At 42.3% G+C, this 121,896-nt stretch overlaps 2 protein-coding genes across 5 annotated transcripts; one reads left to right on the forward strand and one right to left on the reverse strand.

Moving 5' to 3' along the window:
- Positions 1-54,847: 54,847 nt before the first annotated feature.
- Positions 54,848-114,518, reverse strand: Septin10 (septin 10). 4 transcript variants are annotated; one of them, XM_036167295.1, is made up of 10 exons: positions 114,132-114,518; positions 85,928-86,045; positions 85,355-85,550; positions 76,218-76,404; positions 72,467-72,628; positions 70,220-70,316; positions 68,314-68,482; positions 62,764-62,896; positions 57,446-57,633; positions 54,848-55,715 (listed from the first exon to the last, which is right to left on the reverse strand). In XM_036167295.1, the coding sequence occupies exons 1-10, from the start codon at positions 114,159-114,161 to the stop codon at positions 55,700-55,702; spliced, it is 1,296 nt and encodes a 431-aa protein (XP_036023188.1). In that variant the 5' UTR covers positions 114,162-114,518; the 3' UTR covers positions 54,848-55,699. The 4 variants fall into 4 exon arrangements, with proteins under 4 accessions (XP_036023188.1, XP_036023189.1, XP_036023190.1 ...); XM_036167296.1 differs by having other exon boundaries at positions 114,144-114,517; XM_036167297.1 differs by lacking the exon at positions 114,132-114,518 and adding an exon at positions 106,368-106,431.
- Positions 114,345-118,341, forward strand: Sowahc (sosondowah ankyrin repeat domain family member C). The gene has a single exon (XM_036167294.1). It carries the CDS (start codon positions 114,786-114,788, stop codon positions 116,343-116,345), a length of 1,560 nt encoding a protein of 519 aa, XP_036023187.1. The 5' UTR covers positions 114,345-114,785; the 3' UTR covers positions 116,346-118,341.
- Positions 118,342-121,896: the final 3,555 nt, after the last annotated feature.

Below are 121,896 nucleotides of genomic sequence, written 5' to 3' on the forward strand. Positions count from 1 at the left end.
TCTTGTCTCTCATATACTCAAGTCCCAGGCGCCATCTTGTCGCCATGCTCTGTGTGCTGATAGCTGGAGAGCATACTCAACACTTCCACCAATAGCCCAAGTTTGCTCAAGACCTAGAAAGACCTATCTTGTAGCTGTTTCTTACAGCATTCCCGCCCACAGGCTGTGGTGTTTCTTCAGAATTGGGGCTTCTGGGACATCCTCTGTGACTGCCTCACACTATGCTCTTTCAAAGACTTAGAGGATGTTCTTGTCTCTAGAGGTTTCCAAAGGATCATAGAGAGCAGCTGGATTTTGAGTCCTATTTATTTCATTATTTTTCAATGATCATAAGTGATAAATTTATTTCCAAACAAGTCTTTGGTATACATATAATTTTTTTTTTACCATTTATTAGAAGCAAAAGCAAATTCTCACGCTAATAAAATGTGTTTTTATTATTTCATGTGTGTGAGTGTTTGTCTGCCTGCATGTATGTCTGTGTACCACCTATGAACCTGGTACCAATGGAGGCCGGAAGAGTGCATTGGATCTCACTAAGAGGTGGAGTCGTGGATGGTTGTGAGCTGCTACATGGGTGCTGGGAATTGAACTAGGGTCCTCTGGAAGAACAGCAAGTGCTCTTAACTGCTGATTCACCTCTCCAGCCCCTTGCTTGTTTTAGTTGTTGTTGTTGTTATTGATGTTTTGTTTAGACATAAATTAGTAAATCTTGGCTGAATGTCTGATGCACCGTGACATAAAGCAGAAGAAGGGTTGTTTTCGTTATTTGCATCATTTTTGTGGTAATGAAACAAGACACGGCTGCAGCTCAGTTTACGTGGCTCAGAGGCAGAGCGCTTGTCCGGCATGTGGGGGATCCTAGGTTCACTTCCTGGCTAGAATCATTTTTAATACAAACTTGATTGGATTAAGAAATGCTGAGGGAATTAACAAAGCACTCCTCTGCAGAGCTTGTAATCTCATTTCAGACAGTTAAATGACGAGGCCTCTGACCTGATAAAGGGATCAGTCCCTCAATAGATTCCTAAGGTGGTAGGGTAGCATCATCCAGGGATGGTGCAAGACAGGTGAGGCAGAGTTGGAGGAAATAGATTGCTGGAGTGTGCTAACACTATGTGTCACCCTGGCCCCTTCTGTAGTCCTCTGTCCTCTGCTTTTATCCACCAAGACATAAAGGCCAGCTCACCACAGCTCCTACTACCACGATGTTCTGCTCAAGTAATGATGCACTCCAAGTTTTGAACCAGGGAACCAAAATAAGCTTTCTTTACCTGAGTCGTTTCTGTTAGGCATTTCGGTCATAGTTACTTAAAATAAGGCAGGATAAGAAAGAACACTGCAAAAATTAAAATAGGCTAAGTGCACTGTAATTCCTCCCGTCCAGCAGCTTGTGGTAATAGAAGGAAGTGCTAGCAGAGGTACCAGATACCTAATGAAATGCTCTAGCATGCATCACCTCATTCCAAGTCACACAAGCCCCTGTACTGAGAGTGGGCGGGAGCCTAGCCCTTTCCGCTGGCTGGCTGTTAAAAAGGGGAAAAAAAAAAAGCAACTTGGCCTCTCAAGTCTTTCTGGCTCTCTGTCTTTCCATGTGCCTCCTCTCCTCATACATGCCCCATCATGATGATCAATCATGAGGCCCTCTCCAGGGACAGAATTGATGGGCCCACCTGCTTTCAGGCTCTAAAACTGTGTGTGAGCTTAAAAATTCTTTTTTCTTTATATACTACTCTGGTATTTTGTCATAGAAACAAATTAATCCAGCTCTATCCTGAGATGCCATACACTGGCTTATGTAGGTCTCGCAGCAAGTCACTAGAGCCATAGTTAAAATTTTGACTCAACAAATCCCGAGGCAAATCCAGGTTGTACAACTTTCTGGTTCATCGCTCTGTGCCTTGTCTACTGTCTTAAACCCTCCTTTCGTCCTGTAGGGCTTCTTAGGTGAGCTACAGTAGATGACTGAATGGGTGAAGAGGTTGCTAAGCAACCATGAGAACCCCAGTTCTCAGGATCCTTTATTTAAAAAAAAAAAAAAAAAAAGACAGGCATGGTCCTTCTACACAAGTATACACTGGTCCATGTACCCACCACACACACACACACACACACACACACACACACACACACACACACATATACATATACATATATATATATATGCATTATCACACACACATAATAAATAAAATTCAGGGAGCTAATATATAATATATGGCCAATACTTAATAGGACCTGACTCATAGGAAACCCACAAGTATTACCAGTATCATTTTTCTGTTTAGATAATTGTGTATCCATTTCACATATAAGGGGATTGAGAATAAGAATGGGTAAGTAACTAGTTTAATATCAGACAACCAATAAATGACATGGGTCTACAGTTCCACCCTACCCCCAAGCTACCACCTTGGTTCTAAAAGGCCACAGCAGTATCATAGTTTATTTTCCTGAGCCCCTCCAGGAGAGCTCTTCAAGGGCTCCTCCATGCCTTGTTGGACTTGGCTGATCCTCCAGACCTGCTTCTAGAGCCAGGATGAAGAGAAGGAAGCGTTCATTTTACTCTTTGTATTGGTTCTGAATCCAGCTAACCACTCCGGTCACAATATGGTATAGCTCCCTTTTGCTTTAGGATTTATTTTCATCTTATAAGTGTGACTGTTTTGCCTCATGTGTCACCAGCAAGCAGCAAAGAGGAGGCCAAAAGAGGGCAACGTAGTCCCTGGAACTAGAATTGTTAAGTAGTGGCAAGCCTCCATGTGAGTGATCGGACCAAACGTGTGTCCTCCGCAAGAGCAGCAAGCACGCTAACTGCTGAGCCATCTCTCTGACATAGCTCTTTGAAGGACCAATACCTGCCTGTCACCTGCCTTTTCCACTCCCTAAGGTGCCCAACCCCATGCAGCAGAGAGCAAGCCACTGAGCAAAGACTGTGCTGGGCAAAGCAAGAGAAAGAACACAGCTCAGCAGGCAGAGCTTCCATCCACGAGAAAAGCTGAAGAATCTGGTTAGACTGCTCCTGCTCACTGCTGCCTCCCATCCCCTGCCATTTTTATGAACCAGTATTTCTCATCTTCTATCTTTTGCCTCGGGAGGCAATATTTTCGAATGTGTGTTTTAATGTTTGAAATTAAACATTAATTAATCCCGATAGCTCACTGCCCAACCTTCCTGTCTTTTAAGTAGCTTGTTAACTTCTGCCTCTTGATCCATTATTTCTCTGCCCTCTCAGAAAATGCATTGCATATTTATACCATTATAAACCTTCTCTGCTCTTCCAGCAACTGTGTTTTCATGCAGAACCAGAACTGTGCTCTTTCTCCATTCAACTTTTAGCAGGGCATAGCTTTTAATTACCCTTTCTCCCAACCCCGTCTCCAACAGGAAGGTTGCCAGACATATAGTAATCATCACAAAGCTTCTGAGTGCAGCTTTGTGCCTTGGAGCCAGCCTCAGAAAAGATAAGGACACACCAAGTCTCCGTTTGCCCTTGTATCTTGTCCCAAGGCTTCTGAGGGCCTCGGCTTTCTCGTGTCAACTCGGTACGCAATAGCATCTGCCCAGGTTTTCTGAGGTTGTTCCCACCACTAATTGGGAACAAGATATTCTCCCTTCTCTGAGCCAGCCCTTCCGGCCGCCTCTGCCACCTGTCCTCCCTAATGGCCTGTAGACGGCGATGGCATCTGAGAGTTACCTTCCCCGCTTTCTAAGTGCGTTTTGCTTCCTTCACTTTGTCTGCTGAATCAGTCAAACTGATGAGTTAGTCAGCAGACTCAGGATGGTGTTGGCATAATAAAGTCAGTCAGGGTCTCACCCTTGCGACATGAGCAGAAAGCACCTAAGTGATGAGGCTTCTAGTTCTCTGTCCCCAGCCTGCTGTCCCCATATCATCTCCCCTAAGCCACAAACCACCCTGTGACCATCTCTGTCACCATCATCTCCTCAAAAGCATTGCCTTCCTTCCGTCCCCAAAACTTCACCTCTACGGTCGCATCTTGGTCAGCCTCTGAGGTGCCAAGTGTGTCAACCCCTTTCTTCTCATTACAGGATGCCACGCCCCTTGGCAGGTACCATCCAAATGCGAGCATCTGGTTTTTAAATCTGCTCTTTCCACACCTTATGACCATGGACCACATTACCTACTGCTAATCCACCCTTTCATTATCTCCATGGTGGTTTAGCTCTCTGTCCCCATCCTCTGCCAGGTGCCCCTCATAGGAGACTAAATCCTGCTCTATAAGCTAACAGTAAAAGTTCTCTCTGGTTCATACCTATTCCCATCCTGTTCACAGTAGCAGGTTGCAAAGTCCACACTTCCCCTTTAAGTGAAAAAGCAGCATGTGTTTACGGTAGTCAGTCAGATAATACAGAACACCTAATAGAAGTTGAAATACTAGACCAGCCTGCTTCCATCCCTGCCCACCCATCCAACAGCAGCAACCTGGAGGGCTTGTTTCTGGGCTTCCTGGATAATCTGCAGGTTCTCCAAGGTCACCAAGGTCAAAAACACAATCTGAGTATCTTTCACCTGCGACCACTCTCAGGGCTAAACTCACAGAAATGCCTTCGGATGCACCTGGAGGAATGAGTGATTTTGCTCGGTCCTTTGTTGTCAATGCTGAGGAGTTATCAGATCGTGTTATCATTGTTGCCATTATTAGAGTATATGATCATCAGCTTGTACCGGTGGCTTGCGACTCTGCAGACTGAGGATCTCTTGGGTTATCTGGACCTCGCTCTCTACCTAGGTGGAGGAGAGGAGTCCCTGACTGACTGTGCCAACCCCCATCCTGAGTCTTGAATAGCTCATCAGTTTGACTGACTCAGCAGACAGTGAGAAAGAGAGTTTAGAACAGGCATGAGTCAGTTTTCAGACACCGTCTCAATCGGCAGGCCAATGGAAGGATTGTCTGTAGCTGTCTGCCCAGACCCAGTGTTTAGTATGTACCCGGACAATCCAAGCTAAAACACTACTACAAAACTCATATGGTAAATCAATTAGGAGGAGGTGGTGTCTGGGCCACCTCTGTTACATGGCTTAATAACGGAAGTCACTTGGAGGTTTAGCTAGCAGTGATGTTTGCCTAGTGTATGCAAGTAAGGTTCCATCCCCAGCAGAACCAAATGGTATACATGTGTATGTAAATATACAATACATACACACGTAAATGTATTTATGAGACCAACATGTTGCCACTGCACCAAGGTGACAAAAATGTGTGTGTGTGTGTGTGTGTGTGTGTGTGTGTGTGTGTGTGCATGTGCATATGCATGTGTGTATTCCTGCTAGGTGTGGTGAAGTCTTATAATTCTAGCTACTAAAGGGGGTGAGGTAGGAGGATTGCAGGTTCTGGGATAGCCTGGGCTACATAGCAAAATGTCTTCTAAAAAAATTAAAGGAAGAAAGGAGCTAAATGAATGAATTTTGGTGAAATGCAGTGTCCCTGAAAAGTTTAATATTGATTTTTAGACACCAAATCCTATCCCATGTGACAATTTTCTGTCATTTGATTGGCCCTTCAGCAATCAGTCTTTAGTGTCTTTCTCCTCTGGCTGCATTTTTAGACAGGGGCACCACTAAACAAAGGCATTCAGAAGGCTTCGATCTAAATCCTAATCCAGAACAATAGTTGGCCATTTGTATGTCTTACAGTGTAGTACCAACAAACATCAAAAATCTTCTTCTGAAGTGCTTGAGATGGAATCTGGGGGCTTATGCATATTAGCCAAATGCTCCCCGCAACCCCAGACTACATCCCTAGACCTCACCCCAGTCTCTTAATATTGGAGTTCCAAGTGGTAATTCTTCTCTCCAGGCCCCCCCCCAAGCCCTGTTAGTCCAGCAACCCATTTGTAAAATAAATACATAGACATTTATATTATTTAAACTGCTTGGCCATTAGCTCAGGCCTACCATTGTCTAGCTCTTACTCTTATATTTAGCCCATTTCTATAAATCTATACTTTCCCACGTGGCTTGTGGCTTACAGGTGTCTTTACATGTTGCTTGTCATGGCGGCGGCTGGCAGTCTCTCCCCCAGCCTTCCACTTCTCATTATTCTCCTCCTCCTTGTCCCACCTACCCTATCCTTCCTGCCTGGCTACTGGCCAATCAGCACTTTATTTCACCCAATCAGAGCAACACATTTGACATACAGAACATCCCACAGCAATATTTCTAATGTTATTTTATATGTGTGGTGTTTTGTCTACATGTATGTGTGTACCAAGTGCATTCCCATGCCCGTGGAGGCTAGAAAAGGGTCTCAGCTCCACTGGAACTGGAGTTGCAGATAGTGATGAGTCATCATGTAGATGCTGGGGATTGAACTCCGGCCTGCTGAGCCATCTCTCCAGCCCAGGTGCTAACTAGATTAAGAGGATGTGTGTATCAAGGTTTGAGTATGTATGCACAGTGTATATATGCAAGTGTGAGCATGTGTGCACAATGTGTATGTGCAAGTGTATGTATGCACAGTGTTTTCTCAGAAGTTCTCATTTATCTCTCTTCCAAGACTCTAGAGCAGTGGTCCTCAACCTCCCTAAATCTGTGACCCTTCAATACCGTTCCTCGTGTTGTGGCGACCACCCCCCCACAATCATAAAATTATTTTCATTGTTACTGTTATTTTGCTACTGTCATGAATAATGATGTAAATATCTGATATGCAGGATGGTCTTAGGCAACCCACAGGTTGAGAACCACTGCTCTAGAGGGAGAGATGTTTTCATATGCAAATCTTGACAGTGGGGGCTTCTGACCACACCTCTTGCTGAAGCCCCCAGCCTGGCCCAGTCCTTTACCCTCCAGCCCTTTGCCCTAGCCAGACCATTTGATTCCCTCTTGTAAGACGAATCTTTAAAAGTCTTATTAAATAAAAAACCCGGAGCCAGGTATTGGGGTGAATGCTGAGAGATCAGAGAAGCAGAACAAGCCACAGACAATCTCACCTCACCAACTCCTCAGCCTATCCTGTTTCCACAAATCCTCAGACTGAAAGCCTCTGAGTCCTCACCCCTGAGGGCCTCAATTGAACTGCTTAAAAGCCTCTAGTTCCTGGTCCTCACACCTTATATACCTTTCTGCTTCCTGCCATCACTTCCTGGGATTAAAGGCGTGTGTCCTTCCCAAGCAAAGACATGAGATCTCAAGTGCTGGGATTAAAGCTGTGTGCCACCATGACTGGCTCTGTTCCCAGTGTAGCCTTGAACTCACAGAGATCTAGATGGAAACAGATCCCGGCCTCCAAATGCTCGGATTAAAGGCATGTGCTACCACTGCCTAACCTCTATGTTTAATATAGTAGCTGTTCTGTTCTCTGACCCCCAGGTAAGTTGATTGGGGTGCACAATATATCAACCACACCCTCTGATTGGCTCTTGACCACACAGAGATGCTGCTGGGATATGTTATCTAATTCCAGAAGGGATCAAATGGACTCCAAGAATCAAGAATGACTGTGTTGGAGACATGGAATTCTCATCTTGCCAGGCTCATTAATCTATAATTTATTCACTGTTCAGAAGAAACCCTACAGTCCATCCTTTTTGAACATAAACCCTTAGTCCAGACTATTCCTGTGAAATCTGTTAGCTCCCCTATGATACTCCCAAAACTGAGTCATGAATCTGTCCCCACCACATCTAGCAAGTGCCTTTTGGTTAATCCTTTTCTGTGTCATGTGATGACTCCCAAGGAAGTGTTTAGAACATCTGCCACCATATTCCGTGAACTGCGCAGGCATGATGGCTGCTATTCTGAGGAGTCCCATGGCACAGGGATTACTGGATGCTGCAGGCACTGGTAGAATTCCACTCCAGAAAGCAAACATTTTGGAGAAATCTCTGTGTTCAAGAAATCAGTGTTTGTCCAAGTTAAATTCAGAAAATCGTGAGTCACATTTAATCCTGAAGAAGTGAGACAGGAAAATTACCCACATATGTGGCCACCCTGCCCCTTTCTAATAGATACCATTAAAGGTGGATACCAATAGTCTCAGGGGTGCAGAGGTAGCAGGGACATGCCTTCCTCCAGTTCACTGTACATGACATCAAGGCTCTCGCAGCCTGGAGTGCCTTGTGAATGCCCCCACACGTGTTCTCTATTCAGGCATTCTAAGAACTCTGGTGAATGCGGAGCTCAGTTCATTAAATGCACTGCATTGAATTAATAAGTACTGAGGGCCTGCTATGTTCCAGGCACTGCATTAGGTCCTGTGGTGCTGTGGTAAACACAATGAAATATCCCCTACCCTTCCAAAGCTTGTATTCCAGAGGGGAGCTGGAAAGGAGATGGGGTGGGTGAAGGAACACAGATGGCCGAGGGTGGCGGAGGACATACAGCAGGGCCTTTGCTGGCTGTTAGATCTGCCCGCCTCACTAGGAGCAGAGGAGGGCCACACCGTCGGAGTAAAGTGATAGACCTAGGCTAGACACCTGGATGGTCCCTGCTTCCTCCCTCACATCCTCAGCCTGTTTCAGCTTTTGGAATGTTGGGGCTGAGTGCTGGAGGATACTTAGCAGCATATCTGGACCACTCAAACTGCCTCAGACTTTGACCCCTATCTTCTCTGGGCATGATCACTCCACTGGGAAGCTTTGCTCTCCTTCTGGGGCAGCCTGCCCCCTCCTCAGACCCTGCAGTCCTTCCATCCCTGACCAGGGCTAGCCATCTGAATTGATGCATCCCCTCTACCCTTTATCTTCACTGCAGTTTCCAGTGACTGTTCCTGAGAACACTGCCCTCTCTGGCCATACCACCAGGATGGTCTGTGTAGACACCAACTTGGCAACACTACACCTTAAGCCCGCAGACAGCATGGCGAATGCTCCAACTAAGCATGCGTATAACCAATGACTAAGGTTTCATTCTCCATTTCCCATACAGCTCCCAGGGCCTGGAAGAAAGCACACCAACTTTAGACAGAGTTCTTGGAGGAAGCTAGGCTATGTGGCCTCAGGAGAATCAGGCATTAAGTGCCCCAGGCCCCACTCTGGGACTGACACAGGCAGGTAGAAGGGAAGAAAACCCAGCTCAGGGAGTCCTGAGCCATGTAGGGAGGGTGTAACAGAGCAGTAGCTGACTGGAGGTTGCCTTTCTATGATGTTCTCTAAGTAGGGGGATCCTGGGATCTCTATGACTGGATACTGTTGTTGCAAAACAAAGAAACAAAGAACAGCTCTCAACTCAAAGGGAATAAGAGATAGTTTATTCTGGAGCCATTTTGAGCGACCATGCCCTGGAACACCACAGATTTATGTTATTCTCAAGTCCATGTTCCAGTGTGGAAGCAGTTTGATAAGTTTTATAACCTTACCAAGCAAAGAAAGGCATAAATCAAGGTGAGTTTATAATGCATTAGTGAGTATATGAGAGAGGTGGGTACAGAATACGGGAGAGAATCTTCTACGGGCCTAAGATGCTGTCTGATGCCGTGAGGCCATGGGGTAGTGGAAGCCCTCGTCCGCTAAGTTAATGGATTCCAAAGGTTCTCATCGATTAGTCACAGGATGTTACTTCTGACACAGGGGTGGAGGATGAAAATGCTAGCCCAATAAAAGGGACCTGCAATATCCCAACCTCTCACAGTCCTGCAGTTCCAGTCAGTGAGTCTCTGTAGACAGCTTCTTTCTGTCAGCAGCTTCTCATGATCACCTACCATGAGACTCTGCAGAGCTCAGAAGGATGCTCAAGGCCCCCAAGTGTGGGCTCATGGCCCCTCTGGATACTGAAGGGGGGGTCACTGTCCAGGTGACGACAGAGCACCCCAAACACTGCACATCAGCAGAGCCAGAAGCCTTCAGATAACCATGCTTCAGTTACTGGCCAGATAGACAGACCTGTGACACTGCGCACCATGAGACTTAAAATCACACATTATACACACACTATACACACACATTATACACACAATATATATATATATGCATATCATATACATGCTATATATACTATATACATGTTATATGCACTATATATACACCTTATACACACTATATATACACTTACTATATATACACACACTGTACATATACACATTGTATACACTATATATACATATAGACACATTACATATGGACATATAGACACAATATATACACACACTATACACATTATACATACACTATATATACACAATATATCAATACTATACACACATTATACACACTATATGCATATATTATATACACACACTATATATATACACTATACATACTGTATGTATATGCACACATATGTATACAAACATTCATATGCATGCACACACACACTCACATCCATGCACACTTATATATACTCCACCACTGTTTGTGTGGAGGAAAGTTTAACTACCTAAGAGTTCTAAACCAGTTGTCCCAAAGAGACATGCTGTAGCTCACCCTTGGATTAGGGACTATATGTCTGTGTGCCCTGTGCAGAATAATTGTCCTCCCAACTGGGCTAAAAGTCCTTCAATTTTAATTTTTTATAAAATAGTAGTAGTATATGACATGAAGACTTGTCCAGAACTCCTCTTAGATTTATGAGAAGCCCCACTAGGAACATCTGCCCTGCAGAGCAAAGCAGTCACCCTGACTGGGTTCTTCAGACACAGCCCATGAAGTTGCCTATTGGGACCTGTCATGGGGAGTCCTGTTTTGTGGGATCCCTAGCCTGCAAACTTGCCATGGGAGCTGGCTTTGTAAGACACTCTTTCCGGGTTTCAGTAAAGAAAACTAAGGTGTTCGGGCTTGTCTTGGTTGTCTTCCTCTGACTAGATGTACAGGACTATCTTGAAGGTCTCCATAGGACAGCCCTCCCAGAGACGCTAAGATATCCTGTTTAACTGTGTGTGTTTCTGCAGAAGGAGAAGAAGAGCGGGCTATTGAAGCTGCTGGCTGGAGCATCTACCAAGAAGAAGTCCCGCTCCCCACCATCTATATCTCCAACCCACGACCCCCAGTCAGCCATGGATACCTCACTGCAGGGTGCCATGGGCCCTGAAGTATCCCCAGTGACCGTCCATGGCAGGGCAGGTTCCTGCCCCATAGAGAGTGAGATGCAGGGGGCCATTGGGTTGGAGCCACTACACAGAAAAGCCGGCTCCTTGGATCTGAATTTCTCTTTGTCCCCTTCTCGGCAATCAGCTCTGTCCATGGCTTCCATCCGCCCTGAACCTAAGCCACTGCCCAGAGAGAGGTAAGGAGCTGAAGGCTTTTATCTCTGTGTCCTCTCTTTAGGACTAACACCTGAGTTCTGGAACCTTCTTGGGGAAATTTCCCAGAGGTCGAGCTTATTGAATATCCCTCTTTACCCATGCCCTGGGGTATATTCTTTATTCCCAACCTGCCTTGTGTCTTAGTGAGGGTTTCTGTTGCTGTGAAGAGACATCATGACCATGGCAACTCTTATAAGGAAAACATTTAATTGGCGTGGCTCACTTACAGTCTCAGAGATTCAGTCTGTTATCATCATGATGGGGAAGCTTGGCAGCATGCAGGCAGACATAGCCAAGAGTCATACATCTTGCAGGCAACAGGAAATTGACTGAGACACCGAACAGTATCCTGAGCATAGGAAACCTCAAAGCCCACCCCCACAATGACACACTTCCTCTAACAAGGCCATACCCACTCCAACAAAGCCATATCTCCTAATAGTGCCACTCCCTTGAGATTGTAGGGGCCAATTACATTCAAACTACCACACCTTCCTTTCTGGATTTGGGCTTGTAAATGGGCATTTCCTTGAGGAAACGTCCAAACCACTGTGGCCCAGAGCACTGGGTTCTCAACCTTTGAGACCCTCAAATGAACTCTTCCAGAGTCCCCTGTGGGCCTGTGCCTCATTCACTCACTCAGAAAAGCAGTTCTTTGAGCCTCAGAACACTGACATTTTAGTGTTATGAAATGTTGTTCTTGTTATTCTATGTTATCTTCAAGGTCAAACCATTCAGAACTGCCAGTACTCAACCATTTTTAGCCAGACTAGCAAGTTAATGTAATTCAACCTCAAGTTTTACAGATTTGGAAACTGAGCCACAGTGAGGTCACAGGCTGAGGGGCAATAGATTGGACATGTTTTCTAAGTGGTAGGGTATCTATCTTTGTGAATGGATATGTGTGTTTGAGTTTACAACTGAAGACCGGAAGGCCTTGTGGAGATATGGTAGGCGCCACCTTGCCCAGTCTCTGCTAGTTAGAGCACTGCTTGGATAATAAACATATAAAACCATATCCTGAGAGCAGCAATGGCATTTCTGTCCGTCCCTCCACTGCTCAGTCGCCTGTTACCTGAGCTAGAGAACCCGGCTGCTCTTCTACATGCTAACCTCAGACCATACCTCCAGGAGCCAGGCAGTGGGTAGACAAGGGGTCATCCAGGCTTCCTGTCAAAGGCCAGATAGTAAATACCACTGATGCTGTGGACACACCCTGCTGTGCAATAGGAAGGCTGCCACAGACTGGATGCACATGGCTTGGTGTTCCTGGAAGACCCCTGCTGTGACCAAAATTAGGATTTCTTGCAGCTTTCTAATGTAAAATCTCTGGAATCATTTTTAACCATATAGAAAATGCAGTAACATCCATAGCTCTGCTACCACACAACCACAAACTACAGTTCTAGATGATTTTGAGCTACATCTGTGGTGCTGTTAGATCCCGGGCCATGGAGAGAACAATCTAGGCAAGATGCTCACTGGGCAGCCTCAGAGCCTGGGCCAGTGCATCTTGCATGTCCAGAGGCCCTCTGAGTCTTGGACTTGGAAAGATTAGGCTCCACCCCAGCCTTCCTAGACTTTCCCATGCAGGGCTCTTTTCTGAAGGAAACCCTCTGAAGATGTAAAAACTTCCAACAGCCTGGACCTGATCAAATCACATTCCCTGATCTTCTCAGCCTGGACAACCATAGTAATTACACAAAAGGAACTCTCGCCGGGCGTTGGTGGCTCACGCCTTTAACCCCAGCACTCGGGAGACAGAGCCAGGTGGATCTCTGTGAGTTCGAGGCTAGCCTGGGCTACCAAGTGAGTTCCAGGAAAGGCGCAAAGCTATACAGAGAAACCCTGTCCCTATCTCGAAAAAACAAACAAACAAACAAACAAACAAAAAAAGGAACTCTCACCTCTAAGGGAATAAGAGATGGTTTGTTATGGAGCCAAAGTTGAGTGACCATGGCTCAGGAAGACAGATTTAGGTTTCCCAAAATATCGTATTCCAATGTGGAAACAGCTCCATAAAGTTTTTATAATAACAGAAAAGAGAAAGTCATAAGTCAAGGCATTTTTAAAAATACATTGGCGGAAACATCAGAGAGGCGGTTTGCAGCCAGGCAGAGAAATCTCAGCTGTAGGCCTCAGATGCTCCCTGATAGCATTTTTAGCCCTTTGGTTGATGAGGAATAAGGTTTTGTTAAGTCAATACATCCTAAAGATTTTATCTGTTTATTGGAGCAAGTCTGACACAGAGGTGGGCAAGGGAAGGCGCTTTTGTGGGGCTAAAGATAGCCCAAGAGGAACTAATTAGGCTCTGGGCCTACACCATTCCAAAGACATCATCACTGAAGTTTTAATCAGTCAGCCTTTGAGCACACAGCTCATATTTCCCCAGGAATTCTTATTTATAATAGAGAGGTCAATACTGCTGCCCCCTCCTACTGTGGCAATGCTGAGCATGGCCCTGGCCTACTAGCTAGGTTATAGGGTGAGGGTAAAATATTCTTTGAGCTGTCCCCAGCCTATCGCCCACAGCCACACAGACGGCTCCTGAAGGAGACCACCCTCATCCTATCTGCTGGATACAACTGTCACTTGCCCTGGGGCTTGGGGTACCGGGGTCAGACACCTGCCATACAAAGCTACAGATACCAGAGGGGCCAGCAGCAGAAGGTGGAGGGCGGGGCTTCCTGTCAAGGACTGAGAGGGAGACAGCGGATAAGCATCAGTATCTAAGAAGGTGGCCGGTCCTCAGAGGAGAACCGCTACTCCAACTTCCTACAGATCATAACTACCAACACATAACACTTCACAGCCTGGAAGTCAGGTGTGAACAGAGAACCCCAGTTCACACCCAGGTGTCTAGGCATTCCCAAGGGAACAGGGAAGGCTAAGTGCAGGCTCAGGAAAGCCCGAAGTGTGAACGTTCACAGAAAGCAGAAAGGAGTGTTAGCCCCTGAGAAGGTATCTAGGCTGGTGTCTGGAATGAAGTGGGACCTGCCTCATTCAAAGGTCAGAAGGGCTCGATCCGGCTGCTGCTGGAGTAGAGAGTCCTTAGAAGGTTTGGGGAAGGCGTGTTAAGGGGGGCTAGGTCCAGCTGGGGACTCAGCCCTGTGAGGCTAAACATCTGTATGGCACAGTAAGGCTTATGAAGAGGACGGCTCAGAGAAGTTGGCTGGGGCTTTGTGGAGGAGTCCAACTCCGCTCTCATATGTAGGGAAGCCTTTCACAGCCTAGAGCACCTGCAGCGCTTCACCCAGGTAGAGCTGTGGCCAGCAGCATGCTCTTGAAGCAGCTGGCTGGCAGAAGCCTTGAAGACAACTTCTCTGGTTTCATTTTGTCATGGCAATCTGAAAACAGGACCTTGAGACCTTGGGGTGTTGCAGGTTGCCTAGGTCTTGTAGAAAAGGGGTGAGGAGAAGCTGGGCCTTCCTGACACCAATCAAGCGATTTCAGCAGCTCAGCCTGAGGGTGTACCCCTTACAATTTAAAAACAATGACCCCTCCACCAAAGCAAACTTCAAAGCACCCTCCAGAACAAACGGGGCCCCAGCCACCTCCACCTGAGAGGTAGTAGTCCTGGAGAGGTACCTTGAGCTTTAGATGGAGAACCTGGCACATGGACAGGTTATGACGCAAAGGTCCCAAGTGCCCAGCCTATGTCCTGGGCCTGGGGCAGCCCCTGTTCCCCAGAGGCCATGGCTGACCAGGTACAGCCATGAGTTCACTAGGGCAGACCTCCAGATAGGAGACCAGCACAGGTAGGAGGGATGATAAGAAATGGAGGGGCTATATAGAGGTCTGGTAACTAAAAACTAAGGCAGCTGTGCCTTAGATCTGTGTCTAAAAGGACACCAAGGGAACTACTTTTTAAAATGGCCTACATTAATTCTATAGAATAGGCTTCCTTATCACTTTGCATACATATGAATGACACATTTTGATACGGACCCCCCATTGAACTGTTTTGGCTCCTCTCATTTTCTCGCTGACCCCCCTTTCTCATCCCAGCCAGTCCCTCCTCTCCCATATTCTTTGTTTCTTTGTGGTTATCCAATCAGTTTTATTAGGGTTGCTTAGAAGAACATGGCTGAGAGATTATCTGAAGGATCACTGGCACATTACTAGAGACTATACCATTAAGAAGACATCTCTCCATCTCCTAGCAACCATTAACTGCCTAAAAATCCTTAGTGATAGGTGGGTCCTTGTGAGTGCCCCCTGTATGACAGGATGTTCACAGACCCAATCTTTTTTCTTTTTCTTTTTTATTATGTGTTTTAATTTTATACATCAGCCATGGGTTCCCCTGACCTTCCCCCCAGCCCTTCCCCTTTATTCCCATGTCCTCCAGGACCAAGACACCCCTGGGGATTCATTTAGACCTGGTGGATTCAGTACAGGCAGGTCCTGTCCCCTTCTTCCAGGCTGAGCAAAGTGTCCCTGTGTAAGCCCAAGGTTTCAAACAGCCAGCTCATGCACTAAGGACAGATCCTGGTCCCACAGACTGGGTGCGTCCCAAACAGATCAAGCTATTCAATTGTCTCGCTTATCCAGAGGGCCTGATCCAGCTGGGGGCTCCACAGCCTTTGGTTCATAATTCATGTGCTTTCTTTTGATTGGCCATTTGTCCCTGTGCTTTTTGCAATCTTGGATTCAACAATTCACGCTCTTGCAGTCCCTCCTCTTTCTCGACTGTTGGACACCTGGAGCTCCACCTGGGGCCTGGCTGAGGATCTCTGCATCCACTTCCATCAGTTATTGGATGAGAGTTCCAAGACGACTGTTAGGGTGTTTAGTCATCTGATCACCAGACTAGGTCAGATCAGGCTTTCTCTCGAGCACTGCCAGCAGTCTACAGTGGATATATCATTGTGGATTTCTGGGGACCTCTCCAGCACTCTGCCTATCCCTGTTCTCATGTGGTCATCATTTATCATAGTCTGTTATTCCTTGTTTTCCCTTTCTGTTCTTGATCCAGCTGGGATCTCCTGCTCCCCTACGCTTTCTTTCTCTCAAACATTGCCCTTCATTACTTCCACTGTCATCCAGGTTGTTCATGTAGATCTCATCCATTTCTGTCATTGGGTGATCCTTGGGTCTTTCCTAGGGTCCCGTTTTCTAGGTAGCCTCCATGGAGCTGTGTAGCAGCCTAGTCATCTTTGTTTTACATCTAGGATTCTCCTATGAGTGAGTACATACCATGTTTGTCCTTCTGAGCACAGACCCAATCTTACAGGTTGTAGTCTTACCTGCTGCAAGCTTCACAGTTCAATTCTGTTGATTCCCAGTGGGTCGCACACATGAAAGACATGAAGGGGACTTGGGAAGAGAAAGAATATCAGTGAGAGAGGGGGACAGGGGGATTACAGGGAGAGGACAAAAACTCGTGTGTGTGTGTGTGTGTGTGTGTGTGTGTGTGTGTGTGAAGATGTCAAAGAACAGAAACAGTATGGGGGGGGGGGGCAGGTTGAGACAGGGTTTCCTTTTCCTGGAACTCACTCTGTAGCCCAGGCTGGCCTTGAACTCACAGAGATCCGCCTGGCTCTGCCTCCCGAGTGCTGGGATTAAAGGTGTGCGCCACCACTGTCTGGCTTAGAAACAGTATTTTTAAAGAGTGCTATAGCCATCTTGTGTGCAGAAGACAGCATTCCACAGCACTCTGACCCACCCTCCAGCTCTTACCTCCTCCTTGCCACTTTTGTGATATTCCTGAGCCTTGGAGGAGGAGATAGATGGATATCTCACTAATTGCTAAGCATTCAACCATTATGTTTTCTGAGCATTGTGACCAAATACAAGTCTCTGCAATTACCACTGCCCACTGGGGAAAAACGTCTCTGTGACCAAAGCTGACAACAGTATCACTCTTTGGAGATAAGCGTAATGTTATAATTGTTTAGAAGGCAATTTGATGAACATGTCATGTCAGTTTTACAAAGCGGTAACTGTAGCTTCCTCACTAGGGCCCATGACTTCTCCAGCTGATGGCTGTTGACCAGGCTTACAGTATAAGATATGAATTCCTTCCTCAACAGGCCTCAACTCCAAGCAGGAAGTGCACTGTTGTTGACTTGCCACTACTGAACCAGCTGACACATTTTGCTCGGTCAGTTGGTAGTGAGGCATGCCAGGTCCATAACCGAGTAGGACTGTTGATCACAATTCTCCTTGTTGATCACATACCCTGCATAGGACAGTGCCTTGCAATACTGTGAGTGCTAGCCAATAGGGAAGAGGCTTCCACATCAGTTTCAACTTGGGTTTTCTATGTCCTACAGCTAGCACATGGGTTTATCTTTTCTGGTGGCAACCAACTGCAGTGGTAATTGCCTGTGTTGTTTTAGATGCCCAGATGGCTCCCTGACCAACAGCTCTGCGGGAGATTAGATAATGAATTAAAGAGCTTTGGGAAAACTTAAAAAAGATAACAGTTTTACAAAAAGTGAAAAGTAACCCCACACAGTAAGAACTTAGACAGAGGGAAGAGGAGGGAATAGAGAAGCTCGAAGTGGGCAGGTAGGCTCCAGGGCACAAGAGGGACAACTTACCACCACTACCCTCCGCCTCCCTGCCCCCCCACCCCTGGCTCACAGGCTGTTCCTCTGTCCTCCCAGGTACCGTGTGGTGGTCTCCTACCCACCCCAGAGTGAAGCAGAGATTGAACTAAAGGAAGGGGATATTGTCTTCGTGCACAAGAAGCATGAGGATGGCTGGTTCAAGGGGACTCTGCAGCGGAATGGTCGTACGGGCCTCTTCCCAGGCAGCTTTGTGGAGAGCTTCTGAAGGCCGTTGCTCGCTCATGTGCAGCCCTGCCATCCAGGAGAGGGACCCAAGAAAACACTATGTGAGCAGAGGAAGCCTTATCACTTCGGACCCTGGGCCTTTCTAAAGCACCTGCCAGGAACAAGTGGACTGGGTCATGAGTCGGTTGTGAAGGCCATGCTTTCGCGTGAGGCCCTAATTGAAAGCACACATGGATATCGTCTTGGTTGTGAAGGCCATACCCTCATATGAAGTCCTTATTGAAAGCACACATGCGTGTCCTTCAAGACCATGCCATGAATTTCAGTGAGCAGTACAATGGAAAACATTGCCCATGTAGACAAATGCACTACTATGCCAGCCAGCAGCTAAGGCAGTATAGGCTGTCTGTGCAAGGCTGGATGGAGTGTTGGAGGGTACAAGGTGGGGCCTCGTGTTCGAGGGCTGACAGCAATGGCGAGTAACTTCCCTGGCTCCCCTGGGTATCATTCCTCTATATACCTCTGTCACCTGCCATCAAGCCCCACATCCAGGGCATTCATGGATCAGGAGCCTCAAGTAAGGGCTCTGAGTCTCCCAAGGTGCCCATGGGGTCCTGTCGGGCCCCGCAGAATTCTTATGGCTTTGTCTCCTACCAGGATAAGAAGGAACACCGTTTGGTTTCACTACCACTGTCTCTGCATTACCCCCTTCTTATGGCACCTTTTTAATGTACAACTCTTAAACTTTATATATTTCTAATCGGTCAGACGCTGCATATTTTTCATACATCTGGTGCTGATTTTTTGTAAAACTAGAAATCACTTGGGTAAGTTTCAAGGAAAAAATGAGGTAACATCAAAGGAAAGTTTTATATTTCCCACCTAAAGTTTGGAGCATATTGAGGAATTCCTATCTGTAATATCAAAACGTTGGCTGGTGCTCAGTGAGGTGACAGAGAGTCTGCCGAGATGGTCATGTGGAGTTGGAGAGTGTCTTTCCCGGCTGTTGGAAACAGCCTAAACCACATGCTCCATCGAGATAGGAGTGATTTTTTTTTTTAAATTGGAAACATTTTTGAGGAATTTATACTGCCTTTTTGTGTGGCAGGAAACACACACACACACACACACACACACACACACACACACACACACACACACACTGACCCCTAAAACTTCCTTTGACTGCTTTAGAGAGAATGACTAAAAGTAGCATTCTTAAAGCATGTCTTGATGCCAAAAATGCAGCTTTTACAACAGCTCAGATCGCTACCTTGCAAAGGTTTTTTTCCTCCATTTCAAAAATAAGTCACTTCCCCTATCAGGCCAGGCAAAATTCCATCTACTAGAGACCAAAGGTACAATGATAAGAGGAGTCTGACACATGACTAAAGGCTTACAGGGCCTGGAGCCACTGGAAAAAGCAGGGGGATGGTTCCTTTGGCCCTCAGGCCTTCCAGTAAAGTTCACTAGAGCAACAGCTTGCTTCCCAAGAGGTTGGCCTGAATGGCTATCAAGAGGAATGAGTCTCACACTTTAGAAACACATTTTTTTTTTTAATCTCAAAATAGCAATTTGTGAGCCTCTGTACATTTCTACAAAATCACCCAGACCTGTGTCAAGCCTTTGGGAGCAGAGGCTATCACTAGTTTTTGTAAGAAAGACCACTTCTCAACGTTCCTATATGGGGATATGACTTAACTAGTTGTGACTGCCATGTGGAAGCAGTGATGCCTAGGGAAAGTCTCTTCCTCCATAATAGACTTACTAGACAGAAGAAAACTGTTCTGAGCCAAAGAGAAACTCTAGCTTGGGCACAGAGATCCCTGTATGCAGGGTTAGTGACATCCACAAGCAATCTATTCACTGTCACTGCTGAATTGCTTGCCCATCCATGCACAAAAGATCTGTGTATGGTTAAATCCATGATGTCACCAAGGAGGTACACAGATCTACATCCTGGGGGAGATGTGTTTCCAGTGGAACCAGAACTCACTCCAGTTTCCAGACAATAAAAGTCCCTTTCTCTCTCCTCAACAAGAGTTGAAGTCAACAGAGTAAGACAGCTTTGACCTGTCCTCCTTTCTCCTGCTGGCTGCTTCATGAGGTCAGGAGGTAGCAGCTTGATAGGAAGCTAAGGACAGTATCAAGTTGTCTTTGGAAAACATCAGTTGAACCCTCTCGTAACAAAGTCATAGGTTTATACAGGACCTACCTTGGAGAGGGAAACAGGGCCCTAGGGCTCATTCCCAGATGGGGCTTTTTAAAATGCACAATGAGCCCATGGTCTGAGTATTTTGAATACCCTCAAGCCCTTTAGCTTTCAAAAGTCATGTGTTCCACAGTCAAGAACAGAGAAGAGGTATCTTTCCTAAGGTCATCTTCCCTTGAGGACACATGTCATGGCTACCAAAATGAAGCCAACGCCTCATCTAGAACCTTCACATTATATCCTGGCCAGCAGCACATACTACTTCTTCCTCACACAGTAAGTAGTATTTGGTGGCCAGGTAATTTTCCTTGAATAGTTCTCAGCCCTTCAGATTGAGGGTTGCCAAGGAGACAGACAGTCTAGCCCCAAGAGGACTGACGGAAGGAACAAGAGAGATGGACAAGGTGGTCTGTAGTGGGGTGTGAATACAAGGCTGGGCACTGTAAAACCAAAAGACTTGGAAGCCCTTGTACTTTGTACAACGCACACACAAACACACACGTGCAAGCACGTGTCCCCAGCCCCACATGTTTCTATTATACACCAACGTCAGTATGTAATTTTGGATTAATTGACAGTAGTGGCAAACTATGATGCCTGTGTTTCTGAGTCTTTAAATAAAAATGACCATGGAGAGGCTGTGTGTCTCAGTAGTGGGAACAATGCAGATGGGGCAGAAGACGTGAGTCTGAGAGGGGGGCAGAATCCAGTCACTGAATGGGACAGAATCAAGAGAGCTGTCTTAGTGTTCTATTGCTGTAAAGAGACACCATGACCATGGCAGCTTATAAAAGAAAGCATTTAACTGGGGCCTTGCTTACAGTTTTAGAGGATTAATCTCTGATCAACATGGTGGAAAGCATGGCAAGAGGCAGGCACGAAGGCATGGTAATGGAGCAGAAGCTGAGAGCTCACATCTGATCTGCCAGTTGCAAGAAGAGAAAGATGGAGACTGAACCTGGAGTGGCTTTTGAAACCTCAAAGTCCACCCCCAATGATACACCTCCTCCAACAAGGCCACGCCTCCTGATCCTTCCTAAACAGTTCTCCAGCTGGGCACCAGGCACTCACACACACAAGCCAGTGGGGAGCGTTCTCATTCACACCACCACAAAGGCATTGCTACATGCCCAGGTCAGCCCCAAGACTCATACTTGTCGCCTTCTGTTCCTTCAGGGGACACAGGCTCTGCATACCTCAGGACCGGGCACTGAGGAGCCCAAGGAGCTGTGGCCAGCAGTGAAGTTGAACATGATCTGTACCAAGCACACGTTGGATGTCGACTAGTTGGACAAGCAGCAGCAGCTATAGATGCCACTGTGGCAAGGAGTCCAGGAGTACATTAGCCATAGTAAAGTCCTTGTCATCCAGAATTGCCTAGTGTAGACTGGGGCAGCTTCCAGCTCTGCTTGTCTCTCTGGTCCTCAGATGCTCAAGCCATAAAGAGTTGTTTCCTGGAGCAGAGGACGAGAATAGATGGAGAGACACCAGAAAGGAGAGTCTGCTCCACCACAGGCCGATGGGGAGACAGCAGATATTCCTGAGACAAGATGTTATTCCTGAAACAAAGCTTTCATTGGCTTCTCAGCCAGGTTGTGGCCCCACTTTGCTTTCTGATACTGTGGAAAACATCAGGACCAAAATAAACTTGAGAAAAGGGTTTATTTAATTTTACACTTCCAGGTCATAATCCTTCATTGAGGAAAATCGGAGCAAGAACTCAGGGTAGAAACTGAGGCAGGAACTCAAGCAAAGACCACAGAGGAGTGCTGCATGTGGCCTTTTTCTCCCGAGCTGGCTTAGACAGCTTTCTTCATAGCTTTCTACTTTGTTTAATTCTTCCTTTGATTTTTTGAGAGTATAGCATAATTACCTCACTTCATGTTCAGTCCATATAGTGTTACTTGTAGGAATGTTTGCAAGGATGACCATTTGGTACTGGATTACCAGTTGGTGTGCTCGTCTCTGAAGAAGACTATTTCTCCCTCTCTCAGCATCAGACACAGGGCCCAGAGGCCCCTGGGCTAGAACTGTTTTTGAAAGCCTCCTCCTCAAGTACTAGCTTTCATAGTACCAGAAGGTGACATGGGAGCTTCAAAGGAGGGAAGCAACCAATAGTCTCCACAGATCTGATGCCTATGAGCCAGAAAAATGACCAGTGTGGCACCATGCCCCAAGGGCGCAGTAGTGGTACACATATCTTGGTGGTAACCAACAGCTCTCTAATGAACCTAAGACCCGCTCAACAAGAGGGAAGCCATGCCTGGCACTGGAAACCTAGCCAACTACCCAGGACTAGTGAAGTCATGGGTCTTGGAGGGGAACCTACAACTGGCATGTTAGTAAACTAGCATAATCCCTAACTACGTTCTAAATAGTTATCCTTACACCCGCAGGTAAGGGTTCTGTTGTCCTTGCCTCTCAGCAAGGAGACTTCTCTATTAACAAACCACTTCAGCTAACTTTCTTAGACAGCCCAGGGATGGGCACTATCCACAGGGATCTAGGCCCTCTTACCTCAATTACCAACTAAAAAATGCCTCACAGACATGCTCATAAGCCAGTCTGATGAAGGCAATCTCCTAATTGAGACTCCTTTGGTTAACTCTGGGTTATGTTAAGTTGACAACTGACTAGAAGAGATGCAGACATGCACACAACACACAGCGAGGAGCCATTCTATCTTTCCATAAAAATGAAATGAATCCATATAGGAGTAAATAATACAGCACGGGTAGTATCTGGACAGGCGAGTGCCGGGAAGAAATGCTGTGTCTGCATGAAAGATGCCCTTACCTTCGTGGGCTGGATAAGCAACTAATAGAAGAGATTAGTAACTGTCACAGATTGCTATGACTCAAACTACGGTCCCCTTTTCCAACATCAGGGGGACTCTTGCATCTCCAAATTCTGGGTGCTGATCCACAGTCTCTAAGTAAATATTACCATACATTATGTAATGATGTATTAGCCAAGGAAAGAGTACTTAGAAGACAGTGGCCCAGGAGGTTATAATGGAGCCAAGGAATTCTAGTGACAACAAAGCCTTTATAATGCCTTAATACAATGTATTCCTCGTGTGCAGGCGGCAACGCTGATATAAATATACTTACTACACTGACAGTCTATTGCATACTACTATGTGCAGAATACCACACTTGCTGATACATGACTGTTATCAGCTTGTGTATTTACTATATTTCTTATTGGAAAGCATATCCTACCTACAAGTTTACTAAGACATTACATAGCATATGCTGATAGCAGTTCATACATGTTTACCTTTTATGAGTACACCAAGAGGCCAGATTAAGTAACTGACTTCTTCTGTCTAGATCTGTGGTGCTTAACACTAGGAAAATAATCACTTAACATAGTCTGTCATCTGAGAGTGTGTCTCATCATTAAAGAGATGTGATCATAATAAACTAAGTGCTAGTGTGGGAAGTAGAGGCCCAGAAGAAACATAGACTATGTATGCAACAGTATCTGGAAGGAAAAAAAAACCTGCCTGGCAAGTTACCAAAGCTGTTTGTAAGACAGAGGTGAAAGGCAAACCTCTAGGGACCAATGCCATTTCATACTCAAATCATGTGCTCAGACCCTCAAACCCTTTGGGGTTTATACTCACTGAACCAACGAGCATAATAATTTAACACAGGGAGAATGGTGCTGGTCGGGGCCCTTGAACCAGTAGACGAGACATTTTTCATCAGGGAGGCTTCCTCCAGCAATTGGTGGGGGCAGATGCAGAGAGAGATCCACATCCAAACATTAGGCAGAGCTCAGGGACGCCCTCAGAAGAGAGGGAGGAAGGAGTCTAGGAGCCAGAGGGATCGAGGATTCCAGAACACGGCCCACAGATGTCAACTAAGCAGGGCTCATAGTGGCTCAGAGACTGACGTGGCAATCATGGAGCCTGAATGGGTCTGCACTAGGTTCTCTGCATACAAGCTGTAGTTGTTTGGCTTGGAGCTTTTGTGGGACTCCTAACAATGGGAGTGGGGGTATCCCTGACTCTTTCACCTGTTCATGGGACCCTTTCCTCCTACTGGGTTGCCTCACTCACCCTTGAGGGTTTGTGCCTAGTCGTATTGTATCTTGTTATGCCATGTTCAGTTGATATCACTGGGAGAACTGTTCTCTTCTGAGTAGAGACAGAGGAGCAGTGGACCTGAGGCAGGGGGGAATGAAGGGGATGGAGGGGAGGCTGTGGTTGGGATGTATTATATGAGAGAAAAATAAAGAAAATGAAAAAGATTTTTTTCATTATCCATCAGTAAATGAAGCTATCCATTGAAGCTCTAAGTCCCTATACATTTTGTGAGGGGAAGCCAGTATTCTTGCCTCTGACTGACACCGATATGATGTGCCTGCCCTTCATTTCAACTTTAAAACAAAAGGCCACAAGAAGCACTACAGAGTGAAGCAATGAACCATGAGAGCCACTGTCCTCAGCAAAGCTACAAAGACATGGTACAGGTGGTCAGGGTTGTGAATCCCTAAGGTGTCGTCAAGAAGGTTTCTGAGGAAGGGGGCCAACCAGCCAGAAGCATCCACATTATGCACACCATAAGGCCTAGGTGTGCAGACCCTATGAGCTTTCTCGGTGGATGGAGGGAAGACTTACCAGATGGTCCCTGTCATGATGGTGCTGAACCAGTGGTTTTCCAATTGTACTATCATGAAAAAGCAACACATTCTGTAGAAATCATACTTCAAGTTTTTAATCCAGGTCTTTTTTGGAGGGGGTAACACACAGTCTCATCCTCTCCTTTGCAGTTAGGCAGTCGCAGAAAGCTGCAGCTCCATCAACCCTGCAATACAAGGGAGACCCATTCATGTGTGTGTGTGCATGTGGGGGGGGCATGCACAAGCCATGGTACACATGGGGGGGGGTGTCAGAAGACAACCTCAGCTGTCAGTCCTTGCTTTCCACTAGTTTGAGGCAGGATCTCTTGTTATTCACCACGGCATATGCCAGGCTAGCAGGCCTGTGGGCTTCTGAGGCGTCTCAGCACAGAAGTCCTGGGGTTGCAGGTGTGTATTGTATGTGGCAGTTTCATGTGGTTCTGGGGATCTGAACAAAGTCCTTGTACTTGTACAACAAGAGCCGTCTCATCAGCCCTGACCTGTGGTTTTTATATCTCCATTTTACAAGGGGAAAAAAGTTACATAGAAGAGAAAGGGAAACAGTCTTGACCATGAGTAGATGAGAAAGAACAAATTTCATGAGAAGATAAATGAAAAGAGAACCAGAAGGGAAATAACCACATCCGGTTCAGGAAACCAGCTAGCATCTAATACACTTAAGGCAAAGGGAAGGAACAAACAAAAACAACCAGAAATCAATCAACAAAAGTCACAGAAATAAGCAGATCCTCCTCAGCAATAGCACTAAACCTAAACAGTCTTAATTCTAACTAAAAGATGCACACTAGTGGGTAAAGCACTTGCTACATAAGTCAAAAGTCTGGAAACCTGAATTTGACCCCTGGAACCCAGGTAAAGGTGAAAGGAGAGAACTCCAGAGTTTTCCTCTGACCTCATGCAGGTGTGCGCACGCACGCGCGCGCACACACACACACACACACACACACCACACACCACACATACACACACAGTAAAATGAGAAAATGTATATTAACTTATTGGATTAAAAAAAAACAAGCCTCAAATATTTGTTTTATATATATAAGCAACACATCTCAGTGGCAAAGACACAACAGAGTCAAAGAATACAGGTCAAGCATATGGAATACATAAGCCAAGAAACTGAAGCTAAAACAAAACAGGAATAGCTATGCTTTATCCATGGTAAAGTGTACTTCAAACCAAAATTATCCAGAGGAGATAACAAAGGCTACTACTTCTTACCATAGTTAAAAATCCACTAAAATAATCTAATTCTAAATATATACATTATATGCACCAATTACTGAAGCATTCAATTTCATGAAACAAACAGTACTAGAAATAAAGAAAAATATAGGCACAGATATCTTAGTAGTGGATGCGTTCAATACCATATACTTACCAGTAGATAAACCATCCAGTCAATACATCAAAGAATCTTCAGAGTTAAAATTCACCATACATCAAACGGACTTGACAGAATATTCCACCAACATCTAAGAATACTTAACACCATGACCAAAAAGCAAGGTGGAGAGGAAAGGACTATTTGGCTTACACTTCCAGATCATAGTCCATCATTGGAGGAAGTCAGAACAGGAACTCAAGTGGGGCAGGAACCTGGAGGCAGGAGCTGATGCAGAGGCCATGGAGGGGTGCTGCTTACTGGCTTGCTTCCCCTCACTTGCTCAGCCTACTTTCTTATAGACCATTCCCTTTTAAAAGTTCAATTCTTTCATCTGTGAACTCCTTTAAAAATAAAAAAGTTAGGGGTTGGGGATTTAGCTCAGTGGTAGAGCGCTTGCCTAGCAAGCCAAGGCCCTGGGTTCGGTCCTCAGCTCCAGAAATTAATTAATGAATTAATGAATTAATTAAAATTTAAATACCTTCTTCAAGAGGGAAGAACCAGGGCACCATCATAATCTGAACCAAACAAAGCCAAACTCCAACAATATAAAACACTCAATGTCCAATTATCTAGGATTCACTCATGATTTTCTGGACTCCAAAGGGTTGGGTCACTTCTTCAGGTCTGCCCTCTGCAGTACACACAGCTTGTCTTCCAGGCTCTGGCTGGCTCCACTGCTGCTACTGTGGCTGGTCTTCCTATGGCACCAGCACCTCCAAAATGCTGGGGTCCCTTGTTGCAGCTGGGCTGAACTTTCACCAATAGCTTCTCATAGGCTCTCTTCATGGCACCAAGCCTCAACTTCTTTGCATGACCCCTTCAATCCTTGGCCTTCAACTGCTCCTGAGACCACACCTTCACCAGTGGCCTCTCCTGGCCTCTCACAGTGCCAAATCTCAGCATGACCCCTTCATGCCTTCAAAATCAGTATCACCTCAGGGGTGCTTACACATTACCAGGTCCTGCTGCCAGCACGAAGCACAAGCATGGCCGCCTCTGCAACACAGTTTCTCTGTGCTCTCAGAAAATACATCCCAGAAGGTTTCATGATGTTGGTCTTTTCTCAAACACCACGAATTTCTTAGCTCCAGCTAACCAGGGTCAGCTATCCCAGTAACGTAAAGGTCTCACATCAGTAGTTCTGATATCTTGTTAATCACAGCTTATTCTTTGGCCCCAGCTAACCAGAACCACGGAATCTTAATTCAAAATAACGGTCCTGATAGAAGCTTTAAACTTCCCTCTGAAACTTCACAAGCCAGGCCTCCATCTTCTGCACTGGTCTCAACATTCTTACCTTCCGAGATCCCACGAACATCCCACAGAGCTCTTAACAATCAATGGCTCTTCTAGCCCAAAGTTCCAAAGTCTTTCCATAATCCTCCCAAAACATGGTCAGGTCTGTCATAGCAATACCCCAGTATGCAGGTAACATTTTCTGTTTTAGTTAGGGTTCCTACTGATGTGATGAAAAAACATAACCAAAAAGCTAAGTTGGGGAAGAAAGGGTTTATTTGGCTTACACTTCCAGATCATAGTCCATCACTGGAGGAATTCGGAACAAGAAATTAATCAGGACTTGAACCGGGAGGCAGGAGTTGATGCAGAGGCCATAGGAGTAGGTGTTGCTTACTGGCTTGCTTCCCCCAGCTTGTTCAGCCTGCTTTCTTATAGAGCCTAGGACCACCAGCCCGGGGATGGCACCACCCACCATGGGCTGGGCCCTCCCCCATTGATCACTAACTGAGAAAATGCCTTACAGCTGGATCTCCTGGAGGCATTTCCTCAGCTGAGGCTCCTACCTCTGATGACTCCAGCTTGTGTCAAGTTGACACACAAAACCAGCCAGTCCACACAACTTAACAGAAACTGTGGGACACAGCAAAGGCAGTTCTCAGAGAAAAGGTTACAACTATATGTATTAAAAACTCAGAAATTTCAAATTAATAACTTAATGATGATCTCAAAGTCTGCAAACAGTGTAAATGATCTAAAGTGAAAATCAATAGACAAAAATAAGGATCTCATCACATATTAGTGAAATAAAGACTGAAAAAACAGAATAACCAAAATGAAGACAACTCTATCAAATTTATCAAACAACAAAGAGAGAAGGCCTAAATCAGTAAAATTGGAATTGAAAAGTAGACATTACAGCAGATGTCAATGAAATCCATAGACACATTTAGAGAAACACTTTGAAATCTCTATTGTGAAAATCTGAAAAATCTAGAGGGAATAGAAGAATTCCAAGGTATTCAGACATACTGATGCAACTGCTCCTGGGGAGTCTATTTCTATTCACCCCAGACAGAGAGCAGCAACAGGCCATAGAAATGATTCTGCCTGTGTCTATCTGAGCAAACCATTGGGTTACTTGGGGTTACTTAAAGGTGAATGTAGGAGAAATTAGTTACATTAACACAGGCAACTAATATGCAGCTATACCACTGAAGAAGTCTCTCCCGCCAGACAATTGTTAACCACTTATATTCCTAGAGAGGAAAAGGCTTCATATCCCTTGAGTGCCCATTTATCTTGTAAAATTCTCCCTTTCCCATTCCACACAGAAATATCAGTGATCTCAACCATGGGTGGACTGTATACAAGTACTTATAGCTTCTGTTTCTAGGATGGAAATGGCATTTCATCTTGAAAGGATGGAATTCCTTTCCTCCCTCCAATTTTTACATTCTTTCCTCTACCTTTTTACAATGTTCTCTGAGCCTTAGATGGAATGTTATAGATGCACGATTATTTTCTTAGGGATAATTTCTGGGCTGGGATTCCACAGCAGTAGTCACTTATTTTTAGCACCATTACCAGTTATGTGTCATCACAGCAACTATCATCCATTGCAAAAAGAAGCTTCCCTGTTCAAGGCTTGTCACAGTAATCACTTATGGGTTAAATATAAATGCTTAGAAGGTATTTTTGTGGTCACATCATATGCATTTAGACAAGCAATAGCCTCACCAGAGACACTAATCTCCCCAGTCACAGGTGGTTTGGGCTTATTGTTACATTTTTATTATGTTTATTTGTTTAACTACTGGCCTATAGTACAAAACATAGGTTCGTTCCTTCCTGCAAAATGGGTCTTAAGTACAATTGGAAAATAACAGATTGTACCCATAGTCACTGTGCTATCACATCAGGGGATGCCTTTCATGTTGACAGTATTATTATGGCATGTCCACAGCTTACTAGAATGGCTGACAACAATTCTCCCTCAGCAACCTGCATGGCACCCCCAACACTTCACAAGCTAACCAGCAGTGATGGTGTGTGCAGCTCAGTGGCAAAGTGATGGCTCCATAATCAGTCTCCTTCCATCAGGGAGCACAGTGTCTTCAGTAATACCGTCTTCTCATCTAACTCTGAGCAGTGGAGCTAGTCCGTACCGGGGTGGGGCCTTCCCTATCCAGCAACTCAGCATCATCAGGAACTGCAGTTCAGTAAATGTCACACCCTCCTCTGGCCTCAAAGGGCACCCCCACATAGACACATGGATATGTCACAGACACACCCATGCATAAATAAAATACATCTTTTTTAAAGGGAAATGGCTAGGTCGAGTCTCATCCCATAAGAGCTCTTTCCTCCAGAGCTGCGGGCACAATGGGGATCAACTGTACTTCTTCATCCCTTTGGTGAACCATGTTTGGGCAGCATCTTTCAAGCATTTCTGGGCTCTAGCTATGAAGCACTCCAGGAACTCACTAGCACAACATTTGTCTCCATATTCTTTCCCCCTAGGAACTCCAACTCAACAGGAATCTTGCCATGTTTACTGTTGAGTGACCTGGACAGGCCCCTCTGTCTACTGCTTCCTTTTCTCTTTCCTCTCTTAATTGCTTTAGCACTTTATAAACCCAATGCACATGTTGGTCTAAATCAATCTGCCATAAAGATCGTGACTTGCCAGTCCTGGGGCCCCTGATGAATTAACTTCCTTCTTCACGCTCAGGTGAACACAGTATTATCCAATCCAATATACTGGACATTAAACCTCAACCTCTCTCGGGCTCTCTCATCCTCATTGTACCTTACTTTCTCTCTCCTCATTGTTCTTCGAACAGGTTCTGTAGTTAGAGTTGTCCTGCCTGGCCCACAATCAGGACAAATCTCTCACCCGCCAGGCCCATAGAGGCTCAGAACCAACCAAGCAAACACACAGAAACTTACATTGTTTAGAAACTGTATGGCCGTGGCAGGCTTCTTGTTATCTACTTCTTCTATCTTAAATTAACCATTTCTATTAATCTATACTTTGCCACATGGCTCGTGGCTTACCAGTACCTTACATCCTCCTTGTCATGGTGGTGGCTGGCAACATCTCTCCCCTCAGCCTTCCTATTCCCAGAATTCTCTTCTCTCTTGTCCCACCTATTCTTCCTGCCTGGCCACTGGCCAATCAGAATTTTATTTACACAGAACGATATCCACAGCAAGGTTCTGAGTTTTCTGATCCCAGGAGGGGCTATCTAGTGGAGATCTAATTGTACTCTCAGACTTCCCTGCAGCTGTAAGAACGGGCATGGTGGATCATATCCTTCTTTCCCCCTGATTTCCCTGTCAGTTCGCAGACTAGTGCAGGAGAGATCACACAGACTCTTTTTTCTTGTTTTAGTTTCCTGCCTATACAGGAGCATTCTCTCTGGAAGCCAGCTCAGCCGTATTCGCATGTCTCCTCACCCTCAGCAGTGCCAATGGTTCTTTTCACATTCCTTACAGTGCTCCTCCATATGTGCAGTTTTCAGAGACTACAATACATTCTCTGCTCCATAAGCCATTGGAGAAGTATCTCTAACTAATGAACATGGTAGAACCCATCCATCAGAAAGTATGCCATTCTACGTAGTAGAAAGCCATCCTGGAGATCTCACACACACACACAGACACACACACACAGACACACACACACAGACAAACACACACAGACACACACACACAGACAAACACACACAGACACACACCACACACGGACATTTCATCTTGAGATAGAGTAGAGTCAGTAACATATCTCATCACCCACAATAGGAGCAATGCCTCTGCCTACAGAATACTATTCCATACAAAAAGGAAAGAATGCTGCATTAGCCAGGGCTCTCAAAAGGGACAGAACTGATGATAGAGCTAGAGATATAGAGAGATTTATTAGAGTGTCTTACAGGGTGTGATCTAACAGTCCAACAGAAAGGCCAAGAATCTGGTAATTGTTCAGTCCATGAGACTGGATGTCTCAGCAGTCCCAAACTGGTTGGCTTACAGGCTGTGGTCTAATAATCCAACAGAAAGGCCAAGAATCTGGTAATTGTTCAGTCCATGAGACTGGATGTCTCAGCAGAAGCCTGGTGCTGGAATCCCATGGAATTCCTGGAGAGCTTCGGGTTCTCGGTCTATACTGGATCCTGAAGACGTAGGTCCTAACATCAGTGAAGGAACAGCTCAGCAGAAGGACGATGAACTTACCAGCCAGGGTGAGGGCAAGCAGGCACAAAGCAGAAGCTGCCTTCTTTAGTGTCCTTGCATGTGTGCTGCCACCAGAAGGCGTGGCCCAGATTGAAGGTGCATCTTCCAACTGCTAATGATTCAGTGAAGAAAATCCTTTACAGGTGTCCTCAGCTCCCTGGGTTTTAGTTGATTCCAGATGTAGACAAGTTGAAACCAAGATTAGCCATCACAGACCCTAGATCACATTGATGTTGCCCCACAGATGCTCCACCCTCAAATGACTTCACTTCAATGACCTGTCTTATCACCTAGAGCAGGAGCAAAGCAATTGCTCCTCCCAAACTCATCTTTAGATCTGTCATGCCCTGGTTGGGTGTGCCTTTTCCCAAGGAGTTTATTTCTATTTATTTATTTATTTGTTTGTTTGTTTGTTTATTTTTATTATGTATACAGTGTTCTGCCTGCATGTATGCCTGCAGGCCAGAAGAGGGCACCAGATCTCATTACAGATGGTTGTGAGCCACCATGTGGTTGCTGGGAATTGAACTCAGAACCTCTGGAAGAACAATCAGTGCTCTTAACCACTGAGCCATCTCTCCAGCCTTATTTCTATTTATTAGCAGATAGAGATGGCCATGACAGAACAAAGAAATTATTTCATCTGTCTGCCTTGGCAAACCAGTGAGTTTAATTGGACTTACCTATAGAACCAAATGCACTCTACAAAACCAGAATTATCTGGATACCAAAGCCAGATAAAGAGACAACAAAAAGAGAAAATGAAAGACCAATTTCACTAATGAACATTGACGTAAAATTTCTAAGTATTTGCTCATAAAATTCACCAGCGTGCTCACAAACCATATATTACAACCAAGTGGCTTTCATTCTGAGGATGCAAGAATGGTACAATATATGAAAATCAATAAATATGTCACTTAAGTTGATTCAAAGATTGAAATCACATGACCGTTTTCACAGGTACTAAAAAGATCTTTGACAAAAATTCAGCATCCCATTTATAATGACAAAGGCCCTAAAGAAACTAAGAATAGAAAGAAAATACCCTAATAGAAGGCTTTATAAAAGAGACCTCTCTCTAGTCAACATAATACTAAATGGAACAGGACTAAGAAAACATTTTCCCTAAAATCAAGAGCAACACAATTGTCTCCATTCTCTCCACTTACTTAATATAGCACTTGAAGAGCGATTAATTAAGAGAAAGAAAGAAAAGGAACATAAATTGGGAAGGAAAGATTCAGATTTCTCCTTATTCTTTTATGATTATGATTCCATACTGTGCTGGTTAGTATTAACCATAATGTTAGCACATCCTAGAAGCAAGAGGCGGAGAGTAAAATAATCTTCCCCAGGAAGGCAATACCTATTAGATATCCAATACCAAATGGTCATCTCTGAAGACATAAACATACAAGCAACATTATACAGACTGAGCAGGGGTGTATTTATGTATTTAGCTATATATGTAACAGAAATTAAATAAAAGGGGATATTGAATTTGAAAGAGATCAAGGAGGAGTATATGGTAGGATTTGGAGAGAGGAAAGGGAATGTTGAAATGATGTAATTAAATTTTACAATAAAAAACTTAAAAAATAAAAAGGGAGTCTGAATGAGGACTTATCTATATTATTAGGTGGCCTGTGGGCACGTCTGTTGGGAAGTATCTTGATAGTTAAATTGATGTATGAAGGTTCAGCCACTGTGGATCATGCTTTCCATACCCCACCCCTTAATAAGGACTTATCGGCATTTGCTAGTTGCCCAGGAAGAGAGGCTTTTACTCCCACTATCAGGTCGCCCATGCACCAGGCGATGCCCACCCTCATGCACATGTAGGAAACACTGTTGGATTTACTGGGCTATCAAGAAGGGGAGGGACATGAAGTCGGGAAGGAAAATGTGAAAGGACCTGGAGGGTGTTGGAGGAGGTAAATGGGGTGGATACGGCCGTATTTCACTGTGTGATGAAGGTATTTCAGAGACACGTGTGTCTCTCAATCTGATCATTGGACCACTAAAGCAATAAATGGACCTCCAACAAATAGAATTTCCCCAGGAAGCTCTTGTTGGCAGAAGGAACCGTACCAGCTAGAGGAACTTGTCTCCTGGAAAGAGATTTCCTGCTGTAACAACTTGTCAGAACACTGTACAGAATGAGATTGAAGCCCAGACAAGCGTGGATCAATGGTGGGCGGGACCATACCTCACACCTGGGACTGCTCAGGTGTACATAACCTTGGCCTCTAGTTAAATCTCACTTCGGGACTAGGAAGACAGACATAAGGGTCTGTTGAATCTTTTTGTCCTTCTTCCCAATGTGTCCACATGGAGTAGCTCTCCGTTTTCTGTTTTCCACTAACCATTTGGCTCTTTTGATTGTCTTATTGAGGGCAGGTAGCTGAACCTGACATGGGACAGAGGTTGTGACCCAAAGTTTGATAAAATATGCTTATGTTAAATTTTCAAGAATAAAGAAAAATTTATTTTTTTAAAAAGACTCTAGCTATCCCAAAAGATATAAATCCTATGAATCATAACAATACCTCACGTGGTGAGATATACCCAAGGGTACTTTAGTGGCACTTACAGTTTGAGAGTAACCAACAGCCGTCTAATTGGATTTATGGCCCACTCAATAGGAGATAGTGCACACCAGGTATTGCAAACCTAGTCTATTGCCCATGGATGCTGAGGTAATGGAGCCTAGATGAGAACGTACTGAGCCACTTCGCTAGGTCACCATAATGTCTACAGCAATCTAAATATGGCTCCTTATACTTACAGATCACCCCTCCTCAATCTAGATATGATTCCTTATACTTACAGATCACCCCTCCTCAATCTAGATATGATTCCTTATACTTACAGATCACCCCTCCTCAATCTAAATATGGCTCCTTACACTTACAGATCACCCCTCCTCAATCTAGATATGATTCCTTATACTTACAGATCACCCCTCCTCAATCTAGATATGATTCCTTATACTTACAGATCACCCCTCCTCAATCTAGATATGATTCCTTATACTTACAGATCACCCCTCCTCAATCTAAATATGGCTCCTTACACTAACAGATCACCCCTCCTCAAAGAAGCTTCTTTTTGTAGCACACAGAGACCACCACGGGAAACTACAAGAGGTGAAAATACAGAAAACTACTGACTGTGGGTGCACGGCCCTGGCTGATCCATCTACAACACAACCTAGACCTAACGGCTCAGGGAGTACGGAGGAAGGGGAAGCCGAAAGATCACAAGAGCCAGAGGACCAGGACATCTGCTCAGAGATGTCTTCTATAGACGACAGGGAAGCAGCGCCCATGAAGTCTCAACAGAGTTGTCTGAACAATTCCTGGGATACAGCAACAGCAATCACCCCCTAGAGCAGCGGTTCTCAACCCAGGGGTCGCATATCGGATATCCTGCACATCAGATATTCACATCATGATTCACAACAGTGGCAAAATTCCAGTTATGAAGTAGCAACTTTTGGTTGGGGTCACCACGACCTAAGGAACTGTTTTAAAGGGTCGAAGCGTCAGGGAGGTTGAGACCCCCTGCTCTAGATGAAGAGCTACTGCAATTAATGTTGCTGAGAGAGGGAGAATCCGTCTTCCTCAGGGATGCAAATACGGTTATCCCCAAATATGTTATCCCACGCCAAAAGGCCAGCCCTAAACACATGGGAGCAACACTAAGTAGATTCAATAGGCTGTAGTTATAAATGTGTGTTTCTAACAACAATAATTAAAAATAGAAGAGGCCATGAATTTTTAGGAGTGGGGAGCATAAAAGGAATTGGAGTTGGAAATTTTCATAATAAATAAGAGGCTCCAGGGCCGAGTTTCTCAGTATCTTAGGGTATTGGAGCGCCCTCTGATGGCAGCACAGGGAATAGATATTATGAATGGAGAGCCATGGGGAAGTGCGGCAGCAGAGGCCTGGGACAAAGCAACTGTGTCCTTGCTAAGTGTTGAGAGGACGTGGGAGAGCAGTTGAGAGTTCTAAGACTCTTCAGAGTAAGCAAGACTGTGGTCCTTGGGGGCTCAGCCAATGCTGGTGAGCTGGGAGAACGCTCTCCCTGCGGCACCCCTGAAGCCTCTGACGCACTAGCCTCTGACCAGCAGAGAGCAGAGCCTGGCTGGCCGCCCTTGCATTCCTGGAGCTGGCTGTCTCCAGGCTGAGGTGCTTCGAATACCACACCACTAGACACGAGGCAGGTGTCTCAGGGCTGCCTTCCTGGCTGGAAAGACCTCATGTCAAAGACTAGATAAGGTCTGAGTCCTCAAGGTCTTATTGCAGGCAGTGTGGCCACTGTCCTGGAGCCAGATTACGGTCATGTTAGCCTGACTACTGCCAAACTCGGTCCTGACAAAGAGGAAGATTCCAGGGGCCACTGATATCTGACCTTGCCCCTGCTGTTCCATCCCTATGGAGGTTGGGGGGGGGGGCGGTGGCCCAACATTTCCTTACCTGCTCCACCTCAGTGACAACCATCTGTTGTTTTAGAAATTCGTGTCTTGGACCTGGCACGTGACCCACCCTCTTCCTCCTCCGGCTGATGTAGCCACAAGGCTCCTACTCATACTCTCCCTCACTGGGTATGGCTTCAACACTCTTGCAACCGAACTGTTCTTAGTGTTGAAATCCTCCCCTGATCCTCTCTCTCTCTGAAGTCAAAATTTAGCTTCTAGCAGCCAGACGGGTCGATTCCACCCTCCCCAGGCTCCTTAGCTACCAGTCTTATCCCTGTTCTTCAAAGGCCAGCCAGCAGTGCCCAGGTCACTGGGCTTCCTTTGTCTTCTTCCTCAAGCCCTGGCTTTTATCTCCCACTGTCTCCACTTCCACAGTAGAGACAGACACTCTGGAGAACCTTGGCTGAGCTTGCTCAGGGACCCTACGAAACAGACTTACACCAGAAGCTGGGCTATAAGGAGTGGGAGCTTGGTGGGCAGGTTCTTGCTTCAGGAGCATCCCTCTACCCTGGAAGCACCCACCCCTCCTTCGCCTACATTGCTCCTTCAATGATGATGGCTTCATCAAGGTAACTTTTGGCTGCCCCTCCCTGCCTCCTTCAGGCCTACCTTGATGTAAAGGGTCTGCCAATGGTCTCTGGCATTGTGGCACGTGCATGCGCTGGGGCTCCCGGTCACTGCAGGGAGAAGTAGCCCACATGGCACTTTCACGTGTGCTGTACTGTAGGTATGTGATTCACTGTTCCCTAGAAATTCTAGAGCATCCTTCCAGCATTGTCTCGCCTTCCTTCCTTAGACTGCTCCCTGGCCATTTACTCTGGGTCCCTGGAGTTACATTCCAAAGAAAAGCCCCTGCATAGCACACAAAACTGTCTGCATCCAGGCCCCAATTATCCCTGACCCATCACACTGGGCATGGCCAAGATACACGTCCTACCTGTGGCACATGCAAAGTGCATGTACACACTCTCACAGACATGTATCCTACCTGTAACACAAGGCACATACATGCTTGTACATATGCACATTTATACACACATTCTTCTCTCTCCTGGTACCCAAATACTACAACATTCCTTTCCAGTCTGTGTTTAGCAACATGGTTTTCTGAATCCAAAGTAGGCCTTTACGTTTTCTGTCTCCAGCAAGTCTTCAACCCAGCATCAGAGCTCTCTTTATCTGGGGGGGGGGGGGGGCGGGGGAGGCAGAGAGAATCTTAAACGGAACATGTTCAAGTCCCTTTGCAACAAGCCTAGCTTCTGTCTCCTCCGGTGTCCTCATAGTTAGGAGATTTTTCTACAACTTAAACCCCAGCCAAATTCTGTTCTTATTCAACTCTCTAGGGTTTCCTGTGTGCTGTTCCTACATGTTTATGCCTCTAAAGTTTGAAGTCTGGAGTTTCTGCATCGACTCAGAAAACCACACTGGGAAACACAGACCAGGGCTATTGGGAAGATATTTGGGGGGGGCGGGCTGTGAGTGCCAACTGCTTCTGCCCTTCTGGCCCCATGCAAAAAGCCCATCCTGTCCCCAGAAGACAAGAGAAGCCTGACCTTTGAATCAGACTGTCTAACACAAACCCCAAGAGCAAGCATGAGAAACCTCCTTTTGAGTTGGTGATCAGGCGAGTCCAAAAAATCCTAGTACAATATAGGCCATTGTCACTGGCCCTGCTTACTTTCCTGAGGTTGAAGTAACTCCCTGTTGCTGAACGCAAGCTCGGACACGGGACTCTGAGGAGGTGTGCTGGATCTGAACTGCAAGCCTCCTCCCGGAGCTACCCTTCACACTACCAGAAGTTGCTGTGTCAGCTGCCAAGGGAGGAAAGCAGTCCTGCCCCCTCTTGCCTTTCCTGACTCTTGTAACCAAGGTGTGTGATGCTCCACGCAGGAGGATTTTATCACCTACTTCTGGTGAGCAGTCACGAGGAACGCCAGTAGACTGTTATTCTAGGGGCCTCTGGGGCCTCCCTGACCTGTTATGATTTCTTATTCATTAGGGGGTACCCCATATCCAGCACTGAGATTTTTCTCTGCTAAACATTAGCTTCTGGAAGCAGCGTTATTCAGCCACACAGGCTCTCTCCCGTCTATTTTTCATACTGCTATTTTTAATTGGTTTATAAAGGTAGTGGATTTCCATGTTTTTCTTTTTCATGGATCCTCATTTTGGTTAGGCCTCCCTCCCTCCCTGCCCTGTCGTCTCTCCTAACCCCCCACTGCCATCCACCCACACTGTCCCCTTCCTGCATTTTCTTATCACTGATGTACTACTAGGTCCGTTCCCTTAACCCATCCCCCAGTGACTCCTTTCCAGTTTCCTATACAAGTAAAGAATCAAAGATAAGATGCACATGAGAAACACGAGTGGCATTTATCGCTCTGGGTTTGGGTGTCAAAGTCAGTATGGTTTTTTTTTTGTTTGTTTTTTGTTTTTTTTTCCAGTTTCATCCATTTGTCTGTTGTGGTGGTTTGGATGAGAATGGCCTCCACAGGCTTATACACTTGAGCGTGTGGTCACCTGGGAGTGGAACTGTTTGAAAGGATTAGACGGATTAGAAAGTGTGGCCTTTTGAGAGGAAGTGTGTCACTAAGGTGGGCTTTGGAGTTTCAAAAAGCCCATGCCAAGCCTAATCAATCTCTCTCTTCTCTCTCCACCCACCTCTCTCTCTGCCTACTGATCAGCATATAGCTCTCAGCTACTGCTCCAGCACCTGCCTGCGTGCCACCATGCTTCACGCCATGATGATAATGGACTCACCCTCTGAAACCATAAACAAGCCGCCAATTAAGAGCTTTGTTTTACAAGTTGCCATGGTCACGGTGACCTCTCACAGCAACAGGACAGGGACTGAGACTCCTGCAAATTTTACCATTTCACCTCTCTTTACACTTGACTAAAATTCCATTGTGTCTGCACTACATCTTCATTTTCCACTCATCTGTTGATGGGTGTCTAGGCTGGCTCTGTTTCCTAACTGTTGTGAAAAGAGCAGGCAATGAGCATGGATGAGCAAGGACCTCACTAGTAGGACTAGAGTCCTCTGGGTATATGCCAAGGAATAGTATATCTGGGGCATATGATAGTGCTCTTTCTAGCTTGGACATCGACTTCCATCAAGGACCCTCTTTCCCTGAACATGGCCAGATTTGTTATCACTACAATTTTGGGGGTGGGAGGGGGTGGGATGAGACAGGGTCTTTGTAGTCCTGTCTGTTCTGAAACTTACTATGTAGACCAGACTGGCCTCAAATGCACAGGTCCTCCTGCCTCTGCCTCCTGAATGCTGGGATTAAGGGCATGTGCCACCACACCTAGCCTGTACTTTATTTATTTATATTTAGTTATTTATTTAGTTTTTCAGGACAGGGTTTCTCCGTGTAACAGCCTTGGCTGTCCTGGAACCCACTCTGTAGCCCAGGCTGGCCTCAAACTCACAGATCTGTCTGCCTCTGCCTCTGCCTCCCAAGTGCTGGGATTAAAGGCGTGAGCCACCACGGCTTACTTAAATTTTTTGATAATAGTCATTCTGAATGGGATGAGATGGAATTGCAAAGTAGTTTAAATTTGCATTTATCTAATGGCTAAGGATGTTGAGCACTTTTAAAAGTGTTAATTAGCACTAATATTTCTCTGAGCACACTATTCAGTTCAGTTCCAGTTCCCATTTCTGATTGGGTTGTTTTAATGTTTGATGTTTAGCTTTTTTGTTTGTTTTTTGTTTTAGTCCTTTGTATGTTCTAGATGTGAATCTTTTGTCAGATGAATGGGTGGGGACTATTTTCTCCATTCTGTAGGCTGCCTCTTCACTAGACAGTCACTTTGCTCTGCTGCACAGCAGCTTTGAACTTCATGGAACCCTGTTGTCGATTGTTGGCTGTGTTCCTAGGAAGATCTTACCTATGTCCTTATCATGTATTGAACTCCTTTTTCTTCTAGCAGCTTAGAGTGTCAGGTTTTATGTTGTGGTCCTTGATCAATTTGGAGTTGCTGTTTGTGCAGCTGGAAGGATCTAACTTCTTCTTTCTGTGTACATGTGGCTATCCAGTGTTTCCATTTGTTGAACAGGCTGCCTCTTATCCTGACTGCACTTCTGGCTTCCTTCAAAAATCAGGTAGCTGTAATTACATGGGTTTATATCTGGATCCTTTATTCTATTCCACTGATCTGTGTGTCTGTTTTGAGCCAGTACCACACTGTTTTATTACTATGATTATATAGTCAAACTTTAAGTTGGGTATGGTAATACCTCCAGCACTATTCTTATTGCTCAAAATTGTATTTGCTATGATCTTGTTTCCATATAAATATTTGGGCTATACTTTGTCTGTGAAAATGGAGTTGCAATGTTGATCAGGATTGCAATGAATCGTTAAGTTGCTTTAAGTAGCATGACCATTTTGGCAATCTTAAAGTTGGCCAACCATGGATCCAGGCTTTTCCATCCTCCAGTATTTCCTTCTCTTTCTTTGGTGTTCTAAAGCATTTCACTTCCTAGTGAGGTTTATTCCAGAGCCCTTGTGAATGGGACTGTCTCCCAGCTATTGGGGCTGATGGGCAGAGAGAATAAGTAGGGGGAGAAATTTAGGCTCAGGGAGAGAAGGAAGAGAGATGGAGAAACAGAGGGACACGCTGGGGGCCAGAAGCCAGGCAGCCACCAGCCAGGCAGCCACAAAAAGCAGTGCAAGTAGGACATACAGAAGGAAAGAAAAAGTAGAAAGTAAAAAAGCCTGAGGCAAAACACAGCTGAAGAACAACAGGTTATGTTATAAGAGCTGGTGGGACAAGGTTAAGATAAGGCCAAGCATTCCTAACTAATAAGTCTCTCCATCGTGATGGGAGCTGGTTGATGGCTTAAAAGCAAAAGCCTGCTACCTATGTGTTAACTTTGTATCCTGTCATGTTGCTGAAAATGTTTATCGGCAGTGGAACTCTTTGGGTCTTTTATGTTTAGAATCAAATCATGAGCAAGTAAGGACACTTTGACTCCTTTCCTTTGTCTCGTGTTGTGTTTTGTCTGCTCTAGGTAAGACTTCAAGCTCTACACTGAACAGTAGTGGGAAAAAATGGACATCCTTGTCTTGTTCTAGTTTAGGCGAAATGTGTTGCAGGAATAAGCACTCAACACCAATGAGAGAGGAAGAGAGATATCACTGGTGGACCACAGCCAGGATGTTCCTCATGGGCTTTGATGCTGGGTTTTGATGCTTGGTCTAATTTTATTTTCGCTTTATACTCTAAAACCACAAGGCAAGCAAGCAGATTTTACAGAAGCACATGTGGCAGTCAGCAGGTATTTTTTCCAGGTTATTGTGTTCTAGGTAGCAAATGAAGTCATGCTTGGCAAACAGGCAGTACAAACAGTGCTTTGGGTAAACAACAAAATAAATGAATATCTAATAACTGGGTTTTTTTTTTTTAACCTTATTCTAGTTCAAATGCGTGTTTCTTTTGGCCACCAACCAGCTCCCAAATTATGACATGGAGACTTCTTATGCTTTGTTACAAATGCCCAGCCTAGCTTAGGCTCATTTCTGGCTACCTCTTTTAACTTAAATTAACCTGTTCCTCTTTATCTGCCTTTAATCTTGGGGCTTCTTACCTTTTCTTACTTTCTTGCTGTCTCTATGTCTGGCTGGCTGATGGCTGCCTGGCTTCTGGCCCTGGGCACATCCCTTGTTCTCTCCTCCTCCTTCTCTCATTCCTTTTCTCCCAAGCCTAGATTTCTCCTCCTATTTATTCTCTCTGCCTGGTAGCCCCACCCATCCTTCTCCTGCCTAGCTATTGGCTGTTCAGCTTTTTACTGGACCAATAAGGTGCCTTAGGCAGACAAGGCAAAACAAATGCAACACAGCTTCACATAATTAAACAAATTCAACATAAACACAAGTAACAAACCTTTACACAGTTAAAGTAATATTCTGCAGCATAAACAAATGTAACACATCTTTGCCCAGTTAAAATAATGTTCCACAACACAAATGTTTCAAGTTTTTCTGTTTACTATGATGGTGGCTGTGGGACTTTTGTATATAGCCTTTACAAAGTAGAGATATATCTCCTGTATCCTAGATTCTCCAGGACTTTTATCATGAGTGAATGTCAAAGGTATTTTTGCATCGAATGATATGATTATGCTGTATCTGTCTCTGAGTTTATTTATGTGACAGATTACATTTATTGATTTACATACATTGAACCATCCCCGAATCTCTAGGATGAAACCTACTCAATTGTTAGTGAACTTTTTGATACTTCTTTTTTAAGGGTTTTGTTTTTGAAAAATTCATACATGAGTACTGTATTAACATCATTTCCTCCCCTCATCTTTCCCCCTACAACTCCTCCTGTGCACTTCCCACCCCACAAGCTCATCAATTTTTATTATTAATGTTAAGAGACAGCTGACTCCATTTTCTTTTTAGTTAAACAATGTTAGACTTCGGTCATGTCCCTAGCTAGAGGTCAACTTTTTTGACTAGTTCTTCCTCAATAATCCTGTGAATTACACATCATAAATTGTTTCCATTGTTCTGAGAAATGAATGACCATAAGATGTTTTGTGGTGTGTTAACTATCTGACCATAAACCCCTACCATGTACCTTTCCACTTTTAATCACTTGTTCACTTGGTATAAAGAGATTATACATTTAACATGGGCCATTTTTATTCTCCTACTATGGGATAATGAAAATATAGCCTGGCCTTCATTAAATTTTTACTTTGCAACATCTCAGTGTTAGCTCCTGGTTTTTGACACCATAAACAATTACTAGATATACATGTGTTTGGGGCTGTCACTCATGATTGGATAACCTACTAGAGAAGGCTCTTCCCTGGAGGACACTTAATCTCCCTCTCTCAGCAGCAACAAGTGCCTAATACTCTTCACCAGGAAGTGCAGCCTTGTCAAATTTCCCTGTCTGCATTAGCATGTTGACTGATTGTCTAAGACACAGTTCTGTTGCTGTGAAGAGATGCCACGACCACAGCAACCCCTACAAAGGAAAGCATTTAACTGGGAGCTTGCTTATAGTTTAGAGGTTTAGTCCATTATCATCATGGTGGGGGGCATGGTGGCAGGCATGGCATGGAAATCATGCCTGGTACTGGAAACATAGCTAACTACTCAGTTATAGTGAGGTCATGGTTACTGGAGAAGAATCTACAACCTCTAATTTACTAAACTAGCATAATCCTTAACAACAATGTACAAACATTTGTCCTTATAACCACAGGTGAGTGTAGTCTTCACCTCCATCAAGGAAAGTTCTCTCTACAACAGATGGAGACCACTATAGAAAACAACGACCAATCAAAATGCACAGTTGTGGAGCCCCAGTCCCAAGAGATATAATTATAAAACAAAGCTCTGGGAGCACCTAAAACTCTGGGAACACTGTGGAAGAGGGGTCAGAAAGACTATAACAGCCAGAGGGAACAGGGAGTTTGCTGTGAGCTTGTCTCCTAGTAATATGAGAAGCGACACCCAAAATGTCTCCTCAACATGACTGCCCAAACATGAACTGAACATGGAGGACACCAATGGACATGCCAAGGTGGATGGGGAGAAGCCCAGGAGGTCTCAACCTTACACAAAGAACTATAGGGCAACTGAGGAAAGCTGGGAGTAGGAGAAGTGGTCCTCCCCAGGAAGAGCACACCAATTGGTTGTGCGATACCAAATCTGAAAACATACATATAAACAACATTATGTGCACTTACTGTTACACAGTTCTGAAATAATGGCTTTTTTATAATAGCTCTGAAAGCATACATATGAGCAACATGTGGACTTAGCATGCTGTATTTATGAATATATATGCAATGTACATATACATATGTTCATGCAATAACAATTAGTAAAAAAAGAAGCCATGGATTTGGAGGGGGTTCATAGGGAAGGCTTGTGGGGAGGAAAGAGAAGGAAGAAATGTAATTATATTAACCTCAAAAACAAAACAAATAAAAAGAGCCCCCTCCCACTGAGAAGCCTATTGATGGTCGATGGCTTCTGAGGGAAGGAGAGTCAGTTTTCTTCAAGGGTGTGGTAACTGGTAGGCTGCCCATGCTCAAGTGGATGGCCCCACACCCGTCAGTATATTAGCATCACAATTTAGAATCTGTGGGGTTGGAGTTAGGGTGACTATGATAAAATATGCTATATGCATGCATGAAATTCTCAAAGGAATTAATTTAAAAACATAAAAATAGACTGAAGAAATAGTTCATTCAAGACAGAGACTTCTAAAGAGTGAAGGTGTCTTGCCCTTTGGCCTCCATACATAAACACAAAACGTGCATGTATGACGGTACACCCTCTTCCCTCCCCTTCCCTCTCATTTGGGTCATGATCCTGGTGGCTACGATGTCCACACATCATGTCCAACATCCTGACAAGGTCTCCCTAGCTGTGTCGTAACATAGTAAAGAAAGTGGAAAGGAAGCCAGAAAAATAACCAGGTTTATGGGGGCATAATTTTATATAGTAAACAATTCTTTATAATTTTATATGGTCACAATTCTTTATAATTTTATATGGCAAACAATTCTTTAGGTGTTATAGAACACTATTATAAGGTGTGCTACTTTTGTTTATGTTTTATTTGTTTAACTCTGTAAAGCTGTGTTACTGTGCCTGTGTAAAACACCTGATGGTCTAATAAAGAGCTGAACAGCCAATAGCAAGGTGGGGTGAGGGGGATGGGGGGGGTGGGGGAGGTGAGGGGGTGGGGGAGGTGGGGGAGGTGGGGGGGTGGGGGAGGTGGGGGAGGGGGGGGTGGGGGAGGTGGGGGAGGTGGGGGGGTGGGGGAGGTGGGGGGGTGGGGGTTGGCAGGCAGAGGGATAAATAGAAGGAGAAACCTGGGAGGAAAAAAAAGTAGTCAGAGAAGGAGGAGGACCCCAGGGGCCAGCCACCCAGCTACACAGCAAGCCACGGAGTTTACAGAAGAGAACAGGAAAAGCCCAAAGGCAAAAGACAGATGGAATAAATTAAGAAAAGCAAGCAAGAAAAAAGCCAAGCTAAGGCCAGGCATTCACAATTAAGAATAAGCCTCCGTGTGTGATTTATTTGGGAGCTGGGTGGTGAGCCTCCAAAAAGAGCAAAAGCAAACACTATGGTGTTCCAATGTGGGCCCTTATTTCCACATAGGGCTTAAGAAAGCGGAGTTAAAGAAAAACAAACAAACAAAAACAAAACATAACAAAAAACCTGCTATAGTAATATTTTATTTGTGCTGAAATGCGATTTTATTTGTATGTTAATAAAGTTGCCTGGGGGTCAGAGCTAATAACAAGCCATTTAGCAGAAGTCTGGCAGTGGTAGCACACGCCCTTAATGGGATCACATGGCAGGCAGAGTCTGTGTGCTCAAGGACACAGCCAGCATGGAAAAACACGCCTTTAATCTCAATACCAACCAGAGACCTGGAGGTCTGTATAGAGAGGCAGTGACAAGGAGGTCATGTGGTTGGGTTTACAACCAATGAGAAGGCAGAACAGAAAGTCAATAAAAAGGCAGACACACAGGAAGTAGGTCTCTTTCTCAGGAGAAGGACAACGGCAGTGGCAATGAGGGATAAGAAGGCGATCTTGGTCTCAGCTCTTAGCTACTACTCTCTGACCTCTGGGGCTTTTAACTCTGCATTTGGCTCTGTGTTTCTTATTTAATAAAACCATTCAGAGCCAGGCAGTGGTGGCGCATGCCTTTATAATCCCAGCACTCCGGAAGCAGAGGCAGGCAGATCTCTGTGAGTTTGAGGCCAGCCGGGTCTCCAAAGCAAGTTCCAGGAAAGGTGCAAAGCTACACAGAGGAACCCTGTCTCAAAAAAAAAAAAAAAAAAAAAACAAACAAAAAACCCATTCAGAATTACATCCATACTTGCTCCTTTAAAAGTTTAGGCTGGACAATTTCTGCCTGTTAATAAGCCCTTGAACAGCTAGAATGTTAAGTAGGAACAAAAAAAAAAAAAGGGAAAATCCCTGCCAGGGTGCAAGCATTGGCATTCTAGAGCTCTAGGAAGAAGGTTGAATGCAGTTCCTGGTCAGACCAAGCGACCTTGAGCTTCAGGCTTGGTTTTCACAACCCGAGAAGCGGGTAGGCAGAGCCAGCTAAGAGCTACATGCAGAGGATCCAGGTGTAGGTTAACTGTTTAAAATTTTGCTCATGCGGTCAAAAACAAAAAACAAAACAAAAAAAAAGACTAGAGATACGCAGTAAAGGAGATCCAGACGGAAAAACCTCTAAATAGGTTACAGTGTGTTTAACAATGTGTGTAGCCTTAAGAAAAGGAAAGGGGTATAGTCATAGAAAAAAATGAATAGTTTATAAAATAAAGTCTTTTATTAAAGAGAGAATAAATGAAAAAAGCCACATAAGATGGGAAATACACAGGTAGTCTGGATCCTGTATGCTATTGTGTTGATTTTGAATTTTTGATTGTGGAAAAGCAAAGGATAGCTGCAAAGAGACCTGGAATTGAAAGAGGACTGTTGAAATAAATCAGCCTATATACTTTTGGAAAGCCTTAACTTTTAAAAAGTTAAAAATTGGCCGGGCGGTAGTGGTGAACGCCTTTAGTCCCAGCACTTGGGAGGCAGAGCCAGGTGGATCTTTGTGAGTTCGAGGCCAGCCTGGTCTACAGAGTGAGATCCAGGAAAGGCACAAAGCGACACAGAGAAAACCAGTCTCGAAAAAACAAAACAAAACATTAAAAATTATATTTGTCAAATGGAAATAAAAAATAATTTGGAGTTTTGTTCCCATAGGAAATGAGGGGCTGTGGGTCAGGTTTGATCAGGTGAGACCTCCTAAAACTTGACAGGAGATCTCTAAAGGTTACTGCTGGTCTTCCCAGGACTTGGTCATTATGTCAAAATTTTCTCTCTGAGACCCTAAAGATACTTTGTCTATAGACAGCAGGAAGAAGTATGGAGAAAGCTATGCCCACATTCCCAAGAGTTATGGGGTATGGGTGGTTTTTGGTTATTTGGTGGGTTATGAATGTTTGTTATCATTTAGGAAAATATAGAGTATTGATACAAATTTAAAGTAATTTTGTTATACTATATATATATATATGTTTCTTCCCTTGTTTGAAGGAGTTGTATATTGATAAAAATTTTAAGGTTATTTTTGTTACCACATATTGTATATATGCTTCTATACTTGTTTAAGGTATTGTATCTACACAGTTTATTTAAAAATATAAGATAAAGTTCTAGTTTTTAAAAGCTATTATTATAATCTATATAGGATAATCAGGAAATATAGGTTGTGGTTAGTCATTTATAACAATCAAATTTGTAGATATGTTAGGTATACTTTCCAGATCATATAGATATATTTTAGATTGACAGATGGTCTTCAAACCTTTCAAACACCTAAAGAATATGGCATTTAAAATGTTTTGTTAACATAAAATTTTCATGACAATGAGTCACATCTGTTCCTGAGAGCACTAATTTACTTCAGAGAAGATGATGGGCATTGAAGAAACTCCTTGTGGAGTTTGCTTTCATTGTGGCAAGGTTAGCCACTGGGCAAAGAAACTGCTCTTGCCTTTGACTGCTGACAATGTGCTCTGCAGACTGGACCTGCAGGACACATAGGAAAGTGACTTTTGAGCTTTGCCAAAACAATGCAGGATAGTCCTTCAAAATTCCTGCTTCATAAAAAAATCTGCCACCGGGAGATGGTGGCACATGCCTGTAATCCCAGCACTCGGGAGGCAGAGGTAGGTGGATCTCTGTGAGTTTGAGGCCAGCCTGGTCTACAAACTGAGTTCCAGGACAGCCTCCAAAGCTACAGAGAAACCCTGTCTCAAAAAAAAAAAAAAAATCTGCCAGATACTCTAGACCTGTAGGCTGAAAATGGATGCCCCAATATTGCAGAGGAACTTTGGGTGACTGTCCAAGCAGCCAAATGTCTCTGTTGTTAGACATTATTACATCCTTTGGGTCTTTGATGGAGTTGAAAACTAGTTAATAGTTGCAGTTTTCCTTAGTTATGATTGAAAGTAAATTATGTATAAAACTTTGGAATCACTAAAATGGATGGATAGTGGTGTGCTTTCTCTGAATTTGCTAAATGTAAATGGACTGAATACTGTAAATGTAACTCATTTTTGATAACTGTTTTTGTTGTATGTAGTTTTACTGTTAAAGTTAAAAACCTTTAATTTTTATTTAGACAAAAAGGGGAAAATGTTGTAGAATATTATTTTAAGGTGTATTACTTTTGTTTATGCTGCATTTAACTCTGTGAAGCTGTTACTTTGCCTGTGTAAAACACCTGAGGGTCTAATAAAGAACTGAACAGCCAACAGTAAGGCAGGAGAGAGAATTAGGTGGGGCTGGCAGGCAGAGAGAATATATAGAAGGAGAAATCTGGGAGGAAAAAAGTAGTCAGAGGAGGAGGACTCCAGGGGACAGCCACCCAGCTACACAGCAAGCCACAGAGTAAGAATAAGATTTACAGAAGTAAGAGAATGGGAAATGTCCAGAGGCAAAAAAACAAATGGGTTAAGTTAAGAAAAGCTGGTTAGAAACAAGAAAGCTAAGGCCGGGCATTAATAATAAAGTGTGCAATTTATTTGGGAGCTGGGTGGCGCCCCCCCCCAAGAGAAAAAAAAAAACATTTAGGTGTGGATTTCTATTTGTTTTTACACAGGTAAAGAACCAAGTATCCACCTTCACAGCAAGGAGGTGCATTACTCCCACCATTCCTCAACATTTCACGGGCATTTCAAAGTCATCCCAGATGACCTGGCAACCACGGGTGGTTGCTTTTTGTTTTGAGGGAAGTATCCACTAAACCTATTGGGTCAAAAACCAAAAACAAGAGACATGGAAGTAAGATGGAAACTTGGTGGGAACGGGGCAGAGGCACAGGTGGAGGGTAAGAGCAGGGATGAGACAACCAGAGCGTATTATATTATAACAACAGAACTGGGTGCTACCAAATGCAAGATTATGGAGAGACAGGAGATAAGAGTGCACAATGGTTCAACCATGTAGTAAAAGTTTGGTCATTGTGGATGCCTGAATTTTGGCAGACTGTGAAAAAGAAGATGCTATTTATACATTTAAACAGGTCCTGGAAGGAAAATATGCTTTTGAGCTCTTGAGTACATTTCTAGGACTTGGATTACTGGGCGGCAAGTAGAACAAAGTCCCCCTAAAACCTCCAAATCTCCAGAACTTATGAATGAAGTTACAATGCCAAGGAGAATTGGAGCTGATAAAGGACACTGGCCAGGTATCCCAACATAACAGAAGGGTCTTTGAGAGGGAAAGGAAGAGAGAAAAGCCAGATTCATACCATGATATAACCTGTTCAGCTGGCTTTCAGGATATAGCAGAGAATAAAGATCAAGGAATGCAGGAGCCTTGGCAGGCTGGAAAGGCCAGAGATTCTTCCTCAGCTCCCACAGAGCACAACCCTGCTGACACTGGTCCTAGCACAGTGAGACCCACTGTCCAAGGGATGTGCTCCTACTGGTTCAGAGTTCTGAGGTGTTTCAAGCTACCGTTTGTGATGACTTGTTATCCTCAGAAACAAACCCAAACCCAAACCCACAACCATAAAGAAACTACAAAACAAACATCACAAAACACCCTACAAACGCAAAACTTTGGTAGACATAAATAACTGGCCAACTTTTACTACATGGTTGAACCATTTTGCATTCCTATCTCTGATATAGTAGTCTAGTCTCTCCATGAGCTTGCATTAGGTAGCACCCAGTTTTGTTGTTTATATTCTGGAGTTAATTTCTTTTTCTGTTTTTGTATTGTTGTTAATTCAATCCAGAGCCTTCTTGGCCATGATTGTTACCAGTGACCTTGGTCCAAAACAAGGAATTATGGGTTCCTGGTGTCTGGTATAAGTAATTAAATGAATGCACACAAACAGTAAAGCAGTGAGAGTTGGCGGGGGGGGGTGGGGGGAGGGGTGGGGGGAAGGGGAGGGAAGATGCTTTTTTTTTTCTAGAAATGAAGCAAAAGATGAAAATGTACTTCAAGAAAACAACAAGATAACTGAGCTAGAATACTCAAGAGACTTCAGCTATTGCTCAGGGTTTCCTCTTTAAGTCCAAGTGGAGGAGTTAGATGCCAAGGGTCAGGTGTGTGATCTTCTATTCAATTGAGCCTAGGGTTATATAAGACAAATCTTAAATGGTATTATTAATAAAAAAAAAAAAAAGAGCCAGATATTGGAATAAAAACTGAAAGATCAGAGGAATAGGACAAGCTACAACCAACCTAACCTTACAAACTCCTCAGCCTCCAGAAAGAGCTACTTCCTGTATACTCACACCTATATACCTTTTTATGCCCTGGCATCTTACTTCCTCTCTCTGCCCAGCTCTATCACTTCCTCTCTGTCTGTACAGACCTCCAGACCTCTATGATTAACTAGTGCTGGGAATTAAAGGTATGTGCCACCACTCTGGTTCTGTTCCCAGTGTGGCCTTGAACTCACAGAGATTCAGATGGATTTCTGCTTCCCAAATGCTAGGATTAAAGGCATGTGCTACCACTACCTGACCTCTATGTTTAAAATAGTGGCTGGCTTTTTCCTCTGATCCCCCAGATAAGCTTTATTGGGGTACACAAATAAAATATCACCACAGGGGTATGTAAACCTTAGTTCACTGGGCACATCCTTTCTCATAATGTTAGCTAGTTTGTGGCTTAACTTGACACAGGCTAGTTAGTTATTTGAGAGAAGGTAACCTCAATTGAAAAATGTTTTCATAAAACCTGCCTGTAGGCAAGCCTGTGGGTTATTTTGTTGATTGATAGTTGATGACAGAGGTGCTACCCATAGGCAAGTTGTCTAGGACGGTATAAGACAGCAGGCTAAGCAAGCCAGGAAGCACAGGCCTGTAAGCAGTGTTCCACCATGGCTTGTTCCTGTTCCTGTCTCCAGGTTCCTGCCCTGTCTGCCCTCAATGATGGGCTTATAAATTGCAAAGTTAAATAAGCTCTTTCCTCTCCAAGTTGCTTGTGGTCATGGTGTTTTATCACCCAAATAGAAACCTTAACTAGGAAACTTATTGATGCATCTGATTTTAATAATATGCACAGACACCAATAGGCATAAGATGATACAAATGATTTATTCCCTAAAAGTTAATTCAAAGGGCATAGGCTGTCTTTTACTGAACACATACCCAAAACCAGTTCAAGCTGGGCTGGCTCATTTTCCTAGTTTCAGGACTCGTTTGGTCACAAGAGGTGAATTACCATGGGCTGCTAGGGAGGAGCAATTTATTACAATTTAGAGCAGTGTTTGTGAGCCAGATGTAGGTGGGGGTTCCAGACTTCTAAATGCTGTGCTAGGATAGGTGTGTGGACACAAGCCACTGGAGCCCCGGGTTGCTAAGTGCTGTGCTAGGATAGGTGTGTGAACACAAGCCACTGGAGCCCCGGGTTGCTAAGTGCTGTGTTAGGATAGGTGTGTGGCACAGGGATGTAAAATGCTTGTCACCAAGCCCGACATTCTGAGCTCGATCTCTGGTAGCAACACCATGGAAGAGAACTGACTTCCATAAGCTGTCACGACCTCCAGTCACCTCAGCATGTGCCCATCACCCCTCACACACATAAGCACTTTTTTTTTTTTTCCAAATACTGTTGGGAAAACTGGGAATCTGCATGGAAAAAAAAAATCCTAAGTGTCTGTCACTCACTAAATATATATATGAGAAGGATTGGAATGGATTAAATTAGACTTGTGAGTTCTTCCTTTGTAGTCTTGCTTGCTCAGCTAACCCCCTTCTCCTTATCTTGAAAAAACAGACACTTAGGAAAAGCTGCTTTAAAGTTAACAGCTCCTCTTCTTTAAAAAATGCTGCTGCAGAGAATGCCTACTGGCCCAGGCAGATTTAAATGGACAAGATAAAACTGTTTTCAACCTATAAAACTGAGAGAACTGAGGCTTGGGCCCCGCTCCTTGGGGTGGATGACACCTGACTTCTCCAACTCTGGGTAGTGCATGCTCGTTTTCCTGCCCATTCACTTTCTGACAATATAGAAATCAACTCAAAAATGGAAAAATGACTAATCCTGAAACACACAATCATCTGAAGAAATTACATGGAATCAGTTCAGGGCATCAGTCTGGGCAAAGACTGTTTGGATAAGATACCAAGAGCACAGACATCGAAAGGAAAAATGTACAAATTGGATTATGCCAAACTAAAGAGTTTTAACAGAGCAAATGAAACTAATGGAAGAGAACTATAGAACAAGAGACAGTGTATTTCTACTCTTGTTTAAGGTATCATGTTTATGTAAATTATTTAAATTGTAACAGACAATTAAGAAATATAGACTAATAATTAGTCTTCTATGATAGTCAAACTTAGAGTCATGATAAATTTTCTAGGTATATATAGATATATTTCAGATAGATAGGTAATCTTCAAACACTTGAAAGACCTACAGAATATGGCATTTTAAATGCCTTAAGAACTTTGACTTTCTATACAATGAGACATGTCTGTTCCTGGCAGCACCAATTTACTTCAAAGTCAAAGATGAGCATTAAAGACACTCCATATGTCCACTCCAATTCAAGAAGAATTGATCTTCTTCTTGGCAAAAATAGCCATTTGGGCAAGAAATTGTTCTTGCCTGGACTGCTTGATGAAATGTTGTATCAACTGGACATGCAGGACCCATAGAAAGGTGACCACTGAACTTTGCAAAGCAAAATGGTCCTTCAGGTTCCTGCTTTGCAGAAGAAACTGCCAGACATTCTACAGGACACAGAGAAAAGTGATTGAGAGACTCTAGACCTGTGGGCTGAAGAAGGATGCCCCAATGTTGCAGAGGAACTTTAGGTAACTGTCTAGGCAGGCAGCTGTCTCTGTCATTCTAGATTTTTGAAAATTGCTTACAATGCACTTCCTGTTTACTTAGATAATATTGTATCCTTCTGAGGTCTTTGAGGTAGTTGAAGACTAGATAGTTATAATTTCCTTAGTTATGATAAAAAATAAATTAGATATGAAACTTTAGACTTACAAATATAGGATAGAATATTTTCTTTAATTTTACAAAATACAAATAGACTAAATACTGTAACTGTAATTCTTGCTTAATAACTGTTTGTTATATGTAATTTTACTATGTTAAAGTTAAACCCTTCCTTTTTGATTAGACAGAAAAGGGAGGTGCTGTGGGATGTTCTGTATGCTGTGAATGTGTTGTGTAAGGGCACACAGGTAATGCCATGGAATACGTGGCAACATACAGATTAACAGAAATGGGCTGAGTTTACGTGTAAGAGCTAGTCAGTGGTAGGCTTGAGCTAATGGCCAAGAAGTTTTAATTAATATACGCCTCTGTGTGTTTACTTGGGTCTGAGTGGCTGCGGACTGGGTGAACAAAGGAAAACTTTCAACTACAGGAAACTGTTCATTCAAAAATGGACTAAACTATTTATCAGAGGTCAAAAACACTATAGTAAAAGAAAAATCCAATTATAAAATGGACAAACAAAATAAATACACAGATCTCAAAGCAATATAAATGACCAGCAGGTATATAAAAATTGTCACAATGAGATCTCATCCCAGTTAGAATGGTGATCATCATTTTAAAAAAATGTTAGCAAAGACACAGGTAGTTTACAATGATAATCATCAAATAAATTCATAATAAATGTTGATGAAAATGTAGAAAAACAGTAACTTTCATACACCATTGGTGAAAATATAAATCAGTATGATTATGAGAACAACTTCCCAAAAAACAATAGAAATGGTACTGTATTATGATCTGGTAGTTCCACTCCTAGGCATATAACCAGTAGAAATGAAATCAGCACATCACAGAGACATGTTTAACGAAGCATTGTTTACAACACTCCAGATATGGACTAGCCAGAGGCCTATCCATGGATGAAGAGAAAGGACAATGCAGTACAGACACAATGGAATGCTATCCAGTCATAAGAGTGACATCTTGCTGGGCAGTGGTGGTGCACACCTTTAATCCCAGCACTTGGGAGGCAGAGGCAGGTGGATCTTTGTGAGTTCAAGGCCAGCCTGGTCTACAGAGCAAGATCTAGGAAAGGCACAAAGGTACACAGAGAAACCCTGTCTCAAAAAAACAAAACAAAACAAACAAAAAAAAGTGACATCATCTATATTACCAAGGAGGAACAAAGGGGCATTATAAGTCAAGCACAGAAAGACAAATATAGCATGTTCTTTCTCACACATGAAGCTAAAAGACTTGGTCTCGAGTTGGGGATTTAGCTCAGTGGTAGAGCACTTGCCTAGCAAGCGCAAGGCCCTGGGTTCGGTCCTCAGCTCCAGAAAAAAAAAAAAAAAAAAGATTTGGTCTCAGAAGAGTAAGAAAAGAACAGTAATTAGTAGAGGCTGAGAAGGATATAGGGAAGGTGGGGATGCAAAGTATAGGTGCAGGGGTAAAACTGGATAGGACAAATTTTCTAATAGTCTACAATACAGTATAATAATAAGTATGGCTGATAAAAACATATACATTTAATAGAGAGGACTCTAAATGTTCTCTACACAAAATGGCTATTTAGTTGATAAGTATGCCAATTACCTTGATTTGATCACACATATTGTAGGAGAGTAATGAAATATCACATTCTACTGTTAAAAAATTTAAGTAATTTAAACACATTTTAGGAAATATGTAGATGTGTCAAGAATATCAATTTTATTGAGAATACAGAATATTTAAGTACAAAAGAATGAAAGCATACACGCATAACCATTAGAAAAGATAACACATTGTTCTAGGACTACTAAGGCACTGGGTACAAATATCTCCTGAAATATGAAGTACCAAGGGTTAATATATCTAAGATTCAGATACTCTAATACAATTTTCAGCCTTCTTAGTCCCTGAAAGGCAGCATTTTAAAAAATATTTATGATATCTTAAAGAAAATAGTATGATAACCCAGCTTCAAATGTATGTTTTAACTTTAAAAATGTTTTGTTTTATCAAGCAATACACAACAAGGCACACTGAAACACAAAAGGTTACACAGTTTGACATGAAACCTCAGAATATTGCTAATTGAGTCACTGTATCAAATATTTTAAAGTTTTTTACTATTAATGTTAGCTTTAACTTTGTAATACATTCCAAAGTATATGCCTCCAGTGTTTTCTGTTTAGTATACAACAAAAACATCTTCAGCTAGACTAAAACTACAATCAGATAACCGTAATATGAAGGAGTTCTGTAGTTCTGATGGCAATAACCCTTTGCTGTTTAGAACATGCAGTCGAGTGACAATGTGGCAGCAGGAAAGTAGACCGAGATCCACAGCAAACCAGCAACTTAGAGATTCCAAATGACTGTAAATGTGTGAGAAATGTACACTTTGGCTGGCAGATCAGCCTCATATATGAAAATATTTTTCTAACTTAGCCCTTTGCTAGATAACTGAGTCAGTGATAAGGCAAAAAGAGCAAAATCTCAAAGCATACAAATAACTTTTGATTGTGATGACCATCTGTGCTCTGGAACTCTTGTATTACATAAAATTGGAGCTGAAAAGAAAAAAAATCTTTTGAATGGAACAATTAAAAAAAACAACATAAGAAGCAAAAATTGTCAAAAGCATTAATTTCACAAAGCTTTTATAGAAAGAGCAAATAGCACATACAGGGTATTTAGCTATGGGACTTTGAAAAAGAAAAAAATAGCAAGCCACGTTGTCTTGAGTATGCATCCTGAGCTCTTATGGATCTGTGCTTGGGCTGGGGATGAGATGCAGCTCAGTTGGTAAAGAACACATAAAGCTCTGGATTAGATTCTTTAGTACAGTATAAACTCAAAAGCCAGACATGCTGGCACACACTGTAATCCCAGCACTTGTAGGCAGAGGAATTTTGATGACCACAAGTTCTGCATCATTCTTACCTACACAGAGTCTGTAACTACCCTAGATATATGATTCTCTGTCTCAAAAGAGAAAAAGAAAAAGAAAAAAAAAAGCTTTCGATAGAACTCAGCAGTAAGAGTGCTTCCTACCATAAGGGAAACTGTAGGCTCAATCCCAAGTATTCAGATACGAGGGAAGAGAGAAAAGGGAATCCATGGGTTTGTCTGACTTCGGAAACAACAGCATGACTCTCCAGGAGTGGAAGGAGGACAACTTTTATTGGGGAGATAGATATGGGAAAACTGGGAGATCTATTTTGTTACACTGGATTACAATGAAGGAATAATAAAGTAAAAAGAACTCTTTTTCATTTAAGGTACAATAAAACCAGTAATAAGTTGTATTTATAATTTATATCTTAAATCCAATACTTCGATCAAAATACATCATTATAAATTCTTTCTTGCAACAAGTAATTACACAAAATACAGGCACCGAGTTCACAGAAGCAGGAACCTTGTTCTGTGGGAACACATTAGAGCACTGCCCTCCCATGACAGGGGCCGGTAGGGCGGAAGACCCACAATGGAACATTCCAACACAACAAATCATGACAGTTTCTTGACAGTACCAACAGTGAAGTGGACAAAGGGTAGTTTAAGTAGGAGGAATAAAACAAGGGACAGAGTACTAAAGGAACTATCAAAAAGGAAAATAAACTGATTTTCAAAAACTGGTAACTCTAACACATCCTAACCCTTTACGTTTGAGATTATCTCTAATTGCTACTCACGCCAACCCTTTGAACTGTGGCCCTCTCTACCTTCCTCTGCAGCTTTATGTCCTTCATTGATTTCATCAGCTCTGAGTTCAACACACACGAGTTCCAGCTGATAGCCTGATTCCCTTATTAAAATAAAAAATTCTCACAAAAATCAATGATTAGTAGAATTAGTCTTTAGAAATGAGCCTAAAATTAAGGTTTTTATTAATAAGATATTTAATTCCGTGATTGTCCATCAAAATTTAGTTTCTAGGGAAACATAAAACACAAAGTTACTCATGGTATCAGCTGTGTCCTAGAACCATGGCAGGGCTGTGAAATACCAGTGGCCTACCCACCCACCCTGCCCCACCTGACATTCTCAGCTGTGAGGTGTTTGAGTCTGCCCATTCATTAACGCTGTAAACACCGAAGACCTCGGACATGGCAGGCGCTACTCTGCCTGCTCAAAGGACAGTGAAGAACAAGGACAGGGTCTCTGCTCTGAAGCTACCTGAGCGTTGGCAGCAGGAGGCAGACAGGGAGCAAGGAAACACAGGGAAGGAAAAGCAAACGGGCGGGGAGTCACAGGTGAGGGGCAGGGCCACAGGACAGGGTGGAAGGACTCTTACTTCTTTCGGTCCTTGTCCTTCTTAATGCTGCTACCTGTCGCCGTAAATGACTGGTTCTGGAAGAGATCGCAGGCAGCTTTCTTCTTACAGAAAGCAATTGATTCTTCCTCCAAAATTCTTCTCTTTTCTTCAAGTTTTATCCTCTCTTGCTGGTGAATTCTTTTGAGATGCTCAAATTTGGCCTGCAGCTGCGAAAGAGAAGGACAGTTCCCACGGTTGGCACTATGTAGCAGCACACAGGCAGGAGTGGTTCTGTCCTAGCAATGCAGTACCTCCCACCCCAATGCAACTCAGCTAGCCTACTGTGCACGCTGCCCGGAAAAGCCTTCACCTGCCACAGGAACTGTAATTAGAGAGTTCCTTTATGTGAGTGAGCCAAATACATAAAAGCCATAGCCTCGGGAACAAAACTTTTGACTGTTTGCTAACATTTTTATATCCTTGCCTTACATTTTAGCCACAAGGCCTATTTAACAAAGATCCTCAAATTTATGCTCAATAAAAATAAGGAACACAAAAGTACAGAAGAAAATTACATAGAACAACAACAAAACTCTTTTGTTACCTTACTGATCCATTTTCCCTCCCCTTACAGATGGGAATCAGGACTACCTTCTTTTCATCAGACACCCATGGGATACTTAAAAGCCAGGGGGCAAAGACACCTGGCCTCTGAACAGCATCTTAGCGTCTAACAGCACACTGCAGCCAGATCCTCTCTGTAGACGAGAAAGGTAGACGAGACGTTCCCCATGACCAGGCTTGTTTTCTTGAAGGGACAACTTCAACTTGTATAAAAGCTATAAACTGGACCCACTGCTGAAACAGTTGAACACTTACATACTTGACCTCGATTCAAATTCCATGGAGAATAAATGTAAGTACTACCTGGCCCTTGTATAACACAGACACCATCAGACAATCTTAAGTTTGAGAACGTCAGAGGGTGGCTCTTCAAAACCAAGCATTCCCTCTCTGGTAGCTTTCCTTTACTTCTGGGTAAAGAGAACAATCAGGGAGGAGAGAGAACTGTTTCTGTCTCCTGTCAATCTCTACTCCAGCACACAATGCAGCCCAGAACGGTAGCTCATCTGATCAACTTGATGTGTGTTCTAAGGAAGACAACAGTGCCAGGTCCTGTCTAGCCCACTCCACTCCACTCCTCTTTCCTCCTTCCTTGCTCCTCCAGGAATAAGTAACCATTTAGAATTACAAGGTTAAATCTGTGTACTTTCTTTCCTGCTCATACAAGATGGTTCCTGACCCCTGGTCACTGGAAGCTCTGCTTTCTTGGCCAGCTCTTGCTTGAATGCTAACACCTGGAAGCTCTCCAAGTCATATAAAACCAAGGGAAAATGAGGAAAGAGCCTGTACAAGAACCCGATGCCTACAGAGTCTCCCGGGACTTACAAAAGACAAAAACTATACTTTTATGGATAGGTAACCTTAGATCACATTATTCCATGAATGTAATTTGGTAAATGTTTTCATTTTGTTCTTTCTTTATGACATTAAGTGACATAAAAAGGAACCAATAAGCAGGAGAGAAAAAAAAAAAACATAAAAAGGATGTAAGTGAAAGGTTTGTGGGAAAAAAAAGGGTTTATGAAAGATGAAATTTAAAGATGGAATATGTATAATGACTAAAGGTTATGAAAATTCCTGAGGTAAAAATCAACACTGATAGAAGAGGTCTACTTTAATCAAAGGAGTCCTCTTAGGATATTGACCAGCTCTTGGTAACACTTACAAAAACTGACTTAAAATGTGTTTAATCAACATAATAACTATATTCTCTCCCACGTTTGTTAAAAATCTGGTTTTGTCTAAGTTTTGTTTGTTACACAAAAGTTAAAACTAAAATCTATCATCCACTCTGTAAGAGGAATGAAACATCCTCTGGGTTTTCAAAACCAGAGCTTGGAGGCCTAAGTCAATAAGGATGAGAAGGCTGTAAGCACAGCCAAAATTTTGGCGCTTGCCAAGCCTCTTAAGGTCAGTCAAGACCTAGGGGGCAGAGAGAGGCTCTTCTAAAAGAGTCCTGTTACTCTGATAAGTCCCTGTCTTCGTGACCAGACAGGACAAGAAGAGCCCAGTGACTGGATCTAACCAGTCACATCCTGCACAGAGAGAATCAGGAGGGAGGGAGCATCCCCTTCTAAGGGAAGCCACACGGTTTGCAAGACCCTGACCATTCTTATGGACAAAGATATCATTCAACGTGTAGGAAAAAAATGAGCAAAGCCAAGGGGCTCCTCTTAACTTCCCAAGAGTAACTCCCAGAGCCTTGGCTTTAGCATTATAAGAGGTTAAACCTTGGCTACCTACATGGTCATAAACACATAACAGAAAATATAACCAGAAACAATAAAAACAGTTCTATCAGGCCCAAGCAAGATTCCTGGACATGTACAGTTCTGCCGGGACTGCCCCTGCTCAACTCCTTGTTTGGGAGCACAAGAATCTGGAACCCCTCTGGAGGTACCCTCTTAACCTAAATGTCAGCCAGTATCAGTGAGGCACAGACTGATAAATAACTTACTCATGAAGGTACAAAGTGGTGGTTTGAATAAGAAATGTGCTCCCATAGGAGTATTTAAACATTTGGTCCCCAGCTGGTGGTGCCCTTTGGGGACATTAGGGAACCTTTAGGAAGCACAGCCTTGCTAGAGGAAGCATGTCACCAGAGAGCTTTGACAGCCTCACCCCACTTCCAGTTCATTGTTTCATGTCTGCACGAGGATGTGATCCCTGAGCTTCCTGCTCCGGCCACCTGCTACCATGCCTTCCCGCCATGACGACCACTCTGAAACCACAAGGCCAAGTCAACTCCTCTAACAACTGCCTTGGTCATATTATTTTATCACAGCAACAAAAAGTAACTAAAACAACCTGTGAATGGTCAAAGTAGACTGTGGACACATGGGCCCTATTATGAAACACACCTAAATACATAGCAAACACACCAGAACAACCAAGAGCTCAACATTCTCCCTTCAACTCCATGAAAAGGACAATAACACTAAGATGGTGGTGACCCTACCGACTTGTCATCTGATACAGTGGGTATGTCAAGGGACTGAAGAATCTCTGCCGCTTGACAGTCCTCACTGTTGATGCAGAGCAAAGGATTTCTAGTCTGTGGTGGTATTGTGTTCCCCAAAATATTGTGCACCCTAATAAACTTATCTGGGGTCAGAGACAGACCAGCCACAATATTAAACATAGAGGTTAGGCAGTGGTAGCACACGCCTTTAATCCTAGCATTCCAGAGGCAGAAATCCATCTGTTCAAGGAGACAGCCAGGCATGGTGACTCACTCCTTTAATCCCAGGGAGTGATGGTATAAAGCAGAAAAGCATATAAGGCGTGAAGACCAGGAACTAGAAGCATTTGGTGGTTAAGCTTTTAGGCTTATGAGCAGCAGTTCAGCTGAGATCCAGTCTGAATGAGGACTCAGAGGCTTCCAGTCTGAGGAAACAGGATCAGCTGAAGAACTGGCGGGGTGAGATAGCTGTGGCTTGTTCTGTTTCTCTGATCTTCCAGCATTTACCCCAATACCTGGCTCAGGTTTGATTTCATTAATAAGAACTTTTAAGATTCCTGCTACACTAGTCAGTCATCCATCTGCATTATGTCTTTGGTAAACATCTAGAACAGGTCAGGTGCCCCTCCTTAGGAGTCCTATGACACTATGTTCTGCCTACCTTGAGCAGCTTCTGGGTTCTCTAATGTCTTACCTAACCACCTCCAGTGACTGCCCCACCCCCAGAAATGCCAGTTTGAACCCGTGGTATCTTACTAGCCCTTCTCCAGCCTACTTAGACTCTCACACCTACATATATCATTGCATGCAGTGTAATGTGCGATCGGAAAGTTCCTACTAGTAATTGAGATTGTAATAACAAAGGACCCATGATTGCCAATAGCCAGCTAGCAAGGGAAAGTGGGGTTACTTGGCATTGTAGTCAATGAAACTAACTTTTACTTACGAACTTGTTATTTAATAAATGTGGAAACACATCATTGTGTCTATGTTTCTGACAGTTCATTCACAACTGGCTAGAGATGTGTCATTCAGTAAAGTGTCTGCTGTGAATGAATGAAGACTTGAGGGAATGCTCAGAACCCGGCCTAAAGGTGTGGTCATCTGTGCCAAGTCATCCCAGCAGTGGGGAGTACAAACAGGCAGGTCCTTGGGGTGCTGATCCTACCTCAGACAAGCAAACAAACACAACCCAAGGTGGACAGCACCCAAAGTTGACCTCTGATCTGCAAACTTGTAAGTGTACACACTTGCGCAAGGATACTGATGCACATAAGAAAACAGAGAAACTAACTCAAAACTGAAATCATTGCTTAAGGAATGAGAAGGAAGGGGGAAAAAAGCTTTCCAGGGGATTTACTAGTATTTTCTTATGACAGGGATAATTCCCAAGGTTCTCCAGTCCAATCATAAGATCTGAATGCAACAGTAAAGAAAGTAATTTTACAGCTTTCACGGTTGCCTACTTTATGGTAAATAACAACCCCAACTCCTGGAAACAGCAACAACAGCTGCCATGAGTGACTGTCCTCTGAGCCAAACGGCCACCATCTTGGGGAGTTCAACTGCAGTGCCTTGCAAAGATAAACCCAGCTGGGCTGGGTGATGATTTACATCCCTGCACAGAGGCTCTGAGTAGGCCACCAGATTCTCTCCTAAGTTTCCAGCTGCTCCCACCACCCAGCAACTCTGCCCACGGCTTGGGGGGGAGAGAGTCTAGGAGACAAGGGAAGACTAGAGCCAAGGCTCCAACTACGCTGCTACCAGGAAAGCCTTCATCCTGCTGGGTAAGACTTTCCAGGTGCGGCTGGTTGGGGTAGAAGTGCTCCGCCTCTCTAAGTAACCCCTCATCTAGGCTCTGTAAGGAAGCCCGATAAATCCATTGGTTCCCCAGAGGGAACTTTGGCAAAATTCTGCCTCAATTTATTGTCAGTACCTTGAGAACAGTAGATATTGCTCTGCCTGCCCTAGGAAAAGTATTTTAATTAACAAAAACACTTGAAAAGCCACAGCTGAAATGTTTCTGGTTACAGTATTAGAATACTTCTTAGTAACCTAGTAGTTACAACAAATGTTTGCTAAACTGTTTCTAATGGAAAAATGTTTGCTCCAAAGACTAAAAGTTTAATTGGATTTCGGGTTGTAATTTCTTTAAAGTCTATAAATAAAGACTATATGTCACAGTTTTCAAAGGATAACTACAGTCTAATTAGCCCTCCAATGTTATAGACCACTAAAACAATAAATACAAATCACACTGAACCACACTCACCTCTCGCTCAGCTTCTTTCAAAATGCCTTCTTTCTCCTTCACTCGCTGCACAAACATCTGCTTCATCTCCTCTTCCTTCCTCTGACGTTCACCATAGAATTCGAGTCTCTTGGCTTCATAAGTCTCTTGAAGACTAAAAAAGTTCTTTGTGTCATTCTTATGTTAAAAAGATGATACAGCAGTTTTGCAAGACTTTATGTGCCTCGCATTAGACCTGGTTTCCTCATATACCGTCCTTGCTGATGACCCCACAAGCCACCGCCTACAGCTCAGATGCAGAGCTAGTAAAGCACTCTAAGATGATTAAGAAGGAGAAAGGGTCCTCACAACCACGCTCATTTCTTCTCAAAGAGGTTCCTTTTTCAATCTTTGTTAATTGGCATCTACCTACTGGCTGAAGGAATGAAGTCACGTAACTTACCCACTTTGCTTATCTCTGAGCACCAGGCAGGTCAGCTTATCTGTGATGCAGTCCTTCTTCCCTGTCTGCAGCTGGTGCATCCTAACCAGTGTGATCCCTGACATTTCCATCGAACTATTTTCCCAATGATCTCTAGGCCTCTAGTTCCTCTGTGTTCTTCTGATCAGCCCTGGAGTTACCACCCAAACCACACTGCCCCTTAGCTTTTCTCCCTCAGATATAGTTGCACCATCTGTAGAATAAGATCACACCTCTTTTAAACAACAGGCAAACAAACAAATAAACAGAAAAACCCTGCAATCCTCAATGAACAAATGGAGTCCCCTCAGGCTCTGGCCAAACCAAGTAACTCACTGTCCTTAAAGAACACCTACATGCTGAGTCTTCACCTGTTGCTGACGTCACTGCCCTCTTCCCAAGCCCATTCTGCTCTGCCATTGCCTCTCTCTGGAGGCCAAGTGCAGATGCCACTTCCTCTATGAAGGCTTTCCCTTCTCAGTGTACTGGTCCTTCCAAAAACCTCCAGGGCATTTACATCCCCTCTCCCTTGTTTTTAATAGATCGAATACTGAAAACTGGGACAGGATCTTTGGTCATCTTTGTTACCTGTCTATCCAGCAAAGCTATCTAGACACTAGTTTCTTAACTGTTTCTTTAGAGACAAATACTTCTCATAAGTAGAGACAATTCTAACCGAGCAGAGACTGTCCTGAAATTCTAGAGACAGCTCTCTTTGGTTACTTGTATAATTCCAGAGATACAACAATAAACCTTCCAATATGTCAAAAATGCCAAGCCTTCCCATTTGAGCTTATTGTGTGAATACCCTGAGGTTTAGCAGAGAATACAAATTCACTTTCCTGGTATGTCAGTCAGAAATTTCTACTGCATTTAAAGACATTAAATATACCTGGACTTTAAAATTCATAATACTTTGGGATTCAGAGTTTTTATTAATATTCGGTAAGTTGAAGGGAAAACAGTAAGAAATGTTGCATGATAGCTATCATGGCTGAGAGGGGAGACATGCACAGCAGGTCTTCTAAGAAGATCATATCCTACCCGAAACATTTGTAAGAACATTTTCAGTAAGAACAAAACATATCACTGTGCAAAATACCCTAAGTACTACATGACTGCCTCTAACACCTACGAGGCAGCTCACAGTATTAGGCCTTTGAGGTTTGTTTGTGTCTCACTTTAAAGAAGCTCCTAAAAATATATTAGCTATTTTGACAAATTTCAGAAACTTCACTCCATTTTATAGGTAGAACTGATAAGTCTTTTGTAACATATAAGTAAGAATGTCTTGACTTCTTATTAAATGACATTTGAAATAATGCTTTATTACTTTATCTATACACACACCGAGGAAGAAAATAAATGGAACTGGTGAAAAGAAAAGGCCTCAACTTTAATGACTATGCCACCAGCAACAGATGGTCCAAACACAGCAGATTCTTCATGTCCACAGCAAGGCTGGAGACCAAGCACTGGCATTCTAATTTCCAGTGAGGAAACAGTTCAGCAAACCTAACTCACACAGCAGGAAAGCTGGAACCTGCGATATGAACCAGCTTAGACCTCCTCAGAACCCACACCAATCACACCAGAGCTGATGGCCTCACACCAATCACACCAGAGCTGATGGCCTCACACCAATCACACCAGAGCTGATGGCCTCACACCAATCACACCAGAGCTGATGGCCTCACACCAATCACACCAGAGCTGATGGCCTCACATCCAATCACACCAGAGCTGATGGTCTCACATCCAATCACACCAGGGATGATAGCCTCACACCAATCACACCAGAGCTGATGGCCTCACACCAATCACACCAGAGCTGATGACCTCACACCAATCACTAGAGCTGATGGCCTCAGCTGAGAGCTCAGTTGACGGACAGAGATGGGCTGCTCCTGCATGCTTCCCATCACACCATACTACTTCTGAATTGCCAGGATACAGATTATGGGGCCAATTCTAATTTTACAGATCTATAGTATCATTCTAAGGTGCCACAGGAACTCTTAGTAGATCTGAAGTACATGGTTAGTACTGTGAAATGCACAAACCACTGTTAAATAAACTTGAAATGTTCCTGCTATACTAGTCCCCTCTCTAGGATCAAGTTAACTTGTTGTCACTGAGTATGAAATGCCATTATTTTACACTATCGTAGACCTAACTAACTTGAAGCAAATAGGGAAAAGTTCTTACATCATCAAGTCTACAAGCCTTTTCACAGAGATGTTCATGTTACTTGTACAGTTCAAATAAACATGATGAACTTCCAAGTCTATTAAATGCACAAAGTTACTCATCTCTTCAGAGTTCCAAAGATAAAGTTTCAGTATAGCTAAAATGGTTAAGAAACTCTATAGCACTATATAATTCTTCCTTTCAAAACTATGGGTCCTACCTAGATGGGGCATATATCTGTATTCCAAGTGCCTAGGAGATAGAAGGGAGATAATATGCATTTAAGACCAGCCTGGGCTGTACAGCAAGCTTCAGTCTGTACTGCATGGTGAGACCCTATCTCAACAAACTGGGAACAGTATTTGCCTGAGTCTGAGTCATCACAAAACAAGAACCATAGGTCCTAACACATTTCAGTGACAGTAATTTTGTATTTAGAGTTCACAGAGATTAACTGTGGAACAGACCAGATGTGACCATCTAAAATGATTAAACTTGGTATTTCAATTTTCATGAAAGTATACTTTATAACTTAAATAATATAAAATGTTGAAGCCAAATGTGATAGGGACATCTTAAATCCCAGTACTCGGTGAGCAGAGGCAGGCAGGTCTTCGTGAGTTCAAGGCTAGCATGGTTTATACAATGAGTTCCAGGCCAGCTAAGCTACATAGTGAACTCAAGTCTCAAAAAAAAAAAAAAAAAAAAAAATTTAAGTGCTTATGTATATATACAGATACATTTATTTTATTAAAACTCTAAATGTATTTTCTCTATGCTTAGACCTCATGACAAGAATAGTAGATTGGGATATCAAGTATGACTCAGTATAACCATTAGAAATAAGAGGAAGATGGAAAAACAAACTGAAGAAATAAAGGGCATCCTAACAGGACCATGTAACATTTCCTTTCATTGCTAGGTTGACAGGATACACATTTTACATGCTGAGCAAATTAAGAAGAATTAAATGGGAAAGAGTCCTCAGAAAACAGAAAGAAACTTCATGAAACTATGATCACCATTTGCCGTTTCTTAGGTGGCTGACGCAATTTTTAATTCATCTTTTTTTGGCATCCCATATCCAAACCAATCTTTCAATAACTCCTTAAAATTGTATATACTAATAAATACGTTAGCGTTCTTGTCCAAGCCTCTATCTTCCCATGTCTGGCCTCTTAGCTTAGTCTCTCCTTGTTCTCTTCTGGCTGCCCTACACCATTATCTCTTGTTCACACAAGGCCAAATACCTTCTTCACACCCCTGCCCCTGGGTACTACAAGGGCTAGGTTATGGCTGTCTGACCCATGTGCATACATACCCAGTAGCTAGCATGCTGAGCAGACGGATGGCAGATAAACAATAATTACTGGCTGAAGGAACAGTTTAAAATGTAGATTCCTAGGCTCCATCCCTGGAAATTCTGACCCTGAATTTCTTAGGCATCTACAGGTGACTGATGCTGAGTCCACCAGGCAACCCGGATCTCTCTTCTTGGGGTACTTCATAGCTGTCCTGTTTGCTGTCACTTGGGATCTCTGCCTTCTCAGTACACACAGACCTCTGAATTGTCCCTGAGACTTGGAAGAAATGAGAAGCAAAACCTCCTCTGGGAAACACTAGGGAAGCCAACTTGAAATGGTTAATCTTCAAGAAAGATATAATATGATCAGAAAAACCGTCAGCTTATCAGAACTATTGGCATACAGCATTAATTTGGTAGAAGGGGTTAAACACATACAATTCTTAATTTGTTATGTCAGAAAAACTAAAACACTAATGAAATTTAAAATTTAACTTCATCTATGATTAAGTCTTCCACAAGGTCAACGGAAATCTAAACAATGATTGGATATTCTCCTGCTCCTTCCTAGTGTGTTTATTTGGAGACAGGTGTTAATAGCTAAGGGAATTAATGAATGCCAACAGTGGAATGGGAAAAGAAACCTTACTCTCAAAGAAATTCAAAATAGTGTTTATCCTAAGGACGCTTCATTACCCATGCAGAACTGTTCTAGAGTGTTTTATCCAATCAACCTTGATTAAGTACATAAGGAATTAGGATTCTACACATGTGTATATTCATTTTTAAAATTCAGGGATAGCATATAACCCCATATAAAGTTACCAAAGAAATTCAAAATATAAAAGAAAAGTTATCAAAGAAACATTAAATGGTCTAGTCATTGAACAAGGTCTTTACATCTAAAATTCTTGTAACTATAAGAAACATTTTGAACTCAGACTCCCTACAAGGAAAAGATATTAGATTTTTGGCTAAGCTTCAGTTACTCCAAATGTTCCTTCATTAAAAGAGCAAGTAATGAAGACTTGACTAATTTACTATGACTTGTGCAATAATCATTATACTTTTATCTGTTTCTAGGAGTGCGCGCGCGCGCGCGCGCGCACGCACACACACACACACACACACACACACACACACACACACAACAGTAAGCAAACAAGAAGTGAGGAGATTCTGTCAGTTATTTATATACTAAAATCACACCTTCTAATTGCTCAACTCCTTTTTCCCCCTGTTCAGGGCCCTAACACATGCTAGCACTCATTACACTGAACACAAGTCCCCACCCCACCTTTTCTTACTTTTTAGTTTGAGACAACATATTACTATATTGCCCAAGTTGGCCCTGAACTGGTTCTACAGTCCCAGCAGACCTTGCCCTTGTAAGCTTCATGATACAGCTTCCCAAGTCGCTGATTAAAAGGACTGTTTTTTCTTAGCTCCTTTAGACTCAGGGATAATCCTCAGAATTGAGGAGAAAGAGCTGATTGGCGAAGTCAATGAGTCAATTTCACAGATTTCCAAAACTACATCCCCATCACTCTGGATACTTAAGAGAGAGTAGTCTCTTCTAACTGCCTCTGTTCCTGCCTTCCTCCCAAGGCCTCCTTACCTGAGGGGCTTTTTCTCAGGGCCCACATCTGCAAAGCCCATTTCCTCCAGTTTGCAACGCCTGTAAAGCTCATAGTGCCGCATATGGGTCTGCTCCCGCAGATCCTCCATGTTTGTACAAATAAGCATTTCCCGCAGCTTTACGAAGTCACAGTGATTTTCATTTTCCACTAGCCAGAGAAAAACAAAAGAAAATGCTGGCTTTTAATTCCTAGCACACAGCTAGCACTTGTCAAATGAGCAAGTAAATGAACCACAAATGAAATAACAAACAGCAAATGGTCAACTCTGATTAATGGCTACTATCATTACATACGGGTAACCAAGGAAGAAACTATTGCATTAGATACACTGAATTACAGGTAATATTATTAACAGACTGCAAATGGATAAAAAGGAAACAGCAAAGAAATATTTCCATTGCTATATGTTCCAGGTTCACTAATACTTTGTTAGTTTACCAACTCTACACTCAGGACATCTTACATAGTACTTTAAAAAGAATAACATTATTTCACTCTGAAGTAGTAAATTCTGTTAAGATCTATAATGATCAAATCCTTTTTCTACAATATTAAATTTATGAATTTATATTAAATATTATTCAAAATTAATAAATACATTTGTATGGTTATTCTATTTTTACAATTACCAAAAGACTATAAATAGCTATATTACAGTGACTAAGACTTTTAAATAAAAATTTCTAAATTTATTTATTTATTTGAGACAGGCTTCATTGTGTTGCAAAAACTGGCATTAATCTTGAAATCTTCTGGCTTTAACCTCCTAAGGAGCTAGGACTAGAGGCATACTATACCTGGTTTATTTTACATTTGAATTAAAATTAAAAAGTTTTCACAGTTTTTTACATTTATTTAAAATTATTATCATCTGGGCATGGTGGTATATGCTTAGAATCCCAGTACTCCAGAGGTAGAGACAAGAGTATCAAAATTTCCAAGCCAGCTGCACTATACAGCAAGACCATTTCATAAAATCAAAATCAACACCCCCAAAGTCAGTCAAAATATAAGAAATACTCTGAAGCCAGTAATGTATTTCCATGTAACTGCCATTAGAATTAAGGCCAAATGGGGTGGCACAGGTCTATAATGCCCCTCAAACATGAGTTCCAGGCCAGCCTGGGCTACAAAGCAAAGCAGAATCTCAAAACTTCAAAACAAAAAGCTTACTATAATGCCAGGTAAGTGGATTTACCTTTTTAAGTTGGCTTATTAGTTCCTTTTGAAAATAGCTTAGCAATACTTTGATCAGAAAACATATAAATATTTTCAAGATGGTATACTGTGCCCTGTCCTACCTACACAGGGCATTTCATATCATGTTGGTGTTTTTGTTTGTTTGTTTTGGTTTTTTGACACATAGTTTCACCGTGTAGCCTTGGAACTCTGTGTAGCTTTGCCCCTTTCCTGGAAATTGCTCTGTAGACCAGGCTGGCCTCAAACTCACAGAGATCCGCCTGCCTCTGCCTCCCGAGTGCTGGGATTAAAGGTGTGCGCCACCACCGATGCCTGACTGCTTATCATGTTTAACCACTACTTTAGATCTAAATTCTAATCAAGGACTGCGGAGGGAAGTGCACAGAGCGGGCCCTAACATGCTCGAACACACAGGCTGGATCCCCAGCACCAAAGAAGAAGCCACATTTGGATCTAAGTACATGTCCATGCACCTGACATTGTGAAGGTAGTCAGCAGAGGAGACAAGGTACAACAAAGGAGACTAGGAAGGCTCTGTCTAGACTTTGAAACAAGCAGTGTGCAGCCAATTTCTCTGATTATTAATTACAATACAAATAAGCATCACCACAAACGAATTGTCAAATTCAATGTTGAGGTTAGCAGGCAACACATACATTTCCTGTCAACATTTATCTTGTTTACCTTGCACAATACCCCAAGGATACTGGCGCGCTCTGACCATCTTATTTCCAACCTGTATCTCATCCATACTTCCTACAACTGCAAACGGCAAGTGTCCCTGGAAAGGAACCAAACAGCAATCTCATCATCTTCTACCACAGTAGCAGTGACTGAAATAACAGAGAATAATTAAACAGCAATTCTACTCTTCTTGGGAGATGTACTAATTATCCTACAAGTTAATTTTGGACACTACAAAGAAAAAAATATTTAATGTGCATTCCCACATACAAGGCACATTGTTATTTAGAATTTTAAAAAGAAAGAAAAGGAGAAGCAGGAAAATTTTGATACATGTGACACTGTCACCAACATTTTCCCCTAAAAAACAAAGATGTTTTAGAAACTATACACATTATATAGTATGCAAAATAATATTGTATCTACACTTAGTGTATCACATAGACTACTAATATAAAAGGATGCTAGTGTAATAATGCTACAGAGAGCAAGAGGAACAAGAGGTGACTGAGAACACGGAGGTACATTCCTAGCTGGGGTAGGACCACGGGAGTTAGGTCCAACAGAGGAGGGAAGTCTAGTGTAGGGACTCCCAGGAACATGCAGCAGCTCAGCCGCGGGCTAGGAGAGCTACATCTGTGCCTGAAATATGGGAAGATCAATGTAAAAAGAAACAATGTTTAATATTTAGCAACTGAATAATGATTTCTAAACTGTCTGATAAATTACTAATGGACATTGAATAAAATTAGATATAAAAGCAGTTTAACACACAGGAATCAAGATCACCTCATTCACATAATTAGGATTTTAGAGATTTAGAGTTCCCTATTATCGTGATTGTAGTGGTTAATCTTCACTGTCAACATGACTAGACTCAGAACCACCTGTGTGTGTCTCGGGGTTGAACTGCAGGGAGACCCATCCTGGTCATGGGCAGCACCATCCACGGGCTGGGGATCCAAACATAATAGAAAGGGGACCAGCCTGGGCAGCAGCATCTACTTGTGTTTCCTGACAGCAGATGCGCCGTGAGCAGCTCTGTCTGCCTCTTCTGTAAGGACTCTGATAACGTGATGGACTGAATCTTGAACTACAAGCCAAAGTAACCTGGAGTCGGTTGTCAGAACTTTGTCATAGAAAAGCGTCCAATACAGTGGTACATGCCAAATCAGAAAAGGAGAAGGAAAGAAAAAGAATGAACAGTCAGAGAGTATTGTTAGGCATTTAGCTTGGGGTGTATCACTTAACCCTCAGGTCAGCCCTCACGTAGACTACTAACCAAATTGTACAGACAAGTTAACAGTCTCCAGATGTTACTGTCATAAAAAGCCTGACCTCAAACTCGTGAGCCTTCCAAATACAAGAAAGCATTTAAGAAATGTGAAACTTGAAGAAAAAGAAAGAACTCAGTCATGTTAGGAACATTAAATTAAGTTTTTCATTTGTACAGGTGACACTATCAGGGAAGGTGAGCGTCAACATCAGCTTCAAGAGTTCTTCTTAAAAACTCAAATTCTAAAGCATCCCAAGGGAGGCTGCACAGTCCTTCGTGTTTTTAGAACAGGACAGAAAGGAATCGGCTCAACTAAAGGTAGACTCGGGCCTTACAAGGATTTACTTTATTCAGGTGGAAGCAAGAAGAAGGGAAGCACACATGAAGACACGCAGTGTCTGTTCTCAACGGCCGCAAACATTTCTTCTACTGGACGTTCTGACATTGCACCTTATTTGAAGTCTTTTGGGGGAACACAAGTGAAAACATATTCCACGTGTCTCCCTTATTTATGGGTCGTACATTCCAAGAACCCAAAAGATGACTGAAAGTATGACCTGTGCACAGCCCCATAAATAGTCTGCTTTTCTATTCAGCATGCCTATGGACACTTATAAATTAGGTACCATAGAGATTAATAACTCATGACCAAGTCAACAATAGACATTTTAAAAAACAACAATACATGACTGTGTCTCTCTCAAAATACTACCGCACTAGAAGCACCATTGTTTTGATGATGTCAGTTGGTACAGTGACTGTGATAAGATTTCATTATGCTATTCAGAGTGGCTTACAACTGAAAACTAGTCATTTATTTCTGCAATTTTCCATTTTCTATTTCCACAATAGTAACTAAAACCTCAGGAAGCAAAGCCTCCGAAAAGTAGGAGTGCTGTGGCACCAACATTACTCAGAATTCAGCTTTGTTTCTACAAACAGAACAGTCTTATACTCAGTGGGGAGCTCACATTCATTGCTCCATTGATCTTGGCGGTAGTGTCGTCATCTGTTGGAAACTGATAGATCTGAACACCATTGATGACCAATTCACTCATGAGCTTCATCTTAAACTTCTGCAATTCACTTTTAGAAATTGTATCTGCCTTGGCAATTAATGGTATAATGTTCACCTATTAAGAAAGAAAATCCACAATCTCATCACGGAAGATTTGAATCATGCAGTCACAGTTTTTCCATACAAAACAATTCAGTCTCTGACAATAACTTTCTCTGACCAGGGGTTGGAAAATTATGATCCAGGTTGCTGCCTGTTTTTTCTAAATCATGTAAGCTGAAATACTACCACATTTATTCATTTATTCTGCTTTCTTGTTCCAGCTGCTCAAGGGAGTCGCCATAAAGAGCATAGGAGACTGCCATATTTTACTACCTGCCCTTTTACAGAAAAAGTGTGTAGATCTCCCTAAGCAAAACAATTACTAGTTAGCACTCTCATACATGCCCAGACGTAATATTCTTATACACCCATTCCTATGGATGCTAGGTTATGGTAATTTTTTAAAAAGGCTTTGGTAAAATTAAATTTGTATTTGCATTTAGAATCTCATTATCTTCTCTCCCCCTCAAAGTATTTTTCAATCCACACAACGTAAGTAGAACATAATAAACTATAAGCAAAAATCACCTGCTTAGTTCACTAACAACTTTTATTTCTTTATAAACTGGGAATTAAAGTAATTAGGGAACTGATCCCCAAGAACACTGAGAGAACAGGTGGCATTTCTCTTTCTGTCTCTTCTTTCATCCTTTATTCACCTCAGACAGGGCCTAGTCATCAGCGATGCCTACCTGCCTACAGTACCGGAGGAGGCAAAGTGCCAGAACCAGCCAAGTGTTGTGATGCAAAGGACTGGCCTCCTCAGCACTGCTTCACTGCTAGAGAGGAAGGAAGGTGGGGTTATGAAGACTAACTCATAAACTCAGTCCTCCAGGAGATTCATGTCCACACAAAAGGCTGATGTCGCTACAACTGAGTTTGACCATCATGCTTTTCTAGGAGAAGCCAAACCCTCAGGCTAATGAACTAGATACATGTGAAAAAGGAGGAGAGATCACAATGTAATTTTCCAAATAGTGAAAGTAAAAATAAAGCTGCAATCCCTATTGAGTTTTAAATGTTCTTCTCTTTTCTAATTCTGCACTGACTCAGTATATGCCTCTCTATTTACTAGCCTTCCATCCAATTCCAAGGAGATGACAATTTTGCCAACTATCTATGAAGTGGATGGCAGAAAACGCTGCAACAATATGAGGAAACAGGATTCATGTTGAATCCGTGAAAGTACATAAAAGTTTTAGTGCCAAGTCCTTGGTTTCAAGAATCTATACTTAGATATTCAATAATTTATGCCACAGTTTATAAATTGTAACTGCTTCCATAACTGCATAAATATGTAAAATATCAACGTATACACAGGGAAGGAAATAACGGATGCTGCCAAAACGGTCATTTGTCACCATCTGAATAAGACAACAGTAACTTTCCATAGCAAGCAGCCACTGTTTGGCTCTCAGCTCTAAGAGGAGGCCTGGGGAACCTTAAGAAGCCAGCAGTCTCCATCTCTCCCTAGTACTCTACGGAAATTAAGTTTCCAAAGCCTGCCAAAGGCCTAGTGGCCCCACTAGAACAACAACAACTAAATATATATATATATTTATATACACACACGCACACATATATACATACATACTACTGTATATCCACCATATTACTTGCAAAATTACATAACTGGGGCTTGTCTTAAGTTTTTTTTTTTTTAAATTTGCAAGAAAGATTACAACATTCATTATCTCATTTGCTAAAAAAAGCTAAAGGTAGGGTTGTGACAGAGACCCAATTCAGAATTTGCTCCCATCACTTGAATCAAACAGAAAAGGGAAAACTCAATCTTCACAGGAGTGATACTGTCCCCAGAAAGCATTTCACTTCTGTAATATGTGTAACTCTCGGGAGGTAAGGGGTTGGATTAGAGTACTCATGGTCTCTTTTGAAAATCCACTAATAGAGCTTATTAATACAAACTGCTCCTGGCAGAGATAAGGTGGCTGCTTGGCCAGTGTAAGAACATTCGAAATAAGATTTCTGACTATTAATAAAAAAATTAATAGAATGAGCAACACAGTTGTTCCCTATGTACAAAGGTAACTGCTTTGCAATACATCTCACAGATCTTCTTAATGTGAATCTTAATGTGAGTCTTAATGTGAGCTCACTATCCCCACATCAGTGAAAACACGAAAGCCTGGTAGTTTGCTCGGTGCTACAAGTTAGTAAGTGGCCGGGCTGCAGGTGAGTCAGTGACCCAATTCCTCTCTATTATTTATTTAATTTTATAAATGTATTAAAGTGCTAAGAATTGGACCTAGGGCCTTGCACATGCTAGGAAAGTACCTACCCGTGAAATGCGACATTGTTATTTTTACCTTTCTTAGATAAAATACTAATATTATGGGAGGGGTTTTGAGACAAGTTGTCATTCTATTGTCCATGCTGGCTTCAAACTCCTGGTCTACAGCAATTCTCCTGCATCAGCCTTCTCAACCAATGGGATTACAAGTATATCACAGCACCCTAGCTTCTATTTTCACAGTAGAATGTTATATTGAGAAGCCCGGCAGGCCATGGCTAACAACCTTCCTATACAAAATACTAAAAAAAAAAAAAAAAAAAGAGGGTGCTTAATTTCGCAAGGAAGTTTATACATTGAAATTAAAAAAAAGAATAGAATAGAATGTATTTAAAATCATCAAACCTGGAGACTAGGTAATATGTGTTTATAGACTATGATAAAACAATTCTCTGTCTGTGACATACAATTATATTCCGGCTACTTAGCCTTTACTTCTATGGATTAATTCATTTTCACATCTACACTTCAAGGCAGGGCTTCCCCTGCTTTGTACAGTAGACAAAAGAGGAGGCTGAGCCAGGGCCCTAAGGCACTTGCCACAGATGAAACATCTAATGAGGGATACAATCAACATTTAAAATCACCCCCACTGATAAAGTTCTATGATCTTTATAACACTGCCTCATACATGTATATAATACTCTTTTCTATAAGACAAAATTCCTTTTTTATTTTATTCCTTTAAAAAGTACAGATTTGTATATAAACAGATTTCTTTGGGATGAGGGCAGTAACTAGTCTTTTTCAACTTTTAGATAAATATAAAAATCTTCCATGGCTTAATTTCTGGAACTGTTTTTATAACCTCCTAAATTTATAAATAGCTACTTGCTTCAAAAATTCAGGAACAAATTTTCTTGGTATGGTCTAAACGAAAATGTACTTAAGCATGATGAAATACTATGCTTTATAATCTTTGTCAAAGAAGTTACTCAACTAGCTTATGTCTGAAATAAAATTATGTCAAATAAATTCTATATGAAAATTTACAGAACAATTACAACATGTATATACTAAGAAGAGAACTTTTAGTTTTGGTTGGGGGGGGTTTAATTTATTTTTATTTTTTTATTTTTTTTGGAGCTGAGCTACTACTGAGCTAAATCCCCAACCCAACTTTTAGTATGTGTTTAGTATTTGTATCTCATTTTCCAGACTAAATTTCCCCCGGAAAATGTTTGAAAGACATCCAGAGTAAAAGCTACAAAGTATGTGCACATTATCATAAAAAGACTTTAATACTTCAAGGGTATTAAAGTTCGAGAAGTTGGTTGCTTCCCTAATCCACCTTGCTGTCCAGGCTCTTCATGGTCAAGAGGTCAAGTGTCCTCAGAGAGTGGCCTGTCGGAGCAATGAAGTAGAGGCACACGTGGATACGAGAGTCATGGTAGTTAAAAAGAGCACGCTTGATCTTCAACTCTTCTTGGAGATAGGCTTCGAACTGGTCATCTACATAATCAACTATTGGCTGATAGCTGGAAAAACAAGAATTTCAACATTTAATACAATATATCCATGCTATCTTAGTAAAGAACTTGTACAATTCTCAAGTCTGAGGTCTGTATCTTCCAGTAATAACAGTTAGTATCTACAGCAACCAAACAGGTAACTACAGTACTAACACATACATAATATGTTATACATACATGAAGGTAAATTCTGCCAAAACATTAGGATAATCTAGCTCAGTAGTTCTCAACCTTCCTAATACTGCAACCTGTTAATATAGTTCCCTCATGTTGTGATAATCCCCAACTATAAATTTATTTCATTGCTACTTCATAACTGCAATTTTGCTACTGTTATGAATTATAATATAAATATCTGATATTAATGATATCTGATATGACTCCAAAGGGGTTACAGCCCACAGGTTGAGAACCACTGATTTAGTTAGAAATAGTATTAAGTTGACAAAGATTCATTTCTACATACATTCACACACCAGGTTCAGTTCTTTAAGATTTTTACAACTGCCCCAAGCAATTAGGAGCTTAACATACATTTAAAGTGCTACATGGCATATTGTTTATTTGGTTAAAAAAAGGAAAAGTTATCAACTAAAATACATAGGTCAAGGTGACTGACTTCCTATTTCCAGGACATCTATAGGCATGAAATGCTTAACCCACAAAATGAAAAGACAGTATCAGCTGAAATATCTAACTGGTAATGCTGGCATGGTATTATTCTCACTTCATTATAAACAGGGCAATTACTATCTTGTGCTCCATTTCTTGCCCAGATAACCCCCATCTCCCCTCCAGCTGTCTCAGTCTATATTATTCACCCTTTGAAATACAAATCAAATCAGTATACTCGAAAACAGTGTAGTTAATCTCAGATCATGATGGGTTTGTCAACTTTCCACTTCATTTTGATATGCTAAATTAAGGCTTATGCAACTTATCTTTATGTGTTCATGTGTGCAGGTGTACATGTGTGCCCCTATGTATGGAACCAGAGGACCACCTCGGGACACAGCTGCTTTGTTTATGGAAACAAGTCATCTCATTAGCTCGGGGCTTGCAGATTCTGCGAGGCTGGCTGGCTAGCCCCAAGGCTCCTCCGTCTCCAACTCGGCAGCACTGAGATTAGAAGCACATGCCACTGTGCCCACTTTTTTATTTTTCAATATGGGTTCTGGAGAGCAGGTCCTCATACTTAAGCACTTTACTCACTGGACTATCTCCCTAGGCCTTCTACCTTTCTGCTGTTAACTTCATTAAACAATCCAGGACCACAAATAAAACAATAGCAAGTCGAACATTATGAAGATTTACAAATTAAAAGCACCACAGAAACACTTATCTGTCGTAAAGATATTTTAATAGTTCAAAAACAGTTTCTGTCCTAATCCACCTTGATGCCTGGGCTCTGGACACTCCATGGACATCTTTATAATGCTACAGAAGAGCAGTGAAAGCAAATACACATGTAGGTAAAACTGAATTCAGGGTTGGGGATTTAGCTCAGTGGTAGAGCGCTTGCCTAGCAAGCAAAAGGCCCTGGGTTTGATCCTCAGCTCCAAAAAAAAAAAAGAAAAAGAAAAGAAAACTGGATTCTTTGCCGGGCAGTGATGGCACACACCTTTAATCCCAGCACTTGAGAGGCAGAGCCAGGAGGATCTCTGTGAGTTCGAGGCCAGCCTGGTCTACACCAGAGCAAGATGCAGGACAGGCACCAAAACTACACAGAGAAACCCTGTCTTGAAAAACCAAAACAAAACAAAAAAACAAAAACTGACTTTTTTTTTTGGAGCTGAGGATTGAACCCAGGGCCTTGCACTTGCTAGGTAAGCGCTCTACCACTGAGCTAAATCCTCAACCCCTGAATTCCTTTATAATTGTCTGATAATTCTTGGAGACCAGTATTTCTTTTAAAGCACAGAACAGTATATTCCACCACTAAAGACAACAAACAGTCTGTGGAGAAAGCCAGCATCTTCATAACTCTGTTTTCTGTAAGAATTAGCATAATGCCTTGAACATTGTAAGAACTGGGTTCATTATCAGAATGATTATTACCAATACCAAAAAAGTTCCTTAGAAGACTGGTCTAAACATGACTCAGTAATATTCCCTTCCAAGAAATAATGACGAGTAAAACCTTTAAGTACCGATAAAAAATTTCAAAGAAGCATTTATTATTGACTTTAAAAAGGTTAGTAATGACTTATTACACAACTTAGATAACCATGAATGTTCATGTAGATGACTGTCTTAACCTTTTTCAAAAATAAAACCATAGACACTGTTAGTTAAACAAACAGGAGTTCTTCCATAGTAATTTATCCTGTTTCTAATTCCAGTAAATATAAAACACCGTTTCAATGAGAAGACAGTGACTTAACATTAAACTCACATCCTTAGCAATAGCAAATTGCTCAGCAGGTGTTAAGACATCAAGAGAAAACTACAAGGAAACTAAAGAGGAAAGGGAAAACTAAGAGAGTTAAGCCGATATGAACTGGCATTCCCAGAAAAGACCTCCTTCTATATGGCTGCATGACTGATTAGCTGAAATGTTACAGCTCCAGAATCCAATTATCTTGGACTATTTTCAAACTCCCTAAAGAGCCATGTATTACTTACCTGTCTGTCTGTATGCTCAGGACATCCTCAGGACAATCAAGTCAAGTCTTAGGGTATGAAGGCCAAGAATGTCATCAGAGCAGCTGAGACCTTCAACTGATTTCACTGATTCACTGAAACCAACTTAACTGATATTTCCACCAAAGTATCTGAAAAGAGTTTTGATTTGAGACTTTGTTCTGTTACTATAAACTGTTGGTCACATTGGAATATGTTATTTTGGACAAACTGAATCTGTGTTTCAGGACCAAAGCCACTAATCTTTGGCTCCAAAGTAAACTATCCATTATTCACTCAGAGAACTGTTTTTACATCAGTGGTCTGGGGTACTCAAAATGGCCAAGGCATGATTCACATTTGCTGGAGGAGTCATGGCCCCTTGTGCCATCTATCTGGAACTGCCTTCTTTCTGGGGCTCAGACTTCTCTTAGTTCGGTCAACCATCCCTTGGCTTATTCTGAGCTGGGTGTTAGGACACTAATTATTGAGATATCTTCTGTTTTGTTTCAGAGCATTTGGTTTACTTTTGTTTGTTTGCAGAATGCTCAGTTTATCTAATAACATTCAGCCTGTTCTCCTTGCACTCTAATATTTAATTCAAAAAAGGAGGAAATATTTAGAGAAAACCAGCCCTTTGGTAATCCAGTTGGACTTATACTTGGTAAATTGTGTTGACCTTGCAAGTGCTTGAAGAAAAATGAGAAAACCTAAATAAAGTTATCTCTACATTACTCTAGATGGGAAACATTTTCTTATACTATTTTGGATTTTCCTCACACACTAAACTCAAAAGTCATAGGCATAGAGTTAAAGGTCACAGATGGGCAGCTTGCTATAATTGAAAATTTAAAGCATCTGAAGAATGAAAACAAGGCAGAATTGGCAAGCTGAAATCAGTAAGTTTTAGAAACTGTATCTACATTAAAGGAGATAAGGAAGGACTGAATGCAGGTAATTGGGTGTGAGTTATAAAATGCATTATTCTGTCATGCATTTTTGGGGGGTTGTTGGGGTGGTGGATAAGTGCATAAAATTTATTTGCTACCAAAAGCATGATTTTTTTTTTCCCCAAAACAGGGTTTCTCCCATGTAGTTTTGGTGCCTGACCTGGATCTCCTCTGTAGACCAGGCTGGCCTCAAATTTAGAGATCCTCCTGGCTCTGCCTCCAGAGGAATGGGATTAAAGGCGTGTGCTCAGCCGTTAAAGGCTAGGCTCACAACCAAAAGCATAAATTTTAATGTGAAGCTCCACAGTTTCCATTTCAAATGCCTACTCTAATACATAGAAGTTCGCTAAGTTATATAGACATTTTGTCTAGTTAATTTTGGTGTTGTAAATTTCATTTATTACCAAGTACTTTTAATAATAATTATGTTTTTAAAAAAAAGAACATTGTCATAGTTTGCTGTTGCTATGAATTACACTATGGCCAACAGCAACTTGAGGAAGAAAGGGTTTCTTTCATCTTATACTTCCCTGTATAAGACAGTCCATCACCCACCAAAGCCAAGGCAGGAACTGAAGCAAAGACCATGAAGGAATGCTGTTTATTGGCTTGCTTCCTCTGGCCTGCTCAGTCTCCTTTCTTCTATAATTCAGAGCCCTCCTACATCAATTATTAATCAAGAAAATATTCTTACAGACATGCTCACAGGCCAATTTGATGAAGGCAATTCCTCAGTTGAGGTTTCCTCTTCCCAAAAGGCATATCAATTTGACAAAAAACATGAGTAATCAAAAAACATGAATTAATAAGAAAAATGTAGAGATTGCATCAGAACTAAAAATAAATTCTGAGAAGCCTAACTATGCCCAACCCATTCTTCTCATATATACTTATACCATGATTCCTTGATCTCCAAGCAAAACAAAATTCATTATCAAAGAAAAAGATTATATGGCCTATTTTAGGATTAAAATCTAGTGGGAAGAGCTATCTCATACTATATTATAATAGCAACTTTCTGTTGATGGGAATCTAACTCTACATAACAAGCTTCACTTCTGATCCTTTTTCCTTTCACTAGGCCTTTCTTGTATCTTAGCAACATAGAGATGCAAACTTTCTACTTTGTTTTACTAAGAAACACATCAGCTGGGTTATACTTGGTCATTAAGCTGTTTTCATGTGAAAGAAAACTAACTCTGCCCCCCAAATTCCTAAGAATAACTAATTTAAAAATTGTGGATACTTCATTTTACATGAAAGAAAACATACTAAGCACTAAAATTACTATTCTTGGCATGCCTAACTTAAGATGTGTATTTAAGTATATATTTATATATGTAAATAAAGCATCTTAAGATGATTTTTGCCTATTGCTTCCTTAAAAAAATTTTTTTTGAGACAGGGTTTCTCTGTGTAGCTTTGGAGCCTGTCCTAGAACTCACTCTGTAGTCCAGGCTGGCCTTGAACTCATAGAGATCTGCCTGCCTCTGTCTCCCAGAATGCTGGGATTAAAGGTATGCAACGCCGGGCTTAATCCCCCCCCCCCCCCCAAGAGGTTTCTCTGTAGCTTTTGAGGCTGTCCTGGAACTTGCTTTGTAGATCAGGCTGGCCTCGAACTCACGGAGATCCCCCTGCCTCTGCCTCCCGAGTGCTGGGATTAAAGGCATGCGCCACCACCGCCTGGCTAAAAAAATGGCATTGGTATGGGGCTGGAGAGATGGCTCAGCAGTTAAGAGCATTGGCTGCTCTTCCAGAGGACCTGAGTTCAATTTCCAGCACCTACATGGCAACTCACAACTGTCTGTAACTCCAGGTCCAGGGGATCCAACACCCTCACACAGATATACATGCAGGCAAAACACCAATGCACATACAATAAAAATACATTAATTTAAAAATGTTATTGGTAAAGGTTAATGAAAAATAAAATGGTTCTAAGAAAGACAGAATTCTGCTATAAAATATGGTAAGATTTTGCTCTAGGGTAAAAGTGTGTTTCAAACATACAAAATGAAAGATGAGGGCAAAGCTAGAAGAAGTATGTTGTAAAAGTGTTGTGTGGGCTAGAGAGCTGGCTTAGGAGTTAAGGGCAGTTGCTGCTCTTATAGAGGACCTGTGTTCAGTTCTTGGACCTCACATGGTAGCTCACCACTATCTACAACTACTGTTCCAGAAGACCCAATGCCCTTTTCTGACCTCTGCAGGCACTAGGTAAGGACATGACACCTATAAATACATGCAGGCAAAACACTCATATACATAAAATAAAATAAATAAATCTAATCAATTTTTAAAAGCTTGTGAAATTTAAAACTTAAAGAAAGATGACCTGGGTATAACTAAGTTGGCTGTAATTAAAAGTTATAAATATTCATAAGGTCAACATTCAATACACTGAAATAAAACTGATGCTTGATTCTCCTTTTACAGTGTTGTTTTTAAAATATTGATCTGCTCTCAGCAACATTTGATCCCCTCTCAAACAGTTTAGAGAATAATTATTTTATGTCTTATCTGTTACTGAATAGACATGTAAAGCCTGGTAATTCGATTGCACCCCAAATTCTAAGTCTGTTTCCCTCGGCTGCTATTTTTATTTCTTTATACCATACTGTGTTTAACTTTAATTATAATACTCCTAATATATCATAAATAAATGTTGTGTGAGATACAGACAGTGAAAAAGAGTATAATAAATCAGGCCTGGACCATGACTGAGGGTGAATTTAGAGATATGATCTACAGATTTCTTCCTTAACGGCTTTACCAACCATTTATTTCTCCTTTATAAACTGCCTTTCCTGACTACTCTTCTTTGTCATCTTTATCAAAACCTAGGACTGTGCCTTCAAGCATCATGAGAAATAAAACAACATTTGGCCTCATCTGCACAAAATGTGATGCTTTGAAAGAAGGGGGGGTGGTGAACTCAAGTTCCCAGCAAACACAATACCTGTGTTACATTCTATAAGGCTGCATGACTGTAACTTCTGTGACTCTGGAGAGCTCTATTAATAGGAATGTTACTGTTAGAGTAAAATTATGTACAAGGACTGTGAGGTATATAGGAAGTTATACCTATATAGGTGTTAGTCCATAATCCAATGAAATTTATTCAGGAGATCAAGTGTCTTGGCCCTATGTTCAAGCTCATTTAAAAATAATTTTACTTATATACAAATCAGTTCTAAGTTGATGTAACCACTAATAACATTTAAAGTGAGACATCCTGTACTGCTTGTTGACTTTTCTAGAGGGTCCATATGAATCATTTCCTTGATAGGCTGAAAGATCACATCCTAACATGGGTAACACAGACTCAGTTCATACAAAATGATTCTGGAAAACAACTTGTAATAATGAAACTATACATATGTATTTCAGAAAGGATAATGAAAAGTTACACCAATATATTCCTCCCTTTCACAGTCCAAAATCAATACAGAATCTACAATTAAGCTCTATAATACAACTGGGGAAAAAATGGACAAAAGATGACATAAGATAAAACTAAGCTAGAATTTCATTATTAAAAACTTTGATACAGGTTCATCTAGACCAGCAGTTCTCAAACTGTGGGCTGTGACTCCTTTTGGGGGTTGCAGATCAGTTATCCTGCATATCAGATATTTACATTACAATTCATAACAGAAGCAAAATGAGGTACAAAAGATCAACGAAATAATTTTGTAGTTGGGGTTACCACAACATGAGGAACTGTACTAAAGGGATGAAGAATTGGGAAGACTGAGAAGCATTGATCTAGACAGCTCTCACTGGAGAACATTTTTATAAGGCTAGTAAGCTGACGAGGGTTGTGTATTATCTTGCTTTTTCATATTGCCAGTGTTTTTGCAATGGGACCTGGGACACTGGAGTTCGTTCACTGGTGGTGTGTATGAGTCGAGTGTCTAGCTCACCTATGCTGACTAGGGGTTCAGTTCTATTTTTACTGTCTCCCAAATTTGGTTGACTTCAGATGAAGGAGGAAGAACCTACAGCGTGACTTTAGGAGAGCTGGGTTGATTCTGTAGTGCAGAGGCTGGAGCGGTACTAACTCAGTGGTTACTGGGGGCTCACTGGAGTCTTAGTGGTAGTATGAGACTGTTTAAGTCCCAGGATAGGGAAAGAAGGGGAGGCCAGTATTTCAGGGAGGTGCTGGGGCCAATGGGGCAGAGGTGAAAGCCAATGGGTTTATTAACAGATTGCCATGTGGGCTATTGGAGCAAGGCTGGGGACTGAGGGGATGCATCAAGAAAGCCCATGAGTGCAGCTCATTTCTGGGCTTGAGGTGATGTGGGATGAGAGGCTGGGGGAATTCACCAAAAGTGCCTGCCATATGGCTTCTGCCTTGCTCTAAACCTAGATAGACTGTCCGATTGGATTTAAGGCCTGCTTAATTAGAGAGAGCTCATGCCTGGTACCGTGACCTACCTAAGACCCCCAAGGATATATATATTACACAACTCAAGGTCCAAGAACACCACAGAACAGGGAGTAGAAAAACTGTTAAGAGCCTGAGGACAGAAGAAGTGCTGTGAAATATTGTCTTCTAGACATGCCAGGGATGTTGCACCTATGAACTCTCAACAGCCATGGGTGCCCACACAGGCCACAGCAATTCCAGTGTTAATGGGGAAAGGCTCACAGAGCCTCATCCCCAGCTGAGCTACAGACAGGGAAGGTCAACTAGATTACCCATGTCAAGCCATGCCGTGTGCATGTATGCATGTGTTCATGTGTGTGCGTGTGTGTGACATACATATGCATATGTGTGTATGCATTATATATATACATATACAGACATAATTCTGAGAGAGAATGTGAAACAGGCATAGGACAAGTTGAAGGTGGGGGGAGAGGGATGAATATGATCAAAGTGCATTACACTCATATATGAGAATCTCAATAAGTTTCCTATAATACTTAATAATGTAAGTATGTAAGTGGCTATTCTGCTGAAAATTTGACAAGAATAAGAAATGAATTCATAGACAAGATATATAACCACTGTATACGCTTGCCCTTATATGTCTTATATATCTTTTTCTCAACAAGGTAAATCTAAAAATTAGTGAAAATATTCACCGACTATACACAAAATAGCAGAAAATAATTACAACTATTTTATTAAATACATATTTTAATACTGTGGTTTAATTATTCTAAAAAAGACGACAACTCGATAGAAAAATATAAACTTGTCAATAACAACAAAACATTGGTCAGATGCTAAAGAAAGAAAAAAAATGTGTCTGGGAAGCAAAGTCATGTATTATCTCAGCAGAAAAGAAAATTGCAGCTTAAGAAGAAGAAGGCAGTCTTCACCTGGAAATAAACTTGTCTTACTATAAGAAAGGGGACAAACAAAATCCACATACCTCTCTTCTTTATTAATTTGGTCACCGAATCCCACTGTATTTACAATGGTCAATTTCAAGCGAACATTACTTTCCTGGAGTTCGTATGTCTCCGCTCTAAGTCTAACACATGGACAGAAATGGGAGGATTCCAGCTCTTCGAAATTAGTATTAAACAATGTGTTAATCAGTGTTGACTTTCCAATTCCAGTCTCTCCTGAAAGAAACAAAGCACATCTTCACAAGTGCAGAGGATTGCTGGGGAGAATCACACATCGTACTCTGGAACGGCTTGAAGGATTCCAACCATTTCAAAGGCTAGGCTGCTATAAAAGAAAGTTAGGCTAAGCCTGGTCCTAAATCACTAGAGGACAATGATTATACATGCTAAGTTACTCGGACCTCTGAAGAGTGCTAAAGTTTAAAAAAAAAGTTTGAAGTTAAGCAAAACAAAACTAGTATAATTTAAACAACTCCTGAGATCCACAGAGCCATTAACCTTAGACACAAGACTCATCATGCTCATAGGAAGGACGACATGAGCACAGGAACACGAACCTTGGAAAACCTGGAGGGGTTGTTACTGGCACTCACCCACACAGAGAATATTAAAGCAGAAGCCTTGCTGAATGGATCTGTCAACCAGCTGATCAGGTAAACTTTCAAAACCAACATGGCCACACATAGTCAAGGAACGGGGATGTTCTTTGTTCTGAAGAAAAACAAAACAAATAACTTTGATTTAATTATTTTTTATATTTGGTATTTGATTTAATTAATGTAGGATATAGGCACACTTGAAAGGATAAATATAATGTATCAAAACAACTGAAGATTTCACAACTTCTGTTTCTCGCTGAAGACAAAAGTGCTTAGGTAAATTTGTGAAACTAGAAACCAGTGTTGAACTTCCCAAAACACTCATTTCTCACTCCTTTTATATGACAAAAGTCCAGCACAATTTTTAACATTAAAACGTTTGACCTCCAAAACCAAGAAAACATCCAAGTAAACTATGGCACATTCACTGACAAAAATGAAGAATTAATTGTTATGAAGTATGTTTACATATAAATCTGAAATAATCAAGAAAATCCCGATTGGGGAACAGAGGTCTAGATAGTGGCATTTACATTGTGAACTCTAGGGGATATGTGTACTTCATGTTATAGGAAAGACTCTACATATATCCATTATAAATAACTCAACACACACACTACTAACATCCTGAGTGGAACTCCTACCTAGACGGAATGCAAGGATCAGTGGCCTTGGCAATAAGCAAGCTCAGAGAGAAAGAGGGATGGCATTGAGGAGAAATGCAGAGACAACAGGGAGAGACGCACCCATATGAATCCCAGAGATAAGGCTGACCCCGTGACCAGAGGGACAAGACTAAACTCTGCAATCATTCGCTGCCTTTGCTCCTTTCCTCCATAAAGTTTTTATGAGCTGGAGCTCCTGGGAGGGAGGGAGGGATGGTGACATGGAGGGAGGGAGGGAGGGTAGTGAGGAGGAGAGGAAAAGGGGAAAAAAGAGGAAAGACTGCACTCCCATTCAAGATTCTGTGGGGTCTGACATTATGGAGAGTACTACTGCAAACCAGAACCAAACGATCTTGGGTTAACTTAACAAACGATGTTAAGTCCCTCTGAAAGCTACTCATGCCTACCCCTGCATCTGACCTCACATCCTGGGGACCATCAAAACCTTGTAAGGTCTTCGTAACAGACCACTAGCTGTCAATCCAATAGCTAAGAATGGTGTATGAAAAACTTCAAGGAATCCTGTGTGTGTGTGTGTGTGTGTGTGTGTGTGTGTGTGTGTGTGTGTGTGTGTAAACAAAGTTATGAAACTTAGGCTGACAATGCTCCCCACAATAGTCATAGACTATCAAACAAAAACCACAGTACTGGATTGAGAAACCCTTTTTCTCTTTCTAACAGAAAATGTTCTTTCTGTGGTACATATAATATGGTGTAAATCAAGTTTCTAACAGCTATAACATGATAAAGTATTATGGAACAATTTTGGTTTGTAGGTAAATTATGTTCTTTTATTTGTTTGTTTGTTTTTGTTTTTGTTAGTTTTTGTTTTTCGAGACAGGGTTTCTTTGTAGCTTTGGAGCCTGTCCTGGACTAGCTCTGTAGACCAGGCTGGCCTCGAACTCACAGAGATCCACCTGCCTCTGCCTCCCGAGTGCTGGGATTACAGGTGTGCGCCACCACCGCCTGGCATGTTGCTCTTCTTATAAGTACACAGATGCTCTGGGTCCAGTGTGCCACCAATGCCTCTCTCGTCAGCCTGTCCTCCTGTTTTCTGTTGTCAGTTTGTCTTTTTCTTTTCTCTCTTCTCTTGGTCTTTCAGAAAAACCTAACTATTTGCTGTCTCCTTCAGTTTTTTGAAAAACTACCTTTTTGTGTTCAAAACTACAATTATAAGGGTTTTCTCCCTTTCCTGCTCATAGGATAAGTTACTGTTCAAGGTCTTTGTTGAAATGTAACATTCTCTAACTCTTCTATTTTAGCTAAAAGAAAAGAGGTAGAGGAACTCTTCCAAATTCCATAAGCAATGAGGCCTAAGGAAGAACTAAATCAAAAACTTAGGACTTAACACTGTGTGTACAGATATTATTACTTTGCTACTAAATCAAGTATGCAATTTGGATCCAACTCTTGTTAAGAGAAATGAAATAAACAATAAAAAGTAAGTATAAGTTTATATTTTAGGAAAATGGGGAAAAGTCACTATTTTAGATAAGGATGCCTTTTTCTATAATAAAATTTGATTTTATCCAAAAAATAAAAGAGGTGGAGCAAAACTGAAAGAGTTTATGGCCAAGTTGCCAAGAGTCTGATTAAGTTACATAAGCACTATGAGACTGAGACTACGCTTGATAAAGGTACTAAAATTCCTAAAGTCAAAACTCGAAACCCTAAGATAAAACAGACACCTGATTCTCTTGACAACAAGGTTTTCTTAAATGTCCATCTGCTCTTAGGAGGTTTTCCCACTGGGTAAAACCTCCACTTCCTGGATTGCCCCTGCACTCACAGTAGAAAAAAGTTCTATTAAAAGTGGCACACGCCTTTAATCCCAGCACTCGGAGGAAGAGCCAGGCGGAGCTCTGTGAGTTCGAGGCCAGCCTGGTCTACAGAGCAAGATCCAGGACAGGCACCAAAACTACACAGAGAAACCCTATCTCAAATAAGAACAACAACAACAAAAAATTATTCCTACCTGAGGCATTCCTGCTAAATTATACAATAACTAAAATTATGTAACCATAAGAACATTTTCCTGAGCAAATTCTTAAATCTATGTATATAATCAGATGATTACACAGAATAGTTTCACTATGCTATGGTCAGCAATTCTACAGAATGATAATAAGTAGACAACTGTCAAAATCAACAAAACTTGTTTCCATAACCTAAGTCATTTCCTTAGGCCTTCTAAATCTAAGTTCTGCCCTTTGAAAAACATTCTTTATGTCTACTTGAAGAAAGTACTAAACAAAAGACAGGGTCTAGGAAGGGAGAGAGAGGGAAAATGTGGGAGGATTTCAACTGGGAAGTGGGATGGAGGAAGGAGAATAAACAACACTAAGCTGTCTGAAAAAGCCACAAGGAAACATTGTTTTATAAGCTTACATAAAAATACATGTATGTGTGTGTACTGACATACAAACACCACCCCCACACACCCCCACACACCCCCACCCACAAATCCAGGTGATGTGTATGTGCGTGTGTACTGACATACAAATACCACCCCCACACACCCCCACCCACAAATCCAGGTGATTTCATCAACAAAAATAAGCCTCACAGACAACATAGCCTTCAGTCAGCAAGACAAGGCCTCTACAAGGTACTTCTAACTAGCTTCTGTGACACAGAAGCTCAGGCAAGGAACCCTTAGATCTGTGTGTCTTACACCAAACCCATGCCACCTTCTGAGGATACACCCACACGAATGTAAAATAAAATCTAGATGTCATTCAAATACATTGATAACTGAGTACCTAAATATTTCTAACTCTCACTTCTGTGTTTTTAAAATCATTTTTATACTTATTTAGATAATTTTAAATTTTTTCTCAGATATATTGTAACTGGCTTGGTATATTCCTAATTCCTAAAAATAATACTCATCTTGTTTTTGATAAACCTACAAATGATGATGATACTATGTCCTTTCTTTTTGTTGTTATTGTTTTATTTTCGAGACAGGGTTTCTCTGTGTAGCCCTGGCTGGCCTTGCTCTGTAGAACAGGCTGGCCTCAAACTCAGAGATCCACCTGCTTCTACCTCCAGAGTACTGGGACTAAAGGCATGCACCACAACCACCACCACCCAGATTTTATGTTTTTGATTTTGTTGTGGGTTTGTTTTCATATACTACGTCCTTTCATTATAACATTTTTGGTATGACTGTTTGCTGGCCCCAAACCCTACCTTACTTACTTTAACCTAATTTTCATATTTAAAAAGATTCAATACATACAATGTCTTTGTAAAAGAACTTTCCCATTATTCTTAACAATTTGTATTTTAAAAATCTAGTTTCTAAATTGAAAAAAAAAAAAATTTAGATCTTGCAAATGAAACTACATGGGTAATACTTATATATTTTTAACTTATTTATTGTTATTTCATGTGTATTGGTGTTTTGCCTGCATGTATGTCAATGTGAGAGTATCAGATCCTCTGGAACTGGAGTTACAGACATCTGTGAGCTGCCATGTAGATGACAGGAAATGAATCTAGGTCTGCTGGAAAAGCAGGCAGGGGTCTGAACCTCTGAGCCATCTCTCCAGCCTCAGTACTTATATTTTAAATGTACGCTCTTAAACAAATACAGTTATTCCCTTGAAAACAAAAGGTAAATAAATGCCAACTGGGTTCAATTAACTGGATTACTAAGTTTCTATTGATAGTGAATTAGATGTTCCAAAAGGTCCTATAGCATACTCAAATGTTTGACAAACCTTAAGTAACTATAACTCCATCTATACTAGTTAGAGATACCCAAAGATTTGGGTTAACTCTTCTTATTCCAATTATACAGAAGACATCAATCTTTAATAATATGAGCTGATATTTCTTAGTTATTATGGTGTACCACAGTACAGTTAGCCAGGATTTTTAAAAGTAACTAAATAGCTGGGTGTTGGTGGCGCACGCCTTGAATCCCAGCACTTGGGAGGCAGAGGCAGGCAGATCTCTGTGAGTTCAAGGCCAGCCTGGTCTACAGAGCAAGATCCAGGACAGGCACCAAAACTACATAGAGAAACCCTGTCTCGAAAAACCATACTGGAAAAAATGATATAGACAATGTGACCCCTATTAGTGTTTCATTTCCTTTGCTAAATATTAATATTTTAAATGTAAGATTTAGTTATGCCTATGTGCTAGTTAGTAGGTTTTTGTTGCCTTTTTTTTTTTTTTTTTTTTTTTTTGGTCAACTTGATACAAGCTAAGGTCATCTGGGAAAAGAGCCTCAAACTAAAAAAAAAAAAAAAAAAAAAAAAAACAACGTTAGACTGGCCTGTAGGCAAGTCTGTGGAACACTTTCTTGGTTAACAACTGACATGAAGCCAGGAAGTGGTGGCAAATGCCTTTAATTCCAGCACTTAGGAGGCAGAGGCAGGTGTTTTTCTCTGAGTTCAAGGCCAGGGCTGTTTCACAGAGAAACCCTGTCTCAGGGGTGGGGGGGGGGGGGACACAATTGACATTGACAGGCTCAGCCCACCGTGGGCAGCGCCATCCATAGGCAGGAGGTCCTGAGCAGTATAAGGCAGGCAGCTGCACACAAACTTTGAAAGCAGAGCAGTAAGCAATGTTCTTCCATGGACTCTGCTTCAGGCCCTGCCTCCAGGTTCCTGATAAATTCTTGCCCTAACTTCCTCAATGATGGACTGTGATGTGAAATGTAAGATAAATTATACCCTTTCTTCCCCAGGTTGCTTTCAGTCATAGTCCTTACCATAGCAATAAAAATCAAATCAAAGTAGGGGCTGGAGAGATGGCTTAGAGGTTAAGAGCACTGACTCTCTTCCCAAGGTCCTGAGTTCAATTCCCAGCACCCACATGGTGGCTCACAACCATCTGTAATGAGATCTGGTGCCCTCTTCTGTATATATAATAAATATTTTTTTTTTTAAATCAAAGTAGGATAACCTGCAAGACTTACACAATTCCGGTCACTGACAGGTCGTACCTCTAGTTTCTAGCATATTATTAATACTGATACATGTGAAAAGAGAATTAAAGAAAGTTTCACTGCTGTGTTATCAACTTTCTTTTGTAACATAACAATTCATTTGCTTACTCAAACTACAACCTGATATTACACTCTATTAGGTACTTCTCTACTGCTGTGAAAATGCACCACGATGAAAAGCAATGTAAAGGAGAGAAGGTTTTATTTTAATTTAGAGTTCCCTAGGAGACACAGTCCATCCTGACAAGAAAGGCATGGCAACAGGCCAGGAAGGCACAGTACAGGAGCAGGAAGCCGGTTGATCACATTTTGTCTACACACAGGAAGCAGAGAGAACAGGGAGTATTACATTAGGGATAATATTCCTATTATATGTCACATGGAAATGTAAGGCAGACGCAGGGAGGAGAATCAGACCAGGATCATGATACAATCCAGGGATTTTACTAGCCTTTTATCTCAAAAATTGTTGTCCTGCCTACTCATCTGCACTAATACTAGTACTAGGAATAAGCCTTCCTAGAACCATGGGATAGCAAACACTATCTGACCTATGTAAGGTCGCAAAATGAGACGCCTGCTCAACACAGGGAACTATGAAGAAGCTCAAAGGGAGGGAGGGAGGGAGGGAGGAGAAAAGACAGAAAGAGGGGAAGGGAAGGAAGGAAAGAGGAGCGAGTGCATCTGTGTTCAAGATTCTATAAGACCAAAAAGTCAACTTGAGATTCCAGAGTTGAAATGTAATCCACAGCCAAGTTATCTTGAGCTATTTTTAGTCCTTTGAAAGATGTCCATTGTCCACCCATGTCTGATCTCAGGTCCTTGTGACTATCAGGACTTTAAAAAACACATTCTTAGCAGACCTCTAGCTTCACTAGTGGAAAAATTTAAATTGTCATCAGACAGTACCTGACACCTACAGCAACAAAGTTCTCCCTACTTTGCTATAAACCACCTACCTGTGGCGCCAAGGAACATATTTGGTAAGTAATTTGATGTATGTCCTTCTTTATTTAATCTCATATAACCACTTCCACAGCAAACACAGTATTTGAGCAATCTGTATTCCTGGCTTATGGTGACTCCTATTTGGTTATTTCTTAATCCCTTTGAGGGAAGATGTTTTGCATCAACATTTGCTAGCCAGAGATGATATGTATGACCAATCTCTAATATGTTTATCCACTGTCTTAGTATGCTTCTCTCTTCCTGTGATAAAACATTTTAACCAAAGCAACTTGGAAAGGAAAGGGTTTATTTGACTTACAAGTTACAGTTCATTATCAAGGGAAGCCAAAACAGAAACTGAAATAAAGACCACAGAGGAACACTGCTTACTGGCTTGTTCTCCACAGCTTGCCGAGTTTGCTTTCTTATACAAATCAAGACCACTGACCAGGGGTGGTACTGCCCATGGTGAGCCCAGCCCTAATAACCATCAATCAAGAAAATGCCGCTCAGACACGCCCACTGGCCAATCTAATGGAGGCAATTCCTCAGCTGCGGTTCCCTCTTCCTGGGTGAACCTACCTTGTCTCAAATGACAAAAACTAACCAGTGTATCTACCATCTTCTCAGATGCTGGCATTCTGAATAAAGTACAACTTAAAGACCCAATTCTGGTCTCTGTTCACTGGAATTTATGGAGATTAGCAGCATGAACTCTGGTATTCCAGTTACAACCCTACATTAAAATGTCAATTGAAAAAAGTATAATACAAAATTGTATAATCCAAATCCTTGTCGTGATAAAGTAACAAGGCAAGCGTGCCTTCCTGCTGATGACAATTATAAACAACTCTTTCAAGTCACTAGAGGGAACCAAGGAAAAGCAAACAAGAGAGGAGAAAACTTTCCAGAGAAGAGCATCTACTACTTGAGAGACACATCTCCCTGGCTCTTCCCCTTGAGTACACGCCTGGCCACTGGGGCTTAAGAAGGAACTAATCATTTCCCTGGGTTAAAAAGGCATTTGGAGATTGGAGCACAGTTTGGGTGGATATTCAGGAAAGGCACCGCGGAAACGGAAGAATCCAAACTCTGTATGCATACTTCCCCTAAGCCATGCTGACAACACTGTGCACAGCAAAAGAATACAAAGATCCCAGCGGCCATTAAAGGAGTCAAGTACTGGGTTGGGGATTTAGCCCAGTGGTAGAGCGCTTGCCTAGCAAGCAGAAGGCCCTAGGTTCGATCCTCAGCTCAAAAAAGAAAAAGAAAAGAGAGAAAAAAAAAGGGGGAGTAAGTACTTGTGAAGAGTGCTATTCTAGGCAGATGTGCAGTGCTTAAAATTTAAGCCTCTAAATTAAAACAGCTTGTGAAACACCTTAAGCTTTCCATTGAAACCACAAGAGCCACATTTTAGGAGTAAGGAACACATCCCCAGGAATCAGAACAATCCCTAGTATAGAACTGCCCGAACAAAACCTATAACCAAGGTCAACATGACAAATGTGATCAGAATATTCACAAGAATAAAACCCCAACCTCCACAATGCATAATCAAAAAAGTATTCCAGTAGGAAGAGAAAAAAAAATGTGATTCTTGTGGGTCAAGAAGAGAAAAAGGTCACTGAAAGGAATTCTATAGGAAATTAAATGTAGAGAGCTGGCTCAGCTGTTAAGAGCACTGGTTGCTCTTCCAGAGGACCCAGGTTCAATTCCCAGCACCCACATGGCAGCTCACAACTGTCTGTAACTCCAGTTCCAGAGGATCTGACACCCTCAATGCACATAAAATAAATGTAAATAAATTATTTTTTAAAAGGAAATTAAATGTAGAATCAGAAAATAAGAACTTTACCATTAAACTGGACAGTGGTGATACACGCCTTTAATCCCAGGGTTCGGGAGGCAGAGGCAGGCTATGTGAGTTCAAGGCCAGCCTGATCTACAAACAGAGTTCTAGGTCAGGCTCCAAAGCTACACAGAGAAACCCTGTCTCAACCCCTCCCCCCCCAAAAAAAAACTTTATCATTAACTTAAGTCCCTCAAAAGAAGTTCTACCTACATTAAATGATCTACAAGGCTGACTGACTAGAACTTCAATGATTATGCAGAGGCTTGAAGAAAATGAATCTTTTCCTCCCTAAACTGCTTTTGATCGTGGTATTTATCAAAACAGCAGAAAGGGAAGGTAGAATGCCCAAAGATGTCACCAGATAGCAGCTGAAGCCGGGAGCAGAGGTCTCACCACTTTGCTGTAACTTTGCTGTACGTGTATTTCCACCATGTAATTGAAAAGTATCTCAATTTGTGACTTTCTTTGGTCTATCACTATCAAACTTCCTAAAGCTCTACCACATTGAACACATGATTTGGCATAACCTAAACCTATGGTCCTAGGCCATGGCCACTCATATTTGGCTTCAGAACAAGCTCATGCCCCTTTAAGGTGCGGGCTGTTGGTGTTGGTTTTGGTTTTGGTTTGTCTTTCTTTTGTTGCTGTTGTTGTTTTATTCCATCCGTTATGGGAATAAAAGGCAATACTAGGTTAACCGCATCCCCATCCAGACCAGGTACCAGCATGGGCCTCCTGTGTCCAACCATCTGGTGATGCACACTGACAAGTTAATTCTGGGGAGCCTAGGCTTCCTGAACTCTGGTTGATGGTTTACTCTGATCCTATCTGTTGAATACCTTTTGGTCTGCTTTCATAGCATTTGGTTTAAGGTATTCATTTTGTTTCCTTTGAAAGCATTTTGGTTTCTCACTCTTCAGTTTGTGTTTGTGTTTGCACTCAAACATCTGAAAATGCTCCCAGGTGCTTTAGTCTTGCCCTGAGCACCTTTCTTTCTATTTTAAATAAACGCCAACTCGGTTTCATGCTGACTCATCCTGAAATTCTTCATGTAGAAGCCAAGGATTCAGTTTTAATTGAGGTGAGGTCCTAAAACACTAAGGGAACTCCTTAGGCTGCTGAGGATGACTGGACGTATGCTCCATCCCTGTTACTACTAACAGCAGAGGAGGTTAAAGAGAAATCGGCATGACGCACAGAAAGGAAATAAGCCAAGTGAGAACCTCACAATGCCCCACAAAAGTAGCCTGAACAGCTAGGAACTGGTACCCACATACATCATTCCACCAGGCCAAGATTTGCAGTAGTTACAAGCACACTGGTGTGGACAAGGAGCAGTCACCAAGGAGATCCAAGTCCCTCCTGGACATGTGTGTTACGGGAACAGAAAGCTGGAGAGAGAGAACAGGCTGTGGATAACCACCAACTGGATGTACTATATACCGAAGACTGGAACAGCTCCCACTGTACAGCTTGTAAAGGAAGTGTGGCACAGCAGACACTCTGAATCAGAAATTCCCCATGAGAGCATGGACCAGCTAGTCCAAATACAAGAGAGCAGCAACATGGGAATATGAGAAGTGTGGGAACCTAGCAAGGGCTCACCAATGGATGCAGCAAGTAATCATAGGCAAGAACTATGGAACATCAGAAAAACAAAACTAACAGAACAAAAACCACACACACACACAAAAAGAATAAAACAGCTGGAATCAGGCAAGAGGAGAAAAGCCAGCGAAAAGTTAAACAAAAGCACCAGTGTGACTTCCACACCCCCTCAGTGTTTTGCTCTAAAACACCAAATGCCAAGTACAGTAATGCTCAACACACCAGAGAAAATGCTCTAACAAGCATGTGGACGGTCTCAAACTGAGAAACTCCTCCATAAAACTGAGTCCTAATACAAGGAAAAGGTGGAGGGGAGCAGCAAGATCACTCAGCAGGTTAGGATAACTGCCATCGAGTCTAACACTCAGAGTCTGATTCCAGAATCCACATAGTGGGAGGACAGAACCGAGTCCAAGATCGATCGATCGATCGATCTATCTATCTCTCTCTCTCTCTCTCTCTCTCTCTCTCTCTCTCTCTCTCTCTCTCACACACACACACACACACACACACACACACACACACGAATAAACAAGTGTAACAACAAAAAAGTCTGAATTTTAAATAGAAACTTCACTATCAGTGACTACAAATATCTAATTCCTTTTCATTTCAGAGCCTAGCAGCCTTCACTCTGCTTGCTTATGGGTTGGCAAAATCAATACTGAAAAAAATGGTTACATTTCCTAAAGTGATCTACAAATTCACTGCAATCTTTCATCAAAAGTCCAATGATGTTCTTCATAAAATTAGAACAAAAATCCTAAAATTAATTTGGAAGCATAAAAGACCCCAAATAGCTAAAGCAATCCTCAGCAGAACAAGGTTAGCATTATCACAGAGCTAATCTCAAATTATACTACAGAAAAACAGTAAAAGAAACCGTACAATACTGAACAAACAGAGAAAGGCAGACCAATAGTAGAGAACAGAGAACCTAGACATGGGAGCACACAGTTACCATCGTCGTCTAATTTATAAGGTATCAGCAACATGCATTTAAAAAAAAAAAACAAAAAAACAACAGACAGCCTCTTCAATGGTACTAGGAAACCTGGATAGTTACATGCAGGGGAATGAAGCTAGATCCACCTCTTCCACCTGCACAAAATCCTACTCAAAACTGTCAGACCTTCAAGTATAGCCTGAAACTTTGAAGCTATGAAAAGAAAACAGAGGAAATTACTTCAAGTGATAGGCATAGGCATGGACTTTCTGAAAAGGATCCAAATAGCATAGAGAATAACCCACGAATTGACAAGTGGGATTATATGAAATTTAGAAACTTGGGCAAAGCAAAGGTAACGGGCAGCGGTGGCACATGCCTTTAATCCAGCACTTGGGAGGCAGAGACAGGCAGATCTCTGTGAGTTCGAGGCCAGCCTAGTCTCCAAAGCAAGTTCCAGGACAGGCACCAAAACTACACGGAGAAACCCTATCTCGAAAAACAAAACAAAACAAAGTGTGTACCACATACATGTCTGACTAAGTTCTAGCTTCCTATAAAAGAATAAATTCTGCTATTAAAAAAAGAAGAAGAAGCAAAGGTAGCAACTACAGAGTGAATAGAGGACACAGAATTGGGCAGAGAGGGGATCCTGGCTTCTACAAATCAGTCCTGGTCTCTGGGACGGTTCGAATGAGAAACGTCCCCCATAGGCTCAGGTATTCATTTAAGTACGTGATTCCTAGCTGGTGGTGATTTGGAGGTTACTTTAGGTGTACAGCCTTGCCAGAGGAATTATGTCACTGGATTTTTTTTGGTTTTTTTTCAGAGCTGAGGACCAAACCCAGGGCCTCATGCACTTGGCACTCTACCACTGAGCTAAATCCCCAACCCTAAATACGAGTTTTTAACTTATCAAATACTATAAAACTTGTGTTTAATCTTCCCACCTTGTAAGACTTTAATGCAAATGTTTTAGCACACACCCCCAAATGCAGCAAAACCTTTTTATACAAAGGCTCTGCTATTTTCTAGGATTAAAGTGGCTGGCTCCTTTCCCCTTCCTTTTCTGTGTGCCCACTCTTATGTGAGGCTGGACCCTAGTTGGGGGAGGGGAGGTCACACACAGTCACCACCACCTGCATTAGGATGAAGAGTCAAGCGCACTTGCTGCCCCGTGTACTTCTTCTGCTGTGACAGTCAGTGCACACCCTTATCAAGAGTAAAAGAGACATTCCACTGCAGCAGTGGTCTCTCTCTTTGTGACCCCCAAACTTCTAACAACGAACCACAAAAATTAAATACAAAAAAGCTTTACAGAAGGGCAGTGGTGGCGTATACGCCTTTAATCCAGCACTCGGGAGGCAGAGCCAGGCAGATCTCTGTGAGTTCAAGGACAGCCTGGTCTACAGAGTGAGTTCCAGGACAGGCACCAAACTACACAGAGAAACCCTGTCTCGAAAAAAACCAAAAAAAAAAAAAAAAAAGCTTTTAAATCAATAAATAGGTCAAGGAACTAAACATAGTTCTCAAAAAGAAAATAAATAGCCAATAAACACTTCCAGAAATTCAAATTAAACTGCTTTCAGATTCCATCTCCACCCAGTCAAAATGGCTGCCATTAAAAATAAATAAATAAATAAATAAATAAATAAATAAATAAGGAAATAAGGAAATAAGGAAATAAGGAAATAAATAAATGGAAAAAAGAAAAAAAAATGCCAGTAATGATCTGGGGGATGAGGAACCCTCATATACTGCTGCAGAATGTAAACTGAGACAGCACTGAGGAAATCAACATGGAGTTCCCTCAGAAATACTACAACATAACTACCATGTGGCCCAACAATGCCACTCTCACATTATATCCCAAAGGTCTCTAAGCCAACAGACCAGAGAGACAACTGCATGTCCGTGGTTATTCCTACACCTATTCCTACATAGACAGGCAAAGGAACCTGGCAAGGCATCCGTTAACAGATGGACAAATAAAGATGTGTTAAATACACACAGACATATATTGTGACAACGCATTACAATAAAAATACTTCCTACATTCTACGACTGGAACTTTTACTGAATTAATAATACACCTTGGGGTCATTTAAGCCTTAAGACTGCTACCCAAATGTGTACTTGACCTGTGTGTTTAATCTGCTTTTAACAGAATAATGTAACAACCAAGCTTACTTGCCTTGGATTTCCTGTGTGATCAACTTTTACAACCTAAGCTAACCACAGCTGTAATCGTAAATCAGTATTTTTCCAAACCCGACTCAGAACAATGCCTGTGTATCATTTGCTGAAAGCAGCAAATACAGAAGATGAAAGCAATCTTCTAAACCGAACAGCCACCATAAATGTTCAGCACAGCATCTGGATACTGGTTGATGACATAATACTGTTTGTTATCTGGGTACGTTGAAGCCAGTGACTTTATCCCTTGTAAAATTCTGTTAAAGATCTCTGTAAACTATTCCATTCCTTCCTCATGTGATGCTTCCTGTGCAGCTCAATAAACAGAGCAGAAAAAGCATTCTTTGTTAGGAGGACGGAGACACAGGGAAGATAAGATGGAGCATTCAAACCTGACCACACTGTGGGATAATGAATCCATGGGAAAATGCTCTTGTTTCTTTTCTTAATGTGACAATGGGGCAATACTGGAGACTCATTAGGTGACTCATTAGGTAACTCAGAGTTACCAATGCATTTAATCCATGCAATGTATGAGGAATTTTCTTCAGGCACAAAGAAATATGAAACAACATTTCAAGGAAAAGGGATGGAACGAGAAATCGTTAAGTGAATAAGCCAAACTCAGAAAAATACCATATTTTCTCTTGTATGAATAATCTGGGGAAGGGGGGGGGTGTTGAACTGAGAAATGAATGACCTGAGACAGGAGGAAGAAATCCTAAGGTGAGGTGCAGGAATGAAAAGAAAAGGGCAGTGGAATCAACCGTGGGACCTGACTAGAGGGGAGAATGGCGTGAAGGGGCAGGGTGATGGGAGAGCTCGGTAGGGAAGGGTGAGTAAGAATGAAGGTACATTGACACACATCGTGAAACTGGCGTCACGAAGCCATGACCGTGTGCGACAACTTAACAAGGAAAACCCCGTCACTGTTCTTGCACAACAGTATAAAATATTCAACACCAACTAATGCATTAATACAGACACACACAATTGAGAAATCAGTAAGCTCTTACAAGGGAAGACTAAGAACACTATTTTTACTTAGAAGACATTATAGGAATACAAAGAAATTAGCTAGCTTGTTTTAAGAAATATTCTAATAAGCCAAAGCAGTGCTCAGAATTGGGAACATCCCACTATAGCATGACAGGGAAAAACAGAGATGTTATGAATGTTCCTGTACCAGTACAGCTGGGAAGGCAGGGATAGTTACATTTAAACACGCTGTTTAGTCAACCTATTAAAATTTCTGTGTGTGTGTGTGTGTGTGTGTGTGTGTGTGTGTTTGTGTGCGCGCGCACACACAAAAGATCTATTTATTACATGTGCCCTACTGTGCTAATCCGGTAAGTACATTTTCTTACAAGAAAGCTGCACTCTGCATACTCCTGGAGTTCCTAAAGAAGAAATGGGTTTAGAAAGGCTAACAGGTATGATCTGAATAAGGTGGTTACTATCCCAATTTGTAAACCAAATCCAAGCATACTATTTCTAATAGTTGAGCAAGAGAAAATGACAAGCTGTGCTGACTCAGCAGCACTACTATCCTAGAGTACAGCACAAGATATATAGAATAAAAGTAACTTTTCTTTAATATTAAGGAGATTGCATTATAGGTCAGCTAGTGCACTTGCATGAACACAGTCCTGAATTCTATTCCTAGCATCACAAAAACTACTATCATTAACACAGATGTATAACACAACTTCCATGCCTAATGTATAGGAAATACCTCAAAAGGGAGGGTGGAAAGACTCTAAGAGCCGGAGGGCCTGGGTGTGGGCTTCGAGACAGTGTCTTGTTGTATACGTGACAGGGAAACTACATCCATGACATCTCAACAACCTGGTTGCCTAAGTAAAACCAGTACAATGACACCAGCAGCTGACATGCCAGTGTGAACAGAAAACCTCACAAGGCCCTATACCTCCCTGAAGAGCTCCAGGCAATTGACTGCCACTGAACGTGAATCAGTCTCCTCCAGGAAGAGCCCCCGAAAGGTTATCTAATCCCAAGTAGTCAACCCTAAACACACACACACATACACACACACACACACACACACACACACACACACACACACCACTAAACTGGACTCAGCATGTTGTATTTATATATACATCCATATACAAAAATATACACACACATATATATAATATATATTACACATATATAATTATATATATATATATATAATTAAAGAAGAAGAGGTCATAAATTTGAGAGGAAGTGGAGGGGGACATGGAAGAGTTGAAGGGGAGAGGTAGGGAAAGAAATGATATACAGTACATTGTGTAAAATTATCAAAAATTAATAATAAAAAGGAGTATTACAAAACCAGTTCTGATGCTTCCACTCCTGATTTCTTGGCATCTCGGGCCTCTTCCTGAGAGGTTACCAGTCTCTCGTGAATCCTTCTAGAGGAGATGTACAAATCTAAGTACATGTGTGTGCTGGACTCCTTTGTGTATCTAACAATAGCAGCCAATTGTTCTGCACTATGCTGCTTCTTGCTTACTGAGTCTCCTCAAAGGACTGTCTCATGTTATATTCATTATCTACCTCACTCTATGATATAATGTTCTGTTCTGTGCTGTAGTGTATGCTTCTCTTTATTTAGATACTACCCTTTGCTGCTACTACAATGAACTGTACTGTAACAAATACCAATGCCTCCACATCTTACAAAGCGGGAACCTTTTGCTATATCTAAGTAAATTTTACCTAATAACTCAACTACCTACTAAACTACTTATCACAAATTCTAATCACAATTCATTACTGATTAAAAACTGAAAGCCACGTTCTCACTAGCATTTTTTAAACGTGTAAGTGGCAGTGCTCTATAGCACAGTTCAGAAAATGCCATGTGTGGTCCATCACTCACAGAAGATACACATGCTCAGGTGTGCGCAGGTAATAAATTTTATCAGGAAGTGACACTGAGTGTCCTACTGTTTTATCCATATTATCTAATCTAACACAGGGACAAGTATTTTCTTTGGCACAAAATGTAATCTAAGAGGACAGTGCAGATTTGTTCAGCCTGGTACTCACGTGTTAGCCCTACTTTGGTACTTCTAATCTCATGCATACCTTTGCAGCCTGAGATCAATAAAGAAATCATTCATTTCCCAGCAGCTTACTTTCTCCAGATACAGAGTTCTGCCTCCCTGTTGGAGGGCAAGGCTCCTGCTGACATGATTTTTGTTGTTTTGTTTTGTTTTTTTGAGACAGGGTTTCTCTGTGTAGCTTTGCACCTTTCCTGGAACTCACTTGGTAGACCAGGCTGGCCTCGAACTCACAGAGATCCGCCTGGCTCTGCCTCCCGAGTGCTGGGATTAAAGGCGTGCACCACCACCTACTACGGTTTAACCCTCCAGGGCTCAAATCCAGAGTTTACGGGTAGCACAGCATCCTTTTGTTAGCTCTAGTCCTTGGGAATCTCTTCCCCTGACCATGTTTAAAATCTGCCTCTCTAGTCCACTCCAGCTCCTGACGAGTTTCTTTTCATCGAATAGAGAACAGATGTTTGAATACACTCATCCCCCATGATCCAATGATTATGTAATAGGCTAATATCAGGGAAGCCAGGTTTCCCTAACTCACAGCATGACAAAGTCATTTCCAGAACATTTATAGGTAATGCATAAACTATAAAGGAACTGGGGAAATTCAGATGTATTTTGTTATTGTTGGCACATGAAAAGACAAAAGTTGTTTTGGAAACTCAATGGGATATGAAAATATTGATTTTCTTGGGTCCCTTACAAATCAGACTATAACTTCGAGCAAAATATCATACAAGTATGATGCAGTGAAAATGAAGAATGAGTCATAGAAACTGCATGTTACAGACATGATGAAGTAATAAGGAAAGACACAATAAAACTGTATTTTGTTGTTGTGGGAACTAAATCAGATTTATTTGGGTCCTGTTCCAAAAACTAGTCATTGAGAAGTTGCTGGTTTTATCAAATCCAGGGAAAGAAAATGAAAGAGAAGCCAGAGAAGGGAAACATCTTAAAATAGACCTTATTGTGGCAGGGAGGGGAGGGGACACCAAGGAAATAGAAGAAAGTCTACCAATAATACACTTTTCATTTATTCCCCAAATGAACTAAGTTTTAGTAAAATGCCGTATATTTTAAAGAAAGTGTGACAGACACCAGGCATTGTGGACCAAAGCTAAGTCAGTCAATATACTTGTACTTTAAATTTGAGTACAGTTGGGACACGTGCATGTAACAGAATGAACTCTGTAGTGTCAGAAAAGTGCTGTGGAAGGAAAAGCTCCCCAGCCCGCAAATAAAGCAAAGAGGGTGGAAGACTTGGCAAAGCAAAGTCTGTGAACATAAATGGTCTGGCTACAAAGCTGCAAAGAACTGTCTATCACTTAGACCTAAGGAATCCCCCATGCAAGGCAAGGAGGACAGAGAGGAGGTGAAGCCAGAGAGGAGGCTGTGGGGCCATCTGTGTTACCAGCAGAGATTCCCAAGTGCTTCCATGAGTCTTAAACTAAGGTCACTGGGTAGATGCTATGATCAGCAGGAAAGAAATCAGGATATGAATCTGCATAGGTGTTTGGAAACAGTGGCCTCTCTTTATGGGGAGGTAGGAAAGGAACATATCCCAAGAGCCTTGGTAAGTGAATAAAACTACAGTCCAGTAATGTAGAATCATATACACCTTTTCTATCTTTTTTGTTTGTTTTTTGAGACAGGGTTTCTCTGTGTAGCTTTGATTCTTTCCTGGAATTCACTTTGTAGACCAGGCTGACCTCAAATTCACAGAGATCCGCCTGCCTCTGGCTCCCAAGTGCTGGGACTAAAGGCGTGTGCCACCACCGCCCAGCTCACACCTTTTCTATCTTAATCATGTATTATGACTATAACTTTTGTAGTTTGCAATAAAAGTATTACATTTCATTTTCTTTTCTCACAATTTCATAGAAAAAAGATTTTTTTCTTCCAATATATATCTCTACAATCCTAGCATATAATTTGATGTTCTCCCCTTATAGTGTAGTCTACCTTTTCACTTAAAGGAAACACTTTACAGACTCTCCTTGGCATATCCAAAATGTACATGTCACTGTGTTTTATTTTATTTTTATGTGTAGTGGTGTGTTTTCTGCAAGCACATCTGTGCACCATGTGTCTGCCTGTACCCACTGAGGTTAGAAGAGAATACTAGATACACTGGAAGTGGACTTACAGGTGGTTGTGAGCCACGTGGGTGCTCAGAAAGGAACCTAGGTCCTCTTAAAGAGGCACCACTGATATTAACCACTGACATCTCTCCCAGATCAGTACTGTTAACTTTTGCACTTGGGGATTAGTAAATAACTCAGAGTTACTTGACTGCAACCATCAATACTTTGACAGTCAATGTAATAACACAATGTAATAACACAAAGCTCTACTAAGTATCACAGACCATCTAACAAAAACCCAATACCAGGCATATGAGGCACTCTTTGAATTATTGGTCAGGGTTGTCTAAGAGACTCCCAGACATTACAGGCTATTTTCTATTGTCCTTGGTTGCTCCCCAAAGGTGGAAGGTAAGTCCCTATTGCTCAAGACACCATACACTTCTAACACAGGCCCAGGACACCCGAGCTGATCTCACATGAAAGCCTCCTCCTTGAGAACTAATTTTCATAGTACCAGGAGGTACTATGCAAGTTTCCAAAAGAGAAAAGCAACCCAAAGTCCTACCCAATTATGATGCTAAAAACCACGACAATGCCCAGCATGAAGAGATAACTCCAAGGGTACAGTAGCGGCATGCACGCGTTGGCAGTAATCAACAGCTCTCTAATTGGATTTAAGACCCGATCAACAAGAAGGAAATCATTCCTGGTACTGGAAATCTAGCATCTACCCAGGACTAGTGAGGTCATGGATCTTGGTGGATCTTAAAGAACCTACAATCACCACTTTACTAAATCAACATTAACCCTAACAACACTCTGTAAATATGTCTCCTTATACACACAGATAAGTGGAATCCTCACCCCTCATCAAGGAAACTTCCCTTTGCAACAGATGAAGACTCTGACAGGAAATCACAACCAATCAAAATGTAGAGTTGTGGAGCCCAGCCCCAAATGAGAAATCTACTACAAAACTCCTACACTTAAGGCTCAGGGATCATTGTGGGAAAGGGGGCAGAAAGATTGAGACAGAGGAACAGGGAGTTTGCTTTGAGATTGTGTCTCCTAGAAATTTACACACATCAAGTCTCACCAACATGACTGCTTGAACATGAGCTGAACAAGGATGACACCAATAACCCTGCTAACATGAAGGCGAATCTTAACATGAGGCCTCAACCTTACACAAACCACTACAAACTACAGGCAACTAGGAATGCTGAGTAGGAGAAATGGTCTTCCCCAGGGACGAGATCACCAATTTGTTACCTGATACCAAACGGTCAGCCCTGAAAACATACACATGCAAGTAACATTAGACAGCTGAGCAGGGTATATATTTTATGTGTATTTCATGTATATAAGATGTATATGTATATACATACACACACATATAACAACAATTAAAGAAAAAAAGAATCCATGGACTTGAAAGAGAGCACGGTGGGTGGGAATATGTGAGGGTTCAGAAGGGAAAAAAGAAAGGAGAGGTCAGGCAGTGGTGGCGCACGATTCCAGCACTCAGCACTCGGGAGGCAGAGCCAGGTGGATCTCTGGGAGTTCAAGGTCAGCAGCAGACACCAAAACTACACAGAGAAGCCCTGTCTGGGGGGGGGGGGGGGGAGGAGAAATGATGTGATTATAATCTAAAAAAAAAAAAAAGAAAGAAAGAAAGAATAGCTTTGAAAGGATTCTTGCATAAGAGAAACACAAATTCACTTTTGTTTTAAAAGGTTTAGTCTGGAAGCTGTTCAAAACACAGCAAGTAGAAACAATCCTTGGTCAGTCTTAAATATATATACATATGGGCAATACTAATTGGACTCTACAGGTTGTATGTGTGTGTGTGTACAATAAGTATAAAGATCATTAATTTGAGAAGAGGCTGTTGGGGAATGACACTATAGATTTGCAACAGGAAGCTGGCGCGGTAAACATGATACACAGTACATTCATGTATGACGTTCTCAACCAGAGAAAAGAGAGCAGTATATAAGATCTGTAGAAAATCCCAACTGAAATAATGATCAGCAGAAAGAAAACCACATGCAAGAAATGGGGGAATCAGAGCACTGAGCCATGGGGAACTTACTTACATACTGAAGAATTCAGAAACAACTCCAAGAGTCAGGGACAGCTCAAGAGAGGACAGGAGAGCAGCCCAGTGTGACAGCGCCACTCCTACTCATTTCCACACCCCGCTTTCCAGCAGCAGTGGCAGTTACGTGGCTTCTGACAACCTGCACGGCTCACAAACCTGACAACAGTTGCTCTTTGGCCCCTTAACAGAAAGAACTGTCACATCTTGATCTGAAAGAAAAAGAGGGCAAGGGAACTAGCCAGTGTTGTACTGGTTAGTTTTTGTCAACATACACTAGATAGAGTCACCAAGGAAGAGGGAACCTCCACTGAAGAACTGCCTCCAACAGACTGGCCTGTGCGCATGCACATCTGGGAGTCACTTTCTTAATTACTGATTGATAAAGGAGGGTCCAGCCCCACTGTGAGTGGTGCCACTCATGCGCAGGTGGTCCCGAGTTATGTAAGAAAGCCTGATGAGCAGGACGTGGGAACGAAGACAGTACTTGATGTCTCCACTTCAGTTCCTGCCTCCAGGTTCTTGTCTTGACCTGCCTTTGCTTCCCTGGATGAAGGACTGGAAAGTTAAAATGAAATCACTCCTTTCCTCAAGTTGCTTTAGGTCAATGTTCTATCACAGCGTCAGTGTGAGGAAAATTGGTCATGGACTAAAACCTCCTCCAAAACTATGAGTCAAAGCAGACTTTTTCTTGTCACAGGTAGTTCTGTATAACAGAAAGGTGATGGATGGCTTACTTTTCTCCTTGCTGAAATAAAATACCTAGCAAAGGCAGCTTAAGGGCGGGTTATTTAGGCTCACAGTTTCAGTGTCAGTCATGACAGGGAAGTCCTGGTGCCAGGACGTCTAAGGCAGCTGGTCACACTGTTAGGTGCAGTTATAAAGCAGAAAGAGATCAACGCTGGCACTTACTTTATACTTACTTTCTCCTTTATACTGAGTACGGCCCCCAGCCCATGGGATGGTGCCCTAAACATTCAGGATGTTCCTTGTTCAGTTAAATCTTTCTGCAAACACCCTCATAAACATGTGATGATTATAATCCCATCATGTGATAATAAAAATTAGTTATCATAGGTGACCAAAAAATAATTTAAGGTCAAAAAGTTTTAGTGACTCTGTTGGTGTGATTTTCCTCCATCTGGCACAACAGTGGATCCTAGAGGCAGTTTGGTGTTCTTTTTTTTTTTTTTTTTAATGATTTGATTTATTTGTTTATTGTGTACACAGTGTTCTGCCTGCATACATGCCTGCACACCAGAAGAGGGGACCAGATCTCATCTCTATAGATGGTTGTGAGCCACCATGTGGTTGTTGGGACTTGAACTCAGGTCCTCTGGAAGACCAGCCAGTGCTCTTAACCTCTGAGCCATCTCTCTAGCCCCAGTTAGGTGTTCTTAAGTGTGGAGTTTTACCAGGAAAGAATTATGAAGCAGGAGGAGCCCAGATGTGCAAGAAAAGGGTTATAAATGGCTATAATAATGGACTCAGAGTGGGACTGAAGGGAAATAGAAAGCAAGGAGAAGTAATAGAGTACATCCAAGAAGTGAGGGATTTGGGGTAGTTGAGGAAGTAAACAAGCAAGGTAGGAGGTACAGTCGGAGCGAAGTGCCTGAGACTGAGATCATTAGTTCTGGGCAATGACAACGTCAAGGCACCACGCATTAGCAAGAGTGGCTACAGAAGCACAAAAACAGAAAGAATACTGAAGGAGAGGAGGGCAAATACTGTACAGACAACGTCTGAAAGGGCAGTTGAAACAGACCCTGTACCAGCCGGAATGTCAACAGGCCTACTGCTGCAAAGTTCTAGGGAGCTAACTCACGAAGCGCTGAGGGAGGCAGGGATGCAGGGATGACTACAAACGAGAGCTTAGTGTCCAGTTCAGCAGCTTGAGTGAGTGGAACTACAAAGGGGAAAAGTACAGCAATGAGGAGTATAGTGGTTAACGCCTCACGTTCATGTTCTAGAGCCTAACAAAGGCAGGAAGCTTTGAAACACAGCTCCCCTACATCTCCTCTGGGAAATTTTCAAACAACAACAAAAGTTCAGTCAGCAGAGGTGGTAGAAATGGGACTGGAGTTGACAAAGAGTAAGTAGAGGCCCAGGTACACAAGGACCCACACAATGCAGCAAAGGTAGAAAATGAGCAGGGCCTGACCCAGAGTAGGACACCCAGGTAAGGAGGATCAGCAAAAATACAGTGGCAGAGGTTTCAGAAGAAAGGAGAAGGCTGTAGCTGCCTCAAGGAAGGACATCCAGGTATGTGAGGACCTACAATGCATGTAAGAAGTAAGAAGCAGACAGGATGTGCCCAGGGTAGGGTACCCCAGCAAGCAGGGACTCGGAACATGCAGAGAAGGTGGTGGAAGTGGGAAGCAAGTTAGAGCTGACCTAGAGTAGGGCACCCAGACATGGAAAGCCACAGCATGCAGCAACAGAAGCAGAGCACAGCCAAGGGTATGCTGACACTGGAGAGTGACTATTACTGCTAACTCTCAGGAAAACCAGGGACAGCGCCCATAGCTCTGAGTGCCAATGCCACAGCAGAAGAAAAAAGTGGGGGAGGGGATAATCTAAACTACAAAAGGGGAAGTCAAGAAAAGAAGAAGGAAGGAAGAAAGGAAGGAAGGGAGGGAGGGATGGATGGAGGGAGAGAGGGAGGAAGAAAGGAAGGGAAAGAGGAAGGAAGGAAGGAAGGAAATGTTCAAAAACTCAGACATGGGGCTGGTGAGGTGGCTCAGAGGTTAAGAGCAGTGGCTGCTCTTCCAGAGGTCCTGAGTTCAATTCCCAGCAACCACATGGTGGCTCACAACCATCTATAATGAGATCTGGTGCCCTCTTCTGGCCTGCAGGCAATATGCAGGAGGAATATTGTATAGATAATAAATAAATCAATCTTAAAAAAAAAACCTCAGACATGAGTGCACCCCAAGAAAATAAAAACAATAAAATGAGGAAATTAATTCAAGACATGAAAACAGACTCAATAAAGAGAAAACTGATGAGGAAAAGCCAAACAGAAATGATGCTGAAAAGAAAAAGAAAAAACAATGCAATAAGACAAATGAAAAGCCCAGTGGCAGACTTCATCAGCAGTGCAGGCAATGCGGATAAAGAGTATCAGAGCTTGAAGACAATGGAAAGGAACTGGATCATTCAGCAAGTCAACGGGGAAAAGGAACAAGAGAGCTTTGGGCCACCATGAAAAGACCAAACCTATGAATTATGGAGATAGAAGAATTCCCAAATAAAGCATTTACAAGATAATTTCCCATTCCAGAGCCATCAGTATTCATCCAGATATATAAGAGGTCTACCAGAATGCCAAATGGAAAAGACCAGAAAAGAAACTCTCCGTGCACATTACAGTTAAAAGCGCAAAAATAGAATAAAGAGTGTTTTTCTTAGTTAACTTCAGCTGTCGACTAGTGTCATCTGAGGGAGTCCCATGTCTGTGACTGATTAAATATTGTCTTGAGAGGCCCCTAAGAGGGACGTTCATGGATCGCCCTAGGAAGGAGAAAGAGATAAGATCTCCTGGGAAACTGGGGGGAGGGGGGATGAGAACATGAAGGAACTGGATGGCCGACTGGGAAGGGACAGAAGGAGAGCAAGGAAAGAGGTATTTTGATAGAAGAAGCCATTATGGGGTTAGGGAGAAAACTGGTGCCAGGGAAATTCCCAAGAATCCACAAGGATGACCCCAGCTAAGACTCCAAGCAATAGTGGAGAGGGTGCCTGAACTGGCCATCTCCTGGAATTCGATTGCTGACTACCCTAACTGTCATGATCAAACCTTCATCCAGTAACTGATGGAAGTAGATTCAGAGATTCACAGCCAAGCACTGGGCTGAGCTCCTCCAGTACAGTTGAAGAGAGGGAAGAGGGATTACATGAACAATGGGGCTCAAGATCATGACGGGGGAACCCACAGAGACAGCTGACCCAAGCTAGTGGGAGCTCACAGACCCTGGACTGACAGCTGGGGAACCTGCACTGGACTGAACTAAGCCCTCTGAATGTGGGTGACAGTTGTGTGGCTTGGGCAGTTTGTGGGGCCCCCGGCATCGGGACCAGGATTTATCCCTAGTGTGTGAACTGGCTTTGTGGAGCCTATTCCCTATGGAGGAACACCTTGCTCAACCTCGATGCAGGGGGGAGGGGCTTGGTCCTGCCTCAACTTGAAATGCCAGACTTTGTTGACTCTCCAGGGGAGGGAGGCCTTACCCTCTCTGAGAAGTGGATGGGGGGGGGGGGGGGCGATGTGGGGAGTGAACAGGAATGGGGAGAGAACTGTGGTTGATATGTAAAATGAAAAAAAATTTTAATTAAAAAAAGTATTGTCTTGATTGATGACTAATGTGGGGGGCCCAGCCCACTGTGGGTAGTACCTTGCCCTAGGTAGGTGGTTCTGGCCTGTATAAGAAAACTAGCTGAGCATGAACCAATGAGCAAATCTAAATGTGAGCCAGCAAACAGTGTTCCTACAGGTTCCCACCCTGACTTGCTTCAATGATGCACTGTGACTTGCAAGTGTAAGCCAACTAAATCCATTCCTCCCCCAAGTTCCTTTTGGTCAGCATGCTTAATTACAGCAACCATGTAAACCAAGCCTAACAGTGGGTGATTTGATACACAAATTTTAAGTGGCTTATATTTATATCCTGAATTCTGAAAGACAAAAAATTGTAAGTCCATAGTTTTATACTCAGTAAACTGCCTATCCTAATTGAAGAAAAGATTAAAAATTTACAGGATTACAACAAACTAATGGAATTTATGACCAATCAGTCAAATAAAAGGAGGATAACGGGAAGAATACTGCAGAGAACATATCTAAAAGGTCACAGGGAAAAATAAAATACCACACCAACAAATCAAGAGATTCAGAAAAACAGTACAAAAGTAAACAAAATGATAGCAACCAATACACACCTTTCAATAGGAACTATAAAGAGTAGTGGTCTCCTTCCCCAACAAAAGACATAGACTAGCAAACTGAATTTTAGAAAACCAGATCCATCTTTTTGTTTTCTCTCGCTGGATTTCTTACACATCTCAGAACCTCCAGCCAGGGATGGCACTGCCAACAGTGGGTTGGGTCTTCTCGCATCATCGAACAATCAAGACAATCCTCACAGACATGGCCACAGACCAATCTGATCTAGGCAGTCTACCCATTGAGACTGCACAGATGACTCTGAACTACAAGTTGACGGCTTAAACTAAATAAGCCACCTGTGAGGAATGTTTCTCATCTATACATTCAGTACTACCTTAGTAACACTATCCCTCAATAAAACATCTTTCTATTTGAATTTTCAAAATTATTCAAGCAATTCTTGCTAATATACATGCAATCACACAAACATATCACTGCACATGTTCATCTGTCTATGAAGAAACAATTGTAGGGAACTCACAAAATATTTAAGTATCGATGAATAGATTCTACACTTATTTCACAATGTATCACCACTTTCTATATATAACTAACTAGAAGAAGGTTTTCTCATAGTCTCCATAAATATGGCCAACACAACGGGTAAAATAAACTGGGAATCCTAGTTCTTGTTTTTTTTTTCTTTTGTTTTTTGTTGTTGTTGTTGTTTTGTTTTGTTTTTCAAGCCAGGTTCCTCTGTGTAGCAGTTCTGGCTGCCCTGGAATTCAATTTGTAGACCAGGCTAGCCTCAAACTCACTGAGATCCTCCTACCTCTTTCTCCCAAGTGCTGGGATTAAAAGAGTGCACCATCACCACCCGGCTTTTGTTTCTTGAGATAATGTCTCTCTACCTAATCCAGGCCAGTCTTGAAGTCACTATGTAGGTAGGCTAACCTTGAATTTATGATCCTCCTGCCTCATCCTCACACACACTCCATGGCCCCATCCCACCCCAAGTGCTTATTGGTATGTATCACCATAAACTTAATCTGGGTTCCTTATCATTAGCATATATAATTTGTATAAAATAATGGTTTTCAATATGACATTTCGAACTTGTGCACAATATTCGTTGATGCTATTTACTAGCCCCCCTTTTCAGCCTCCCTTGACCCTCTATTGGTCCTTCTGCCCCCAAAACAGAGAAATAGGGAATAGTCTCCCAATCTGCATTTCAGTTTCAGCCTATGTTCTGCTGAAGCTAAAACCTGACCTGATAATTAAGAGGAGGAAGTACAGAAGTCGGAGGAGATACCTTCCTTTCTCCTACCTCATCTTCGGTGAGCCCTTAGCCTTACGACACTGGAGAGGCTGGAGAGCCCACCATACTTACACTTCCCAGATTCAATCAACTAAATGAAAACCAATGTAAAAAACAGCCAGTAACACTATGACCGTTGCTCCTCAAGAGAACATGCATCCTCACAGCAGAAGTTCACCTACAAATGCTATTTCTACTAATTGCAAATAATAATTCCTATGTTTTCAGCTTTCTATGAAAGTATATGAGCCATAATATAAACCTCTTCCTACATGAAGAATAAACAGACTTACAATATGGTAAAGCTCCATTTTCGTGTAGACACCAAATAATTCACCCCCAGTAGACATCATGGCAAATATGGTGATAGATGAGAATGCAGTAGTGTGTCCAATGTATAATGTTTCCAGAAAAAAAGACCTTGTGTTAATGAGCAGACATCTAACAAGACATCAAGGTTTCATCATGCTGAAGAATTAGATGGCACTGGTAAATCACTAAAGGGTGATACTTTTCATGCAAGGGTGCTTTTACTGGATGGCCATAGCTAAAGAATCAACTTCACATGGAAATTGTAGCATTTACCTATTTTGTATTATTTTTATTTTAGGCTATTGAAGTTCTACAACTAAAATAAAGCACAGAGAAATAATAAGAGCCACTAGTTTCAGGTAAGTAGAAGTTATTTGGGGAATGTTTATTGAAGTAATATTGCTTGTGATTAAGAATCCTGCGAAAATACCACCAATGGCAAAACATTTAATAGTTAATTAAGATGATTATTTTCACTAATATTGGATAAGGGCAAACGTGGAGTTTTCTTAAAGTAGCAACTGGATGCAGCTGTTAGGGAAGTAGAAATAGAGAAGCCATTCTACCCCATGCAGCATCTGGGAGACTCCATGAACAGTCCCTAAAACGATGGGAACAAAGGTAAGATTACAAGAGATTGGTATTATGAAAACAGGATGACCATCCGGAAAACCACGACTCACTATCCAGCATCAAGTAAGATAAGTTATGCAAAAGTTATTGGAAACGCACAAAACATAGGATCCGTCATGCGTTCTTTTAATTACAAGGAAAGGGAAAAAGCAAAACAGAACCGCCAAACAAATACCGTAAAACTGCAAGTTTTGGAAAAGCTAGGGAAGCCGACTTCCCGGTTAGCAGCCATGTACGTGTACACAACTGCCCAAAACTAGGCGGATTACAAGGCCTGCTCAAAAAAAAAAAAACAAAAACAAAAACAAAAAAAAACCGTTACAAAGTGATAAACACCTGGATTTAATGTATACCCCTCACGTCGGCCAGGAGCGGGAAGCCTGGCCGAGCTAAGTTCCCCCAACATCCAGTCGCTCAGCAGAGCTCTTCAGCCCTCGCCCTGGGGCAGCAGGAAGCCCATTCTCCACGCCACGCGGGAGTCCCGAAACCGCACGGTCACAATCCCGCTGGCCCAGAGGCGACCGGGCAGGGCAGAGCAGGGCGGGGCGGGGCGGGGGACTCAGAGAGTTCCGCCGGGAGCGGGGAACACACAAGGGCGCGGGCTCACCAGCTGCCGCACCTCGTCCAAAGAGGCCATAGCCCCGGTGAGATGTCGCGGAACGGTGGTCTCAGGCCGGACCCAAACGCACGTCCCGGGCGGCTGCGGAGAGAGACCCGCTGGGCGTAACAAGCGGGGGCACGGGGCGGGCCGGGCGGGCCGCAGCCGTTAATGGGCGGGGCGGCCTCTGCCGAGAGGCTGGGGCGGGGCCAGGGCCGGTGGCTGCGGGAACGTGCCAGGGACGGCGCGGAGTTTCCCCGCGCTCCGGGCGAGCCTCTCCCGGCTGTGCTCCCCGGGACGTTTTAGACGAAAAGCTAGGGAGCAGGGACGTGGGAGGTGACCAAGAAGCATGGGACGTAAAGAAAACGTTAAGCACCGCAACGCCCCGCTCAGGCGGAAACAGTGATTGCAGGCCCGCGCGGAGCCCGGAAGTGGGCGTGGCCTCGGGCCGCAGACTGCCGCAGAGATTGAGGTCCCAACGGAAGTGGGCGTGGTGGGGCGTGTCGACAGGGACACTGCCCCAGCGAGGCGGTGTCTGCGCTCGCGGGAGTCAGAGTCTATGAAACTGGCATCGCGTGCGTCCTGTGGCTCGCCAGGTGCTCCGGGCGCGCGGCTATGGTGTCGGGCTGAGCCGTCCCGGGGGCAGAGGAGCCGAGCTGCGGGATGGAGGGGCCGCTAGAGCCGAGCTCCGAGACGATCCTGCGCTTTCTCGCCGAGCGCGGGGGCCGGGCCCGGCACTCGGAATTGGTGCAACACTTCAGGGACGCCCTGGGCGGCCAGCGCGAGCAGCGCACCCGCGCCCGCGAACACTTCAAAGAACTGGTCAACGCGGTGGCCACCGTGCGCACCGACCCGGCGGATGGCACCAAGTATGTGCATCTCAAGAAGAGGTTCTGGACGGCGGGGTCCCCTCCGCTGGAGGCCTCGCTGCCCCGGGACCCACCGCGTATCGAGGTGACTGAGGAGCCTCAAGTCCCGGACCTTCCAGCCGAGCCCTGCCAGGGCAGCCAGCTCCAGGACCGGGCAGATCCACCGTTGTCTCTCGGGCTGGGTGGCGAAGTGAGCGACGACCAGGAGCCTCTGACCCCTGCTCCAAGTGGGGCCCAGGGTAAGAACTCGCCGCAGGAGGGCCAGGCCGAGTCCTGGGCTTCAGTCCCCGGCCCCAGCGAGAACCTGAAACTCCCAGCACAGGGCGGTGAGGAGGTTGAAGGGGCCAGCTCCCCTGGTGGGCCCAATACGCCGAGATCGGCTCGTCAGAACTTTCGGGACCTGGTGATGGGCAGCTCCCCTCAACTCAAGAGGAGCGTGGGCCCTGGGGACGGTAGCTCTGGGAGCATCTCCGGAGGGGGTCGCGGCCGAGGAGGGGGCGACTCGGATAGCGCGTCCTTGGCTTCGTCCTCCGCCGAAGAGGAGAGCAGCGGTGGGGGCGCGGTTACGCTGGATCCCCTGGAGCACGCCTGGATGCTCTCAGCTTCCGAGGGCAAGTGGGACAGCCTGGAAGGGCTGCTCACTTGTGAGCCTGGCCTGCTATCGAAGCGAGACTTCATCACCGGCTTCACCTGCCTCCACTGGGCCGCCAAGCACGGCAGGCAGGAGGTCCTGGCTATGTTGGTCAACTTCGCCAGCAAACACCAGCTGCCGGTGAACATCAATGCCAGGTCGAGCGGAGGCTACACCGCCCTGCATTTGGCGGCCATGCATGGGCATGTAGAGGTGGTGAAGTTACTAGTGGGGGCCTACGACGCCGATGTGGACATCAGGGACTACAGCGGGAGAAAGGCCTCCCAGTACCTGAGTGAGAGCATCGCAGAGGAGATCAAGAACCTGGTGGGAGCCATGGACGAAGATGACGGGGACAGTACCACCGGCCGCGGGAGCGGGCGCTGGAGACTTTCGAAGGTGCTCCCGTCACACCTCATCACTTACAAACTCTCGCAGGGCATGGAAGATGGAACCGAGCATCACCATCACCATCACGTCGCTGAAGGGTGGCCAGGAAGCAAAGCAAAAGATTCAGGTCGCAAAGCCTTGGGCAGCTCCAGTGGACGGATAAAACCACGACTCAACAAAATCCGATTCCGAACCCAGATCATTCACACCACGCCCTCATTCAAGGATACCGAACAGCCCCTGGAGGAAGGGGAAGAGGAAGAAGAGGAAAGGTCTCTTAAAGGCTACTCATCTTCCTTCAAACTGAGACCGAAGTCCAATGTATTTGGGTAAAAAAATAATCCGTGCTAGAAATGCTAAGGTTTAGTTGTCTTCGAGGTAGAATAATACTGGCAGTGGATAAGAAAGTGGAACCGGAAAAGACAGGATAAAATTACGAATTTTAGCTTGTAGGCTTGGGGTGGATCCGTAGTAATACTTTCAGGATAGCCATTCTGGGGCAAGAGAATGTCTGAAATGATTCATAATACATTGATTTGTACCTCTTCCCCCACCCCACCCTTGTCACGGGGAACGTGTGAGAACTGGAATTGATTGATGACTAAGAGCTGCTTTGCTTTAACCATTCCTAGATACCATGCACAGTGAGGACTGTCACCCTTTCAAGTCTGTTTTTCCAAGTCACACTTAGGACGTTAGAAAATGCAAACTATATGCGAATGTAAACTGAACCTGGTAATAATGTTTGTAAGTGAAAAACCCCAGGCTGCCCTGATTCTTTACTTGCACTTGCCCCTTAAGGTGCTAAAGAAGGTCCAGGTCAGAGTTGAAATATGAAACTACAAATGAGGATTATGTGGGAATCCTGTTGGTATCTTACTTATATTGTAAGCAGCAGTTCCCATTTTTCAAAAGCAATTTCAGTTTTAATCACTGAGCTAAAGAAATAAGCAGCATTTGCATTTGAGTTACTGTACTCTGGTTTGTGCCTGTATAGCACTATGCAGTGTACGGTCCATTATTAACCACAGATTGTTATTTAAATAGAACACTTAGCAGCCTATGGTACTGTTTCTAATGTGTGTCTTGTTGATCACTACCTTGTTTTGCTACTCTGAAATTCCCACCTTTCTGGGTTTGTACTCTGGTGATTCTTTCTGATGAAACTTACGGTACTTAGACTGATTTACATGTTACTTAACAAATCTTTTCTTGTTTAGAAAATAGCAGAAATCAGTATAAGTATTAATAAGCCTATGCTTCTGTGAAGTAGTTATTAAATCAACGTAATATTAAATCAACGTAATATGGTTCTCATATAAGAGATACTTAATTTTATTAATACATCCACAGTCTGTATGCTTCATAGCAACATTTTACAAATGTTCAAAATCTTTCACTTTTCTTACATTTCTTCATATCTACTCAAAGAGCTGTCTGTGGTGTAGTTACTGAAAAGCTAGATGGTTTGCCCATTTAAAATGGGCAGATTTATTATACTTTATAAAAGGAAAGAGAAGTGGAACCATTTCTGTATTTCAATGCTGCTAGCTATTGCATTTCCTTATATATAAATGGAAAAATACTGTTCCTTCAAATTAAAGACTTTTATAACTGTGATCCTTAATTACATTCCATTCATTTGTGTTAGAGTGAATGGCTGTATAATCACTTTAAAATTTAACTCACAAACGTGTTAAATCTTGTAACAGGATTAGAAACTTCTGTAGGAGACTGATCTGATTTGACCAAATCCTCTCTTTGTCTTTTTGGTCTGATTGCTGAAACCTAAGTTGTTAGAGCCTACAAGATAGAGGTGGGATTGAACAGCCAAGGCCCACGGATTGAGGAGACTCTGTTGTACAGAACTACAACATTTTGTTAACTTTCCCAAGTGATAGAAGTTTCTACAGATTTGTCACATCTCTCTCAAGATAGCAGTTAAAATTGTTTAAATATATGAAATACATTAGCTGTGACTAAGGGGATGATGACTTGGTGGGTATGAGCACTTGTTCTGTAAGCACGAGGACCTGTGTTTGAATCCCCAGCACCCATATAAAAGGCTAAGCATCGTTGAGGATGCCTGTCACCCAGCATTGGGAGGTGAAACAGGCAGATCTCCAGAGCCCAGGGGCCAGCCAGTCTATTTGAAACTGTGACTTCTAGTTCAGGGAGAGACTGTCTCAAGGCTAGAAGGAAGGCATAGAGGAAATCACCTGACATTCTACTCAGGCCTCAGAATAAGCACACACGGGTGCTCCCAAACATTCTCGTGCCTGCACTACACACACGCGCACACACACACACACACACACACACACACACACACACACACACACACACACATACACATAAGTTGTTATCCACTTATGTGCCTTTATCTTTCTTTTAGGATTTAAGAAGTAGATTGTGTACATTGATAAGCACTTTTTCTGTATATGAGTGAAAAGCCAGTGTAAAAAACAATCATGTGTTCCATGTATAGACATTAACTATATCTAGTGCAGAATAAGCTTACAATTCCCATCAAGGACTTAAATTCCATTTAAGATAAGGCAACTATACAAGTAGATGTTTCAGAACCACATAAAGGTTCTAGTAAACAGTCATTTTTAACCCTTATGTTAGTAATTAATTGACTAAAATCTATAATTTTCTAGATTTGTAGATACCGAGTAAATACATCATTTAACTTTCTCTTTACACTAAAGGTTTAAAACTCTGATGAAACATTTAAATTGAGTCATTCCTGGGCTGACCAGACAGCTAGGCAGATAAAAGTGATTGTCTTAGAAGCCTGAAGAACTGAGTTTGACCCTAGAACCCACAGTGGAAGGGGAGAGCTAACTCCTGAGAGTTGTCCTGTGACCTCCATATGTGTGCTGTGGCATATGCATTCCCATACTCACATGCATATACACACAAATGCAAAATTAATAAATTCAAATTTTAAAAACAAAAAAGAGGAAGTTCTAGCATTCCTTGTCATAATGCACTTTGTACAGTAAGTGTAACATTTCAAGCTACTTAACTCCATTCCTCTTATTTTTCAATTTCCAAATCAAGAGTAGAAGAAATGATTTGTATAATTTGATAATCATGAGGTTGTAGCTCCCAATAGTGGCAATACATGAAATGCAGGCATCAGTTAACAAGAGACTGTAGTTTAAATACGAGTTTGTTCACGTGTTCTCCAGGTACGTACGTTGTAACTATGAATGTCAGTTTGCCTTTATGGCATGTAAAATGCAGCTACTGTGGTACTGGTTTATTCACACCTGAAATATTGGAATATTATGTTTGTCTCTTGCTTTTTAAGTAAGTCAAAGTTTGTGAATTTAAGAATCGGTAAATTTTGTCAAAATAAAATGTTCATGGTAGAAATCGAATTGTCTTACGTTTCTGTAGTCATTTAGCTACTTTACATGTGCATTGTTTTATGGTTTGCAAAATGCTTTTCAAAGTTTCAATTTTTTCATTCTTTTCCTACTCGCTGAGGATATGGGCTACAGTGTCCTTAATTATAAGTAGAAAATGAAGGTTCAGGGCCTCGAGTGTCTTCCTTGCTGAAACTTTGTCTTTCCTGTACATGAAATTGTCACTTTTTTTTTTTTTTTTTTTTTTGAAAAACTGCTATAGTTTGGCAGCAGTGATGAATGAGTCTCTTTGAACAAAGAACAGGACCTCTACCTCTTCCTTAAAAAAAGAAGAAACCTAGAGGCTCAGAAATGGCTCCATCAGCACAGTGCATGTGCAGGCATAGATAGAGGCTATCCTAATCAAGGTAATCCCTCACAGGCATGCCGCACTGCTTGTGTCCTGGGTGGGTCTAGATCCTGTCAAGTGAATTAATGTTAAAGATCATGAGGTGAATCTCAAAATTAAATACTTTAGTAATTTGCTGGAAACCAGGGTTCTTTTAAATTATGCCAATTGTAGGAAATGTATAAAACCAGAGATCATGTTAATCTAAATAAGATATACTTCTTGAGAAGTGTTTCATGTTTTCACTTATGCAGAATCTAAATTATGTATATATATACAGTTATGTGCATATATGTGTGTATATATATTTCTAATATATATATACACATGCCCATGGAAGCAGAAGGGAAATTATTAGAAGAAAGGGAACTAAGGAAGGGAGAGGGAACAAGAGAGGGTCATGGGTGAATATAAGCCAAGTGTACATTAACACTTGCAAAAATGTCATAATGGCACCTGTTAGTTTATGTGTTCATTAAAAAAAATAAGAAGGGGCTTTGGACCAAGAGATGGTGTAGCAGTGAAGAGTGCTTGCTGCTCTTCCAGAGGACTCCTTAAGTTCAGTTCCCAACACATCTGGCAGCTCACAGCTGTCTATAACTCCAGCTACCAGGGGATCCACCGCCCTGTACTGGCCTCTCAGTGTACCCATACACACACATGTGCACATACACTTTTTAAAAGGAATGGAAACAACCACAAAGCAGTCCTTGGTGACAAATCGTTATAAGATACCTGATGTTGGTGGGTTGGATGAAGATTCCACATGAACTTGTTTTTCAAGATACAGTGGTGGGATTGTTTCTACGCCGTTTCATCTTTCATGCTGCCATACACTTTTCCCTGGATCATCTGTCTAAATGTCATTTCCATCTCAAGCAGGGGCTTTCCTCTTCTGTTTATCAGTTTCCTACTTTTCCACGTTAATGTAGTGTTGAGGAATGCGTGGCAAGGACCTCACACTAGCTTAGTGCCTTTCACGTAAAGTAAGTTGTGCTTCATGCTGTGTAAGTAGCTCTTTAAATGGAAGCATTTACCACTTCACAGCATTAACCGCATGGTTATTCAATAACAGACATGCTAAGAGAAGAAGTATTTTTTCATGCAATACAGCTCTTAAATGCCAGCCAACCACCTCATCTGCTGCCCAACCAAAAGAACAGTCATTTATTCCAACCCTGGAGGTAAAAACAGCTTTATTAGGATTTTTCTATGTGAGCAATTTAAAAGATTCAACGACTAAGTTCAATTATTAAAAAAAAAAAAAAAAATGTGCCTTATAGGATGACTCAGTTGCATACTCTTGGCACAATAGGCTAGTTAGCCTTTTTTATTACTCTTAAGTACAGTTGAGTGTGGAAATAGCTACTGATGATGTGGGAACCCACCCCCCAAAAATGGGATAGGAAAATGAAGCTTAGTGTATCATAGAGAACTTTGGGGAAGAGGGCATTTTTTGTTTATTTTTTCACAATACGTACATATATTTCATATATACATACAAACATACATATCCGTATGTGTCTTTGATTACATTGCTTCTCATAGTAAAATTTCTAATAGTCATTTTAAACATGGCAATGGGTTACCTCAAGACACAACACTCACATCTTCGAAGATAACAAGCCAGGGACTAGAGAGATGGCTCAGCAGTTAAGAGCACTTGCTGCTCTTCCGGGGGACCCAGCTTCAATTCCCGGCACCCACATGGTGACTCACAACCACCTGTATGTTGAGTGCCAGAAGATCCAGTGCCCTCCTCTGACCTCTGTGGGTACCAGTCACACATACATACATGCAAGTAAATACTCACACACATAAAAATAAGCAAATCTTAAAAAAAGAAAAGAAAAGAAAAGAACAAGCCAGAGCCCTGAAAAGTAACAATCATTTTATTTGTCTGATTGTTTGGTTTTGGTTTTTCGAGACATGGTTTCTCTGTGTAACAACAGTCCTGGCTATCCTGGACCTCACTTTGTAGCCCAGGCTGGCCACGAACTCCAGAGATCACCTCCCTCTGCCCCGAGTGCTGGGATTAAAGGTGTGTACCAACACCGCCTGGCAAAATTAATCATTTAAAGCATGCTTTTCTTGACTTTTTTATTTTCTAGTCAAG

The sequence above is a fragment of the Onychomys torridus genome, chromosome 18 (assembly GCF_903995425.1).
Source record: "Onychomys torridus chromosome 18, mOncTor1.1, whole genome shotgun sequence".
NCBI classification, from domain to species: domain Eukaryota; kingdom Metazoa; phylum Chordata; class Mammalia; order Rodentia; family Cricetidae; genus Onychomys; species Onychomys torridus.

Excerpts from the sequence above, each read along its gene's own strand:
- Septin10 (XM_036167295.1), bottom strand. The coding sequence starts at position 114,161 with ATGGCCTCTTTGGACGAGGTGCGGCAGCTG. Across the intron at positions 76,405-85,354 it reads CAAATTAATAAAGAAGAGAG|CTATCAGCCAATAGTTGATT; the intron begins GTATGTGGATTT and ends TTGTTTTTCCAG. Across the intron at positions 57,634-62,763 it reads TGAAAGAAGCTGAGCGAGAG|CTGCAGGCCAAATTTGAGCA; the intron begins GTGAGTGTGGTT and ends TCTCTTTCGCAG.
- Sowahc (XM_036167294.1), top strand. The coding sequence starts at position 114,786 with ATGGAGGGGCCGCTAGAGCCGAGCTCCGAGACGATCCTGCGCTTTCTC.